General features: G+C 34.4%; 1 protein-coding gene across 1 annotated transcript; it reads right to left on the bottom strand.

Annotated features, from left to right (window-relative positions):
* Window positions 1-61824: 61824 nt before the first annotated feature.
* Window positions 61825-136671, bottom strand: LOC149076160 (protein sidekick-like). The gene is made up of 5 exons (XM_089243708.1): window positions 136278-136671; window positions 89326-89691; window positions 83252-83566; window positions 64546-64566; window positions 61825-62845 (listed from the first exon to the last, which is right to left on the bottom strand). Exons 1-5 carry the CDS (start codon window positions 136360-136362, stop codon window positions 62742-62744), a joined length of 891 nt encoding a protein of 296 aa, XP_089099834.1. The 5' UTR covers window positions 136363-136671; the 3' UTR covers window positions 61825-62741.
* Between the last annotated feature and the right edge of the window lie 7508 nt (window positions 136672-144179).

Raw genomic sequence — 144179 nt, 5'->3', positions numbered from 1 at the left:
AACTACAGAAATATTACCCCTTCCATTGTCTTTATACCATGATATACTCAACCAACACTTTTGAAACAAAAAAAAGAAAGACTAATAAACAGAAAACCAATTCAATGTACAATATTCCTACAATGTTAAACGCAAGAAATTAGCAAAACAAAACGTGCTGCAGGGATTATCAATTAAACATGATAAGAACCAATAATATTAAGTGAAAACATCATTCCCATAATCCTTTTCTGAAATTATAGTGCTATCAGTTATCGAATAAAATGAACTGTTGAATGTCAAAAATCTATTTCAGATATACAGTTTTTCATAGCTTTATCGAACATATTGAATGAAAGCTGTTGTCTTAAAACAGGTTTGGGCTTTTTGACCAACCTATATACTTTTTTTAAATAAAAGATAAGTGAATACGACTATGCAAACGTTCTTTTTTTTTTCTTTGGAGGATAAAATATCCATTGAATTTTATATTTCGCAGAAAATGTTTTTGTATTATTCAATCGCGAATTTATATTCAAAATTTATGGGAAGAAGAAAATCAGAAAAAAACAGAAATCGAAAACTAATTCATTATTAATATTATGAACAAAAACAAGATATAATAATAAGAAGAAACATGATATAACACGAATAATAATATGAAATGATATAAAATTAATATTATATAATACAAAATGACGTAATATGAATATGAAATGATATAATATTAATAATAATATGAAAAGAACAAAAAAAAAAGGAATTATTGAATTTCGTTTCCTCATAAAATTTGCATCTTCTCGAGCATTCAAATATACAAATCTGTAATTATTGAGGACTGCGTGTGATTTAATATTGAAACTAAAAATCGTGACTTAATCGTTATGTAAAGCTAAGACGAAATTTACTTGTAAGATTAATTACTTATATATATGAGAATAAACATGAAGTTATGATTTCCCTGAAGGTGTTGAACATAAACATAAACTACATCTATATACATAAGAACCTCTGATTCAGAATAAAATTATTCTTCGATTGAATTGAATAAATATAATTGAAGTAATCACCTGAGACACGCATAAAGTTTAATTAGTGTGGATCTATGTAAATCAATGTAAATATTACTATTCGACTTTACCATTTCCATACTACTGAAAGCGAAAAAAATTCAAAATAGACTTATTTATTTAGATTCATCCACGTTTGAATATATTCATCTTGCTTTGATTCAGTGAAAAATGAATAAAAATTCGAATAAATATCATTTATTTTAAATCGAATGTGAATAGAATATAATCTTGAACATGAAGTAGTTTTTGGTTATTTATTGGATTCTTTTATGTCGCACAATATATAATTCTTAGAATATATTGAATTCACTTGTTTATGGAACATTTCCACAAAAGAATTAATTTCATGAATAGCACTCGAATGCTATGCAATAGACGCATTGCGAATTTCACATGAATCGAAAAATTTCAAATTTGGTTTTTCCCATTTTTAGCTTATATAACTTTAATTATCATGAAAGTTTTCATCACAAAATGCCTATTCATTAAAGAGATATACATTCTCAAATTTTTCTATAGCTACCAATTAAATTTTGGTCAATCTCATATTCAGAATATTAATGCAAATACAAATATGAAAGGAAAAAATTTTTACACGAGTTTTTGAATTTACTACTTACAAAATTTCTTTGTAACTCATCGAAACCTTAAACTGAGTTCCTTGGCATATATATATATTATTTGCAAAAAAACAAACTTTACAGACATTTGAAACATTTATACTGGGTGCATAGGTAACAGGGCGTATGACTCTATTACCGAATCGTTGATCCTGGAGGTATACTTCCAATTAGAAAGAGTTTCCAATGTAGCACTCAGATATGCCATTCTTGTTTCAAGGGGTTATATAGTTATTAAAATAGAAAACATAATTTTGTACATAGTCCCAGTGTGCCCCCAACCCGATTAGAAAGTTGTTGCTCTGTCTCTCCTGATGCTAAGTAAAACCATTCGTTGTTTCTGAGAGCAGTATTCACTGAGGTATTGGAATTCGAAAAACGGTGGAAAGTTGGGGAAAAATAGCATTAAAAATGCGGGTAAAACGATTTTCACGCATTTAATGTTGTTTTTTCCAAATTCCCTTTGTTGAATACTGCACTTAAAAAGTGCAATTATTTTGTTCGTATCCGAAGAGATAGGGCAACGAGACTTCCAAATTAGGTTTGTGGGCACAGGGGGTCAGCATAAAAAGTTAGTTATGTTTTAATAACTGTTCAACCCCTTGCAGCATAAATGAAATATCTGAGTACTACACGTTATTTGGATGTTTTTTTCTGATTGGAAGTATGCCTCTAGAACCAACCAATTCGCCAGTAAAATGGCATATGCCCTGTTACCTATGCACCCTGCATAATGGAGCGATATTAACTTTTAATTCACAAATTTCGGAAAAGTAATAATAACATTTGTGATATTTGATGTTTCTTATATTCCTTTCATGCAATCTTTAATGCGGAAATTTTCACGTTAGGTAAATTAGGAGTAATATTCTATTCAAATGCTGCCGAAGAAATATTTTATGAAAAGAATTAATCCATTATTTGAAATACTGAATGCAAAAAGAAAGACCTTAATTGGGTACTATCAACACTTCATGAAAAATTCATTATTCAACAAATAACACGATAACCACTTGATGCACGAGAAGTAATGTGTAAACAAGGTTTTATTATTATACAAATAATGCACAGTGTGAAACGAAATATAAGAGAAGCTACAATTTTTCTTGTAGCAATAAGCTTCCATTAGCATTAACGCTAGATTGAGCCTTAAGTTACGATAATAAAGGACTTGAATAGTTTTATGCACATATGATAAAATATGAATCCATTCTTGCTTTTCTTCCAATTTCAGCATCATTGTTATCAGGATCATTGTTAAATCTAGATCATATTGACAAATTCCGAGACGAAAAGCTAGATCTTCCCAATTAAGGAAAAATTAGTATACTAAATTAATGTTGATTTCAGTATTTATTCTTACAGTAAGTTTCTCATGTATCAAGGATTTAACGTAAAATTTATTATAGAATTTTCTATTTTTTCTGCAGTTTCAAGAAAGTTCTGACTCACATTTCTTGCTGCAAAGGAAAAAGAAATTGCAACAGAACACAAAAAAAAGGAGAAATTGGAAATGATCAATCTCAATTCATCAGGTCTTTCAGCACAGTAAGTCGATCTTGTAAAAAATTCTATTGAAAACATCAAGGACATATCGTGGGATGGCAGTTTCTGAACTACAAAAAAGTCCATTTTATCGGGATTGAATCTCGAAATTTCAGCTTGTTACCCGAGACTTATAATTCAGTGAATATGCTTTATATTTTAGCCATTGTTTTTGGAGAAATGCCACTTGAAAAAACTCTTCTATATAGTGATTGGGGTTGCATTTTATCAATCCATAACACTGGTTTCTAACATTTGGTATGATGAACCAACAGAAGCACGTGGTGGGCCATTCAGGAATAGAATGATCAATGATGGGGAGAAAATGGATTAAAGTGATAAAATTAATGGATAAACGCAAAACATAAATTTTGTTATAATATAAACAAAGAGAATACTCTAGATTGCTATGCTTTCTAGGGGGTACAGAAGCTCCCACCGCATTTCTGGAAGTACGCAATTACGAAATATACTTTCATACATTTCTAAAGATACGTGTGGTTTTTACACATTTCCAGGGGTACGTGAAGCATGAAAGGGAAACACAAGTTCAGGGTTTATTAGACTTTTTCTGCCTCCAATGACCTTTCGCAGCAATAAGACAAAACCAGGGACCCCTTGCCAGTAAGATGGAGATCATGGATCCAGTTAAAGAATAATAATGAGCACGTAATAATGTAGAACTCATAGGTGGATTTTTTTTTTCACCAAAGCTCCCAATAATCTCTCTAAGAACCCTTAAGAACCACATCACTAGTCTACAATATGAACATGCTTTTAGTCAGTTTAATAGCTTTCTGAAATGGAGTAGTTAATAGGAAAATCAAATGTCATATCCTATGCGTATACGCTTTTCTAATTAGGTAAATTCTATAATTACCTATTTTACATAGGGTGACCATGTGACCAGTATTTTGGCTGCCATTTTGACTATTCGAATAAAATGATCCGTTCACCACAGAATTCAGAATGATGTTCATTTCAATTCGTAGTCTTTACTGAAATCGTGGATGAAGATGATTTGTTTAACTCATAAATTATATTTGATTACCCACTAATAAATATTCATAAATATATAAATAAAATGTTTATCACCAATATATTTAGGATTATGAAAATTTTTTACGAAATAAAATTCAATCAATTGCAGGCTTGCTATAACTCTTTATTTCCCACTCATTAGATATATAGGTCTGCAAAAAACAAATTCAGCTGCAGGATGTCTTTGATTTGTATTATTTTGTTTCATTTGGGTTGCTGAAATCGAAAATAACCCTAGTTTTTATCCATCACGTACACATTTCTGGCAGGTTGGTTCATGAGGCATTCTCTCAGGTTGGCTTTTTATAAAAACATATACTGGTAAAGAAAGAAGCGAAAAAAAAGATACTTTTATTAAAATCTCTAATGGAATTATAAGACAGTTTTAACAATTCTATTAGTTTGCAGTGTTGAACAGACGATGTGTATTCATTGCTGTTTTGCCTGCGGAACATTTTTTTATTCTCTTTAATGCTTCTTCTACTACGTTTTCGTTGCTTTGCGTCTTCAGTTTCCCGATTAGGCACCCAACAATATATCTATATTTTTTTTTCTACAAAAGTAGAGCCAATATGACAAAACCAATGGCAGATTCGGAATCAGCGCCGCAATATCCTCCTGAAAATCACTGAATCATCTTTGGCAATGATTTAATTAATTTTTTTATACCGCACAGTTTCAATGCGACTTGTATGGTGCTTATGTATTACCATTGAAATTTAATTTTCACTTTATCTCAAAAATCTAGACGGAATGGATGTTTTCGATTATTTTTCCAGTAATTAGCATCCGAAAAACTATAATAAACCCCAATTATTTTCAAGAAAGTTTTTTCATTGCAGACCTGTGTAATTTTTTTATCCATTTCAGGAACGAACTGACAACTTTGCCGATTTTTGGGGATTTTCAAGGAATCAGATATTTTCTGGGTATTATCCCGAAGTGAACTCGGAAAGAAAATCCATCGGGTCTTCACAGGGACTCGAACCCAGGCTCTCTTGCAAACTGGGCAAGCATGCAACCATCTACACCACTGAATGAATGAAAGCCAGGACTTTTCCGCTGGACTTATCCCGTTGCCGATATCTCTTCCTGCCCAGCTTCGTAGCAGAGTCTGGAACAACCATCTACCATCTACACCACTAGATACACGATCCAGTCTTCCGTATTTCACGCACTGTGGCGTGAGTTGCTGAAGTAGAGACATTAGTAGCCTCATTTAACTTCAGAAAATGGCCTCCAGATGAGATGATAAAGAGAACTAGATAGCTTTCTCAGCCCAATATAGCAAGGAAACAGATATTTTCTGGATATTATGCGGAGGTGAACTCAGAGAGAAAAATCAGCTGGTGTCTCCGGGACTCAAACACGGGCCCTCTCGGAAACGAGGCAAGATTGCTTTGGGGTTTTATTTTTCATCTTATTATTTTTTGATTGATATTTCGTATTTACTATCCTCACATGTATCGTATTTTCTTTAATAAAAGTTCATCCTAAATTATATAGGAAGATTGTGCAAAACAAATTTTGTACTTTTAATTCACTTCTATACTTCTTTGTAAGAGAATTAGGAATTATTTTTTGATATATAAACTCTCTCTCATAACAGTTTGCATGCATTGCAGAATAAATTTTTATCGCAGATTTTTATTTCGCTCTTCGTTTGATGTTTTGGGTATGATGGCGAACGCTATTTACATGATTTAGGTGTTAACAATTTCAAAAGTTAATGCGCTTGGTAGAAAAGCATGGCACAACATTCTTATGACATATACCGCATCACTATGCCGTTAATATCAATTTATTCATATATTAAAAACTCAAGTCATTGAAAAGTATTATAGAGTCTAAATATTTCTGTTGGAATAACTAATACTTTTGGTCTTCAACTCTACCGTCTCTAAATATAATTATCTTATAATTACAAAGTCTTTTAAGTATATGTTTCGATTATATATATGCTTTAAAGAATACCACTGAAATAAAAACATTAAATGCCATATTTCCGAACATTCATAATTCATGCTAAATAAAGTTTCACGTTTCACTTTTTCTATTATGAAAACAAGGTAAATATTATATGTAAGGTGTAATAAATTATTCAAGTACACGAGGAGCATCTTAAATTTTCGACCTGATAAAAGTTCTTTTTTTGACATCCGGGTGGTTTCCTAAAATAAATATACTATTTGTCATATCTTATTTACATTGATGTATTTCATTATTTTATTTTTATGTAAATGATTTAATTAGGTTGAAGGTGTCATTATAAATAAACAATGATTAGTATTAGTTGTTTTCTCCGGAAAATATAGAAAAAATATTTTTTTTCGTAGAATGATTGAAGTGAATGTATTATTAATCACCGTTCATGTATATGGCTTAATACCATGTCAGAATACCGAAAAATGCCACAAATAAGCTCCACAACTTGTGCTATTCTTTTAAATTCTAATTTTCACTGCTCGTATTTCAATCCTAAACTATTTCGGCTTTCTGAAAAGACCACATATTGATTGGTAATTGTCATTCCGGCTATCAATTATTGTCGATAAGAGATTAAAGTCAGATGAAACGATCCCAATATCAAGGAATATCAATTTCATTGTCAGGTATCGTCATCTATGTTCCTATTGTCAGATGACTTTCGAATAAACGCGACGGATCATATTGATGCTTGTAAAAAACTCTACCGTACGGATGGCTTTCGACATAATTTATTACACAAAGAAAACTTCAATTCTTTTCACTGAAACAGACAAACGATCATAAAAAGGAGAAGAAAATCCTGGATTTGGTAGTATATATATATATATATCCGATGACGTATATGGAGGTAATAGGATGGATAGAGTGATGCATTACGTTACAAGTGAAAACCATATATATATATGGAACACTTCTATTTTTTTTACCCGTCAATCCTGTAAACGGGGTTCCATATGGTTTCATACGATCGAGATAAAACTGTCAACATGAAAACGGAAAGTCGAGCCTATCAATCTCAATTCATCAAGTCGTAACAAAGCCAGTTGCTGATCGGCACTTGCTCGAGGTGAAATGATGACAAGAAGGGCTAAAATATATTGCCTCTCCCACTTTTTTTATTTTTCATATATTTTTTGGCTTTCTTTCTCCTATTCATTTGTTACTATATTATATTTTCGTTACTGACATTTTTCTTAACAGTGAAAGCCTTTCTTATACAAGACGCTCATACGTCCATAAAAGTTGTGAGGACATGGCGAAAGTTCTACTACTATGTTCGCATTTTCCCTTGAGATGATCGACAGAGTGGAATTGACAAGCTTACGTGAATAAAAAAAATGCGACATTATGTTGTATCACGTATTCTAAAACTTCGAAGTTTGAAAAATAACGTTGATTGCCCATTTTTAAGTGCACGTAGACTTTTCTCTTCAGAAATCGGAGGATAAAATAAAAAAATACCGGTTTAGCATATTATAAAAATGCTAAACAGGCGTTTCAAAATTATCCTGTCGCAGTTTTGAGAGTGAAAATACAGTGTGTCACAAAATAAAAAAAATCTAAATTTTTATGATGGTAAAACGATTTTTCCGCATTAGCGCTGTTCTTTCTTATTGTCTTCCGTTTTTCGAATTCAAATATCTCTGTAACTATTGCACTTAAAAGCATGGGATTTTTTTGGTGTCATCAAAAGAGACAGGGCAACAACTTTGTAATTGGATTTTTGATCACACGGGGTTGTATAAAAATTCAGATATTTTATTTTTTAGCACATTGCACTTTTATTCTCAAAACTGCTACAGGACAACTTATGAACGCCTGGTCGAGCATTTTATAAATTGAAATCATACCTCTACGACGGACGGTTGTGATGAGATAAAGGCCGCATTAGCACTTAACAGGACACTTTATTTACACACGAATATATTTATTTCTTTTCAATGTATTAAAGACTTTAAATTTTCTTTTCATCTGATTGAAATATTGAACAAACTGAAATTGAACAAAAATACCGATAATCAAATTGCTATGATTCATAAGAAATTACCAAAGCATAATTTTTATAATCCTGCGAATTAAAAATTCGCATCCTTCGAGTTAAAAATCTTAACTCGTTTCTACAACTGTTTTTTAACGTGTGATAATCTCCATTTTTTTTGATACCTACAATATTTTTGTTTAGGATTTGGTAAGAGTGGTCTGAAATTCCGGCATTTTCCGGCCGGAGTACACTCATGATCAAAAGTTAAGTAACAAACTGATAATTCTCAATTGTAACGGTATGATGACCTGGACAGAAATTTCTATTAGCGCCCGCATCGACTTTCATGTCTTCACTAGACGATCAGAGACGGTAGTGCTTTATCGAAATGATATCCTTGCACCATATTCTTACACCATTTCTTTCTGTCACGGTGTTGGTTGTCTTATTGCTCTGCTCCCTTATCAATTACGTTAAACATCAAGGAATGAACAATGCCGTTGTGAATATAATACCAAGGCGAATGAGAGTGCATTAAATTATTAAAACATTTTAGGAATTAAATGGGAAACAATGAGAATTATAACATCAAAAATCAAGACCCAAATAATATGTCACCTATTCGAGCCGGATCTCTCCCCACAAGCACACTAAACTTTCATCTTCACTCTACTTATAGTTCAAACTCCTCTCACACAAAACTCTAAAATTAATCTCGTTTCCGGGGAGACGATATGCTACCCTGTAACCTGTTGACCAATTGAGAAGCTCGCTTCCGAGAAGGCAGCCGACAACGATCAAGGTATTTCATATAGCTTTCGGCAGGTACACCCTGAGAGAAGAGTAACGAGCGAACATATCTTCGAAATACAATAGTTATCAAAATAGAATAGAGGGAAAACGAGTTGAAAAGGGCAGTTTAGCACATAGAGAAGACCGGCTCAGCCGAAGATCGCAAGAATAGACGCTTTCTGGGAAAAGTACACAAAGTCGGAAAAAGAACAAGTGGCATGAGCTGACGGAGGAATGTGACCGAAGAAGGTTATTAATTGAAAAAGGTTAACAAAGAAGGAAAATCATTTTAAAGAAGAGAAACATGTGTCGGAAGATGAAAATAGCATAAAAGGGAAGGACATGAGACAATAGTTAATGACTATAATAATAATAATAATAATATTTATTGTTTAGGGCTAATTGCCCCGTTACAAGGAGAAAGAAAATATAAATATATATGCAAACAAAAAGAGGGAGTAAAAACGGAAAAAAAATGAATAAATAAAATAAATATATATAAAAAAAATAATAAACATGAGAGAAGCGTGCATGGTTAAACATTCGACTAAATTAAAAGAGGTATATACATATATATTAAAGATTAAAAGGGGGAGGGGGGAAACGCACAAGTCAGAACTGGAAAGTTGTGCACAAATTAATACACACACACACACACACACAGATATATATACACACAGGCCCGCAACCAGGGGGAGCAGGCCGCCCTCGTGCCCTGGACCGGAAAGGGCGCAGAATGTATTCTCAGATCTCCCCTTCAACACTACAAGGGGCCGCCAAAATGCGCACCTGCCCCGGGTGACCAAGCATCCAGTTGCGGCCCCACATAATACACAAATACAGACATATATATTAAACATGTTTAAAAATTGAGATGCAAGATAGAGTCGAACAGGAAAATATAAAAAGAATGAAAAAATAATAATAATAATTAGGGAAAAAAAATGAACAAAAAGCAAACAAATTTATTCAAGGGGGAAAAATTAACAATAGAATGCGGGATGGGGGAAATAAAATAGCAGATAGTGTGTTCATTGCCTTCCCTTTGCCCGGGGATTTCTTTTTTTTTTTTTTTTTGTTTCAGAACATCTATATGTCCTCGCTCTCTGCTAAAATGAAATTTCTTAGTTTTAGGATTGACAGGAGAAAGTTTACGATTTGGTGGTATTTTTTATGTCTGTATGTTAGAAAGGAATGTATATCATTATCGATCAGGATATTAGAAAAATATTTTTTCCTGTAGTACTTATAAGTCGGACATTCCAAAATTACATGAGACAATGTTTCTAATTTTTTCAAATTGCAGAAATTACAATCTTTGTCAGAAGATATTTTGAGAGTTTTGCCTTGTATAAATATAGAATTTTGCAACGTTCTTAATTGAAAGAGGACCCTTTTAATTGACAAATCAATTTTCGAGAGTACATAATCTTCCGCAAAGATATGAGTTTTAATAAGCCTGTAGTGTGATGCTTATGCTATTTTCCATTGCGCTCATATCCTTTTGAATATTTTGGTCAATATAAACCTGCAAAATCTGGGGCGTTAATGACTATAGTTATGGCATGGAATTAAAAGAAAAAGAGTTTAATTGCATTCAAACAACGGGATCTGATGTCATGTTTATGGACAATAATGCAAAAGTTAACACAGTTTGGGTTGTCGAGCATTACGTTCAGTCAGAAACGCTGACTCATGTGGAATAACGATCCGTTTCCTTTGACTTGAACATTCAACTGCTCTCCATAACCCTTCCTAAAACCTCGATGAGATGCGAACAATTGCTTTAGCTTAAATGAACCGATACCGAAAAAAACGAAATTGGTAATCTTACTACTGGCATGGATCAACGTTGTCGAACCTGTGCATCCAACATAGGTGGTGGTATTGCATATTGGCCGACCTTCTTCACTGAAATTTTTTGCATCTCAATACAGTCGAGTCCCGTTTTAACAAATACCGATATAGCGAAAATCTTGTTTTAACGAACACTTTTCTAATCCGCCAGATAAGCCTTCATAGGAAAAATGCAAAAACTTGGAATTCCTTTATAGCGAAATTTTTCATTATAGTGAAGTGATTTCTTATGAGTTCGGTGTATAACGGAAATTGACTGTATATGATTTTTCTTTTCTATGCCAGTAATTCGATTTTCGATTTTCAATTTTCTCTGTAATTTCACCAGAGAGTGCCCTTTTCTTCACCCAATGATCTGAGTAAACCCCGACATAAGAATTAAAACATTTGCTTTTACAAGCATTTTGGAATTTGTTTCTTAACTTTTGAGCAGAGTTATACGTAAAATTTCAATCGGGATCATGTCTGTAATACTGCATACAGGGCTGTTCACCGAATGATTGAATTCGAGTGAAATAACTCGTGCAGAAATCATGTTAAATAGCGTGTGTTTTACTCTCTAATGGGTTGTCGATAATAAAACTCATCATGGACACATAAGATATAAAATATGATAAGCACGTGCCGGGAAAATAGGATTCGAAAATCCACAGGAGGGACAGATGGGAAATTGATTTTCGAGTCGTTTCGGAATCGTCAATGGCGAGAGAAGATACGTTATCAGTTATATTTATGCCTGGGATTCCGAAAGGTCGAAGGCAGGTCTTGAGATCTCCCGCACAGTTCGAAGGTAGAGGGGGAAAGGCTTATAGCGTGGATTTAATATTGCTAACTAGTTTAAACTGACAGTTCTGTTGAGAGAATGTCATTGCAAATAAATCTCAGAGGAATATATGCCGGTCCGGATGTTTGTGTATCACGCGCACAAACACCTTCAGCAGAATGTCGGAACTCCAGCTGGGTGAACTCTGCTTACGGCGGCATTATTCCTCACGCACTGCTTTGATGAATAAACTTACATTAGCGTGAATTGATGCGGTTAAGATATCGGCCAGTGAATTCAAGTGCTTTTATTACACTGATTCGCAGGTGCAGCACTGACGTCATTTATCCCATGATTATTCAAATTCATACAGGCTGTACATTTCATTTGATCTATATCGGGGGTGCGCATTCTTCTGCCCGCGGGCTAATTGCGGCCCGTTAAGAAGTTCCATCTGGCTCGAGGTCCAAATGAGGCCCTCTAAGAGGTTTCATCCGGTCCGTGAAAGGTATTTCGGTAGAGAAGTATAAACGCACACAAAACGATAAATTCCTACTCTAATCACATTTCCTTTATAAAAAATCGGGAAATCTCAATTTATACGTGATATAACCAATTATAGCCAAAAATTGTCAAATGAAAGCAAAGATGCCAAAAAAAAATGCAAAGGCAAAAACACAAGTAATGTTGCCAATTATAGCTAATGATTCTTCAAACGGAAGTAACTTTCCCAATTACTGTCGAGATTTTCAAGGGCAGAAAAAATCACCGAATGTAGACACAAAAAAATTGTCAAAGTCAAGTAAAGTTGTCGGTTAAAGCTAAAAACATATAAAACATTTTCGAAGGAAAATAAAGTTGTCAATCACAGCCAAAAAAACTTGTCAACGGCAATAATTTGTAAGGTACAGAAATAATCTAAATTCGTGATCTCAAAAATTCATGTGAGCCTCGTTGAAAATCAGGGAAAAAAACCACATTTTAAAGTATATGAAAAGTTGAGGTGACAAAAATTACGGGAATGTCCAGTGAAATGTAGGCCACTTTTCATGTATAAGTTTCTAGCCCGCGAGTGGCAGAATTACCGTATATCTGGCTCTCGAACTAAAAAGGTTGTGCACATTTGAGCTACAGGGTGGTTGAGAAGTCCAGACCGCTTTTAAAAACATTATTTAAAAAAGCTGTTAATGATAGAGACAACAGACTAAAAAAACATTTGAAAGGGTAAGTTTCGAAGTCTTTTACATTTACTACAAAATTTCTACATGCGTATCTTTAGTAACGCGACGGATGTCAAACTTACGTAGCATTCCTTACCATGTTATTTGTAGCATGGATATTACAGAGAATAGGAGATAATATACATTTGAAAACCATACCTACAGAGGGATGAAGGGGGATGAAAAGCAACACACACATATGATATTGTTGCCAGACAAATCTTGAGCTATAAAGAAAAACTTGATTTTTTGAATACGTTCACATTGGAGGAACGTAGGTGTCTGGGGGGGGGATATGATCAAGGTGTTTAAAATTTTCAACGGGATTTATAAAATGGACTGCGAGTTATTGATACACCGTCAATCAACAGCTTCGACGAGGGGGTGCCGGTATCGTTTCTTAGTGTCCGAGTGGCACAGTGGTAAAGATGCTCGTCTTCCAATATGAAGGTTACCATCAAGGTCCATGGGCCATATCCGGGCATAGAACATCAGAAGCAAGTTCTGATGGCGAAACCTAGGGCGACCACCGATGGATGGAGCCTTCATTTCCCACCCAACTCCAGTGGTTGGAAATTGCCGTATGGCGATATATGACCGGAGTTGGTGTGCAGTAAAGTAGTATCGTTTCTTAGATCTAGACGAAGAGGGGCCTAGCACTATTCCAGTAGAGCCTAGACGATCGACCAGACTGAGGGGAAAACGACAGCTTCTCCTTGCTGAGGACTCAGATTCTGACCAGCACAAGTTCTGCGGAATCTCGCATAAATTACTCTCAAAGGTTTCCTTAATGGTACCCCTACACCTCCCCCCCACCCCACATATTTTGGACATTATCTCAATTTTTTTTTTATTAGTCGACTCATCTGCATATGACACGATGATTCATATCATTTTACAAGGGCTCATGATTTTGTGTATCTTATCCGCGTATATTTACGCTATTTGTAAATTGAGAGAATAAATGAAATTTTTCCGACATGGCCACGCCCTCCGAGGCAATGTGCTTAAATTGCGACAGCGACGGAGCCTGGCCGTACTGGGTAAGTAAGTAAGTAAGTAAGTATCTTTTCGGAAGGGACAACTCTAGGTTGTGGTGTCGCAGGGAGTGTTTCTCTCTAATGGGGGTAGTGAATAAATGTGAAATAGCTTAGCTCCAGGGGTCGTGAATTCTAACACAATTGACACGTTCAAAAAGAAGTACGATAAACATAGTGGGATAAATCGAGATCCACTCGAGATCCAGTGGGTAGCTTTTCGGATAGAGATCTATGTGAGCTACCCAAACTAAGAGCACGTATCACGAAAAAAAACCAATAATAATATCTAATACACCTTTTTATGGACAGTGTATTATATATTATTAATTATTTGTTTTTTTTCGTGATATATGCTCTTATTTTTGGTTGCTGTAGTTTAGTTATGTTTGACATCCATGTGTTTTCATGGCCATCTTTTTTCAGCCACCTCGTTGGGTAATTTTGTCTATTGTGGCCTTTATGTTTGTATTTGTGACAGAAGTATGGACAAAAGTAAAAATAATTAAAACCTTCTCTTTCAAATGCTTCAAACAGTTTGACTCCATCTTGAGTTTTTTTTAATACTTTTTTCAAATAAGTTCCAGACTTCTGGACCACCCAGTATTTCCCATACCTAATGATTACAAAAACGTGAACCATTTGAAATTGGAGTTTGTTTGGAGGATCTTATGGAAAAATGAATTTAAATATATTTAGAAAAAAAAAATTAATTATTTTTTTAGAAACATCCATAAGCACCAATAATTAGAATGAAAGCTCATTAAATTCTCGAGCCATTCCAGTAAATATCTAGTAAACAAATTAGGAGAGTTAAGAAAAATGGTATCAACAACATGCTTTTCAATAACTCATTATCAACAGAAACTGTTGCTCATTTCTCAATCCCTAAATTAGTTCAATCAATGGCAATGTCGGGGCAGAAATTTCAATCAAAGATGGGACTACATTTCGATCCAAAAATACAATTCTCATTCCCCTCTCATTAAGCATTCATTTTGTTTAATCTTAATGAATTCATTTGTCCGCGATTGGGAAACTGCTTAATAAGAAAGTCTTAGGGACCCCATTGAGAGAAAAGATTGAAAAATAAAAGTTTTATGATTTTTTTTTATGATCTTCAATCAACATTTCGAATATGAGACAGAAGACAGAGGAGAGTCCGATCATTCATTAATGCCATGATATTAAGACCCATTCAAGTTTGGTAATTGAGCTTCTTCAAAGTTATCACCGCGTTAATGATTCAGAAGCCATTAAATGTCAAGATAATTACTTGACATTTTGAATTAGAGCACGAATTATTTTCTGTTTGCCTTCATTTCGCGCAGTTGAGTTAATACCTAGCAAATGAGAATGTCAGATTTGAATACGACTTCTTGAGCCGTGATTGCAACCGATTGGCGAATTATTCCGAGACACATCTTCTCTTTGTCCCTGTTAAGGAGTGGTTTGAACCGTATTAAAGGCTAAATAGGAGATTATCGAAATTACCAATCGCTTCTCCAGTTGGTTATTATCTTCCGATGAGAAACAGTTACAGCACTAATACGAGTATATACGTATGAATCAAATATATTATTTCCGAAAATGTCGTTTTCCGGCAAAACCACAGATCTATTTCTATGTAATTTACGCTTCACTTATATACTCTTTTCAATTAATTTTTATAACCAATTAAATTCATTAGAGTTTCAATAGTTTTTTTTAAGTATTTAACCCGAGTGGTTACTTTAAAAATTTATTTTTGTAACACAAGGTGTCCCATAAATTCGTTGATAGTTTCAAAATTCGTAAAAGTTGAAGGATTTGGTGTGTTCGAATGCGGTTGGCAAGAAAGCGTTCGCAAAGCTACGTATCCACGTAGAGGGATTTGTTTTGCCACAGAAAAAGGGAAATTTTTGTTAAAAGAGGGCACTGCACGAAAACAAATCACTCTAAATATGCAAATCGAAGTCCTATAGAATACAGGGTGTATAATTAACAGCTCATTTCTGAATTTTCTTGTTACTGGCACTTACATAATGTTTTCACTGGGATGTCGACATTGGTGTATAAAGTATGGTAAAGTAGAGATAGACAGCAATTTGAATCAGATCTGTCCAATATATCAAGAAAACAGATATTTTCTGGATTATATTAGTTTTGGGCCCTCTTGCTCGGAATGCAAGAGGGATTGCGTTCGTGTCCTGGTGGAGACCAGATGACTTTCCTTTCCAAGTTCAACTCAGGATAAAATCCGGAAAATATCTGTTTCCTTCATAGTGAAGTAGTTTTACCTCAGCATTGGATCGCCGGCTGAAGCATTCGAATGTTTTGGACCGAGAAGAGATTGAAGAAAGTTTCAGGTCCCATCAATTCTGTCGGACTTTTGGGCAACGCCCTCTATTGACAACAAATTTACTTCTTTTCCTTTCCTGCAGAGGAAAAAAAATTCCACTTCATGAGAATTACTTTTTTGTGAACCGCATTCAAGTACTATACCGATTTCTTCAATTTTTATAGATTTTTAAACTGTTTACGAGTATAAGGGCGTATTTTGTAAGGATACAGAGAGAACACCCAGTATTTTACAAAATACGAAATTTTTATTGTGGAAAGTTATTTGATTAATTACAAAACTTAAAATCGTATTCATATGAGAATATATGAAGTTATAAAGTCAGATTGAGATAAACATAAAGTTGTGAAATATTATTAATTATAGAAAAGGCTTTCTTATAGAAAAGTGTTTTTTCATGAGCATTGGAAACTGTTGGACACGAAATATTAAGCCAATATCTGTATTCAGAAGTTTGAGTAAAGTAAAACAAAGAGAGAATTCCATAAGATGATAGATGTATATTATAAAGTTCAAGAAAAACTGAACGAAAATAGTAAAATGAATATGTTAATAGAGGTAGGCAGAAAAATAATTAAGCAACAGAAATGAATAGGATATAATTGAAAAATATGTTAAACAGATTGAATAAAATGTTGGGTCCTCGGAAATCTCCCATTTTTGAAATTTTTCAAAAATTTTCAATGTATGGCATTTTATTGGCGAACCGTTAGAGGTATACTTCCAATTATAAAAAGTTTTCAAACAACGTGCAGTACTCAGATCTGTCATTCATGTTTCAAAGGGATTGAATAGTCATTCAAATAAAAAAATTAACGTTTTATACAATGTCCGTTTGTCAATTAGGAAGTCGTTGCTCTATCTCTCCTGAAGCCAACAAAAATATTCCATGTTTCTAAGTGCAAGATTCCAATTCGAATTCTCAAATATTCATTGTGATGTTTGAATTCGAAGAACGGAGGAAAGTTGAAAAAAAAAACCCGCTGTAAATGCGGGAAAAACCGTTTTACTCGAATTTAATTATGCGTTTTTTTTTCCAAATTTCTTCTGTTTTTTGAATTCGAATATTGCAGTGAATATTGCACTTGGAAATATGGCTTTTTATTTTGTTGGCCTCAGGAGAGACATAACAACAACTTTCTAATTGACACATGTATAAAAAGTTAGTTTTTTTTATTTTAACACCTAAATTTAATACTAAATTTAAATACGTCCTTGCAGCATCAATGGAATACCTGACTACTACACGTTATTTGAAAACTTTTCTTAATTGGAAGTATACTTCCAGGACCAACAGTTCGCCAATAAAATGCCAACCTCCTGTTTGCTATGCTCCCTGTACATGTGTGAATTATGTAGGATACATATGATTTTTTGGACGTAGGTTTATTTTGCCCTTATAAGTGGCACCCCTTTTGTGGAGCAAAGCAGTTGTAAAATTTTAGTCGGAAGACAAGATCCGATCTGCAGATTACATTCGCTATTTTTGTTGTCACGTTCCGTCAATATCTCTGCTTGTAAATACGTGTAAATAGCTGTTCTGTGGAATAAATCTGTGACGTAGCGAGTTTTATACCATCCTCTGGTCATTTCAAGGACTTGTGTGAGATCACGGAGTCAACTTGCGTGAGTGATCCGGAACAATATGTTTGTATCTGAGTATATGTTTGTGTCTTTACATAACTTTGTGCTGCGTGCTTTTTGTTACATTAAAAAAAAATATAGATGACATTGAATAAGTGTAAGCATATGCACCGTATATACAGGGTGATTATAAAAAAACTATCCCGACATATGGGCCCCTAACTATCATACCATTCACAGAAACTGAATGAAATTTTGGCATAAGGTATTTTGATGTATGCGTTCAAAGATTGATATGGAAAACAACAGTGTCACTCTAACAGTTACGGTTACAGTGAGAAAATTTCGAAAATATCAAATGGCAACACCAAGTTTTTTGTATTGGAATGTGATCTCCATTGTGAAAAACCCTAAATAGCGTTCGAACGGCAACTGTAGCATGAACATCACCGGCGGTAGATAGGCTTAAAGTGAGGACAACCAATAAGGACAGAGAAGCAGCATAAAATAAAGCATTTTATTGTGTTTCACATGACCTTGTGGAGGACTAATCAGGCTGGGATCTCAGCCGAAGAAACGGTGCGACGAATGAAACGAACATTAATGCTCTGGTGCACGGCAAAGTCCTTTTTACTTTTTCCTTGCCTAGCTCCGGGGATTTTCGTGCTACAGGTGCCATTCCAACGCTATTTAGTGTTTTTCAGTATGGAGATCGCATTCCAATACAAAAAACTTGGAGTTGCCATTTGATATTTTCGAAATTTTCTCACTGTAACCGTAACTGTTAGAGTGACACTGTTGTTTTCCATATCATTCTTGAGCGCATACCTCAAAATACCTTATGCCAAAATTTCATTCAGTTTCTGTGAATGGTATGATAGTTAGGGGCCCATATGTCGGGATAGTTTTTTTATAATCACCCCGTACTTGGCATATACATTGTAAAAAATCCCATTATATAAATGTCTTTTCTCATTTTATAAAATGCATTCGTTGGTGTCATTTCAATGCAAAATACACCTATATAAGTGCAATACTTCATTTTTATCGAGAGAGTTACTTTTTTAAGAGCTGGTGAAATTTTACGTATTCAGAGATTTATAAAATCACAAAATTGAGGGGGATTGGAAATAAAATTCATTGTAAAAACTATTCAACTTTGTTAAGAAAGATCTATCTGTTTATAAATAACATTAAAACCAAGACAAACGTTATGTTTTATCCTTAATTAAGCATTTTAGCCAATTAAAAAATCCACTCTAATTGATTAAATTGCTGTGCTGATGTTCTGTTTTGATTAAAAATATGTTGATAGCACCAATTTACGTCAGCATTTTCTAAAAATACATGCAATCCCATAAAAATTTAAATACGTTTCATGGGATTAACAGAGAGTTAAAAGTATAAATTCAAGTTAAAATTCTTTTAAAAACACTCTATATTAGATGAAAAATATCAAAATTTTCTTATTATTTCAGGTAAGTATTTAGTACAACGTCAGAGAATGTAGATAAAATCCCATTGTTGTAAAAATACTAGGAAAAAAATAATAATTTTTATTTTCGAAATTGTTCATGTTGTTCTTACAAGTATCGAACTGATATATTTCATACTTGGCGATATGATTTCTAGGATAAATCGAATTACTATTTCCTCAACTCCTCAATTTGTTCAATTTAAACTCCTTTAGGAAATCAATTATCCACTATATAAATAACCAATAACATACATCTTCTATACTTTAAATGAAAAATAATTAGCTTCAGAAATTTAATTAGCTTTAAAATTATAATAAAATTAAAATTTTACGTGATTGGACTAATTGCGCAAATCCGGTTTAAGACTACTTTATTCACTATGCTTTATGGATGTGTGATGTCACCAACATATAAATATTTTATAGTTTGCCTTAGACGGATCGTACTGATCCCTAAAGCGCAACAAAAGTGGATCATGTATGTTGTTTGTGTAGGTTCTTGTATGTGCCGTGCTGTATTTAATTTGTGTTTTTATGTATTGTATATATATATGTGTGTGTGTGTGTTAATAAAATTTCAGTTTCAGTTTCAATATTAGAGAATATTACAAGAATTTCTTGATAGCAGAAACTTTTTCAAATAGGATTTTTCTTAGGTTAAACTGGCTAAAGCTAAGAGAAAACTCTTGTTATAGACGGAAATGTTGGAGAAGACCCTAACTCAAATTTAAGCTGGTGTCAAACCCTTAAAGTTGAAGCCGCCTATTTTCCTCAAATCCACTTTTAACGAAGCGATTTCATAAACGCTCAAAGCTCTTCTTTTATTGAGTCGATTTCTTTGTTTTCAGAAACATACTCTTGAAAAAATATTATATCTTATTACTCGGAAGAATATTGTTTCAAAAAACACGTAAAATGAAGTATAGAAAATAAATAAAATAAACAAAAGTGACGGGATATTCAACCATAATTTCCCTAACGTCATATTGAAAATTGGTAGATAAGCAAAAAATAGGGTTCCACTTAAAAAATAGTTTCCCATGTTTTAGGGATGCATTTTTTTTTCTTCAAATATTTGCTTACGAAATTTCACATGGAATTTTTTCTTTTACATAGAGTTGAACTGGATTATAACGCCTCGGCTATAATGTTTACGTTTGTCGGTCGTGGCCGAATACTATAGATAGTAATGTTAATGAATCATGTTTCTAATGTCGAGAAGGCTACGACCTCGGATAAAGCGATACATTTATCATCATTTTGGCTTCCATTTTTATTTGGGCTTCCAGAATAATTCCAAGAATTAGAGCTCAAACATTAAGGCAATGTCTGTTATGGCAATCAATTTTTGTTGAACTATGGATGTCCCAATGTTAAAAAGAAAAATTTATTAAATGTTTTTAGACGTTCCAACTTCCTCATTATGATTAATCAACCATATTTACCAGTGATTCTGCCTTTCCCGAATTTTGTTTTCTTCACAAAAATGTAGTTTTCTCAATGGAGCTCTTTTAATTCATGATCTGCATTAGAATCAGTTCAGGTACGAAAATAATTTGGATAATTTATAGTTATGTAAATTTTAGTATTAGTAATTATTTTAACTATAATTTATACAGAGTGATTCCTTGGTTTCCCTTACTACATTTTATTGGTGAACCATTGATTTCAGTGTCATACTTCCAATTAGAAAAAAATATCCAAATAACGTACAGACATGATATACGCCATTCGCATTGCGAGGGTTTGTATAGTTATTGAAATACGAAAAATTAACTTTATTAATGGACACCCTGTGCACAAAAACCTAATAAAAAAGTTATTTCCAACAAAACAATTCCAAGTGCAATATTCGCGGAGATATTCGAAAGGACGTTCAAAGGAAACCTCGTATTTAACGCTGTTTCCTTTGAACGTCCTTCCGTTTTTCAAATTCGAATATGTCAGCGAATATGTCACTTGGAAATGTTTTGTTGGCATCAGAAGAGACAGGGAAATAACTTTCTGATTAGTTTTTTGAGCACAGGTTGTTCATTAATAAAGTTAATTTTTCGTATTTCAATAACTATACAATCCCTTTTGTCCACATTTAACGCGAGTTTTCCCCAACTTTCTTCCGTTTTTCGAACTCGAATGTCTCAGCGAATATTCTACTTAAAAACATGGAACTTTTTGTTCTCCTCAGAAGAGATAGGACAACAATTTTCTAGTTTATGTGTGTGTTTTTGAGAACAGGGTGTCCGTATAAAGCTGGTTTTTGTATTTTATTAACTATACGACCCCTTGGAATATGAATGACGTATATGAGTTCTTTGCGTTATGTGGGTACTTTTTCTAATTGGAACTATGCATCTGAAATCAACGGTTCACCAGTAAATTGTAACCTAGGGACTTTCCTTGCTACCCTGTATGGTGTACAGTAATACGTACTTCAAATTCTGAGTGTTTTTAAAAGCGACTTTATGACTTCATAAAACATAATCCCATGAAAACTTTCTATTCTTACTGAAAAGTTCATTATATCCGATACTCATAAACATGGCAATTTCTTATAAGTATAGCTTGGAAGTTTAGGCACAAAAAATGGTCGAAATAGGCACTAAAAAAGGCATTTATAATTTTTTTAAAGAATAAAGATAACTAAATACAAAAGTCCAAATCCAAAGTCCATAGTAAAGGCCCAAAAAATAACTGAAAAATCGGTTGCATTTAATCCGTCTATTGTTTTAATTATAGTTTATGGTAACTACATTATGATCCCAATTAAATTGATTTCAAGTCCAAAATAAACTGTTACTAGACCCTCAGGATTAGGCCAATTCCAGGACCACCATTACCAGGAGCGGAGTCGGTAAAGAAAATTATCTTTGGGGCTCCCTCGAGTTGCGAATAATTCTCGTTTACTTATTGTATTATTTGGAATAATCATTACCATTTCTATAGTTGAAACATGGCTACATTGTTCTAATTTTGTGAAAAAAAATATATTTTTTTTCAATATTACCACGTATGCGGGATTCCTTCCAGCGTGGGGCCCTATGTGGCCGCATTTGTCACACACCCCTGAAGGAGATTCTTGTCAATTTAATCAAATACTAAATATATGTGTTTAATAAATAGCCATGGTTGTCTGCAGTGCATTTATGGTGCAAAAAAAAAATAAAAAAATTCGAAGCAACATGCTCTGCTCCTACCTCGCTTTGTGTGAGCCATGACATAAACTGATGACCTCTTGGACAAACATCAGTCCGCTATACACATACAACGCAGTCTAATGCTTGAGCGAGACATTATGTGAAAACCTGTGGAGAAACCAAAAAAATTGCATATTTTTCTCTCTCTGCGTTATTAACACAGGCTGCGTTTCTCTGAAACAAAAACATTTTCTCACACCATCCGTCACAAAGCAAAGTTTATGCGTGTCAACACTAATCTCTCAGATCACTTGGCTGCGTGTAAACGGGGCTGGAAGGTGGTGGGGGTGGGGGGATCAGGCTTTCTGATGATAATTAATACTGAGGTTTGGAAAATTTTAAAAAGAACAATTCTTTTGAAGTTCTCAATCTCCAAAATATCCAAGTTTCACAGATTACGGCATCTGGAATTCACTAATAAACTTAACTATGTTAAAATAGATACATATTTTGTGGCACGAAAATTTCATTTTACCAAAAAAAGGTTGAAAATAGGCAGAGAAAGGCATTTATGGCATTTTGCCTGAATTTCCGGGCCCTACTTATATAAGCAACATTTTAAATATTATTTTGTTATTGCAGGTTTCCTAACATGAAACAAAAAATTCCGTTGCAACCGATACTTTGTAACATCCGATTTCGGTATAAGCGGGTTCAACTGCATTTTTTTTTATTTGTGAATTTTCTAGTAATTTTCTCACAAGGTATTTACAATCGACTTCCGCGAAAAAATCAGAAAAAAAAACAACTTTAGCTAGGGGTAAACGTAATTGGTACGAGAGAAGTTACGACGAAAAACGACCAAAAAGATCACCAACGTGAGCTCCCGGACCATTTTCCTGTTTCTTTAAAGATTTTCGGGCCAAAAAAACCAAAAAACTAGATAAAGTATTTTTTTTTCCTTTCCGTTGAACGTACGTGACCCATGTTGGAGTCATATAATGAGGTATAGAATGTACATGATGGCCTCCCTGCTACCAACATTTATTTTTTACTGGTGCGTATTTTCTGTCCATTTTGTGAGAGCCAAAAACGGGAGAGAAAAATCCTAGCAGCGATAGCTTAGACTTTTTTTTAGTGGGGGGGGGGGCAACTTCCCTAGCTGAGTTATATCGGGTAGGTAGCAGCAGCAGTATTAGATGTTATACGTGCCGCTTCCTGTATCTCATGGTGGAATGGTATGTGCAGGTATTTCCTGCACGCACGTATACATCCAGAAATGCGGTAGTAGTAGTGACCCGTTGTCAAAATGATAGTAGGGTGAGCTTGGCTCTGTAATCTACCCCCGGTGATGTGAAATACAACGTCTTTATACTGATTGAATGGAGGAATACGTGCTCCCTCAGAAAGAAACGGTACAAGCAGTCGTCTACGCTCTGCTGGTTGAATTACTGGCAAACAGTTCGCTGATGTTTTATTTTCAGTTGGATGAAGGACCTAAATTACTCTATTAAAGTCATTCCGAACGAAGAGTGACGTGGTGTCACACTTCGAAGTCATGTCTAGTAGAGCGAATGGAAATGCATGCTGCACATATTATTCGTTCACTTTTACTCAAAAAAAAGAAAGAAAACCGAATGGCCGAGTTATTATCGGTCTTAACCCTACATTGACAGATGAGAACGTGGATAATTCAGAATATGACGATATTGCCTAAGCATTTGGTTTCAAGTTCTATTTGGATTTCTGGTTTTTAATACTATAACGTCATGTTATAGTACATACTAATGTCATGTACTAAACCGTACATGAACGTCGTACACATTCATCTGGGGATTTCTAACGAATTGTGCTAGTTGCTGGAAAATGTGTTTTGAGTATGTGTGACCTCTAACGTATTCATGTCACCAGAGTAGCGATAGTTTCGTGTTCTTGCTGGTGCTGCCATTTGCATTCTATATTTTGAAGTGATGATGGTGAATGATACATATCACAAACGAATACTCGATTGTTGATTTTTTTTTTTTTAATTTTTATAAATAGCTTCTCCCCAATGAAGCGACGTAGGTGATCGTTCAGCACAGATGTCTTCAACATTTTTCTAGTCACGAGGCCTGCCTGTACCCATCATAAAAAGAAAAGAGCGCCCTTACGGCAAAATTAAGAAATGAATCGATGAAAGCAGGATGATCTGTACAAGGTGTTTAATTGGGATGTTGATCAGATGTTACATTTGAAAACATGGAATTTTTTGTTGTTGAAGAGACAGGGTAAAAACTTTCCAATTCGGTTTTTGAGGTCCGGGTATTCCTCTTCTTATTTTAAACACTGCATAACCCCTCGTAAAACGAATGGCGCATGTAAAGTCTACACGTTTGTTCGGATACTTTTTTCCTAATTGGAAGTATTTTTCTAGGATCAACGAACGCTTCACTAGTAATTTACTGTGCAAAGAGTTAATTATGGACCCGACCCTGTAAATATTTTGTAAACCGTAAATATATAGTAGATACTAGGTAATCTATTTGAATATTCAAACTCATCACTAAGAAACCATGAGCTTCCGAGAATCCTGCAAATAATAGGTCATGACGGAAAAGAGAGAGAGAAAAAAAAAATCACAAACTCATTTTGATCAAGCTTGTTACAAGCAAAATACGAACAAGAGTATATAGCTTCCCATCAAAAATAATTTCCAGAAAACTATTGCAACAATTTTTCCTATTCGGATATTGTATCTGAAAAGTCTCAACTATAACGCGACTTAATCATTAAAACAAAAATAGAGATGCGTAGAAGAAAAGAAATAACGAACGGATAATTCATGCAGAATATATTTTTTCCTATTCAGAAAATGATATAAAAGATGTATGATAATGACATGGGATGTTAGGTACTTCTCTCAAACCCTCCAGCGTCGTTTGCAATACCAATGAGAAGATATGAAAAAACAAAAAATGATTTCAAGTAATATGTAGGCAGAAAAAAAACAAATGATGTTGAGAATTAATTCAACAGTTATACTAGAGCATCCAAACGACTTCCAATCCGCCATTTTTTTCCCTCCAGTTTCCAGGTTAACGATCAAAATTTGATTTTTTTTTTCGTTTCGACGTCTTTGTCCCTTTAGTCTTCGTTTTTACGATGTTATTTCCCTTATTCCGTCGATGATATATTTTTTTCCTATTAAATTTAACCCTAGTTCATTCTTTTTTATACATATTTCCTTATGAGTTAGCAACTGTGACTTATTTTACGTCCGTACAAAAGAATGCCGAAGATAAATATACGCACGAAATACTTTTTATATAAAAAGAGGATAAAATATTGTTATTATAAAATCTTTGTTTATTGAAATTATTTATCCAGATGAAATGCATTTTTTTCTTTCACCTGAAATAAGTTTTTTCTCGTGGGTTCTCATAATGCAGTCGACGTAATGACTGTCCGTTATAGCGATCTTTCCATTATAATGATCGGGTGCGATGAGTCTCAATTTTCTCTTATTCATGCTATGGTATTTCCAATTCAATACGACGACCTAAAATATCATTCAATCTGTTATAACTTCAAAAATCAGTTCTGCTCACTCATTTTTTTTTTTTTTTTTTTTGCAAAGAATTCACAAAATCCGTCTTTAACTGTGTTTCACCTATTGTTCTTGGACCGTAACTACTTCACACCTTAGCCTAAACTACTTTAGCGCACACCAATTACGGTCATATATCGCCATACGGCAATTTCCAACCATTGGAGTTGGGTGAGAAATGAAAGCGTCATCTATCGGTGGTCGACACAGGCTCGATAGAGAGAACTTGTTTCTGCGGTCCTGTGCTCGGATTCGAATCCATGCACCTTGACGGTAACCGTCAATGTGAAAAACGAACATCTTACCACTGCACCACTTGGGCGCAACCTTATTCAAAATTAACGATTTAAAAAAATTGTTCTGATTGATTGGTGTTCATTGTATGTCAGAGAATGTACTTTAAAAAGAAAAAAAAATGGGTTGATTAATTCATGAACTAATTAGTTATTTTGGGGGTCGTGATATCTTTACTAAGACGAAATGGTCCTAGTAAGGTAGGTATACCTTACGTCTCAACTTGAAGAAAATAGTCATTAAAACCATTTCAATTCGTTAAAAATGGATATGTACCGCTGGAGCGAAGTTAAATTAATTTGAATTATATTTTTCATTTTTAACTACCGATACTTACATTATACGGATATGTATAGTATTAGGTGGACAACACACAAAGTTCTTGCCAGAAATTTATTATTTGGAAAAAATAATATAGAAGAAAAAAAGCAAGAAATATCTTTTCGGAAGAAAGTCACAAAAGATTATCTACGGTGATCCCACAAGAGACAATATGACCTTCTTGTGTGTCAGAGTGCGTCTGGCAACCTTTTTTGCCCTCGCACCGGGCAATTTCCAGCTGGATTGCCAAGGGGAACGTCCATAGTAGAAACTGTATCCTACTACTCTAGCACTTACAGAGAACGGAATTTATCGCGGTTGCAGGCCTGAAATCACAAAGTTTGGATTTTCAGTGGAACCAAATGATGTGACGAATTTTAGATTTTTCCAACAGACATTTTACACGTCCCGTAATGCTCTTAAAAGTTGCAAACAACGAACAAAATTTTGCGTATTGCTAGAACATATTTTATCATTTCCAAAACGATCGGGGTTATGCAAATTAGACTATGAACATGATTACTGCAGTTCGTCTGGCTCTACGTATCATTTTTGGCAAGAACTTCCTTCCCCCACCTAATATAACCTTTGTATTCAAAAAATCGTCAACGAATAAGGGAAATACCAGGAAATGCTAAAAAATTCTTAATGCATTCGACACGGTATGGGTGTCGTCATCAGAGGATAAGAGTATCACGCAGACCGAATTTCCCACTTGAATTGAGTACCAAATCTTCAATGTCGGTTGCTCAGTGGAACGAAAAAATTATACGTCTGTTCTAGTTTTTATGGATCATAAAAACTAAATTAAATGAACATGCTCGCTGTGTTAAAAATCAAGAATGTGAAAAATCAACCATCGCCGCTAACTGCTGGAAATACATCCGGGCCTTCAAAAATAAATTAGTAAACGACAGTAAATTCAACACCACCGATCCCATCGCAGTTGTTTAAATTCATTACCAGCGGGAATTTGAACAAAATTTGAATGGCCAATTAAGACCAATCGGAGACCATTTCGCAAGCAGCCAATCAAGTTGTTGCAAAAAACTTACACGCAGGCGCTTCGCTTCATTCTTGCCACGTCGTTTGACTTTGAACAGACGTATAGTTTTTTCGTTCCGCTGAGCAACCGAGATTGAAGATTTGATACTGAAGTCCAAGTGTGAAACTCGGTCAGCGTGATACTCTTATATATATCATATGAGTACGACACCCATAGCGTGTTGAAATGCATTAGGAATTTTTAGTATTTGCTTTAATCGTTGACGATTTTTTGAGTATTACTAGACAGTCATCTACTCTCCGTATAACTTTTATTCCTCTTCGAATAAGAAATTAATTTTCTTAAGAATCTAAATTTTATCATTTCAAAAACTTTCGATGTAACGATCATCCAATATAACGTCCGTTTGGCGTGGAAAATTATGGATCGTTATAACGAGCGTCGACTGTATCCGCAATTTCGAAATTATCATTGTGGTATAATAATTATCCACATACAATATTACCAATTTTGGAAATCGAAGTTATCATGAATTCAAATTAATCGTATCATTTTTGAAGATATCGCAAAATTCAATTTAAATTCAATCAGTTATGCTGAAATAAGTTTCTAAACTGATTCCGAAAACTTTTATTTCAATTGCTCAGATAATATTTTAACACCGGTACACATGTATATTCATTTTAAGAATATAATTGAATAAATTTTTTTAAAGCATTAAAAAAAAGATTCTCGTTATTAAGTCTGTCATTTTTTAGTTTTCTTTTATGTTTTGAACAATACTTTTAAGATTACTTTTTTCGCATAGATCATGATATTCATTAAATTGCTGTTCAGGAAACTAAATCTAAATAACTATCTATGGCTATAGAAAAAATGTGTTAAGTCTCTTGATTTGGAGTACCAGGTTAAAACTTGTTGGGAAGTTTTATATTGAAAATTATTTACTTGTGAACATTCTATATTCATATCATTAAAAAAATTTCAGAATGTTAAATTATTTTTTTTTCTAAATTGAATGATTTTTCTCATTATAGTAAAGGGAATTTGTATTATTATTGATGAATTCCCTATTTCGGCGTGCTTAATTATTATAAAGTGATTTCAAAAAGTTTTCTTACGCGTAAATATCCTTCAAGCGTTTCTTGGAAATGTTTTTGAAAATAATATTACAATGAATGGCGGGTTCATGAAAAAAAATTAGATCGTGTTAAAAATATTTCCAAATTACCATTTTGTTGGAATCAACCTAAAGAAGAGAAAAATCAAACTACAGAAAATATTATTTTGTTTTTCCATTGCTTGGTAATACGGTCACGTCAGTCAATGCGTTCTGTAATATGACTAATATAATGTAAGAATCGATGGTGATAATTTTTAAAACATAACATCTCATAATTGTATGAGGAAGGAGTAACAGCTAGTGCTTTTGTACTTTTTATGCATCTGATCTTTCCATCTCCATTTTTTTGTAATATGTAAATGAGGTAAATAGTTCATTTCATGCAGTGTTTTAGTTGCTCTATCGATGCCTTTCAGGAAACTAAACAAATTACGATTCATTTCATTGATTTCCATCATGTAACAAAATAAAAAGTATTACGAATTATTATATTATTATATTCGTATATTTTTGAGACGATATTTCCTTTTATTTTTCTTTTCAATAATAAAAAATTAAATTAAAAATATCATAATATTCGACTCCCACAAATACGACAGTATTAAACCGAACAGATTTTTTATATTAATTGGATAACATAAAATCTGACAAATATAATTGAGATTTTTTTGGTGCAATAAATTGCATTAGAAATTGAATATTTGAGTATTTTATATCAAATTTTAAATGCTTATTTTGTTCCATCTATTGATTGTGTGTAGACTACATAATCGTAGAAAAGACACCTCAATATTTTTGATATTCTTTTGGATTGTTTAAGAAATTGCCTATTCAAACAGCAAAATTTCACTTTTTTTTTTCAATTTTATATTTTCTTTCCATTTTAATATTTTTATTCATATTCATATACAAGTTTATCCGCCGTATTTTCTATTTTTGTTTATTTCATTCTATTATGATATTTATTGTATTCGTTTGAAGTAGCCTATTGTTTATTTTGACTGTTCCATTTTGATAATTTTTGTTTAATTTTTTGCAATTTTGGCGACACATTGTTGGAGTGATGGTAAATAAATAAATAAATAAAGTGCAAAATTTCTGTCAAATTATTGGATGCATCTTGCATCAATATTCTTATTTTACAAAGATTATTCGGGAAAGAAAAGCCAGTGGATATATAGCAATGAATGGATGTCGATGTACAGCAGCAAATTTGCATGAATACGTGAAGTAATATTAAGAAAATGAAATATTCAAGATATAAAGTATATTCTCCTTCAAAACTGAATTATCGATTTTTTTCTTAAAATGTATGTATGCATAATAACGTTGAACACACGAATGACACTAAATTACCAATCATTTATTTTAACGTTGGTTGGATGGTATAATTTTTTAATTGATATATAAATCAGACACTTAATTTTTTTTCCATATAAAATATTTACACTCGAACTTGGATATAACGTCACCACCTGTGAACCGGATCAAAGTTACTTCATATGCAGGGTGAGTTGATAATGAGAAAAACGATTCTCTAACCACCTTGGCAGCAATCTTCTAAAACTGACGTTATAGGTGAGTTTACGTCGAAAGTTAAGGACGCTATATCGAGGTCCGACTGTGAATGGTTTCTTTTCATATATATATATATATATCCACGTAACAGTTTATGGGATTTTGCTCTCCTTGGTATCAATCTTTCCTTGCGTAACATACCTAACAATTTTATGGGCATTACGTTTAATCCACCAACATTATCTCTTCAAACAAAACGTGTCGAAAATATTCAATAAATCTTTATAAAGATCTTTCCTTTCTATATCAGAAGGCCCTCATCCATGCTGTGTACAGCGAACATCTGGTCCGGTACAAAACAACATAACCGTTCCTCAAATTAATGTGCTCACCATCCCCTGTCATTACAGACGAAATTAAATGTCTCACGAGGGCTTTATTGGACCATTTTCGCTACAAAAGCCATTGCTGTTCCCATTAAGACCAGACCGACAATAAATGTTACATTTCAGAAGACAAACGATGCAGAGATGGGGGTTGGAGGAATGAATCTCTTAGTCAGTCAGTTGTAGTAGCCCTTTTGGCGGTTAAAGAGGTTCCTCTCCTTTTATATACTCCATCGATTTTTCGCCATGAGACTTGGTAATCACCTCTGATCATATCTTTTCCCCCTTTCAATTGTTTGGCGCGATTTTTCTTTGAATGTTTGTTTTTATATTTGTACATTTTTTTTTTATACATTCACATAAAATTAATCTCCTCTGTGCTATGTTGGGAGAAAATCACAATAAATATCACCGTCTCATATCGATTTGCATTTACGACCATGATTATCGAACTACAGTTTTGATTTTGTGTCCCATTTGTAAAAGTCTGTCCGGGCAGACTTTCTACACGATACTTACATAAAATGGAAATTCAGCCATTGCAAACTTGTCATTTTCACTTCAAAATATATAGTATAGGTGCACCCGTATAACACGAAAAAAAAAGCACCCCGTTGCAGTGGTAAGGTGATCGTACCACGAAGGTTGTCATAAGGGTCTGTGGGTCCGATCGGGGTGGGGGGGGGGGAAACATAGAAATCTAGTTCTTTACCTACTGATCCTGAGATGGCTACCGATAAATGGCGCCTACATTTCCCACCTCACTACATCGGTTGGATATTGCCGTATAGCGATATGACTGGAGTTGATATCTGGTAAATTAGTAGTGTTAAGACGTATAGACGATAGATGACGCGATTTGTTCCATGGCTCTCAGAAGTATCAAAATCTGTTGATACCGGTTTTGGTAGTGCGCAAAGCCATACGATTGGCGAAGAACTCGTGGAGGGTTGGACAGAAGCTTCCAGAAGGTCCCTCCCCTTCAGACAGTGACACCGTACACCTCCGTACGGTGGCGTCGCCAACTTGGAAACTGTAAAGTAGAATTTTGTAGAATGTTCCTTTTCTCGAAGCTTCGACCAAACCTGTAAAGTCAGTTGTGATTGAACTTTGCGAGAAAGTTGTTAGCTCTCTCTGATTAGCTTATGAATACGTGTATATAAATTACTGTTCTGCAAATGAATGTGTCCGTCGAACCACTTCTTGTTTTACAATCTCGAAGTCTTGTGAAAAATTACCCGGAACAGTAGTATAAACACGAAACAAGCAAAACACATAAGCAAATCCCGTTAAACAATACATAAAACAACATAAACACGTTAGTGTTTCGCTGTTTGTCGGAGATTTTTATCATTGGGGGGGGGGCACAATTCCTGTGCATAATTCTGTTCCATAAAACGAGGCATACGACATTAATATTTTATTTTGCAGTCTGGAGGTTGCACGTGCATCATAATTGGTCTTAAAAGTAGCACGGCTTTAGAAAAATGGTTGTTCATACCTGGTTTAGAAGTTGCTACGTTCTAATATGTGTGCATCGCACCATTTCAAACTTATTGTGTGAAAAAAAGTGCACCCTCTGCATATTTTGATAACTTTCGTCTACTATAGGATATTGATCGGTGATGATGATTATGTTTGAGAATGCTGATTAAATGTGATAAAATGCTAACACATTAAAGACAGATAATAATTTATTCGTTTTTATTCTTATAACACTTATTTTAATTTAATTTTTGTGACAAAATATGTGCAGCGCACACACATCGCACACGGGAGATACTTATACACACGGGTTGATTTTAAGTGATATTTAGCAGATGATTTCTTCCATATCTATCATATTTAGCAATTCCATTCGGGAATTATGCATAATAACCGGTAAAACTGATAAGTGTAGAAAATGTATCAAAACTACCACTAAAAAAAATATATACATATCATTTTTAGAGTATTTTCAAAAGCCGGGGGGGGGGGCAACGGCCCCCTGAGCCCAAAATGACGGGCCTGCCGAGAATTATTACTGATTATACAAATACAAATACAAATACAAATACAACGCCACAACAGGCAAAATGCCCAACGAGGTGGCTGATAAAAAGATGCCCATAAAAATATGGATGTCATATGTTTCAAAAATACAGCAACCCAATTAAAAATGCAATTAACCCAATTAAAAATGCAATTAACACAAATTACAAACAATATATACACATGATAAAATATCATACAATGCCCATAAAGAATACTTATGGTTGTCTTATTCTAAGTATGGATAGCTTCTCGATTTACCCCAACATGTTTATCGTATTTCTTTTTAAACGTGTCAATTGTGTTACAATTTACTACCTCCGGGGGTAAGCTATTCCATTTATTAACAACCCTATTGGAGAAAAATTCCCTGCGACACCATAACCTTGCATTGTCCCTCACCAATCGATACTGGTGTCCCCTTGTAAAAGCAGTCGATTGGCGGTGTACTAAAAGTTCATGGTCCATCCTATCCATCCCATTGAAAATTTTGAACACTTCGATCATATCTCCTCGACACCTGCGTTCATTCAATGTAAACATATTCAAAAAATGAAGTCTTTCTTCATAGCTCAAGCCCTGTGTGCCAATAAGGACACGCGTAGCTCTTCTCTGCACCCCTTCAACCAAGTCTATGTCCCTCTGTAGGTATGGTCTCCAAAACCTTACAGCATACTCCATTCCAGGACGAACTAAGCCTCGAAAAGCGGAAGAATGACTTTAGGAGAACGCGAAGAGACCTTTTTGAAAATGAGACCAAGCATTCTATTCGCTTTTTTGACAACCGCTGAACAATGTTCAGAAAACTTAAGTCGCTCGTCAATGAGAATTCCCAAATCGGTGACTCTAGTTGCATCCGGGATAGTGACACCATTCAACTCGTAAGAGAACCGTGGGTTGTTCGAACCAAAATGAGCGACCATGCACTTATCTACGCTAAACGTCATGCTCCATTCATTTGCCCATGCTGCAATCTTGTTTAAGTTGGTCTGGAGCAACTCCCTATCGCTTTCATTTCCGATTACCCCCATTAGCTTCACATCATCTGCGAATTTGCTAGTAATTCCATCGATACCCTGATCGAGTTTGTCGATAAAAAGTGAAAAAAGTATGGGGCCAAGGATTATGCGTAATGACCTGCGATTACTGATAAGAACCGATATTTATCATGTTTACCGTATCATCAAATACAACGCCACGAAATGCCCAACGAGTACAAATGCATCTCAGCGTTCGAAATCATCGGTGGTCCGCTGGCCCGAGACCACTGATTAAACAATCGGACCACCGAGAAAAAAAAAACTGTGGTGGTCCGGCGGACCAGCATCGAAAAACTTTGCTCCTCTCCCGTGTGGTGGTACATTGATCGCGGAAAAGTCTCCTACGGGAGAATCACCGATCCACAGTGGATTTTTTATGGTTTTTGTATCCCGTTGGTGTTATATCACTCTTCTAAATGCTAATGTATTTTGGAAAATTAATGATTATTTAGAGCCGATTTCGTTTAGGAACCAGTAGGTACTCGTAGGTTCTCGGGCTCGTATTATTTTTTTAATTCTAACGCTGCATCTTATATCTTGTACATGGTTAAAAAAAACCCCCATATATATATTTAAGGTTTGTTTTTCACGTGACATAAAAAAAAAAGAACTTTGATCTAACCTACATTTTAACTGTGTTAAGTAAATCTAAAGCAATATTTGATCAGATACAAGGAAGGATATGCGAGATAAAGATACTTCGTGAGTTACACGTTAGTGTCCACATCGCTTCTACTTACGGAAAGAATGGAAAGGCAAGCAAACATGAGAAGGTGGAACTTGCATCCGGAGAGAAGGGTTAGGGGAAGAAAGGAACATTTCCTCCGACGGGAAAAACTCGGGATCCTTAACAAGAGACAAAAAGACGAGGACAAATTTACTCACCGAAGCTTTTGCTCTGAAAGAAGAGTTAGTGCTTAATCCTACGGAAACCCTTTTTCTTGCTGTTTACGTTCGAAGATAAACGGAGGTCTCTGAAAGAAAGAAAAAAAAAATACGGGACAGTTCACCTGCTAAACGTAATGCAGGAGGAAGGATTATACGTCTTATCTTTCAAAGGATTTATAACGGTACTCAGCCTTGTGTGTGAAGTTTCTTATTTTTTTTTTCTATTAGACCAGGCGATATTTTTCTTCCAAGTATATTTTTCATTCATTGAAATACGATATTTAGGTCAAGCAAAAAAAATATTTCATTAAAAAAAAAATTTTAAAAATACTATATAGATTAGAGACGTTGTGAAAAAGTGTTTTAAAATTAATAATATTATCCCATAATTAGCTTGATAATCAACGTCGGAAAAAAATAATTGCATCAAAAATGAAATAATCTTCGTAATCATGTTAGTCTTTTTGGTGAAAGTTTCAAGAAACATTTCACGAAAGCTTCATCATATATTTTCTACCTTAATTTGCAATAAATGTGTCATATACACGCAGTGAATCTCGTTTGATTTTGAGAAAAATTAATTTAGCGTAACTTCAAAATAAATGAAATCTTTTAGAAACCCTTTCTATAGATTCTTTTTTTTATCCCATTAGCTCATTTTCCATTTATTTAATATCTCTTAATTCATTATCTCTCTGCAAAGAATTATAACTAATTCATAAATTCCTGAAAAATTATCGAGGTATAATGGAAAAATCTCAATTCTTTAGTTCGAAACAATTGTTTTTCCTGCAACGAACATAACAACTTGTTTGGAAGGCTAGATATAAAGCGAGAAAAGATGTCACTCTCAGCAGTTTATACAAAGTAAAATGGACTTTTACTTTGTATAAACAGCTTTAACTATACAAAGTTTTTTGTATAGACACATATATTTTTAAAATTTTGGAATAATGAAAATTCACACAACAGCCCTCCCCAAGTCCCTCTTTTAAGTCATACATTCACAAGAAAAATATTGAGAGAACTTAAGGGAACAGGCAGAGCCTGAGGCCGTAATACCAGATACAAGAATGGACTATCACAAGACTATCAATTCTGGTTGTACTTTGCGGCATTTTGAGAAAATTGGGAAAATTTCAAACTTTTCCCGTGAGACCCACACTCTATCGATCACGACGTGTTCATATTAGATGACCACACTCTATCGATCACGACGTGTTCATATTAGATGACCACACTCTATCGATCACGACGTGTTCATATTAGATGACCACACTCTATCGATCACGACGTGTTCATATTAGATGACCACACTCTATCGATCACTACGTGTTCATATTAGATGACCACACTCTATCGATCATGACGTGTTCATATTAGATGACCACACTCTATCGATCACGACGTGTTCATATTAGATGACAACACTCTATCACAAGAATTGTACACGAACAGAATGTATTTATAGCAGAGGGTCTACGATAACCATACCGTATCTATCACGAGACCCATTCCTTATCTATCACGAGACTTATTCCTTATCTATCACGAGACCCATTCCTTATCTATCACGAGAGCCATTCCTTTCCTATCACGAAAACTGTGTCTTATCTGTTACGAAGTGTACATTGCAGAGGCGACCACGAGAACCCATACTCTATCTACTACCAGGTATTTAGAACAGAGTTATCACGAAAACCGTACCCGGTCAATCACGAATTGCCGAAAGCAGAAGGACAGCGAGAACCATTCTTTGTTTATCACGAGAAGCAGGACTGCAAAGAGGGGAGCAGACGGGTATATATATATATATATATATATATATATATATATGCCCCCGGGTGCTGCACCAGAGGGGGGAACGAATATTGAACCCTTCAAACTCTCTGTAACATTAAAAGGGAGCCCTAAACGTGTGCTTGCCCCCGGTTAACCCAGCATCTAGTTGCAACCCTGAAGTCAAGGTTGTCTTTAGAGGTGGCATATGAGATTTTGCACCTGGACGACAGATGAGCTAGAGCCAATCCTGGACAGTCACAACTGATTACTTCTGGCAAGCATTACAAGCAGTGCATTTTCTAACGATGACGGAATCTATCTTGCATATCCCATCAGGTCACAGCCGTTATAAAGGCTGGGACACGTTATCAAGGTGAACACATTATTATATTGGTATCAATACTTCAGTGGCCATTCAGTGTATTTCATGAATAATACAATTCTTGTTTGTCCATTAATTTGTTTGAACTTGTAAACCAATAGGCATATTTCGATCGATTTTCTACGAATTGAGTTAATTAAATATTAGACAAGACATAATTAAATTATCTTGAACATAATTTGTAACTATCCGATATAAAACATTCAGGTATCCAAACTAAATGAATACGTTGGAAGAAATGGCAATAATGATATGTATATTTGGTTCAAATAAAATATTCTGCAGAATAATAATAGAACTAGCCTCTTGTTTATCTACGAGCCATATTTCCAATTGCTTACTGTTTCATGAATAATTCATAAATTTCGAACTGTTCCATTCACATTCAATTCAGTGTTTTTTTCAACTTTATTCTTATTTATTCAGAATATCGAGATTTTAGACAGAGAGGCTTGAAATCTCTTATGTTCAGAAATACTCCCGCACTGCCTGCTCAAAGAAACCACTGCTTGCCAGTTAGGATTATGTAAAATGGAGAGGAAGAATAGCGTATAGATATACTCAAGAATGCGAAGGAAATTATAAAAATAGGGAAATTTTATTGAAATGAGGGGAAAGAGGAATCAATATCGTACTAGGTACATTTCAGTTACGGTATTACTTTGGGTATGAGTGCTCTCGTGCATTTGAAACTCGTACATGATATTCCGTGCAGTAAAAAATCCTCCATATAAATTGTTCGTAAATTTCTATTTTTTAACCTAATATAATCATTGCTCCTTCAACATTTCCGATCACCATCAAACACGCGAATTATTCGGAAAACAATACATCCGTGGCATACTGAGTCTGTCCAGATACTTTTCAATGTGATATGATTGAATTTTTGCATCTATGTGTACATATATATATTATGAATGAAAATGTAGGCAGGCACTATACGGGTACGATATATTTCTATATAAATGATACATCACTGTAATATTATTTGCATAATCAAGCTCCGAGCCAGTTCATATTTTACAAAACCCCCGTTTGCTCATCCATTTGCAGGAGTAAAACGATTCTCCAAAACGTAACTGAATATTATTGCGAATAACATTTCTCATTGTAAGCATCTAAAAATGGTATTTCGTTTCCTTTAATGGCTACGTACTTAAATGGATTTTGTTAAACATACTCTCAATATGCAAAAAGAACGTTTCGAATACTTTATTATAGCAATGTAAAAAAAAAATTCAACAATCATTTGCAAATACATTTTGAGTGAGATTTTGGGATTTTTCTTCTATAAACTTATAGGTTAGATAACGCATGCTCAGCCCATTCCCTGTTGGGCAAATATGGTCTTTGGAGCTGTGATGTAGTCAGCAAAGCCAAGCATATTATCAAACTTATTTGAAGATTTATGTTAACAAAAATGTGTTAATTAAACAGCGAAATGTGTTAATGAGAATAAGAGCATTCAAACTGGTGAAAAATAGATAATTCCGAGTTCTCTATGAGTCAAAATCTAATAGTTTCGGGGGATTATTTCAGCGAAAAAATTGTGATCTCATCGGGGGGGGGGGGGCTTCAATGAGTTCAAGAATCTTCAGACCATCCTCCTGTAAAAACTTGGTAAAGCATGAATTAATTACAAAATTTAAATGTCGAAGAAAGTAACAAAAATTTCATAAAAATGCAGAAGAAGAAAAAAAATTCTTCGAACATAAAAAGTAGCCTTTCATTCATTCAAAGCGCTGGGCTCTAGCTCCGCTGATCCGCGCATTACGACACGATTTTTACTTTTGATATCATTTGAAATTTGGATCGTGATATTCAATCAGAAATTTGAAACCATTCAATTTCATTGTGACTTTCATAACAAAGCTATTCAAGTAATCCGGGTTCATCAAAACGTCATTACTACTACCTACCTACTCACTAAAAGGTTGAATGCCCTTGGATTAGATCAAGGGTGTTCAGCTTTTCGGGTGTTATGGGACAAGAAACGAAAATGCTGTTTCAGGCCGCATTCAGAGAAGAAAAACTGCTCTTTAGCCACACTCAAAATATAAACGATATCTGATAGAGCTGTTTAAAGCCAAACATAAAGTTATTAGTAAAAACAAAAAAAAAGACCTTTTTCCTCAGTTTTTGGTAGCAAAATACATTTGTAATCTTGCCACGTCTTTAGAACGTTATAAAAATATCCGTGAAAAATAGTTATTCATGATTAATTCCAATTAAACTTCTTGGATATCATCAATAGGTGAATCATTTTGGATTTCATAAATAGGCATACGACCAAAGGTATTTGTATTGGACACCACTAGGGTAAATCAAAGCGTCATACTCACTGTAGTAGAAATAATTTTTTTTCTATAAAAATGGCGTATGTCAGAATACAACTAAGAAAATATGTATGCATGTTTTTGTTTATTTTTAGAAAAACTACTACTATTAAAAAAGTTTCACCATTACGGAAGAATGAATACAGACAGAATTTATTTATTTTGTTTTCTTCGAAGAAACCACGCAGTGCAACTACGCATTTTTGCCATTTTTGATAAAATGATGTAAATGCGGATTACAAGTCATTTTCGCCATACCCTTCAGTGTCTTCGTAGCTGCTCGCTGCACTTCTTCGGAACCTGAGAATCGTTGCCCCTCAAGCGAATTCTTTATCGGAGGAAAAAAGTTGCAAGGGGTGAGATCAAGGGAATAAGCTGGTTGGGGAAAGTATCAGAATGTGATGTTTTGACAGATACTGTATTCTTACACCAAGGGGGACCATCATCCATCTACGATAATGAACCGACTCACGGGTCCCTCCTGGTGTCAGATTACCTGTCCGATATTTCTAGAACCAACTTATTTCCCTGATGAGAGAAATGTGACCCATGTGACTTTTTCGTTTTTCCTCGGATAAAAAATTTGCTTAAGAGGCAACGATTCTCAGGTTCTGAAGAAGTGCAGAGAGCAGCTAAGAAGCCATTAGAGGATGTGGAAAAAAAAGATCGTAATCCACATTTGCATCTTTGTATGAGCAATGACAAAAATACATAATTGCACAGAGTAGTTACTTCGAAGGAAACACCAAATAAACAGGTTTTATTTGTGTACTCATTCTTCTTAAAACGTAGTAGTGCATATACAAATGCAAACTTAGAAGTGATAATATTAAATTTTCCTTGAAGACTACTGTAGAAAAATGCAATTTGTTTGACGAAGCTATAAAGATTCTACTTATTATGTTCAAAAATAAAGTTACCATATTAAGGCTTATGATATTCAGGTAGCCTAAGCGTATTGGAATTTGCGCTTAGGAGTAGCAGCTACTCTCTCTCTCTGTGAAGATGTCATGCATCGCAGCCACTCATTCTCTAAGGGTGATACAACAAATTTCGAGTGACAGAGCTGGCTCAACTACACCCACTTGCTTCGAAATAAATGAGAAATGACATCGTAAAAGCAGTTCTCGCTCAAAAAGCCAAAAAGTAATCATTTATCACGAGGGTAATTACAAGCGCCTTCATCAATCTTTTGGTCATTGTATCGCCCGTCAAACCTTAGCGAATTCGCACACGTTGAAGAAGTTCTTTTGTTTACAGTGGAAACAATATTACTTTTACACACCCTTTGTTTAAGCTTTTTTTTTTCATATAACAATGAATAATGATTTGAAAATCATGTTAAAATTTCAAAAGGGATTTATCAGTTTAACATAATTGTAAAAGGTTAAAAAATATATGCCATGGTTGAATTCTATTTACTTATACACGGGTGTTCAGAATCAAAATAAAGAAGATTAAAATGTATCATATTCATGGACAACATGATCAAAAACTCCACTGGAGTATGGGTTGGATCACTGTACTCGACAGAACTTCTGAGTATTTTTTTCAAATTAAGGAATAAAATACCCATAGATTCTAAAGAATAAAATACTTATAGATGTTAAAGAAACATCAAACATGTTGAAAAAAGCACAAGGAACACAAAGATGTTACATGAAGGTATTAAAAAAATAAAATACACAAAATATAAAAGAATCAAATATACTCCGAACTTAAAGAAAATGCATTCAGAAATCAATGGGCAAAATGCATTAGAAATTGAAAATAAAATGTATTTAAAAACTGAAGAATGATACGTGTTTATAAATCAAAAAATAAAATTTGTTTAGAGATAGAAAAATATAATGCATTTATAGAAATTAAAATATGAAATTCGTTTAAAAAATTATATAACATGATACATTTAAAAACGGAAGAATAAAATACAAAACTCATTAAGAAATAGAAGAAATCAATGAAATACATTTATAAATGAGAAAAATGAAATAAATAAAATAAATATAGGAATGGATAAGGATGAAATGAAAGAATGAAATTCATTTAGAAATGAAAGAATGAAATTCATTTAGAAATGAAAGAATGAAATTCATTTAGAAATGAAAGAATGAAATTCATTTAGAAATGAAAGAATGAAATTCATTTAGAAATGAAAGAATGAAATTCATTTAGAAATGAAAGAATGAAATTCATTTATGAATGAAAGAATAAAATTAATTTCAAATCTAAGAATGAGTAAAATTAATTTACAAATAAAAGAATAAAATTCATTTAGAAATTAAGAAATAAAGGTATAAATTCCTTTAAAAATGAAAAAAAAAACAAAATAGATAAAATACATTTAGAGATTAAATAATGAAATTGACTTTTTTTGTAAATTAAATAATGAGATGCATTTCATAAATTAAATAATAAAATGCAGTTATATATGAAAGAATAAAAATAAATTCAGAAACGGAAGAATGAAATAAATAAAATGCATTTTTAAATTAAGTAATAAACTACCTATATATATTAAAGAAAAAATAAAATCCCTTCATGTAACTGTATTGAAGAATAGAATACAATAGTCAAGTTAGAAATGAAAATACGGTGCACGTGAACTAATAACAACGAAAAAGAAGGAAAAACAAAAACAATCTGACAATAAAGCTTTATCGAAAAGAATGATATACTGTTTGTAGAAAGGTATATCTTTATAAATTTGGAGAAAACGTCACGGAATGAATCCAAAACGCAAATCTTATTGAACTGTTCGGAACTGAAAAGAAATAACAATAAATAAATAAAAATAGCTAAAAACTGAAATAGCGAGCGAAAGAGGATAAAGAACAGAGAAATTGCATCCACTAAATCGCGAAATAAAAATTTAGTTTATTTTATTTATTTATTTTTCTTTTTGTTTTTTCTTTGAACGGATGCTCAAGTCACCGGAAGCTTCTCTTTTTCAGGAGAAATAAATAAAATAGTAAGAGCGCCAGACAGAAATGTCCACATATCAGACATGGCAAATTGGGAATAAACTTCTCCGGACAGCAAGTGGATTACCGGACAGTTTTGAAAATTTTTCTCCATTTCAGCCGGTAAGCTCCTTTTCTGGTTCTACACGAGACTCGTCGTACGAACTTTGTGTAAGAGTTGTCTGTATCTGTACGTCTCGCGCTTCCGGAAAAGGCTACTTATATTCACCGAATGGGAATATATGTGTACGGTGTCGGATATGTATCCGTACTCTTTCGGTTTCCGGTTTTCTTTCAATGACACGATGTTAATAAAATCTGACACAATGTGGGTATAAGAGAAATGTATTGGAATGAGTTTACGAATAGACGCGCTTTTGAGTCTCAGTTGTTGTTGCATTTCTTTCAACATTCGAAAGAAATTTAAACGTAGCTTTGTGATTTGAGTTCACATTTATTCGCTGTACCTATCGAAATTCTGGCATGGCCCGTCCTTTACAAATAATTATAAATAGCATCCGAGCAGGATTACGTGTGGCATAAAAATGAACGTAAATCAACCATTTATTTTATTTATTTTTCCTGTAAAAAACACAAACTATACAGTTCTAGCAAGTATAACATATTCATTTACAGTACAAAATATGCATGGGAAGACTATAATTTATTGCTTTGTTTTAAAAGTACCTTTCAAAGCTGTTCTTGAGAAGAGTCACATTTGAAAATTTATGACACACTCGCTTCCAAAAGTTAAACACGCGACGGCTTAACTTTTATAACATTATTAATAACATTAACTATTACATAACATTACGACACCACTTTAATCTTGCCCCTTTAGATTGAACGGTTAGTGGAACACAAATGAAAAGTACTCGCTCGTAGAATCTCTTCACGTGGTGCCGTCAGCACTCAGTACCAGCAGATAGTGTTTTATCAAGTGATATTACAACCTTGGAAGTAACAGCTGCGGAGGTCGCTCGTCGATTCCTCTTAGCTGCCATAGCAATATACCGATTACGAAAACAATTCCCAAGCAAGTCAAACAGCTGACCGGAGACATGGGTCCAGACATGGTAACCAGGGTGACCACCCCATCTGAACATCGGTATAGTACTAAGCGGAATACAGGAGCGACTTTCACCCCTGTTACATCCATTGTTGCAGCATCACTTGGTAAGATAATATTTGCCAGTACTGTGAGCCAAAAGCTCCACATGAGAAGACTATGATCCCGAGTACCACGCATTTGTGTTCCATTAACCGTCCAATCCAGAAGGATATGCTTAAAGTGGTGTCGTTATATTATATAAGCCGCCGCGTGCTTAACTTTTGGAAGCGAGTGTATTTAAAAATATGATTCAAAAAAGTTTTGTTGGAAAATATTGTTGGAACACGTACTCTTTTCAAAAATATTGTTCGAAAGTGCAATTGTTAACAAGGAAAAGAATTGAAAAATTATTATGGATAAAAGTATTTTTCGAGAATGATTTTTTGAAAAATAATGCTCGAAAACGTATTGTTGAAGAACATTGTTCAAAAACGTATTGTTGAAGAACATTGCTCAAAAACGTATTGGTGAAGGATATTGTTAAAAAAGCCTTATCTTAAGATTGTCTTCTAATCAGAACACATTGTTGAAAAAATGTGGCTTAAAGCCCTTATCTTCCAACAACTGTTTGAGCATTTCTTGTTGATAAAAGACATTCTGTAAATATTTCTTGTCAATAAAAGATATTTTTTAAATATTTCTTGTGGGTAAAAGACATTCTTTAAATACTTGTTGTTGTAAAAGGCATTCGTTGAACATTTTTCATTGATAAAATTATATTTAAATATTTCTTGTCGATGAATGATGACATTGTGTGAACATATTTCGCCGTTGATGTAGTATAGTGTTGATGATGCATACAGTATGTCTTGATAAAATGCATTATTTAAAAATTTCTTTTCAATCAGAAATATTGCTTGAATATTGTTACGAAATGTCGTTCAGAAAGCTGTTGTTTGCAACCGAACCGCTTGAAACAACAATTGGTGATTTTGTCAACTTATAGCAACATTTTTGATGACAATAGGTGATCGGTATTCCCGGTATTTATTGATGAAATATGATAAATCAGTCATGGTTAATGCTTTTTCCGAGAATTACATTTTTATGTATTTAGATTTGCAGTAGCCCATTGTTCTCTCGTAGTTGAGTGATTTTATCAGCAATTTGCATTTTTAGACTACATTTAGGGATGTCTCGTAACTTAATATCTAAATTTCCTGCATTTCTTTTAATGAGGTATGATTATCTTAAGTGAAGGACTGATTTTTTTATTTGAACCCATATGGATACATCAATTACCAACAACTGAATAGCTTTTTATTCAGTTAGAAGTAAATTACCTAGTTTGCCTGAAGACACCTGTGCCATCGTCGGCGTAGCTCAACGGTGCTCCACGTCCCATAGGTTGAGAAAAGCTGCACTAGAACATTAGAGTTTCTATCACTTAACAATAGAATTCATGAACAATTGAAACAATATTTGCAAAAAAATATGTAATAAGTAATAATATTACCACGATATTTCTTTTATTATTATTGTTTTTACGCATTCTTTATTATTCAGCTTACTTTTTTCCCACGTGGAACCCACACTAAACTGATGTAACAGACTATACTGTATCATTTGCTTAATACGTGCACGAATGCATAGCATGTATTTGGTTTCACGGAACACGATACTTTTGAAATAGTCTTCATCTTCGGAGCCTTAGTTGGTGTTGTAAGAAAGGCGTGTTTTTTTTCCTTATTTCCCATATAGAGGATACTGAATTTATTTTGTCTTTTGCGCTGCGAGCGCAACACACTCTGTCGGTATTGTTATAAAAGAGTTTTCCGGCGAGAGAGAGAGAAAGATGATTTTCTTCTCCTTGTTATCTTGGGCTCTAATCCGGAAGATTCATGCTGGTTATCCATTTACATCAACAAGGGATTTCTAAAAGGGCGCGTCTTGGACTCTGCCTAATGCGTTTAGATTGTTTATCAAGATCACGGAATATACCCGAGAAAATGCACTCTTTCATTGAACGACTCTCCGAAAAGAAGTATTTTCCGCTTTTTCCGAACCATTTCACACATTTTTTCCCCCGTATGTTTTTATTTCCATGTCTCTGTGTGTCACCATCGACTCAGGTAAGTTTCAAATTACACAACCATAGCTTCTTTGTGGGGGTATTTTCGGTATTGAAATTTTTCCAACGTGTTTCGAAACCTAAAACCGTATTTAAACTTTATGAAGAAAATCTTTTTAAACTTATTTCGAGAAAGAATTAACTAATTTTGAATAGAAAATTCTCAAGACAAAACTAAAACTTATTTACAACGAGTGTTGGGAAATTAAAATACAGTAGAATCTTAATGGTAGGGAAAGTGCTGTAATCCGCTAATAGAAAAAATAAATGTTGTGAAGGGGGACGAGCCCCTTAATAAAATTATGAATATACAATGGAACGCACCATCCTTCCCCCCCCCGTACACAAATATGCGGGACGAATGGAGATTTTCAGCCCCCTCCCCCCTGTTTTTTCCATGTCGTCGTCTCTGTCGCTGATAACCGAGAAACACGGTTAAATCTCCGGGAGTGAAAAATAATTTAAATAACAAAATATGATATGATATATATAAATTTGAAACATATTTTCTGTGTTTAAAATGATTATCTAGTGTATGTATTCATATTAACCGTGCAAAAGAATTAATCTGATAAAAAAAAATTAGCCTTAATTTGCACAATTACGTAGTCACGCTATTATTGTACTAAGATTCACTGATGACAAAAATACAGTGACATCTCAATTATCTTCGCTAATGGTAGAGAAGGTGATCAGGGATAACCGAAAAACATTGCTATTCTGTTTCTGTAAGCCATTCTGCCAAGGTCTGCAACATACAATTAGCATGACACTGTCATGATCGCACTATTTCCGCTTCAAAGTATTCATTCTAAAAATGCAAAATCCCATTTAAAATATTAATATAAAGTTAACATATTCCTACATTCTTTCCCACGCTGAGAATATATAGCGGCGCACACATTCACTTCATTTATATATTAGATATAACTTGCTTGGATCCATCAACAAAATTGACGCCAATATATGAAGCATAATCATGACATATAAATCGTCACGCCATAACATCTTTGTTTTTCAAAATATCTCTGGCATTAGAAAAGATTCGACGTTTCATCTTATGAACTATTGCTATGTATCGCCACAATCTGGATTTTACGAGTTTGAATCCAAAACACCTTTTCCTTTTCATTCTTTGGATACTTAATATGTGACGAGTGCAAAAGCACCTTATTAACCAATCACATTAGTTGTTCATCCGAACAAAGAAACTGAAACTAAAACAGTTCTGATTTGCCTGTTGAGACAGACAGAGCATATCAGGGTTTCTAGCAGAGAACACACACTCGTTCTCGTGAGTTCGATGAGGGTGCAGTCCTTATTGTTGAAGTGCTAGGCACTTCGGGATCCTCTTGTGACGATGCGTCTTTAATTTCTCAAAGCGCTAAAAGGCTCTTAATCTGTGAAGCGGGATCATGAGGGAAACAAATATGTGAGGTGCCGTCAAGAGGGATGCCTCGGTAAAAAGGCGTAAAAGACCATTGCTCCAGGTTGTGTCTAGTGAGTGATTAATATTTACTTTTTATATAGTGAGATAATGATGTTGATGCATGATAATATAATATGAAAATTTAAAAATAAACTTTATACTGCACAAAAAATATCTTGAACAACGTCTTTTTGAACACAATGTCTATGTATATTTAAATTTAATATGATCGCTTTTATCACGGTGCGTGACAACACAAATGGGGAATAGCACTGGTCCAGCCGACGAGCCTCGCGGTCACATGACCACATCTGAAGTTAAAACATTTTTGTGGCTTGCATTTTCATTTGTAAAAAACAAAGCAATAAATTTCGATTGTATGTAAGCAATGCAAAATACGGATGGAGAAGAGCCAAACAAGAAATTAAAATTTTCGTAGCATGATTAATCCGCTTCCCGGTTAATCCGATGCCGGATAATACTAGGCTGTACTGTAGTTATTCTGAATCAATGAGCTGTTCTCCCCCCCCCCCCCTATAAATGATGGCTAAAATAAAAATCACAATTTCCCTTCATTCAAATTATAACTATTTATGTTTTGATAATTCAAATTAATATTTTTCTTAAAATTCATTGGAAGACAGGTAAGAATTTAAGATGACCATTTTCAACAAATGTCGATAAATGTACAATTAAAAAACAAACTAACAATAATAGCTTTTATCAGATATAATGATGCAGCACGGGAAATCCAAGAAAAGGGCATTGAAGGTCGAAGACTGTTTCAATAAACCGGTTTTACAAATGTTATTGGTGAAAGCTCGGAAACAATCAATTCGCGAAATTCTATCGATAATTCGATACCGTTCGATACCATGTTTCGACGTCGGGCGAGCGCATATGTTAGTCGAGTACTCAGGGAGGGAAATAGGGGTTGAAAAATTATAATAATTAGAAGAATATTTAGAAAGAAATACTTCTCCAAAATTTGGACTGAAATATAGTGCATTCATCTCGGTAAATAATCTCTTTCTGTTTTTCTGCGAAATTTGTTATTCAATGAATTTTTCTTTAGATCTGAGAAAAAAAACTTCAATAATCTTATTTTGATTGTTTTTTAAATACAGTAATACCCCGAAGTTACCCAATAGGTGGGACATACGGTAACCTCGTAAGACGATTTCGCGTAACTCGGGGTACGATTTTGTCTATAAATACATGTAAATATTGATTAATTGGGGGCAAAAATTTAGAAAAAACAGTTTTTTCTTCTTGATATGGGTGTACAATACCCACTATGGGTATTTCCTATGACTTCATAAACTTTATTTTTCTCTGTAACTGCAATCCGCTTTGGAAATTTATTAACACCTTGGTCTATCTCGTAAGAAATAAACAAAATGTCTCTGTTCTGAGGCGTTGAACATTGAAGCACCAGACACACGTACACCTACTTCTAATCTCAGAGAGATATCGAAGCGTTCTCGGAGGATGAGTGTGTTCAAAAATTTATTAATTTATGTGGAAATAGCAAACAACGATATTTCATATACACATATCGCTCCTAAATTTTTCTACCTGGAGCAGTTGCACACCCCCCCCGGTCCCCTCTAGTTTCAGCCCTGCCAAAAACCATGTATCTTTAGGTGCAAAATGGGATGACGATTATCTCTGATGAGAAGCAATTTAGATGGATTCAAAGGTTTTGAATATCACTGACCTATTCAATGACAGATCCATATTTTGGAAATCTAGTAATATCAAGCCAATTTCATCAGAATTTCAATTTTCTCTCTGAGGCACCTCTCATAATTTTTAGACAGTTTTTTCCAACAACACAATGCTCCTGCACATGTTTCATGTGTGGTATTCAATTTCATAGTTTTCAATTGTCTTTATGCTTTTTTACAGGTTTAGATCTTTACTATAATTTGAGAAATTTTTTTTTTCTGTACCAGTGCAGCATTCATCATAATTATTTTTCACTGGAAAATGTTTAGCTCCAGTTGTAATTATCGCTCGGAAATTTTAATATATTAACATTCACAAGTTTTATATAGATATGACGATTTTTCGATTGTCTTTAAACTTTTTCCACCACCTTCCTAGAATCTGTGACGTTTGGTACTTTAGTCATTTATTTGCCACAAAGGGAACTGCAACGACAGCCTCAGACACCATTTAGAGAGAATGAATTCTCCGGGTCTCTGATGCGAATGGAATTGTGAAATTCCTGTTTAATCTTTTTTCCACAGCTGAAGGATAGACATATATGGACATACGCATCTTTTCTGTCCAGACGAATTATAATTAATTTCCTTGGGTATATTTCCAACATTCTTAAGCCCATAAGTCTCCCACTGAAAGTTATTTCAAAATTCTAGTTTTTATTTTCATATTTTAATTATACCTACTACATATTAATTATACCTACTAATATTCCTACCACACACTTAAAACTTATACAGATATTTCCATAGTTATAATGAAGCATAATGTGTATTCAACTTACGAAAGTACATATTGTATTGGATTGCAAGTATCGTTCTCTCTTTCAAAATAAATATCAACCATAATTTGTGGTTCACACAAAAGTATTTTCATCCCACTAAAAAGTGGAAAAAAAATTCTTTATGAGATTAAAACTTGGAGAAAGTTACAAGTTATTAAAAAATAACACACACACAATTTTTTCCTATTAAACTGCATTATAAAAGGAATTCATGCATTTAAGAGAAAAGAGCAACTTTCCTGAGGGTGTAAACTCGAAGAAAGGAATTGGTTATATTAGCATACGTTACTGGTTAAAAATAGAGGAAAAATAATAAAATTCTTTTCCCACATGCAAATCAGTGAAAAAAAAGATTGTTAATATGAAAAGTGAGAAAAAAAAATGCTTTTTGAAGTAATCTAGTTTTTTTATGCATTTTTTTTTCATTAAGTTTATTTTAATTATTTCAGGAACGAAAACATGCACCAAAAAATATACTCTATATTTTCTTTTTTTTAAGAAATCTCTCTGAAAACTGTGTATAAAAGAAAAAAATCAGGTATGTAAGAGAATCAAAATTGATTCGATTGATTCGATTGCAAGGGGGAAAAACTATACTATGATATTCTCAGTACTATATAAAATACACGACTGAGCCACATTAACTTGACCACCATATTTATTTCCAAAAAAAAATTTTTTTTGTGGACTTCGGACCCGGAAATATAGTTAAAAAATTACTCAATAAGATACTTGGGGAAGTCGTTACATCTATCTGGATCGAAGCAGATTGTGTGCAGTCCATTAAACTACAACTACACATTCCTGTTAGGTATTTCCAACGGATCGTTACATGCTGGAATGTGTGTTCTGATTGTGTGTCTTTAACGTTTTTTCAGAGTTGTGCTTGTTTCATGTTATTGTTAGTACTGCCATCTGTATTCTATATTTTGAAGCGAAAGATGCTAAATTCTTGATTTTTCATGCCACATGAGTATGATATTGAAAATCTACCTGCTCTTCTGCGGATAGCCTTTTTTTTTTTTCAAATGGGAAATCGGCTCACATTCGCTTCTGGAAGTTGAAAAACCACAGAAAGCTAGCTCTAGCCGCTCACCATTTGCTATCAGAGTACCAACTTAAAAGTTATAGATGGATGAAATCTTATAACGCAATATGAATTCAAACTAATGAACAGCTTGAGAAAAACAGAAGTTTATTTTAAACACGAGAGTCACTCTTATAAAAGAACCGATATGCACAGAAAATAGTTTGACTTTATTTATGATTTGTTCCAGAGCGAACTCTTAAAATTTTTTTGAAACCATTGAATCTGTAACTTTTACTGCCTCAACTCGTATGTCTTCCTTTCGATATTCAGGATATTTTCCCAACTTTTTCAATATTATATTTAACAAATTTTGTAAAGATAATACGTGCTTTGTGACATATAGTAAGTTGTTTTTCAAGTATGTTATCTCTTATTGCAGTGAAACCATCGGTTAGGTGGATCTTTTCTCATTTCTATTTGTCTCTCTTTGAATTCATTTTTTCCAGAAAGCTTACATCTTTATAATAATAAATGAGTTTTTTTTAAATATTTATAATTTATTTAATTTCAACTTTAACGGACACTTTCGTAACTTACGAAATTAATGATTATACACAATATTAATAATTAATGATTCGTGTCTGCTGTAAAGAAAAGTCATAATTAAGTCGTAGGTTTTTGAGAATCAAATTTTATTGCATTGTTTTTGCGTCATTTTTGTTGTTATTATGGATCTCTTGACACCCCGTGTTCGTAGACCGTTAGAAATAACGGTCGCATTAGAACTTACAGGACACTTTATACAAAAACGATTTCTGGTTTTATAGTCACTAGTAATATGGAAACACCTCTCTTCACTAGAAAGTATTCCTGACACATATTTGAATGATTCGGGCAAACAGTCAAATGTTTTTGTTATTCTTTGCGCGATGTCTTCCTGCATTTATCCGATCGACGCTTTAAGGTCCAGAAAAATTTCTTACGTATTTGAATACTTTTGCTAAACATGAATCTGGAATCCTTTTCTTGAATTCCTTCCTTATCTGCCATAACATTTTTAACGTCATCTTTTATTCGAACATAAATATCGGAATGTAAAGAGTATTATAATATTGAACTATATAATACTTCATAAAAGAATCATTTTAACTTTTTTTTAAATCATAAATCCTTCACAATCTTGATATTTTGTCAAAGAAAAAAAAAGCATATTCATAGACAGTGAAATTTATTTATATTTGGTCAAGTGTTAAATGTATAGGTATTTATATTTATTATACTTTACTGTTATATTATTACTGCTTTTTTTTCTTGTTTTTGATAAAGAACAGTTTTCAAAGTTTTTCATGTTATATTCGTATCGAATTTGATACCATGCCAATATTAAATAGGTATATGGTGAAGTCTGTCAAGTCTAATCGCGCAGACATGAATTGCGTTGTGAGCAAGAAAATACTCCATGAACATCAGAAAGGATTTTTTATTGGGACACCTGCCAACATGAAAACTGACCTAAGTTCACAGACTATATTATCGATACAGTCGAGCTCGGTTATAAGAACATTGAAGATTCCTTTAAATTTTTTTTTTCGTTCTTATAACCTAGGTGTCGATACAAACGAGGTTCATGTTTTCAGGACGTTTCAATTATGAATAATATGATGCAATATATATCAAATACTATGCAGGGAAGCATGTCATTGCTATCAGGTTGACGGTATTCATTGAGAAAAATAGAAAAACATAGAAAATAAAGATTATGACATTGCTAATACTCGCCGGAAATGCTAAGAGACTTCGTCGAAATCGCCAATTATTTCGTTAAAATAACCCATGGAGGGAGAAAAAATACACTAGCAAGTGTCTGCGGTGGAATAAAATGCATTTCAGTAAAAAAAGTTAAAAAGTTAAACATGGCAAGAATGCGGGAGAGAGAGATGGAAATTTATATTTTTACAATCATATTTATTTTTAATATAATTTATAAATTACACAAATTAACTTCATCCCGATTTTGGAACTAACCTTCAAATGCGTAGCTTTGCATGTGTGCAAGGGGTACTTTGAACTTTCATTAATGCAGCTAGTTTGAAAATAACGACTTCAGATTGCTTTTGCACATAATGTGAGGTCATATTCTTTCCATTTCATGTTTTTAATTTGCTGGTAGATTTCCCAATTGGCGACAATAACTCTTTGTTCCTTACAGAGCATGCGTGGTTGTGATTTCGCTGATTCGGTAAAATGTTTTGTTTGCATTCCTTTTTTTCAACCGCGCGGGACGTTTGTAATCCGATTTTTTTTTACTATAGTTTGAATCACAAAGAAAGGTAGTTATATATTTGGAAACGATATTATACTTTAATCAAGGGATTTTTGATGATTTTCAAATGTTCAATTAGGTTATGCATAAAGTGGAATAAAATTCGAAATGACTGATTTTTTCGGCTTTCAATACGTGGCATTAACTATGGGGAAAAAAACCATCAACTCGAAAAAAATGAGCATTTAAGAGTTAAAATGAACTTAATTGAAAAACGGGATATTTTTGTGGGAAAAAAAAACAGGTATCTTCATTACGGGAAAACTTCATACAAAAAGCAAGTCGGAGCTGGAAAATATGTAATCGTTTCTTTCCCAACGTCACATATCAACAGGTCAAAGAACCTTCCTTTGAATGGGATGAGCTCTATATTCCTTGGAATTTATTGGGCAAACTACAGCGGGAAGAGGCATCGTTATATCTGAGGGAGCATATTATTAGCGTATTATTATAGACTAGATTCATTAACATTATTATTTATGGAAATCAGACGGAACCACCAATGATTGACGTTTTAGTCGAGGTGTCGTTACAGCCGAGTATGACCTAACAATTTCGTATTACTTGAATGAAATTCTGAGAACAATAGAGTTGGCATGCAAAAAATACTACTTTTGATCAGTTTAGTTTGAATGACTGAAAATGAACTCTTTTGGAGGAAAATGACCTCCACGTAATAGATTATTCAATGAAATCATCTCTAGACAGATGGCATGCACAAGTTGACGTTCATACTTCACATACCGATTTCTACCGATGTTTAAAGGCACCTCACGCAAATGCTTTGAGAATGCCTCAGACTCATATCATTGAACAAGAAAAAATCTGTATATATGCACGTTATTCGTATGGTCAACGGAAGCACCGGAGTTTTGCAATCGCACGTAGAATGAATAAATCATTCTGGAGCTACAAATTCATCAAAGAAACTGGATAAAAAGAATTGCGTGTTTCTCTGAATATGACGTAATAGAAAGGCGGGAGCAACAACCAAAAAAAAAAAAAAGTAAGAAATATTCAATCATCTCTAGTTTCTCATGCTTCAAAGCATGCCCGAAGAAGCGTTACTTTTCCATTTACTACAGTTCAACGGAGCGGAGGACATCAGAAATTTTCTTACGAACCATTGCCAAGAAGGCAGGACGTCACGAGAGACCGGTATATATGATACGAAACCCTCTCTGTTACTGCTTTTGCTCTTTTATTTTTTTGTGCCCGATACCAATGCATATGCCAAGGATCTCTCGCTCTCCCTTTTTGTTTCCGCCATTCGTATATGCTAGGGAAACGAGACACGAAACCTTGACACTAGACACGAAGGCAGATCAAAAAGAAACAAGAAAATATATATGTTCAACTGTATAAAGGTTTCTCTGATTAAATGTGAGGTCCGGCATATTTTCGTTTTCTTTGTCTTCAACATTCGAAATACTTTCTTCGTATTGCATAAAAGCGACATTTGGTAATATTTGTTTTCCTATTAGTTTCAAGAACATTCAGTCTCTGTTTTGTGCCAGTTCACTGGCTTGGATATTCACGTTCAAAGAAATAATGGTTTCGAGCAATTAGTTGTTTGATCGAAGCGTGTGAATCAATATTACATATATTTTTCCCTCATCATCTACGTTTCGGAATCTGTTCTTATCTCGTTGCTACATGTTATTTTTGTATCGATATCATCGATCAAATAAATTGCGTTTGTTGTATATTAATATGTTTCTGCAATGATGGGAAACATCTTTTAATGAAAAAATATTTCTACGGCACAGGAGAATATTCCTTGATTGCCTCGTCCTCCAATAGATGTGCATCTGGGTATGCAGAGATTTTGTAACTAATTTGATTTTCTGTATATTGAGATTCCATCGAATATCGTTTACTGCCATAAACGTTTATTCCAAAATTGTATGAGAAAGGGAAGATGCTCAAATATTTTGAATTCATAAAACATTGTATTGTTTTATGAATAGCATCCGGTAATTCTGTAGGTCATACGTCACGAGAGTGCAATCTAACCCAGCACAAGAAGCTCGGTGAACGCAACTCGCGTTTAAAGGGGCAAAGTGCAACTTTCGAAGACTCCCCTCCCCCACAATGGATTATAGCCGCTTTATGTTTTGTCGTGCAGAGCTTTACAAGTGTGCGTATCCCAGCAATGTATTATATTCAATATTTACGTAGGTTAAAATTTTACTTTTAACAATTCTCACTTTACACATTTATGGGGCTTTTAATAAAGACAACTTATAATTTTTGGCGTTACGCTATTAAGATTGTTAACACATATTCGGAAAACTATCACCCTAGTCACCTCAATAACAGTTCACAACTATTTACATTGAACGTACAAACTCATGAAAATTTAAGATTCATAGTTAATGGTAACCTTCGACACATCGTTTATCATCATCTTGCTTTCTGCACTTGAGCATAGGAGATAAGTTGATAAAGTCAGTTTCTTGACTTGATTCTCATTTGTAAAGCTCACACACTTATCTTATTTTCGACACTCCTTTCGAATGTTGGTTCACTTCTTCGCACTCTTAGCAGTAGTGTTTTTAGTGATATTTTCTAGCCGAATAACTAAATTTCAGCACCGAAAATACTGCAGAAGTTTAAGATACTCCTTAACAGTCAGGCCGCGTATACAGACCACCGTCTGTAATTTTCCTGAAGAAAACCTGGGACTACTAGCGGTATATCTAATATTATCCAAATTAAATTTTTTTTACCTAAATTCTACATAATCGATGTTTTTTCTCTTCATATGTAGAAGTTTCCTTATTGTTCTAACTATATTCCGTAGCGTTGAAAGGTTTTTTTTTGTCATATTTCACATTTTTTAATGTCATTTTTGAGCAAATAACTTTAATTTTTATTAACAACTGTTATATCTCATCTAACTTCATCATCGTGCATATGTTCGCATGTGCTATTCTATCGTAAAATTCGCATAGATCATTTGGTTTGTAGCTTTTGTTAAATGCATGTGCTCTCTGTTAAACAATTTCTACTGGATGTTTCGCTAACCTCATCCATATTCACAAAAAATGTCAGCAAAGCATGAGAAAATTTATCTCTATCGATTATATACTTCAGTGGAAAAATAGTTGGGGGAAACGTAAAAGTTGAAAGTTTTATATTGTCTCCAATCAAAAAAGCACCAATTAGTGAAATATACACGTTTTTGGCCGAAAGAATTTTGATGAAAATTTAGCGAGAAATCAGTGATGCATTTTTTTATACTTCTCACTTTTCATGTGCTAAGACGTATGTCTCCAAAATTTCTAGAAGTGATTTTAAAAAGTAACAAGTCAAGAATTTCAACCACCAAATGCTCGGTAGGCTCTTATCAAAATATCACGAAGAAAATTGCTTTATTTTCAAACGGAAGGAGGCTCAAGTTTTACTAATAGACATTTCTCTGCTAGCAGGAGGGAATGGGGGGGGAGAGAACGTCAAAATTTAAATATTTGTTTTATTATTCTAATTATTATTTTATAGAAATGCTACTATGGCAGGTAATGTTTTTTCTCCTTTGCTGATATTTTCCTCAAATTTTACTTTGATTTTACAATCAACTGTGAAATTTTTATTCTTTTCAGTTCTTAATTTTTATTCTTTAGACTCCTCTTGAAACGCCTCGTATATCTGATAATAGAATAGTATTTTACGAAAAAAGATATTATATACAATCCTAATTCCTGAATACTTTATCCTCTATACTTTTTTTTAAGAAAAAAAACTTTTCAACCACGTGTAAAAGAGTGATTATGGCATCACACATGCTCCACACACAATGGAAGATTTTTTCCAGACTCTCTGAAAAAACATGGATTATAGCTTATAAGGACATTTTTTTTTCGAGAAAGCATAGTATGTTCTCATCATCTTCACAGATGATAAATGGGTTGTTATTTCAAAGAACATAGTTGCTTTTATAGCCCGTAAATTTAGACCGTTAAATTTCAGGGGCTCTTTTGACTAGCTCTTGAACATTCATGTTCTATGACTTTTGGCATCTTACCTATTTATTTTCCCGTATAATTCCAATTAAGAACAGCTATGATGGAATAATGCTTCTCGTGTTACTGGGTTTTCCCCTTAAATCACTTCACTCAACGGTGTTTTATATGTATTTATTAATGGAAACGAACCACGGGAATAATACATGCCTACAGCTAATTTCCCTATTACACCTAAACGCTATATCATCACAAACAATTATATGGTTAATCACCCCCCCCCCCTATATCATATTGTATAAAACGTAAATTTGTGTGTTAAAGACAACATTTCAATCATAATAAGTCAGAAAAAAAAACAAATACAGTGAAATCTTCATATAACGATAATCTGCGAACCATGAAAAAATATCGTTGTGGAGTGATTATCGTTATATCGAGAGGCAGCAGTTCAACTTTAATATAGACATTTCCAAGGTTATATTTCCAATATTCAAGGTTATTTTTCCATATATTGTTATATCAAGTATTGTTCTAAGGAGAATTCACTCTACATAAGTTTGATTAAAATAGAAGTTCATAACTTTTTCAGCCAGCGGACCGTGGTCAGATACATGATATTGTTGTCCGTCGCAGGGCAGAAACTTGTACTATATATGGCAATAAGCGTAAGACCCGTATTTTACTGGACTTCCCGTATTTGGGCCATCCATACCATTTTATAAAATGTCTCGTTTTTTCTCGTATTTTCAGCGAGGCTAGCTTGGATTTTTATTGTTTTCTGAAATCAAAAATCAAGATGATTTTAATAACTTATAGATTATATTATGATAGTTATGACTCTATCAAAGTACATTACAGTCACATAAATATATTAGATAACGTATAACATATACGTACGTCTTTTTTGACTCGCAGTAACCTTCTATTTCCCGTCAGTGGTGATTTTTCAGTAATTTTAGCGATTGTTGCGACCTCACGATCTTTTAACAATATAATTGGCGAAAATTAGCAGTTTTATTTTTTCTTTGTCAATTTTTGACTTTTTCGGCAACTTTATTTGCTTTTGACAATTTATTGTGACTAGGCTTGCATTTGACGATTCTTTTTAGCTGTAATTAGAAACTTTAATTGCTTTTGAAAATGTTTTTGGTGTTTCCGACAACTGCATTTGCCTTTGACGGTTTTTTGGCTGCAACTGGTGACTTTACTTGCCTTTGGCAATTGCTTTACTTCCATCACCTTTTCCACTTGACTTTGACAGCTCTTTCTTTTTGCGATAATTTGCGATGTCTCAAATTGATCCCGATTTCCCGTATTTTTATATGGTCAGCCTAAGTATAGATCATATTGCGTTAATTTTCCACCATAACACCATTCACGGGCAGAGGTTGTGCACCCATGGGTAAAAATTTGCTTTGGATCTTATTTCGATTTTTTTTTAACTATTTGCTCCAACCCCTTCAAGAACAAACATTAAAGAGTTCTAAGCATAAAATAAGTCGTACTAGACGGGAAAACTTTCTACCTAGGAACGTTATACGGAGATCCACTGTGATAATGTATTATAATTTAAGTACCATATTTTAACGTGTATAAGGAATATCTTTATGCGAAAAATTTGGTTTCAAAACTAGGAGGGGGGGGGGGGTCTTATACATGAATAACATTAAATATACATCTTTTCATTTTTTCCAAATTTTGAGCTTAAAAAATTATAAGATTCTTATCCACCTTAACATTATAATCGAAGAAAAACAAAAAAATATATACATATATTTTTATAAAATCCAATCGGCCATGACCGGAAAAAATATAAAATATAACTAATTCTTAAATCACTGAAATCCATAAAAATCAGCAGTTTAAACATATCGTGAGAAATATCTTATTTTTCACTTTTTGTCAGCATAAAAATCCCATTTTTTTTTCCTTCCTTAAAGATCCCATAATGCTTGATTGGCTTTACTCAAATATTTAGAGGGGAAAAAATTTGTATTTTTTTCAATAAATTTTTATCCTATTTTAACGAAAAAGTTTTTTCGACCGATATGGAAGAATGTAAGTTATTGCTTCATTAATCTACATAAACGAAAAAAAATGATCTAAGAAAGGAGTTATTCCCGTATATATATATATAGTCATCAAAATTTCCTAAGAAAAGACGCAAAAGGAGAAAAAAAAATCATCATTGTTCACATAAAATGAACCGTGAAAAATGCAACGTTACATTTGACCGTGAAGAAAATATTATAATTGTAAAAAAAAATACATTTTTTTTTACATCGAGCTTCGGGAAAAATGTATGTGAATTTTTAAGTGATTCACAACTCACTGATTGTGCATTTTTACCCCTGTATTCATGTTATATTAAACATTCTTTGTCGGCAATACTTTTTCTTTTCCTTTCAAGTCCTTCAACCTCATTCTCTTCTTTATGCAAGGCTTTTATAGTTAATGATACGATGCAAAACTCTCTTTACAAAAAAATACATCGTGTATAACATCATAAATACACGAGCAAACATACGCACAATAGCTGCAGAAAAATGTTTCTTCCTCATTCTCATAGACCTGCATAAATTATTTTAATTTTTGATCGCGGAAGCAATATGAAGTGCGTATGAGAGAATATGGAACAAAAATACACTGGAGGTAATAATGAAAATATTTGTTATTTCCATATTCTTAAGTGAAAGGATTTCCTTCCATTTTTCTTTCTTTATGGAAATTTGATGTTTCCCTTGGTGTGTTTGTGAAGTCTGAACATGACTTGACAGCAATTTTTTTAACGTCAAATTTGTGATCGTGGAGAATTTCTGCTTTGCTATAATAGTAACGCAACTTATTTAAGTTCTAAAATGTGTACGGTAAATACCATTATAGAGTGGAACCTCCATAACGGACATTCCCCGTTAGCGAATACTTTCCGTTAATGAACACATTTGAGGTCTCTGAAACAGCTTCAATGTACAGTAAGAGTCCGTTATAAAATGACAGCTGACAACCAGAGGGAAAATTGTCGTTATAATGGACTTCTCGTTATAAACGAATTTTAGTTTTTCACTGTGTCTACCATACTTTTAGTATACATACTTTTAGTATACATACATTTAGTACCATACTTTATTTACATACCTAATTTTTCACCCTTTAAGTTTCGAAACTTATAGATGGGGAAAAACAAAGATTGCATTTATTTTTCATTTTCTGTTTTCCCTCATTAATACCCCCAGCCCCAAATTTTTCCGGTTTATAATTCAAATATTTCAGTGAATATTGTATGCTTCTAGGATCAACGGTTCGCCAGTAAATTGCGGTGCAAGCTGTTAGCGCTATGTACCCTGTATATAAGAGAACACACTTTCTGTTATCATTTATAAATTTTTCCTTGCTTCCTTTTTTTCTAATACAAAAATCTTTTCAAAGATATACTTTATCTTCAATTTTCGTCGTGTTAATGTGTTAATTAGTTTCATCATAATTTGAATTTGGAAAAAAAAATCTAAAAAAATAAGGTTTGACACGTTATGTATGTAATGTGATATAATTATATTTTCACGGATGAATCGTTGGTGTAATAATTTTCTTTAAAAGAAATTGAAATATAAATGCATTTTTACAGTGTATATATATATATTTTTTTTGTTATCTTTCGAGAATACGTTTATTTACATAAATTATCTTTTAATTGACGTGATGACATCAACGGTGTAAGATGAATGAGATTTTTCACAGCTTTAATGACATTTTTTGCGTCGTTAAAGATGAAAGTTTCATTATCTTTTGCGAGTTTTATTTTCTCCATTAAAATATCTATGTTTTCTGTAAAAGGCTTTTAGTAGAAAATTTTAATGTTAATACTTTTTTTTTATGTTATACGTTATTACGTTACTTATTATGCTATTATTTACGTTAAAATTGAAGTTCTTTAAATACAGAGTATCACATAAATTCATAAATAGTTTAAAATTTATAAAATTGAAGGAATTGCTACATTTAAATGCGGTTTGCGAAAAAGTCATTTTCACAAAGGAAAATTGTTTTTGATACATGGGGAAAAGATTCAAATCTTCGTCGATAGAGGCTGCTTCGAGAAAACAAATCACTGTGAATATGGAAATCAAAGTCCTATAAAATACAGGGATACGAAAGCTCATTACTGAATTCTCTTGTTACTGGAGCATGCATAGGGTTTTCATTGTGTGGTGAAGTTATTTTACTTCAGCCACGGTTCACAGGCTGAAGATTTGCGAACGTTTTGGGCACAGAAGAGGTTTGAGAAAGGTTCAACCACTCTCTTGTCTGACATTCACATGCATGCAGAATCATGCCCTCTATCGACAAAAATTCCACGTTTTTTTTCCTGTACCAAAAAAAAATTGTCCTTTGGGAGTAAAACTTTTTTTTTTTGTTTACCGCATTAAAATACACCAGTTCCTTCTATTTTTATGATATTTTAAACTATTTACTCATTTATGGGACACCCCAGGGGTTCTTACCTTTTTTCAGCCGTGACCCAAAACCAACTACAAGACCAAAGTCGCGACACATGGGACGAAATTGGAGAAAAAAGTGATGCAATGAGCGCATTTATAACAGGACTGTTAGCGGATTTGTACGACTCATCTCGATAGCCTCTACAAATCAAGTTGGGGTCATGACCCATAGCCGGGGCTGCAACTGCATGCTTGGTCAGCCGGGGCAAGAACGCATTTTGGCACCTGTTGTAATGTTTAAAAACAGGTTGAAAGGTGAAATTTACTCCAACTCTGGTCCGACGCCCAGGGCACCAGAACCGCCTGCTGCCCCTAGTTGTGGTCCTGTCCACAGCTCAAGAGTCCTTTATTAGTGTATTTGTACAACCCATTTGGGAATCCAGGGTGAATCAGGCTTGAGTCATGACGCATAGCTGAAGAGCTCTTGACAGTAAATGTATTTGTACGACACATCTCAGAAGTCCCTACGAATGAAGTTTGGGTCGTGACCCATAGCGGAAGAACCTGACTGTTAGTGGATTTGAACGACCCGGTTCGGAAGCATCTGGGATCAAGCTTCGGTCGTGCCCCATAGCTCCGGAACGTGGCTGTTAATGGATTTGAACGACCCGGCCCTGAATCCTCTGTGACTCAAGTTTGTTTTGCGACCCATATGTTGAGAACCCCTGGGATATCCTTTATTTTACGTTAGATTCCAGGTTCTTTAAATGCTTTTTGCAAAAGTCACCGGAATAAAGAAGCGTCTGACATACGTTGAAAGATTCGAAAATTCAGTAATCAAACATCCATTTTGAGTCACGATAACAAATTTAATACACTTATGCAAAAAAGTTGTACAAAATTCCATTTACATTTGTTCGATCGGAAACTTCAACATCAATTAAATAGACACGTATGTATACACATCTTACGTCAAAATTCAGAGGCTTATGTAATACAGGACATGTATGCAATAACACGTGATATGATGGGATACGGAGAGAAAGTTCTCTCTCAGTTGACTCTGAATATCTCTCATAAATCATCCTTATTTGAAATTACCGCAGAATTGAAAATGGAGCTTTCGAAATCGGAGCGCAAATGAGAAGAAAATTTCCGGTAAGTTCTATCAAAAACACGGATCGTAAGTGAGTACGGAATGATTAAATAATAAACTTTCGTATATACGTTCGTATCGCCCACACGATTAAGGAAAACCATCACTATTTTATCCTTGACAGAGTTCGCATAACTCTCTAATATTATAAAATCAGATTTCAGACGGTTTCAATGCCTGCGTGGTTCCACATCGGATTAACATGCAATGTGAATTTTTTCAAGAACACCTTCATCAGTGAAATCTGTTTTCTATAGGTAAGAGAAAAGCGGAGAAAAAGACCTATATTCTCATCCTTATTGTGATGAAATTTCATCAAGTCGTTCGAGTGTCGTTCATACATCATGCTTAACCTCCTTGAACTGGGATCAATATATGACACTGGTGAAACAGCAGGACTCGTCGAAGTATTTCCGGATAATATTCCCCCGGGATATTTCACACGCAAACACTGTGGTCGTCCGTTCGGCTTCCACTGCGGTGAAATTATTTGTCCATAAGCTTTGTCGTTCATCGATATATTGATGTCCTAGGTCGTTTGTAACATATCGACGAGAGAAGATGACATTCCGGACTCAATTTCTTCCTCTACGGGCCTTCCGCAATCAGCATTTCATCGAATTCCAACGGCTACGGCTACAGCGTGAATCACCGGTATCCAAACAGCAGTCGGTAGACATCTAGAAATTGCGGTCGCTGCGAGACCATGAGGTGAACCTAAACATCAAAAAGTATAAAACGTTAACGCTTACATGCATTCAGTCATAAATTGCATACCTATACATTATTTGGGATATATTTTTGAAATACATATTCTTAGGCCGGGTTCACAATTAACAATAAGGAATGCAACAGCGACATAGACACGGATTAGATAAGAACCTAAATTTCTCAGGTATATATTTTCTAACCGATCCCGTATCGATATCATGGATCATATCATTGTAGTATCGGTACGGTGTAAACCCGGCCGGCCTTATACTTTTCCTGTTAAGAAAGGATCAGAGATATTTTAAAACATTCAGCACTTTCTCTTCGGATTCAAATTACCTTAATTTTGTACTGTCCATACTCCAAAAATGCTACTTTGATTGAAGTTATCGTTGCACAGGATGTCAAATAAATTCGGAAATAGTTTAAAAATTAATAATAAAGTTTAATAGAGGAACTGGCAAATTTGAATGTGATTTTCGTGAAAATTATTCTCACAAAGGGGATTCAGAGTCACATAAAATGCAGCTTGTACGATTAACAAAGCTCAATTCTGAATTTTCTTGTTACTGGCGCTTACATAAAAATCAATTCACATCACATTTTCATTGTGACTTTGACATTGGTGGTTATAACATATATTGGTGATTTATTCAACCTTAGCGACAAATCCCGGACTGAAGATTCACGAACGTTTCAGACAGAGAAGAGATTGAAGGAAGGAATTTTCATGGATTCCTATAATTTGCTTTCGTACAGCGCGTCCTCTTTCGACAAAAGTTTGAACTTAATTTTTTCCTGTTTCAAAAAAAGTTTACTGATATAGGGGTAAAACAGAAACGGCGGCATGACTACAGAAAAAATTGCTCCCGTAGGGAGTCCCACCTCTCAAAGGGTTATCGCACCAACCTCGCGATGAGTATGAAAAAAAGGGTGCCGTTCGGAATCGGCAATAAATTGTAGGTCCCGGTCTAATTAGACCTCGTGTGCAGAAAATGACCGTGGTGCGACAGAAATGATTAATTTCTTCCATTTTTAAACTGTTTACAAATTTATCCCTTTCCAAACATTAATTTGGTTGGAATTTTTAAAATGTTTTTGCATTTTTGATATTCAAAAAATGCATTAAAATCATAAAAGTCAGCACATATTTACTTTTTTCAAAATTTCAATTTTTTTATTTTGGGAAGAAATAATTTATTTCGTTCAATTTTTTTCAGCCAAGGTTATGCAGGGTATATTAATCTTCACACACAGTTTTTTTCAGAACCTTATTGTTAACATTTATGTTATAAATCACGTTTTTCGGAGGCACTTTCTCTTAAAAAATCATCTTAAAAAAAACCCCATGAAAATTAAACTCCAAGTGCTGTCCTCTGATAAAATCCCATATAAAGTTCATAATCACTATATTTCTAACTCAATAGTTACACAATCCTTTAATTCATGGCCTAAAGGATTAACTTTAATTCCCCGAGGTCAAAAGATAAAATTCTACAGTAAGGAAAAGTAGCTAACACATTTGTGGCACCAGGGTCTGAAAGGATTTCCTTGTAAAATCAGTAAAATCTCTGAAGAAATTTGCAGTAGTTTGAAATCGGCATTTACAAATTTCAATTTTTTTTTTCTAACGTAACTTATAATTCGTTGATTGTACCGCAGGAAAATTTGAATACATATACTAGCAATACATTATTTATACTTACCTATCATCTGGCCTTGAATTCCTGAAAAAAAAAATTATCATATTTCATTCGAAGATGAAAATATATGTACATGGTCATGAGTATTGAGTACAGATATAAGGCATGCTCTTTGAATTAATTTGTAAAAGTAGTATCAAAAATACATTGTTTGAAATTATTGGAACAGCTTTGAAGCTCGTTTGGAAGAAAATTTTACTGGTGGACGTACTCAATTTCATTCTTTTTTACTATTGATTAATAAACTTAGGATTCTCTTGGCCTCCCACCCTAAACGACATGGTTCTTCATGTCATACTCATGTGTGTTGTTGCAGGCTTTCTTTTCCTGTCCAGTCATATTCATATCTCACCCTACTCATATTTGGTAATTGAATTGCGATGTAGAAGACTGAAATTCAAAATTCATTAACTGAAATTTTTAACTCTCGCCCGATTGATTAGCTTTCTACATCTGGTTCAACAGATTCAAGATTACATCCTATTTTAGACATACAAGATTCATTGAAAGATGGTTATTTGTGGAGATGAAAATTCAACTCTGCCCCCATGGGGATTCGAACCCCGTTGTCCCGCTTGCCGAACGAGTGCTCTACCACCTAAGCTATGGAAGGAGGTAGAATATTACAACCTTGGAGCGTACTTTAGACATTCGGAATTTTGATCTCAACCGCAGGTCAATCTACTCAGCGCATATAAGTACATAAAATAAATATGGTGTGAGTGACAAATATGCAAATTATTAGATTTTTGGACAAATTGAACAGACCAAATTGAATACCAAATTTCCGCAAATTCTGATTTAAAAAATTTTCAGATGAAAAAAATCAGAAATCAAGATTTTTCTTCAGAAAAACATTAACTAGTGTATAACTAGTATACTGTCAAAGAACGAAATAATTATGAAAATATGAAAACGAATAATTAACAAAACGATTGATGCATAACTGCTACTTTTGTTTCTTATCAAAACACCACTTAAAGTTAGAAATTTATGATTAAATAATTGGAAGAATATATCGATAATATCAAAATTTCATCTTGGTTTTTAAATCATTTTGAGTCAGGTTAAGTCATAATTATTATCAAATATACTATCGCGATATACCCTGCTATTTAAGGGGCGTCTTCGTATTCAGAACTGGTAAGGCAGAACAACTTGAAGAGATTATTATTAACGGCGTATTACTTCCTAAGAAAAAATACAAAAAAAAAAAAAATAAATAAATTGTGAAGCGCATATAACGCCTCTTGTCTCGGAATATAATCAGTGGTTTGAGCGCATTCTTCCAACCTCTCAAAGAAGAAATTAATTGCAAAGTTTCCCCCATTATAAAGTCTATTTTTTCACTCTCCCTCTGAAGCGCTTGTATCTTATAAAACTTCAACAACTGCCTCTCTCTCCGAAACTGATAAATTTCCTCGAAGAATATTTCATTTTGAAGAATATACTGAGCAAGAGATAATTATAAGAGATTTCGGGGGTGGAAGACGGAGAGAACTCTTCGTTTCTTATACTTATTTATTTTTATTCTGTTTATTATCCTTGCAATTTTGGTTCGATTTCTCGCTGGTTCCCTGACTAATGAATAAATATTTTTCTTCGACGGGTGGAGGGATTCAAACAATAGCAACGTTACAGATTTCCGCTAGATAATAAGTACGTTCCGAAAACATACAAAGATTAATTGACCGTGAGATTCACGTTAAAAGTAAGAAAAATGAATCTCGGTGCTTGAACACAGCATGATAATTTCTCCTCTCGACTGTCTTTCGTTCTATTTGTTTAGTGCTTTTTTTTTGTATTGTATCCCGGAACAAAACATGATTCTACGGAAATCACTTGTTTAGGATTCGCATGAGACAATACAAAAAAAAACCCCATTTGTGTCTGAACTCCAATTTGAATATCTTAAGTGCGATTTTTCTTATAGAAATTTGTCAAATCATCCATACACAGAAAACATTGATTTTTTTCCCCAAGAATCATTGGAAAAAAGCTTACAGCTCTGAATTATGGAGTGCGTATTGTCTGGGTGATAGCTAATGAGAAGCTTTCGTCCTCATGATGTGAGAAATAAATACAGACTTTATCTTCATTTTTCATAGATATACGTAGCTAAAAGATGAGTGTAAAATTAATTAGTTTCTTTCAGAGTATTTTGCAGCTGCAAGCAATAGTCTGAATGATCTTTTTTTTCAGGTACTATTCTAAAGATGCGCTTATAGATTATATATGTAATTGAAAAATTGCCAAAAAGATAATTTTTTTCTTACAGCTATATGTGAAGAAAAGGGGAACATAATGTAAATAAAAGAAAAATTATTTATTCCACTTTGCACGTTTCAGGGACGCATATGATATTACCCAAAATGTTCTTTTATAAATTAATGTCATTTGATGGTGATGAATTGATGCTCAACCATAGACAGTTGGTGATTACGCATGACGCACAGTGAATTCTCAATGCTTCAAAATGTTTAAGACAGATTAAACACCAGCAAGAATACGAAACAAGTACAACTCTGACATCGTGACTACGTTAGGGTCACGTATGCACTTTCCGCAGATAAATGCGTACGAGGTGCATGTACGGTTGATTATAAGTGCATTCTAACAACACTGCCGTTACGTAACTACCACTTTCTTACTATCTTCCAAACCGAGCACAACTCTGTTCTATCGTCATGAGCAATTTATGACCGAATGAAATATTCCGGAAGTGAACATGTGGACCTAACAGTCTCAGTGCCTATCTAATATGTTACGTGAATTTTCAGTACTGTAGCCTATTTTCCAAACTATGAGTGAAGTGTAATGATTGGTTATTTGTTGTAGGTCTGTTGTTCTCTGTGACGAGACTTTTTAACGGAGGAGATCGGCTCCCATCCACGCCTTGAAGTTGAGAACAACAGAGATAAATTGGCGTGGTTCAAATTTGGATGCTTGCAATGCGAGGCCGTCGCTGACCACACGACCGCACATAGCGATATGTGTGCTGCCGGTATATACACCTTGAGATACAACAGAACTAAAAATAACATCGACTCGGGTCTGGGGAACGTGGTGTACACATGGTTATATACACAATGATTTTGTTATCGGTGAAATGTTGACAAAATAAAAGCCAACATGAAGAAAAGCACCATCTTGAATAATAACGGGACTGCTACCTCCGTTAGGGTTTGGGTACCACAAAAAAATCTGGACCATGTCATGATATCTGTAATAACTGCAAATCAACAGAACATGCCTGAAGACCATCACTAGTAAATTTTCTTCAAAAATGACAAGGTCCTTGGATAAATGAAGATGTTCCACACCTGACTTACATAACACGCACGCTATTAAGTGATTCTGTAATCATTTTTATCGTAGAATCATTGACACATCTTTTAATAGCACGTATACAAATTTTGTCATCGATCCGACTATTTGTCGAAGCTTCAGATTGCTCTGAAGATGATAACTTTTTTATACTCGCATTGTATTTTAGATAAAAACAATAACCTGTGATCAATTTTTGTTCACGTTATGCTGTAGCACTTACGTATAAATAGATTATGCAAAATTCAAGATGAAAATCTACATTTGGAGATATGTATAACCGAATTAATGAGAAAATTATTTCGACAACTTTCATTTCTAAGACTTTGCATGACACTTATTATTACATAAATTTCACCTGAGAATTCAACATAATGTCTTTAAAATTATATTAACGCAGATTACGTGGGGTCTCATTATCATGGGAAGAAAACTGGTATTTCTCAAATCTCACGGAACTCAAGCGCCCTCCACCATCACCACCATACCTTGTACACGATCTGATATATTCCGATGAGAAATAGTTCACCGCGACCACACATTGAATCAGCATATCATACTGAACCATGTAAACGAAAGTTCAATTTGAATAATGTATGTTCAAGTTTACGCAACAGTCTTTCGCGACACGGGAACTCATTCCAGAAGAAAGTGCGGTCCGAGCGTGCATATAATCACGATTAAGCCCGAGATTTCTGAGAGCGAACCGCGGATTGTAAATGCACGCTCGTATCTGTATGTGTGTACGCCGAAGACTGTTCACTCGAACGCGTTGATGAAAATTCATAAACATGCGCCTGCGAATTCCCATTGGAAAATAAATCGTAGTATAAATTGGAGAAAATATTTAAACGTATGCGCATTCGTTAAGGAAACAGATGAAGGCACTGGAAATAGAATTCATATCTTTTCTACGTTCAAGTAAAATTTAGAAATGAATTCTTTTATGGGGAAAGAATTCTTAAAGGGATTTTATATTAAATATACAAATGATATAATAATGATGTCATTTCAAATACTTGGAGATTCTAGAATAAAATTCCCTCGTATATCGCAAATATTTTCCTTCCTATCATAAAGTATTTATTTATTTCAACTCCGAAATGCATTCATAAATTTTTGCACACGGAGTAAGTTACGAAGAAGGTTGGCAAGAAATATAAATTGATTCTGAAATTAATGTTAAATATGGAAAAAAAATAATATTAGGGATGAATACTGATTATAATTTGGAATTATAAATGGGTAGAATTTTTTTTATTTTTGGAAGAAATTTTTGATTAATTATGTTATTGAATTATGCAGTATTAATTATAGAGCTAGCTGTTTATATTAATGAAATTATTACAACCGCCGGGCCGCGGCCCAATACCGGACCCTAACACTAGTCACTGGGTGATTCGCAGTTTCTTTTTTTCCATTCATTTCTCGTCAGTTGTGTGTATGATCGGGCCTTTCACTTACGGTAAAGGGATTTACCAGGCCGCGGGCGTCCAAAGGTTGAGAACCACTGTTTGAGAACCGCTAGGCTACAAAGAGATTCCCTGATGCCGGTTTTTTTTAGCTGAACAGTGCCAAAAAATCAAAAATTTCGATCATCGATTTGTCGAAGAATTTTCTTTAAACTGCTATAGAGGGTAACTTTCTTTCGGTATAATAAAGTCGCAAATTCTACTAATCGCCATTTTTTCCTAAACTAAGCGCTGAACATAACATAACATAATTTCAATAACAAATAACATAAATTTCAATGTTTATAATTTCTTCAATTTACATTTTTCCTGAAGTTTGTCTTCTGTGTTCACAACTTTCGGGGAGTGAATGCGATCTCCCATTTAGAGAAAGTCTCGCCACAGAGAGCAACAGATCTACAACGGTACAAAATATTGAATCCTTACTCTTCATTCCAATGTTTGAAAAATAGATGATAGCACTAAAAATTCACGCACAACACTAGATGAAGTGCACCCAAAGGAAGAAAGTAGTGAAACATCAAAATTCTCAGGCACTTGCTATTTTCATTTCAAAATATGGAAGAAGATGGCAAAACCAGTGTAAAATGGAACAAGCTTAACTCTGAAAACATAAATACGTTAAGGCCATACATTTATATGTTACGGTAAATGTGATAAATCCTGTTGTGATGCATATTAACCGATTATTATGCATCATCGCCTAACATTTTGTTAAGTTTGGAAAATTTCCCCTAATTTACCACTTTTACTGACGATTATATATTGATTACCGCTTATTTAGTACCCAAGTGTCACGTCGTTGGTAAACATAATAAATCGCACTATATGATATATATATATATATATATATACACTATACATGATAATTGATACATGTATCGCATCATTTTATCGGGTACGATCCCAAACTTTGTTATTATATCGGGGTGCGGCTATATATTCATCGTAAATACTAGACTCATTTCGATTTTTTTTTTCATATACCATAGGTAAAGGCGATAAGTTTGAAGTATTTATCAAATTTACCAACAACATTGGTTATTGCGCATAATCGCCGGTATATATTGAAGTGATGTTTTCATCATTTATCGAATTTACCAACGACCTAGGGTATTATGTATATTCTCCTGTAAACGTGATAAATTTATTAAACTTACGAAAATGATTGGTAAGCATACATAACATATCACATTTCCCGCAACATATACATCCAATATACATTTACAAAATGTTCTAGCGTTCCCCATTTCGTTATAAATTCCCAAGAGGAGTGTTCACGAGATGCATGTACTTATACATAGTAGCAGTAGTGTGAAACAATCAAAAAGAAACAATTTCTCCTTTTTTGCTTACATTTTTTTCTGAATTTCACTATAACCTCAGAATCAATAACGTGCAAATTTTATTTCTTTTTGTAACACTCTATGTGAAAACACCCTGTATACATCTCCATTAAAAAACCTATTTTATGAAACGCCTTTATCCACCTTTTTTGAGTAATCAACAATAAAGTTCTTGGTTATAAAGCACCAAATACTGGGTACTTCCTGGAAACACATAAATTAATCCTTTTACGAGGAAATAATTTTCTATTATTAGAGTAAGCCGATAAAACAGCGACACATTCGCGTGATTAGGAATCCTCTAGAGTGATCTGATACAATATCTAGTCCATTAGTAACCATTACAGCTTACATGCTATTACCAGTTGATGTAATTTATCGTTGGACAATATTAATGCTTTAAAAACCACGCAGTTTTCCTAATGCACCCTTGTACTGTTCGGAACGGAACATGACGGGAATCAGTTTTTCGGAGAAATTTGAAGGGTTTGTTATTAGCGATATCATGGTCGGGTAACTTCAAAGTTCGCCTACTCGAAAATTGAAACACACACATTCTTCCAAGAACACAAAGGAAAACGTTATTGTTCATCGTGTCTTAGATGTTGAGTTTGAAACTTGTCTTGAATAGCTTAAAGATACACCACTCCTCTGAAACAAGATTGCAATTACAATTTTGATAATGATTGGATCAGCATTTGAAGTCAACAATTGAACCTTTGTTTGTAGGCTGTGACTAAAGTCAGAAACATCCCTGAAATTAGGCACGGCGATGTGAATGTAAATATTCCAAAGATATTGGGAAATAGATAAAATTATTTCACTGAGATGAGTTGCCCCGTTATGTATTCTTATTTTTATTCCAGAAATATAATTTTCAATCTTTTAAATGTCGGGAATATCAATTCCTCACCAACTAAGTTTCAATATCACATATATTTTTGTGATTTTGGTAAAACTTTTTTGGGTCATTAACTTGGAAACACGGACAGATAGAAAGATAAATATAATAAGTAGCACGTTCGCGCGATAGGGAAATCCTGAAAATTTGAATACATCGGTTGGCAAAATCGATTACATTTCCAACTAATAGATGGTGCCAGATTAGTTTATTCCAGGACTTCTCTCTGTTTGGCCATTTGAGGTTATCGCTTACATCCCGAGTCCCCCCAAACGCTGTATCAGCTGGAATCGTTCACCTCTGAAGCATGTCACCATTGCAGTAGAAACATTGCAAAGCCCGATTGGCGGCTGGTAAGATGCTCGTCTGCCACCACGAAGGTTACCATCAGGTCCCAGATTCGAACCGGGGTAAGAATATATATAACAAGAAATTTTCACTAATGAGCTTGAGGTGATCACCGATAGATGGCGCCTGTCATTTCTAACCCAACTCGTTAGTAAATTTCAGTTGGCGTGTACGTGTTGTGAACCTACCGAGAAGTTTGTTTCTGTGTAAAACATGTTATGCGTAATGCTGCCATCTGCCATCAATGTTTCTACTCTTTGACCATAGTGAGAGAGAGAGAGAGAGAGAGAGAGAGAGAGAGAGTTTCGCCTGTTGCACGCTGAAGTGCAGCACTTATCGCGAACTCCCCACTAGTTTTAGTTAGCTGTTTAACGGGATGGTGCCATTCACACGGTCTCCCCCAGATAAAACTTCAGCAGATGCTAATTTCTTCATTCATGTTACACTTTTTTCGGGATTAAAGAAAATCACATTAGATTAAATAACATACATACATATTTCACCAAGAGCTGCCACAAAAGACCAAGGCCGTCATTCATAAACCATATCATGATTTTTCTTTCTTCGAACGTGTTTTTCTTTTAAATTTTGGTTATTTAATGAGCTGATGCATTTCACGATATTCACATTATACAGATCGGAACTAAAAATGCATCTGAGATCATTAGAAAATTCAAATCTGATACCATATGAATATTTATGTAGCGAATGCAAATTGAATCATAAATGAATGTGAAAAAAAATGAAATGCATAAAAAAATTTTTTTAATGTTATTTTGATTTTGAAAATTTATGTTCCAGACAAAATTTTTACTCAAAAAAAAACATTGCGTACGTAGTTCTTAAATCTTTGTACGAAAACAAAGTAATTTTTCACGAAGGAACAAGGGAACGTCAGGGCAGGGGGGGGGGAGGGCCCCCTCGTGTTTTCTCTTCTTCTTCAAACCAGGCTCACCTCTTACTAAGTTACATAAAAGTTACCGTGAAACTCAAAAGTATTTCGGGTCACGCAAGACCCGAAGCTAAAGATAAATTTGCGTGTTTTTGATGCTCTCATAACTCCGGAGGACTTCATTAGCGGCTTTAGTTCACAGAGAATGTTTTCCCCTCCCAACCTCCACCTTTTGTTTTTATGAAAGGAAAAAAAATTAAATAGGAAAAGTGAATAAAATTAATGATATCACTTATCACATCACCCACTAAGTTTTTTTTTCCCCTTCTCTCTCTCGCTCTACTCTATCTAATTGAAGCACCATGCAACTGAAAAAAAACTCATTCGAAAATATTCAAATGAGTCTTTGTTTGTAATACAGTATACAAAAATAAATACAACATTTTCGAGTCTTCGAAATTCTTGAAATGACGTACTATAAATAGCTTAATGTACGCGTTCTTCGGTAAGGGAAAGGCCACATTTCCAATATAGTAGAAGCCGCTTATTAGTATCAGGGATAATTTCACCATTCGGGTATTACTATCACTTTTGTAAAGTACGGAACGGACTAATATCATAACTTGGTTAAAAATTATTTTTTTTTCTTTTGCATGTTTCGAAGCTATGGTTGAACGAAATTCGCTTTATGACTATAAGTTTCTGTTATCCAATCACCAAGACTATGCAAGGGATCAGAAGGTTCCCTTAATGATAACAATTTCCGTACTCAGTATACGATGTCCTAATCGGGTCGTAGCAGCCGTTACGGGTCATTCAAGTATTACATCAGCATCGATGGGAGGGGGAAGGGGTTACCGATTTACTGGCTTTTGATTACAAGGGGGGAGAAGGGGTTCGGACAATGCTTACGTCATCAACCACCCTTTATGAAAATATGAAATATTCTTAATGGCACCTTACTCGGTGCTGCAAAGACGAGAAAAAACTTTGGCTAGTTTGTGGGCACCTAAACTAACATTCTCCCTACTTTTAAGTCCCCTATAAAGTCACTTCAGTGATCTCTAAATATTTCGGGGGGGACCCAAGTGATCTGGAAATGTGTCTGGCCGCATAAGTGCTGTGGAACTGCGATATCCATCACTGAAGTGATCCGTAATCAAACCGCGCATCCCTTAAGTAATCTGGAATGTACCGCGGTTAACTTGAGTGATGTAGAACCACACTGGAACTGTGCAACATGCCACTCAAGGGATCTCTAAATGTGCGACGGATCGCTAAAGTGTTCTGGAACTGTGCCGCGGGTCACTTAAGTGATCTGTGAAAATGCCACAGGCCCTTGGAGTGAACTGAAATAGTGCCACGGGCCGCGTAAATGTTCTGGAATTGTGCCAAGGGCCACTTAAGCAATCTGTAAATGTGCCGCTCAGTAAATTTTTACAAAATTAGGGTTTAGGGGGGGCAGGACCCCCAGGGCGACATTTGATCTGGTAGCGGAGGGTTTAGCATATATAGCTGAGAGGATGAGTCTTAAATTTCTTAAAAATAAGTATATTTTTCATTCTTAGCCTTCAAATAGCATTGAAATTAACAAATAATTGATTATAATAATATATAAAGGTATTTTCTTTCGAAATTTTAATTTCTTACAAAATATTTTTTGCATTAAAAAATAAATTTTTGATCCTCTGGAGGTAACACGATCCCATTCTATGCCCCCCCCCCGCGTACGTCTCTGATCCCACCAATATGCGTTAGAAAGTGGGGCCACAGCTGGTGGAATTTTGCTGACAGGGGAGGGGGGGGGGTCCGACTTTGCTGACAAGGGGAGGAAGGATTAGAAAATGGCTAAAAATATGGCTGATGTAATACTTGAACGGCCCCTTATGATCCATGTGCGTGTAGCACTTATGTTGCAATTTCTTTCTTATAGTGAAGGTATGTGTAACGCAAATTTCTCAAGAAAATGTATGGAACGTACCGTGCATTATAAGTATCGTAATTCTCAATACACATTAAACCAGGGGTTCTCAAACTTCTTCGGCGCCCCTTTCCCTACTCGACGCTCATCTGCGGCTCCTCAGATCAGTTTAACAAAAAAAAGTCTCTTAAAAAAAACCTCTATATGGTCCGCTGCTCCACGGTGCACAATTTGAGAACCCCTGTATTAGACAGTTCTGTTCTAACTCATCAGAATTTCTGAATTTAAAAAAAAAGGATTTTAACTGAAAGGAGGAAAATCCAATTTCCAAATAATTGACAAAAAATGCACAATTTAACATTTTGAAATCTGTGATTTGAGGAAAGAAATACGGAGTTGCCGTTCCTATACGTCCTTTCGACCAAACCATACGTACCGGTCATCCAATACGTATATGGTCATCTACGTACAACTGGAATTATTATTTTTTAGTTATGGTTATTAATCGGCTATTGTTATCAGAAACCCCGAGTCCCTATGTGATCACATCAAGCTGCGTGCATTCCAAAACGACTGGATCAATAATTAAAAAAGAAAAATCAGACTTTTCAATTCCATTTCCTTTAAAGCATATGTAATATTATCGCCGAGTTATCAACCGTGTCCGTCTCAGAAATTCAATCATTTTAATAAAACTAAAATAAATACGCCAATAGGAAAGACAATTCACTCTATATGCTACATGCGAGCTTCTCACAATTCATATCCGTTACGTTTCGTTGGAATCACGTGACTAGATATCTCTGATTGGTTACTTTTTTATTTTGCTAGACTAATAAAATAATCTCGGATGCTCGGATTTTACTTTTAGTTTTTGATTTTTTTTATATATTTTTCAAATGCTACAGAAAAAAGCAATATATCTTGTTTTCTATTCATCTAATGTACCTTTTCGTTGACCGAGGATGAGTTATTGTACCGCAAATAATATGAGATTATATTTTATCATCGCGGAGAAAATAACGTTATACATGAGTCCAGACGTAGAAACGTGATATAGGAGTATATATATCTCCAGAGAATTATTTTATATCTTTCATTCGACAAATAAAATGAAATATTAATATCATTTCTTGGAACAATGCTATCATTTTATTAATTTTTATGTCTGCTATTTTGTTGATTCTAGTGAAATACAAGACATTCATCTCCTAACATAGTAGGTATATTTCTCATTAATGGTTAACAATCTGAATGTTGAAGTTATTCTTCATAATCGTATTTTAATGCGTGAATTAATTCTACGTCGCTTTTCGTTACCAAACGCTTTTATTTACTTCATACACCTTTATGATTGGTGTTAAATTTTTAACAATAAAGCTCCTGCTCTTATGCAATTGCTGTATCGGTTTGTATTATAAGCAAAAACACATGCGATGAAAATTTTCATAGAAAACATTTATATTGTAAACATGTAAATAGTTTCTATTGTAAACATGTAAATAGTTTCTATTGTAAACATGTAAATAGTTTCTATTGTAAACATGCAAATAGTTTCTATTGTAAACATGTAAATAGTTTCTATTGTAAACATGTAAATAGTTTCTATTGTAAACATGTAAATAGTTTCTATTGTAAACATGTAAATAGTTTCTATTGTAAACATGTAAATAGTTTCTATTGTAAACATGTAAATAGTTTCTATTGTAAACGTGTAAATAGTGATTATTTATAATTTATTTTGCTATCTTTCACCTGTAAATAACCGGTGATGAAATTCTCTGTAAATTCCGCCAAGTTGACACGTTTGGCGACAGCTGCGACTCGGCAATATGATTATGCCAAACAAGAAATGTAAAGATGACACGTGAACCGTCGAGATTTCTCTCTCTCTCTAGAAGGCTTATTTTTTCTTTTATAGTGGCGTCACCAGAAGAGAACTAGAGCAGTTGTAAAATTTCAGTCGGAAGACATATGGTCTGATCTGTTGATCGCTGTATCTATTCATAGGTCGCGTTCCGTCGAATCGCTGCTTTCAAATACGTGTAAATGGCTGTTCTGTGCAATAAATATGTGACATCATGCATTTTGTTTCATCCTCTGGTCATTTAAAGGACTTGTGAGAGAAATTATCTGGAACAATATTTCCATGAATATACGCGCTATTCTCATGAAAATGCACACAAGTATTACACAAAGTTAGTACAATATCTCGTGAAAGTTATGAATCATTTGCAGTTTTTTATCACACAAGGGTTGAAACCCTCTTTTTTCCTCATTTAATCTTTTGACATTTCCCTAAATGCACTCGTGACTAAATTGTTACAGCAAAATGTTAATTAAAAGCATAGGATTAATGCGACCAAAATTTCAGAACGCAGTGTTTTTCGAGAAATTCTTTAAAATATCGACACTTCAAAAAAGGACACAGATTTTGGGAAACATAAGTATAATAATTTCTTTTATTTTGTGAGAAATATTGTTTTTATATAGAAAAGACGTATAGGAACACAACAACATAGTTTCATATGACAGCATTTCGTGCATCTTTTTCTAATTAATAATTACCTCTGTGTGAGACTAACGGTTTAGCAATAAGGCATATTGGTCACGTGGTCAGGACAGGAGTTGACACCCTGTATGTAGAGTAAGTGATATAATCTGGGTTGCAACGAGATACTTTCTCAGCCGGGTAAGTACGCATTTTGGCGCTCCCCCCCCCCCCCGGGTGATGTAGAAGGCATTGTTAAAGAGTGAATCCATTACTCCCACCAGCCCTCACCCACTCATCAGACTCGCTTTCCGCCTCCCCAGTTGTGGCCGTGGATATAATAATCATATTAATTAAATGATAACCGTCTGCCATTATTCAAATTTGTTTCCCAAAAAAGTAAAAAAAAAATCTCGAAAATCCTTTGATGTTTTTCGTGCAATAAATCCGTATGCAAAAATATTTCAATAATGTAAAATTTCGACGAAAAAAAACATTTTTTCCTAAATGAAAATTCGAATGACTATCCATAGCAATACGGGGAAATAACTATATTATAAGAACCCGAGATACTGAAAAATCACTGTTTACATGAATCGAAACGTTTTTCTTATAAAAATAAAGTAACAAGATCTATATGTATGTATGTCTCCAAGTATAACATATACAATGTATATACAGAAGAATTTCCCCTGGTATAAAAAGTATGTTTTGCATTTCAAATGCCTAAGGGCACAACTTCGGATGTCCCAAAAAAACAATAATGGCGGGTATTTTCCTGTATATGTTGTCAAAAATATGGATTGTTTTGTAAATAAAAAAACACTTTACATGCTTTTATTTATTTTGTTCCAACTTCAAGTGCTTTCCGTAGGATATTTGGGGGGTGAAAACCAGCGAGACAAATGAGAACATACATTTTTGTGCGCCGTCGTATTGAATATTCTATGAGCGTAAACCAACAACATAAGATGAGATATGAATATTTTACGATTACGGCTACTTTCATATTATAGTCGAAGCTACAAGCGAGGAAATTTCAAGTAGCATAAAAAAAAAAAAATGTCTTGATATTTGCTTTTCCCGTGGTTTCGTCGAAACTTTTTCTTCTCTCTGTAGGAGATATCAGTTTTGAAACTTCGAAATTTCATGATTTGCGGGGAAAAAAATTGCTTTTCGAACGAATAACTGATGACATTCGTTTTATATGAGAAATATTTTAAAAATGCATAACATAGCTTTATCGAAACGTGAATTGGTGCTATCTCTGTGGTCTCATACTCTCTTCATATTTTTATTTTTAATAAATTATTATTGAGATTTCTTGGGGTATAAAATTATTTCTAATAGGAAAGGTTTAGATTTTTAAAAAATGGAGTGTGATCGTATTGAATCATATTTCTCAGCGAGGAATATAAATTTTCGTGAATTTCCGAAACGATATTTCAAATAGATGTAAGCCTTCTTATTTACGGAGAACTCAGATTATAAATATCGTTATATTTCTCAAATGCTTTCTATTTTTGTGGTAATAAATATGAATATCAAAAGTACCCGTTGTATATATTGCTTTAAACTTTGTTTTTTTCTTATTTACTATTATTGGCGTAGTTTTTGGCATTTTTAAAATTATTTTTTTACTAGTATTACGTTACTACATTAGGTGTAGGAAAGAAACAACACTGTGGGAGCATTCAGCAGCTGTATGATAAGAAAAGCATCTCCGGAGGGGGATCTACGTTCTTCAGATAGAGAGTATACGCGAGCGAGAGCGATTATAAAGATATATCAAGAAAAACGTACTATTTCTGCGATTTCTTTCGGAATCCCAGGCTGCGGTCTCCGGCCCTTATGTGCCACTGGGCGCACGTGCAATTTTTCTCCCTAGTCATTGGATTCAGTCACTCATTTTTGTCAAATGGCTTGTATGTTGCATTGGTTGATGGCTGTCTTCCTGGGGAGAACGACGCGAGTAATTCGAAACTTGCGGGCACGGGGCAAGGGGAGCCACCACTATAAATCTTTGCTAACTTTTCCGACACAACTCTGCCTCTTTTGAGGGAAAGGAAGTAAGGTGCTTTGCATCAGTCCAGGGTTGTGAGCGGTTCTATCTATCTATATACTGTTTGTGCGATCCCTATCCCGGAATGACGCAGGTCAGTCGTATGATTTGCGATCCCGATCCCGAAGCGACGGAGGTCTGAAATCACAGCGCCGTCAATAAATGGGGGAACAGCTGGACAAGTACGAGCGGCAACAGCAATGTAACAAGTGTACAACCGACCAGACCATTCCACAACACCACTTCAAGTGACATCAATCAAGACAACTTGTAAACAATGATCAAGACGGCAATTACGATTCAATATATCAATCACATACTTTAGACGCTATGTACGCATGATTGCTAGATCGAATAGACCGTCTACCACCGTCAAAGTTGCTGTCACGATCTCAGGTTCAAATCCGAAGGAGGATACAGATATTTTCCATAACGAGCTTGAGGCGACCACAGATAGACAGCGCGCCTTCATTTCCAACCCATCTCATTAATGGCAGTAAATTGCAATACAGCGATATGGCCAGAGTTGGTGTTTTGTGTAGTAGATCGAACAGACGATTTACGATTTACTGTTGCCAATAGCCCAATGGCTAAAATTTGACAATGATTACAACATTTTAGCACAAGAACAACGGAAGCGGACATTGTGATGGCAAACTTAATTTGACATGCTATTATACCCGGACGGTTTATCACAGTCACTTTAACTTTTATGACTTTCCTCATTTTGTTGAGAGGCTTAGATTTCTAAAGTATGATATATATTATAGGTTTCTTGGTTATAGTGGTAAAATGAAGTTCTGCTTGGGACGACGGTAGCGGCCACTAGAGATACATATTGAACTAACATGATTGCAAAACCTGCTGGGGAATGGACAGTCTTCTAATACAAACATATTAATATTGAAGAAACAGATGCTCTATCAGGGTGTGTTTTTTCTCCAGTATCCATTTGGAACCATTCAAAGGTTACACTTTTCAAAAAGCTCGTCGTCGTACTTTATTCCAGTGGTTCTCAACTTGGGGCCATATGGCCCCCTTGTGGTCCCGGGACATTCTAGGGGGGCCACGGGAGAAAATCAGAAGAAAGGTGATCCACGACAGGCGGTGAAGGGAGTCATAGAGAGCTGTGAAGAGAAAAAATCTTTAAAAGTGAAACATGGTTGAGAAAAAAATATTACTACTTTCAGAATTCATCAGATCTGTTCATAGAACCAGGGTCATCTTAATCCTTGGGTCTATGTGGGCATGACCCGGGTCTTCATGTCTATAATGGAGGGGGGGGGACTGCACTGTATGGGAATCTGGTACAATGATTTTCATCTGTTACTTCCAGCTAAGGGCAGCCAGAGCAACGTTTGATGTGTTGGGAGGGTCGATTTATAGTGCATGTTCGTTGGATCATACCGTATTTTACACAGATTGTTTTTAACATATAATTTGACTCCTGGGAAAGATAATCCGCCATTTTTGAGTCCGTGCCTAGCCAGGATTCCAGAGATTGATCTGATTTATTAAAATTTCATTCATAATAAAAAAATAGAAAGTATCTCAATCTTTGATGAGGGGAGAGGGGGCCCTGGATAGGACAGGGGGCCACGAGAAAAAAATCTGATCCATAGGGGGCCATGAGCTGAAAAAGGTTAAGAAACACTGCTTTATTCGTTTATTTACGTTTGTATGGATATTTGCATTTCTACTCATTGCATTCACTGGTACAATGTCGCACGACAAAAAGGATATCTATTTTTCACTATTTCACACTAGACAGGGCTCCAGCCCGGACATCGAGACGATTTTTTTATCATTTTTTGTTTCTTCACAATATATATTCGCTGTAGAGGAACTCCGGGGGTGCCTCACCAAAAATCCCAGGATAGGGGGCTCTGATGGAGGATGTGGGGAGTCATTATTTTACAACACATTTCGACTGAGAAAAAAAAAATTCTATAGTTGATATATAAGCAGAGAAAATCTAGGTTTTGAATACCATGCGCACACAAGTTTGAAATAGCGAACAAAGGAAATTTCTGAAAGAAATTATGAAATTTTGTTGCTCTACTAATGAGTGTTATTGTCGTTTTTGACAAAATGAATTCATTGAGTGTCCAATGCGAACGGCATCGTAAAGCTGTCTTACGTATTTATTATAGTACATTGCTCGGAATTTATCGGCAATTCAGGGTTTTTTTTCCCATTCGTATACATGCAAACTCTTCGCAAATTTTTCAAGCGTATTATATTTCAACCCTTTTCAGTGGACTGCCGAGTGAAAATTGGGCCACGAATTGTGTGTGTGTGCGCGCACGCGTGCGTGCGTGCGCATTTTTACAATCATAGGCTTTACCAATTGCAGTATGAAACTGAAGGAAGCAATAAAGCTCCTGAGTCAGCTCTAGCTGCTTCTGCAGACGTAAAATATGATTGCTCACAGAGATATAGGAATAACGAAACTTCATATTCATACTGGATATAGGGTAAAAAATCATTCCAGAAGCAAAGGTTTATGACAGAGTTCTTGTCAACTTGACTAATAAAAAACCATTAAAGATGTTTATTGCGCACTCAAACCAAAATTAGACCCGTCGAGAAACAAAATTTGGAAGAAGAATCGGTACTACATCTACTTTTCAATAGCTCAATGTTCAAGACAAGCGTATGATACGGGAAGTCCTGGCGTTTTCTTCGCCTCTTCACTCTGATAGTCGGGAAATTTCACACTATATTTTCATATAATGTCGGTTAATATTTATTTGTGGAGGCGGGGGGGGCGGTATTATTGCATTGTGAGTTTTATACATACCAAGTTGTTATTTAACTTTGTGAATTTTTTACATACCAAAGTTGTTAATTAACTTTGCGAGTGCTCTTCATGCTGAGGTTGTTAATTAGATTTTTATATAAGAATAACAAAAATGTTTGGGCTTTTTATGGTTGCTTCCGTCTGTTTACACATCTTTCATTTATTATTCATTTATGATTATTTTGTAAACGATTTTAAAGCACGATCAGCCACTGGTTTTACTTGCTTCACTCATCGGGGCAAGTGGAACCCTCCAGCAACTAAAAATAAAATTAATCTTAAAACAGCAAAGCTGCAGAAAATAAATTTAAAATATTAGCCTTAAAAAAAGGATTATTCAAAAACCTGTTGCCATATTTTTATGCTAGGCACAGGCATAATATAACCAATATTATCTGATCTTATCTTACGTCTATGGTGCTAGGTTTAATTTACACTGATGAAAAATGTGGTTATATACACTTACCTCAGGGTACCTTATCTGTATCAAGATGAGTCAAAAGTTTTGCAATATTTCAATATTATTATGGTAATTATTTTTTTCTTTTTTTTTTGCCTAGGTTATAAATGTCACGAACCATACTGGACTATGAGATGCCGACTCGCTTGATAAGTTTTCAGTGCTAATCATCCGATTGGCTGTGATTGGCATCATTATTTGCTACTTCTATTAGGAGTTAGTTTAAGGGACTACTATTAATCTTAGCTTTCGTTCTTTAAAACCGAACGCAACTCTAGTCTATTGCCATTGGCGATTTACTTACTTACTTACTTCTTAACCGAAACGGCGACCCAGTCCATATTCCGAAGAATTTCTAACCGATAGGTCACCGACGGGATATTGGCGATTTACTACAGAATGAGTTTTGTCCTACGCAACCGTACATTCACCTCGTAAATATTCTTATGGGAAATTTTTGGTGAATCGGTACGTGTAGGAACGCGTTGTGCGTGGCCTAAACGTATTTATATGGTCAAAATATGAGTTGGTTTTTTTTGGTTTAAACCGGTGCTGCCATCTGGTTTCCGTACTTAAAAGTGAAAATTGGAAATGTCTGAAGTTTCAGGTTATATGTACGAACTTAAATGCTACAAAATTTTGGGTTGTCTCGTTTCAAACTTGATGCTTTTTTTTTTTCAACTTACCCGGGTAATACGCAATTCGCTTCGTTCTAACATAATTCGTTCCAGGAAGTTCCAGAAGGCACTCGAAGACCGTCGCGTCATCCACGGCGAGTTCTTTGACACTGAACGTCGTTAATAAATGTACATCAAAGGCACCGTTGGGATATGTCGAGGATAACTTTTTCGTGTTCTGTACAAGTTGGGGCGGACTGCTGCTGCTCGGTCGTACATAAAGTTTCACTTCTGGTTTTGGGAAAGTCCCAAAAACGTCACACGTCACATTCACAAGTCCTTGAACCCCTTCTACGTAGGACAGTTCAAAATCGGTCGCTGGTACTGACAAAAAAAAAAAAGAATTATTAATTAGTATTTTTTGAACGTATATCTACTATTTATAATGTTTTACAGAAAAAGCCAGAGGAAAACTCAGAAAAATACATAGAGACGAGTTCCTTTTTCCTCCAATTGACACATGAACATGGAAAGATAATGTTAATTTAATTAATAATAAATAAGGAGCAATTATGAGTTTGTTTGACGTTTAAATTGAAATCCATCATTTCGTTTAACAGTTGGAAAAAAGTATTCTGTCCATGGGTGTTTCCGCGTATTATATGGATTGACTGTCTGTCAGGGAACGTACAAAAATTTCATTTTATCTATAAATCGTTTATATGATGATTTACGACGGGATATTCTGCAGATAAACATTTTATGTGGTTTTTAAAATTTTTCTGATACGCATTTCAGCTGCCACAATGTAAATCCCACAAACGTCTAAAAATTGTCACCTGTTTTCAAAAAAGGATGTATTTTTTCCAATCTCGTGAGCTGATAAATGCTTCCCCCCAGCTCAAATTAATAATAATAAAAACAAGAAAGGGGAAAAACTATTATTATCTGTTATACTATACTACCTCGAAGAAAAGAAAAACATCTTTTCTTACCCTTTTCTGTTATCAGACTGAAGAAAATATCTGACACCACCCACTGGCAGTTGATTGACACGACAGGAAAGGGGAAGAAGAACATGTTATCAGGAGACGAAAAAACTTACAATCCTATCTGGGCTCGGAGTTGCTCTTTTGAAATAGTTTTAAGAACCCGAGATATTTCGGAGTTACGCTGTAAGGGTTAACAGTAATATCTTACACACAAGGTGGTGTATCACTAATTCATTTCACAACGTGCGTCAACTTTACTTATACAAAGTACAGTAGAACCTCGTTGAGTCGAGCCCCTTTAACTCGATTTATTTGATCATTTTTATCGCACCACGGTCATTTTCTGAACAGGACGGCTAATTAACCCGGGACGTACAATTTATTGCCGAACGGTGGCCTTTTCTTATAATTACCGAGAGGTTAGTGCCCTCGATGTAGGACTCCCTACGGTAGCAGTCTTTTTCTGCGGTCATGTCGTCGTTTCTGTCGTACCCCTTGTCAAGAAAGTTTTCTGGCAAAGACGAACCGGGTATCGAATTCGCGACACCTCTAAACACCCTTCGGTACTTTAGGCGAGTATCTTATCGACCCGGGCTATCGCCCCCCCCCAATACGGATCTCCGGATAACCCAGACATGAAATGGGAAAGATAATTTTAAAAAAAATTTCAATTCCATTTTTCAAATTCTATTATTTAAATTTTTTCAATTTTTTTTAAATCTGAGAAGTGATCTTGAGAGAAATTCTCAAAATAACTTTTATTATTATCATCACGCTAGCACAGTAACAAGGAACGCCTAACGTATATCGGGGGGAAGGGGCAATGAGATCACTGATTTCTTAAAGTTTAAAGAGCGATAAATGATTCTCGTGGCTACCCACTAGAAATTCTTTATTACCTGAAGCAGTTAAACATCACAACACAACAATTAGCTTATCCGCGTGTATGTCTGTAACAAAAAAAGAATGAAAGCGATGACTGGAATCGATAAGGGTAAAGCATTAGTAAAGATTGCTGCTGAGTTTGGAATAGTGACGTCGACTGTGTGGGATTGGAAAAGATCAGGAAGAAATATTGTAGATTTTTGCTCCAAACTTATTTCTACAGTCAGTTTCAATAATCGGAGTAAAGCTAAAAAAGCTAAACTTGAAACACTAGAAGAAGCGTTATTTGTTCGGTGTTGTGCCGAAAAGAGAACGTTTTTTTTACCAGCTTCAGGACCAACTATCCAACAGGAAACCCTGAGTTTAAACAATTGCCCGATGGAGACCCGAATTTTACTGCCAGTCAAGGATGGTTAATCAGTTAATCCCGTATTTCTTTTTCAAAGAAACATGGTAAGCCAAGGATTGGAAAGAATGAGGGATTTTCTTAAAGGGTTTTTATTTTTGCAAAACACAATCTGAGGATTTTCAGGTACATTTATTAAAAAGATGAAAAAAATCGGATGAATTTGGTTTCCAACCGGAATATTTTAAAAATCGGAAAGCTTTCAGCTAAACCAGAAGCATGTGTACCTATACATATCCTTATGGCTCCAATAGTGTTTGTTTCGTAATTGTCTTTTTTGTCTTTCTATCTGGTGTGTTTTTGTGTTTTATAAAATAGGTGTCTAAATAAAATATGCAGATGCATGCGTGTGATTGAGTTTTTCCCTCTAAAAATAGGATTAACTGTTCATAAGACTACCATGTAACGTTGACCAATAACGAAAAGACTATTCAGTGTGCGATGGTACATCTACATATTTCCGTGACAAATTATAACCCACCGAAATATAATTCCACTGTATTTGTTTGACCTCACAGAAAACTCTTTCGCACGTTTACAACGGCTTCCCACGGAAAGAAAGAAAAATAACGAAATGTATTAATGTGCTTTTCTGCTAACGGCACGATATGTTCCATGAATATCACGTGGAATGACATATTTCCCGGTGAAAAAGAAGTGACTGATGAAGAATTCATACATATAGAGAGAGGGAGTGAATTGGGAATAAGAGACCCGTACTGAGAGATCAGGCAACGAGCCGTGACTTTTAATGATAGACGGAAATAGCTGGAAATCAAAAGTCCCCGGACATCATATGACCCTACGATTAGTAGAATCGTTTGCCATCCATTACCCAAATCACAAGTGCCTCATTGGTTATTTCTCATTATCTATTCATGAGCTTTTACATGCTGTTTCTATTCCTCCCTTCACCATACATACATATTTCTTTCATTTTGTTCTCTTCTCCTTTTGTTCAGTTACGAATCATTTTTGAATCTGCCATTATGTTCTCGAAGGTATCCAAATGGAACTGTTTACAGAGAAAAATAATGATTTTCTTTTCTTTTTTTTTGAACAAAAAAATTCAAATGATCAATTGCTCTTGCGAGAATACATTTGTTGAGACAACATAAAGGATTGGAATACTAAAAGTTGAAAGTTTACGGAAAGTGAAGAGTTATGCATCCATAATAACTGGAGAAACAATGCAAATTGTTGCAGAGGTTACTTTTTCGCACATTTTTGAAGATAATTGTTTGGGATCATCAACCATTTTCTATTCACTGCTGGATGTAGGTCACCTCTAAATTTTTCCATTTTACTATGTCTGATGGTTTTGTCATTCAGTTAATTCCATTCACCTTTCGAACCTCATCGCTCTATCTTGTTTGGGGGACGCCTTCTCGGTGTTTAACACCACGGTGGTACCAATCCAGAATATTTGTGGTCCATCTGTTACCCCGTGTCCTTGCTATTTGACCAGCCAATTTCCAGTTTAGACGTTTAATTCTATCCATGATATAATGTGCTTTTGTTTGGCTCCTTATCCACGTGATTCGTTCTGTCACTCCTTGTGATTTGTGCCATACATCTTCCCATGTTTCTTTATACAGTCTGTTGGCTTTTTATCGTTCATGTTTCTGATCCATAACTCAGAGCTAGTAGCGCACACTGGTTGAATACTTTTCTTTTTCAGACAAAATGACATGTTGCTATTCAGAATCATACAGTTTTTGCCAAAAGTGCCCCATTCTTCTGTTTATTTCATTGAGGATGGTGTTGTTTATAGCAATTTCTTGTTCCAGGTGTACATAACTTTCTACTTCTTTTATCTCTGTTTTGCTGATCAAAATCTTCTTCTTCTTTGAGGCAAAGAAGTCCAACCAACTTTAGTCCTTTGCAGATTCATTTGCAAACCCACTTGAATATATACTTTTGCTAGTAATTGCATAATTTCTTCTAGTTTGTCTGGATAATAACAATATCGCCGGCAAAAACGCAAATGGTTGAGGAAAATTCTCTATTTATTTCAACTCCTTTCTCGCCCCAATCCAGTTTCTTGAATACTTCTTCTAAAACAACGGTGAAGGGTTTTGTTGACATAGTATCATCCTGTCTCTGACTCCTTTTCCAAGTGCAACCTTTGCTTTTCCATTATCCAAACGAAGCGTTCCATTTGCTTGGTCTTATATTTTCTTAATAATATTGATGTATGTCTTCTCTATCCCAATTACTTCTAGAGCCTTAACAGCAGCAGTTGTGAAGACAAAGTCAAACGCTTTCTGAAGATCAATGAAGGTCATCTATACACAATGGCAATTCGTATACCTTCTGCCTATTTATGAATTCCTTGATTGTTTGTATGTGATCCATTGCACAAAATTCACTTGGAAAAATGGCTTATGTTTTGTTATAGGAAAGGTTAATGAGTACTTTGATTGAATAACCGAATGGTATTTCTTTAGTAGCGTAAAATGATAGAGTGTTACATTTTCAGAATAAATATGCGTCAAATTGTCATTTATTTCTTTTTTCCGTTCGAGAGAGAGAGAGACCTATCCCTTCAAGTTGAAAAAAAAATGTATTTCATTTGCAATAAATAGCATTACATTCGAATTTTACTTTTCGAAATATAGGAATGTGAACACCATAGTGGAACTGAATATAACGTACTTGATAGAAGAATTCGAGTGCACTTGACAATCATTCGCTACAAGAAGAAACAAATTTTTGGAAGACAAAAACATTCTGAAAAAATTTTGAAATTGAAAGGAAATTCGAAAAGATTTCTGAAAGAATTCGTCAATAACGATATTTATTATAATATACCTTGTTCAATCTTTAATCGTCTTCTTCCCCCCCCCCCCCTGTAAAATAACGATGTAAAGTGATAGTAATAATATCAATCATTATGATCTCTATGCTAGAGCAGCCTACTGCCAGTATTCCCTATATAAAGGCTATAGAAACCGTAAGGCTCCTACAAATTTATCCTTCCATTTTCACCCATCAACCCCCACTTCGTATGAAAAGATATGACCAAAACACAGAAATTATAATAGAAATACAGCGAAGAGGGGGGGGGGGGTGGCAATGAAATTTTGAAGGACAAGATCTCAACAGAGGGCTAATCGGGTAACGGGCGACAAACAGACTGCGTTGAATACCCTTGTCGTAGGTTTTTATCCTTGGTTCTTTCGGTGTTTTACCAATGAATCTCCAGGCAAATGTTAATAATACTTTTTGACATTGAACATTGAAGGACCAGACACAACCTATACTTCATATCTCTTTGATGAGGTACCAAAGCAGAAGATGAGTGCGTCTGAGAGATCAAAGAGCTGCTAAAACAAACAAAAAAAACTTGACACTCAAAGGTTTAAAGGATACCCAAGACCTGGTACTCAGCCACTAATAGACAGCACATTCACCATGTAAAGATTCTTCTGAGGGGAATCTTTACGATTATTATGATTCTCGAACAAATCAGTGTATGCCAAAAATTGTCACGTGAAAATGTTTGTGTATCCCTAGCAATATTTATGATTGTGTGAATCGTAGGTTTTATGTGCCATATATTGTGAATTCAGACATTCAGAAAAAAAAATATTCACATAAGTACTTCATATAAATCATTTTGAGCACGTATTAGGGATTATTCGATACTTTTTCTGTAAGAAAAATTTTTTTCCTGCTAAATTTATCATTTTTCCTAAGAATTGAATAAAGCACTACTATACACAGATTGGAGATGATTTTCTGCACACATACGGCGCTTTTTAAAAAAAATAATAATTTCAGTGCAAAGAAAATGCATGTTTTAGTGGAAATAACATAAAATGCACTTGGATACACTCCAGAAAAAGAAAAATTACCAAAAACGGTCATGATTTGCTCCCGCGAGTCTTGTCCAGCAAGTGATGTCACTAAGCACGTGTACTTCCCACTAAGTTCTATGGAAGGCTTCGGTATTCTCAACGCTCGGAATTTGGAATATGGATCGACGGTATTTACGCTGAAAGTCATATCTAGTCTATTCTTCAGGACTCCGGATGTGTGACGAATGTTCAGCTCCGGAATCCATTGATAAACGGGTTCTAAGTTATCGTCGAAGAACCATTTGACGACGAGTCGGAAGTCGTTTTCGTTCCACGAGTAATCGCAGTCCAGTACGACAGGATCTTCCGTTCCATTCTGGACCCATCTTGGCACGGAGAGACGTCGGATTTCCACGCATGAAACTGCAATGGCGGGGAAAAAAAAAGATAGATAAAGATAAATATGGATGTGACTTTTTTCAAACTGGATAAATTCTCGGAATAATTCTTACTAGGCAAAAAAAAAAAAAAATCACAATGTAAGTAAAACATCATAAAAGTATTTTATTAAACTGAAAACACAGTAGCAGTAGTATTTTATTAAACTATGTTATAAGACAGGGTGGACGAGAATCTTGGACGCATTTAAGAAATTAATAACAAACCATCCAATTATGACATAAAAAGGTGCACTGATCATTTTTGTCGCACCACGGTCATTTACTGCACACGAGGACTAATTAGACCGGGACCTACAATTTATTGCCGATTCCGAACGGCAAGCTTGTTTTTATACTCGTCGAGGGGTAGGTGAGTAAACCCCTCGATGGGGGGGACTCCCTGTTGTAGCAATTTTTTCTGTGGTCATGTCGCCGTTTTTTGTTGTACCCCTGTGCCAGGAAAGTTTTCTGACAAGGACGAACCGGGTATCGAACTCGCGACACCTCTGAACATCCTTTGGTACTTTAGGCGAGTATCTTATCGACCTGGGCTACCGCACCCAAAGAAGGCGCGCTAAAATACTTATCATTACATAGAGCGAGGATTGTGAACTTTTTGAACAGTGTGAGGCACTTAATTTTTTTGAAAACGTAAGTGAAGTCGATCACCGAAGTTAAGCAGCATCTTGCGCGGTTAGTTCACTTGGGAGAGTGAACACCTGGGAACACCGCGTGCTGTTGGCATCAATTTTGAGCGGAGGCCACGGTTGGTCTGGAGGTCTATAACAGCGTCTCAGGTCATCTGAATGATCTGTAAATGTGCCGCAGGCCACACAAGTGATTTGAGAATATGCCGCGGGCTCTTTAAGTAATATAAAACAGCACTCCAGGCCACTCTCTTAAATAATCTGAAATCACACTCCAGGTCAGTTACGGGATCTGTAAATGCGCAGCGAGTCACTTAAATGGTCTAGGAATGTGCCGCTGGTCACTTAAGCGGTCTAGAAATGTGCCGCGGGTCACTTAAGTGGTCTAGGAATGTGATCACTTAAGTGGTCTAGGAATGTGATCACTTAAGTGAGATAAGAATGCACCACAAGGGACTCAAGTGATCTAGAACAGAGCCGCAGCTTAAGTGATCTTAACATTGCGCCGCGGTTCACTTAAGTAATTTTTAAAAGCACCGAGTGTCACTTAAGTAATCTAGTTGTTTCTCATTAAAAATGAAGTTTCAGGTCGTGGGCCACATCAGATGTCTCCGGGGGCTAAATATGATCCTGGGGCCATGGGTTGAGCATGTATGGCTTAGAGCATTTTTTTGTTTTTGATAAATTTAACAGAGATTTAATTTCCCTCTCAGATGGCACTGTAAAACAAAAAGTTCGGCATAAGACAAAAAAGTGCAACACAAGTAGTGTGTAATTAATGTTTATGGCAATTTGCATTACATAAACCTACCATATTTCACCATGTGCACCTTTTCACCCGTTTATATGCAACCCGAGCTAAAAAGATCACTCATGTTAAATTGTGATAGTTTTATGTAACGCAAATTATTGTACACATTAGTCATGCACTTTTTGTGTATCATTTTATGCGTTGTGTCGAGCTTTTTGTTTTGAAGCGACACTTGTGAATGAAATTATAACTTTTCTTTTAATTTATCAAAAAGAGAAAAAAAACCTCTATATCATAATAAGTATTTTAGTACAAACTGTGCACATTTTTATGCCAAATGGTTGATTTATTATTATTGTTTTAAATGTGCCCAAGACTTCTTGTTCACTCTTTATAATAAAAAAAATGTCTAAGAATAAATTAATTTCAAAATGACTGAGGAGAACAAAATACGCTTTTTTATAATTACGTTATTTTCCTGCGTATAATCCACGGATTTTATAAAAGCGTTTCTTAACCTTTCTAAACCAAAGGACGAGTAAAATATCTGAAACAATTCGACGGACCACTTGTGGCCCGTATTGTGGGACATTCCAGTATTTTCAATTGTTCCGAATTGTTTTATACATTTGTCCAGTTTTTATGAACGATGCTTATCTACATTTATAATGTTTACTAAAACCGTGAATAGAAAGCATTTTCATAATTATTATAATAATTACGGCTACAGATTTTTCAGTGATTTCAGCCACAATCATGGATTCAGCCGACTTCAACATTTTTTATGGCAATTGAGGAATTCCCGTATTTTGCCGTATTTAAGATCCCATTTCCCCAATTTTTCTCAGTGAAATAATGTCATCATTGGTCTATTTGTCATTCATTTCAATGGTTTTTTTCTCTCGCTAACATCATTTTCGTTTACTAAACTGTGCAGCAGCCGCCCCCCCCATTTTTGCAGTAATTAGTAAGTTTGTCATAAATTACATCTTTCTGCAGCAAAGATACTACCCGTATTTAGGATCGCAATTTCCCGCATTTTCCTTGATGAGGTATGGCGAATCCAAGTATGAAGGTACCTATAATTTTTATTTTAACACCATATGAATATTTCTAATATTAATTACAACAATTGAATAATTTTCAATTCACTTGGAATCGAATTATCATGTCTGCCTACGGAACCACCTATGCCACCATCGGTGACCAGAGGTGGACTATAGGTTGAGAAACGCTGGATTATACGGAAAAAATACATCTAAATTCATATTGATGCGTATTTTATACCATTATCTGCAACATGTTTTTTTTCTGACTGATTGAAATAGAAATAAATACTTTAAAAATAAATTTTTACGAAATATTTATTTTTTAAGATATATAGATTAGAGTTCATAGATTTGAGTGGATAAATTGACATTTTTTTCAACAAAAACGGAACAAACACCCTTCCTTTCCACTTCGTGAGATTTCATTATTGATGAATGAAACTTGTATACGTGGATAATAAGTAGGAAGTATTAATATATATACGTGGATGTACATGTCAATAATAATGACGTCATTTCACGGGGAGTGTGAAAAAAAACTCTTTTAATTTCGGAATGATCTCTTATCAATCTTTATCTCATTAATGCAGTATAGATATTTGATTTATACAGGGTGAGAGAAAAGTTCATCATGCATTTCAAAAATCAACCGATCGACATGGAAAAGTGCGGTTTGCGGTAAAATACTTATCACGGCGTAGTTTTTTTCATGAATAATAATTTTAAAATCTCACTCACATATGGAGAAAAGAGAAACGTGAAGTAACACATAAAATTCGACACAAACAGCTTATCGAATGATTTGCGTTAAATAAAATTTCCACATTTCCATAAGGGCACCCTTTATAGCTCGAGCTACATCTAAACGGGTGAAAGAGAGCTTGACATTCAAATGCGTTAGTTTCTCGTAATACAAATTAATTATGTCTTGTTTGTGTCACATTTTAAGAGTCAAGTGTGTTTGAGATACAGCGCAATCGGTGAGTGAAATTTCGTACTATTTATATTTTTTTTAATTTATCAAAAAAACTCTACGTCGTGATAAGTATTTTAGCGTGAACCGTGTACATTTTTCATGTCTATTGATTGATGTTTTATGAATTTTTAAAAAGTGTCAAATACTTTTCGCCTACTCTGTATTGTTTATTATTTGAATTCCCCCAAATATTATATAAGATCATAAAACAGGAACAGATAAAAAATCTGGAGATGGTACCAATTTGCATAATTGCTTCCTCTAATATGCACAACAGATTGTCATTAAAGAAAATAAAAATTTCAGAAGCGAAAGCTGATGAGAGAGGAATACAACAAAAAACTAGTAGCGAGATTAAGTAATTACGAAGTTGGTTGCTTGGTATTTGATCGGTATCATTGCCCTTTCGGTAAAAATAGAGTCAATGTCCCCCCTGAAGTAATTGAGTTAACTAATGAATCGGACTTCCAAAGTCAAAGCGAAAAACTGGAGCAAGCGGAATAGCTTACATTGCTTGAATTCCTTGTGTTTACTTTCTCGGAAGAATGTATGATGGAAGGACGAGAGAAGAAAAAATTATTTTTCCTCCAGGAAAAGAGCATTGTTAAAACTCTGCTTTGGATGAACGTAAATATTGGTTTTTAGACGTTGCTGAAAATCATCTCGCTCTTGATTGAGTCTCTATTCCAGAACCACGGTTAAATGTTGTTCATTTTTGTTTAAAACCCCCTCAAGCATCTTAATTTTACTTTTTGAAATCTTACGACTAGACGAATCATATAAAGTTTTTTTTTCTACCCATATATTTTTTACGGTAAATGCGATAAATGTGGTGATTATGCATAATCGAGGAAAATTTTGATAGTTTTTATAAATTTCTCTAAATTTATTATTTTTACTGGCGATTATGCATAGTTATTCAAGTATCGCATCGTTGGTAAATTTTAGACATCGTACTATACAAATACAAATACAGGTACAACGCCACAACACGCAAAATTTCCAACGAGGTGGCTGAGAAAAAGATGCTAATAATAATAATTGGATATACTATACTATACTATTGGATATACTATACATGATAATTCCTACATGTATTGTATCATTATATCGCGGTACAATAGTAAAACTTTTTATTATAGCATCGGGGTCCGACTATATTCATCATACATACTAGACTCATTTGGAATTATTTTCACGTTTATCGAATTCATCAATTACACTAGTGTATAATCGCAGATAACAACGATAAATTTCAAGTATTTATCAAATTTACCAACGCCGCTTGGGTGGATTTGATTAATACTGAAAGCATTACCACTTTTATGCCAATTATGGTGATGCTTTCAGTATTAATCAAATTTAACAACGACGCTGGGGTTATTATGCATATTTGCAGGTAAAAGTGATAAATTTATGAAACTTACCAAAAGGATTGGTAAGTATGCGTAATTAACGATTTATAACATTTACCCTAACATATTCATCGTTCTATGAAACATTGTGAGCCATAACACGCTGTTGGTCAGGAAATTATTACCGGACATTACTAGCATTCATATTTTTAGAAATAATAATAGCATTTCTTTCTCTTCTCTCTAAGGGGTTCTCAGACTGTGCTACGCTGCGTCATGGGGCACCGTCAATCTTTGCCAAGACCGTCGCGGGAGATCCGTTAAAAAGTCTCGCCACAGAGAGCAACAGTCCTACAAACAGTACAAAAATTCAGTCATTACACTTCACTCACTTCTGAGATATAGATGGCAGCACTAAAAAATCATACACAACACTAGATACGCTCTCAGACTGTTAGGTACACTTCCGGCACAACTCACTAGGTAGTAAATTGCCCATGGCGATAGACCTGAGTTGTGCCCGGCTTAAAAAAAAACAGTTTATAAATGAGAGAGAGAGAGAGAGAGAGAGAAATTATATTTATTATCACATATTCTATGGGTCCCAATAGTGTTTACTTATAGGATTAACAGGAAGCATATTTCTCTTAAAAGTGACTTTTTTTTTCTAAATAGATTGTTTGAAAATTGATTATTGTTGAAGAGGATTGTTTGAAAATTGATTATTGTTGAAGAGGATTGTTTGAAAATTGATTGTCGAAAACGATTGTTTGAAAATTGATTGTCGAAAACGATTGTTTGAAAATTGATTATAGCAAGAAGCATTGTTTATAAAACTATTGTTCCAAAATCTTTTATGAGAAGCAATTGTTGCTGGAAAGAAAAATTCATTTGTTTACTGAAAAAATAGAAATTCATTATTTGAAAAGTGATTGTTACTAGAAAATGTTCCCTAAAAAGTGACTATTTGTGTGTGTGGAGGGGGGGGGGGAATGTTTTATGAGTAGCATTTATTAGTAGAAAACATTGTTCGGAATAAATATTATAGAAAGAATTGTTCGAATAGCAATTACTACTAGAAAACATTGTTTGAAATCCATTGTTAAGAGAAAACATTGTTTGGAACCGGTTCTCAAGGGAAAGAATTGTTCGAATAGAAATTGCTACTGTAAAACCTTGTTTGGAATCGACTGTCAAAAGTAATCATTATTCGGAAGGAAATGATTCGTATTTCCTATGAATGATTCTTCCTATCGTAAAGGAAAATCCCTGCTTAAAAGCGATTGTTGAAGATGACTCACGGTTTCGAATCAACTGCTGAAGGAAACTACTGTTTGAAAGAAATTGCTGGAAGAAATCATTATTTCAAATCAGTTATTCGAAGAAATCATTCTTCGAAAATCTTCCGTTTCAAATAGTCATCATTATTACTCAAAATACGCATGCGTTATTTAAAATTCAGTCGTCAGCAAACTTTAATAATATTTTTCAAACACTTCAACACTACCAACAGGATACTAGAAAAATTTGTTCTACGCAAAGTTCGGATTTAATATTTAAAAAAATGAATTTTGATCGTTTATAGGCGAACATGGCTAATGTGCAAACATTTCTATGAAAATAACATTACAAAACTATTCCTAGAAACATCGTACTCATTCTAACAAAAAATAATTATTACTGAATAAAAACAAAAAAAAACATGTTTTCATAAAAATTTATGTCTTGAAACATTTTTTTTACACAATTACCTTTATTTTGAATTTTTCCACGTTTTTCATCGTTTGTTGAAATATATATAAATAATGAAAGAAAAAAACTAATTTTGAAAGGAGAAATTTGTTCTTTTTTTTTCCCCTTTTCCATGAAAGGGGGTTTCGTTAGAATTCCAAACTAGAAATTCTAAAGTATTTTCGTTTAATTTTCGGATACATCTTTCAGGTTTTTACAATAAAATATATTCACTTTTTTGTTTTTCCTATACCGATACATATTGAAATTGGAATTTTTTTTCACTTTCACAATTTTTTTGGCTTTGAATACGTATCACAAAATATGTACGATAGTCTTAGTTATACTCATGCGAAGGAAAAAGAAATATTCTAATATTTCATTATTTTTGTAGCGATAATCAGTTCATTTTATTCGAATTCTTGTTTCAGTTTTGAATTTTTTGTTCTTGCTACAATAATACAAAACTTTTTAAAATGTTGCAAAAAAAAAAAAAAGGTTGTTTCTTTTACGATTTTTTCTTTTATTTTCACTAATAATATAGCTTTTTCTTCAAAAATATAATTCCAAAAAACGAGAAAGCATCTGGAACCTGAACGTGATCATGAGTGGTTCTATTTTTCGTTTTGTGTGAACTCAAATTTAAGAAATTCTAAGAAAGGGAAAATATTCCAATTTTATTTTCGAGAGTAAAATATTTTCATGAATAAGAAAAATTCATAGCTGAATTTTTCTTTTTATTCTTCGTAATGACGATACGCATTGCTAAGAAGTACTGAAGTTGAGCGTTGGAAATTGGTTTGTTGCAGATACAATCTGTTCATTTTTGTGTGCAAAGTGTCACGTTTTACGTCACCAAGTTTGTCAAACACGGTTTTATTTCGTTTTTTCAAAGCAATCAAGTTCTGAACTTGATAAATGAGTTCTTGAATTTGAGTTCTATGCAAACAAATTTTCTGTTCTGATCACAAACATGGATTCAGAAATGTCTATTTCAAGACGGTTTCGTGTAGATGATTATCTTGGAATAGTTATACACAAAGATATCCCTGTAAATGTGATAAATCGGTAGTTATACATAATAACCGGTTACTATGCATACCAATTGCCTTGGAAAGTTTGATAAATTTTATTTTTACCGGAGATTATGCATAATACCCAAGCGTCGTTAGTAAACTTGATAAATATTGAAAACATTATCAAGTTTAGAGAGAGTATCTACAATATATCACATTTTGCTTTAATACTTACAATTTTCCAATCATTTCATACTATTCAGATACTGTTTAAATTTATATATTTCTGTTCAAAAATCGAATTTTTCAGCAATGATTTAACCTAGAGTTATATCTAAATAACAAGCATTTAACCAATTTAAAATTTATTTCACATTATTAAACACATCAAACTCATTGTTTTGATTCATAATTTCTCTTAAACTTTTGTTAACTTTGCATAAGTCATTTTTACAGATTTACACGGAAAGACAAATAACCGAACTGAAATACATATTTATACAATACATATACATACATGCAATACAATACATATTGTAAAAAAGTAGTGTATTTTTGCATTAATCAATTCCAATATACATTTTGGAATACAAATCTATCTACTCTTTCTAAAAATGTGTGAAAAAAAGACAAGAAAAAATATTACACTAACATTTGGTGCTGGTACTTAACAGTAATAGTCTATTTACATAGACTTCTGCGATGTAAATAATATTTATCAATTGACGTTTTCAACTTTAAAACATAACACTTTCCTTCCAATTTTGAGAGGAATGCGTACAAAAAATCGCTTTTTTTGTGTGAATTAGTATGCATGCATAATTTATACTGATATGTAGTAAGTACGTAATGTTCAGTTACTCTAATATGCGATGACAGTATGACGATAGACACCTCAGCAATATTCGCTGCGAAAAATCTCTCTCCGCCGTGTTATTCCTGGCTTCCCCTCAATTACTTCGTTTTAAGCCATAACATTGACAATGTCAACACAGATGTTATCTCACTAATTATTGAGACGGCGTTTCAAAAATATACTGTCGTCACCTTGATTAACGTTATGTTTGCTCAAGTCATTAAATTTTCCTCTTGACTGCTTCCTAATTACGAAGAAGAGGATGAGGAAGTGAAGATAAAAAAAAAAAATCGACATGTATGAGAGAGAAGAAGGAAGTTGTTATTCCTTCTTCCTATCAAGGCAATTTGCATATACATTGTCGAGAGTTGCAGCAAAGAGGCGTCTAGAGGTAGGTACCGGTATTATTAGAAGCTGGAGTAAATTTACTTGTTTTCCATTAGATTACGTTTAGCCGAAAGTCGTGAATCTGGCAAACATGAAACGAGGTTTTGTGATTCTTCAAATTATTCACAATTTTTTTTCTCCCACGGAAATGACGTAAAGGTTATTTTTTATCACGCCATCAAAGTTGACGATCGGGGGAATTATTTTGTGAGACTAATACGGCTTAAATAAATAAATATATGTTATTTGAAGATTTAGCAGAAAAATCATGCTCCAGAAATAGTAAAATTAATGGACCGAAAACTATAAAACAATAATTATATCAAAGCTCTATTTATACTTTTACCTTTTCTTCGAGAGTGATGCTCTCAAGCAACATGAGTTCCTTATATTTCTTAAATAAACGCATTGTGTATTTTGAGCTCTTTTCGGCATCGATGCTTCAACTCCTAAACATTCAATTTTTACTTATGAGCCTGTTCACGAAATTTATACAAATACAACGCCACAACAGGCAAAATGCCCAACGAGGTGGCTGAGAAAAAGATGCCCATAAAAATATGGATGTCATATATTTCAAAAATTCAGCAACCCAATTGAAAATGCAATTAACAAAAATTGTACACAATATGTACACATGATAATATATTATACAATGCCCGTAAAGAATACTTATGGTTGTCTTATTATAAGTATGCACAGCTTCTCGATTTACCAGCATAATAGCTAAAAATTATAAATGTCTACTATTTGTTGACAGCCAAGCAATGGCGTTCGTTAACCCTTGCATTTTTTGAGTGAAATGTCATGTGTGTGTGTGTGGGGGGGGGAGATACTGTCGCACATTCTTCAAGAATGATAAAAAAAAGTGAGGTGGCAAGCAATAAATGGAATTTTTTGACTGTTATAACCTATGTAAATCATACATATATTTTTATACCTAATATAAGGGTGTTCTGTTAATGGACCGACAAACTCAGAGATTGTTAGTAGACATCAAGAAGAACAAAAATTGAATGGAACATGGCGTCGCAAACGCAAGCAGGCTCTTAATCCAGAGGAGACGAAAGGTGGATGTCAGTTGATCGCTGACTGCGTTCGTGGGTTCGCTCACCATATCTGAAATAAGCCGCCGGAAAATAAGAAGGAATAACGCATGCGCTGGGGTAGGATCACGAGCTGCGGAAGACATAAATTATTGCTATTGCTACACGAACGAGGAATACGCTGATATGCATCTGATTTACGATCGAGCAGATAACAATGGGCGCTTAGCACAGCGACACCTGTGGACACACCGGAGGATCTCATAGCGCGGATTGTCGTCGCTGCGGCAGACACGAAAAGCATACCTGGTATCTTCGAGCGCGTTCCGGGTTTTTACGTTTTTCGTTTTTACGTTTGTAAACTATGCAATGACGTCAGCGGCCGCCAGAAATAGATAGGTAGTGATAGATAGATGTAAAGCAAGTATTTTCCGAGACGTTGATGAAGTTGCGTTGATGGTGTATTAAAATCATTTGTGCTGATTCTAATTTTTTCTTTTTTTTGGTGGCTGATTATAGGGAAAAGGTTTGAAAGGTAGAACGTCCCTCCGCTCACCACTAAATATTTAGGCCCTATAATGGGAGTGAGTGAAACGCACTCCCACTATAGCAGTGATTCCCAACGTGGGTGTTAACGCCCTCTAGGGGGCGGTGGAATGTTCCAAGGGGGGGGGGCGGTAGAATTAAATTGCGTTGGGGGGCGATGGGAGAAAAAAAATTGTGAATAAGGGGGCGATGGGACAAAAAAGGTTGGGAAACCATGTACTATAGGGTGTTTTTTTCAGTAAAAAAAAAAAGACTGGTTAAGACCGACTACGTTGAAAACGTCATTTTGGATGAAAATATAGATTTTCATTTTTTCATTTTTTATAAAAGCCCTATTTATTGTGATTCCAAAGCAGGCCTTGTTTTGTTTACATGACGCTTAGACTCAAAGTTACGTCCACTTTAGTGTTGCGTTTTTACATAGAAGTAATACGCGAATAAAGATTTCAAACGTGTTGTACGAAGAATGCTATTTTTGACATTTTACTTGAGTTTGTGACATGATTTGTAAAACTCTATTCATTGCATCATTACGAAAATTTAATGTGATATTTTGCTATATATTTTTTGAGGTTATGAAACCAAAATCTAAGGTTTATCACATATATTTTTTGAATTGCAGTGTTTTATAGATGAAATGTAGGATGAAATTTCAAAAAACTCACACGTCCATAAACGTATTTAGGTGTAACTTATGAGCATATCATGCAATCCTTTAAATTTTAGATCATAACCTGCAACTTTAGTAGCTAAATGTACTGCAAAAATCACAAAGCATTTCATTAACAAAATTTTTTTCAATCGTGTTTCGAATATCACATGAATTTTGTCTAAAATTTGACCTAAATACTACTTTTTCATAGAAAATATCATAGGCAGAGCAAAATTTCTCACTGTTTTCACTATTTCGAGACACTGTCGATTAAAAAATGTTATTAAAGTTGACTCCAGTACAATTGAAAAAAAAAGTGACAAGAAAGGTAGTCGGATACCTTAAGGAAGGTTTGAGATAATAAAATTTATATAAATTTCCAACTGTGTTCTTTTTTTGCGAATATAATTTTACGTAATTCCTTCATTTGCGATTGTGATCAATGTATGTGCCGATGCCGAGGTATTTAATTGTAGATATCTCTCTTCAAAACAGAGATTTGCAATCTATTGGAATCGTTATTATGGAATGTTAAGTAAGGACTAGAATGAATGTTAGCCTGCGAAGTGACATTTATGAACTTAGTTCTCTTGATTTATTCATCTGTATATCGTTGGAAAGAAACTACCTTCGAATTTTAATTTTGTCGGTATTGATTAGGTTAGTTAATGATTGCAATTGTCAGCTGAGTAAGGTAATACAGTGTCATCAGTGAAAATTATAATATTTTCATTTAGGGGCCGTTCAAGTATTACGTAAGCAAATTTTTAGCCACTTTTGACCCCCCCACCCCGTCAGCGAAATTTCGTCATTAGCTCTGTCCCTCTGAATCCAACTCATATTTTCAGAAAGGGTTGTTGATGACGTAAGCATTATCCAAACCCCCCCCCCTTGTCATCAAAAGTCAGCAAATCAGAAACCCCCCCCCCCATCGATGATGACGTAATACTTGAACGGCCCCTTATGTCTAAGTTGTATAAATCATTTATGGATATTAAAAGTAACAATGATACCAAAACAGAACGTCTATCACTATTTCCAATGCGGGTGCAAAGGTTATTATGAATTTTAACTGATTTTGTGTTCCACGGGTAAAATAAAACGCAATCAGATCGAAAGTATTATCCTGATTAGTCCATAATCCATAATTTCACAATTTATATCCGTACTAATAAAAAATGATTGAATGAACACTATCAAAAGCTTTTCTTATGTCGAGAAACATTGCTGTAATTTTTTTCAGATTTGTCAATATTTTAAGCGACACATTTGGTAAATGTTAATGAGCAGTTTCTGTACAGGAATGTAATTTGTATATTTTTCCTCTGGATATTTCAATGCTTCCCAATTAAAGAGTTAAATGTTAAATTTACAATCAATTTTATATCTAAAATTTTCAAAAAATCTATTTGAATCAAATTACAAGAGAAGGGTCGAATAGGGAAGTATCAGTGGGAGGGGGCATATTCAGCTAGCAAACCCCGAGTTTACTATCTTCCTATCATAATTAATAAATCCTAACCCATTCAGGGGCGTTCTAACTAGACCGTAAGCTAGGGCTCAAGCATTTTCTTGGAGGAGACTTGATCTTTTTGATGATATATTCAATTATAATTTCGAAAATCTTGTAATGTGTCTTTAGAAGAATTTTTCTATTACAACAGTTTTGGGTCCTCTATTTGATACGAACTATTTAGCCCGGGAATAGTTGGCTTACTCGTTAAGCCACTACTGTAGTACGAATTAACACGAAAAGTAAGTGCAAAGCAGTAATTCAATTTTGTATGTTTTATTTTTTAACTTATGTCTTATGCGTATTTATAAACATTTATTTTTAAATTTTTAAAATTTATTTATAAACGTTAAAAATTTTGAATGATATATTTAAATTTTCAAGAAGGATGCAGAAAACTCAAAAAAATTAAATATTCAACCTTTTTCTTTTCAGCTTTTATAACGCTAATCGGGAAATCCTTTGACGTACTGATAAAATGGCTTTTCAGCCACCGATATTGCTTATTGTTATGGAAAGTAGCAGCGTCTCTATAAATAACATATATACAAGACAGCGATTTTTTTTTTTTTTGGCAACTGTTGTTATCGAAAGAGCGAGAGAAAAAATCGAATAGAGAATGTATCAATATACCTTACTGACAATTATTAAGTACGGAATCGCATTGCTGTTGCCTATAGGTTTCCAATAAATGAAATCTGCACTGAACCAAAGATTCATATTCAACAGGTTGCAAGCTTATTGTCTACGCTTGAAATATAGATATATTTTACATGCCATCCGAACAAATAATAATAATACTGAAGGGGGGGGGGGCACTTATATCGACCAAAAATTGTGTTCTTTTTTTTGTTCAGACGAGGAAACGACAGCGAAATATATGTTATCGTTCCCTTGTCGCTATATCATCGACTTATCGGCTATATCGAACGGAACGTTAACATTAAAAAAAAAATGTATGGAAGTTTTATCATCGACAACGTTTTCGTTCACTGTATTTTCACCTGGTACGTCAAAAATGTATCGATAAAAAATAATGTAAAAGGCGGAGCATTACCCCGCTTTGAATTCTCACGTAATTTAATCCTCAGTCATAGAATATGCTGATAGATATTGCTATACGTTTTCTTTGTCGATTTAAATTCAATACATATTAATGCTACTACTAAACTTTAGTAATTCTTTTTGCTCTAGATTTGAAGATATTTTTCCTAGAGATTACACTTTTTTGTTTTTAGTTCATAGCAACAAAAACTTTACGAACATCATGAATTTTGTAATTTATAGAAAAAATAGAAAGAATTTTTTTTTTATTTACATCGTCTTAACTTCGTGGAAATTAGTAGAGCAATATTTTCTTCAAATAGTCGATATCACAGAGGGTCGAGCCAAAAGAAGGCAGCTACTAGGAGAACCAAGGAGCCATATTCACCTTTTTATGATGAACTGTGCGTGCGTGTGTGTGAAAATATCGAACATTGTCGTTTAATATTGAATGCGATGTCCCTTGCATTACCTGTCCTGACCCTGTCTACAAGACGAGGAAGCCTATACAGTGGAGTCTCGATAATACGAGTCTTGAAATTCCGAGGTTCCGGATAATCCGAGATGCTGGAATTTTTTAAAATTCCTTCTCAATGCGTTTTACATATTTCTTTTTTTTTTTTATTATTTTATTGGATATGAGAGCCCTGTCAGCTTCCCATATAAAGAGGCTATCAGTCTTGATAGATTAATTTTAATGAACTAAGAGCCAGTGGGGTTCTCAAAGTGTCCTTCCCCAACCTCTGTCAGGGTCATCGCATGGAATTGATGTAGTGCAGGGGTCCCAACCGCTGACAACATTTGACGTTTTAGCGAGGCTCGTGGGTCATAAAGGGGAGGGGGGTTTGGACAATGCTTACGTCATCAACCACCCTGTATGAAAATATGAGTTAGGATTCAGAGGGGCAGAGCTGATGACGGAATTTTGCTGACAAGGGGGGAGAGGGGGTCAGCGTTTTGCTGACTTTTGTTGACAAGGAGGGGGAGGGGGTCAAAAATGGCTAAAAATTTACTTACGTAATGCTTGAACGACCCCATTGGTAACCTTTATACACAGTGGTTTATATTTTTTTTTCGGCAAACCATACACCGTCCTTGCGTCGATGGGTTGCCATTTTATTTTGCAGTGCTGTCAAATTCTCCGTTCGGGGAACAACAGTGGTTGGCTGAAGTTCGCTTCCTTCGATTTTGCGACATCGAGGCGTGAATGCGAACCTGTTTTCCATTTGATAAAGTCTCTTTACATGGAGCAGTCAGACTTTCAACACGATACTTACACAATATGAAAATTCACGCATTTTTCACGTTCACTTCAAAATATGGAAGGCAGATAGCAGAAAACGAAACGCTGTATGATGAAAGAACTATAAATAAATTCTCTATGATGCATTTATTTGGCCTAATCATAAAAGAAATTATTTATCTTCCATGATTCCGAATTGCCTCTATTTTTGTAGGAAAATTATCTCATATAAAAATGCTTATTTATAAAACGCTGAGTTTTCCCTGACGTTCGGGGTTACACATTTCGCCGAAAACCGCTACTTTCGTTGCATTAATATGGTAATTAATTATTTCATAAAACGCAATTAATCTTCTGTCAGTTGCAAAGTAATTACTTCTGGAACGTCACATATTCCGCTGTCGCAATTCCCTTTACATCGCCTTTGACTTCTTTTTCGAGAAATTTCTCACTGAAAAAATTCTCTTAAAGACAAAATGTATTAGGCTTCTCTTTTTTTCAGTTTTATTTCCGATTCCAGTTGAAATGTGCATTGTTATTATGAGAAATTCCAACACACGATATAATCCGCTAATAACCATGATCAAAAGCAAGAATAATGACATTCTTCGTCATGATGAATATTAAGATGATTTTTTTCGAAACAAAGTCCACAACGTTTCCGTTATTTGAAAATAAGTACGTAAATCGATGGATAAAATAATGATCGAAATATGATCGAAAATTAAAATTCATAATGATCGAAAGTTCATTATGAAAGTAATAAGAAATACAAATTTTTAAAGCATCTTACCTTAAAGCTACGCAAGAAAGGTAAGTTGTTACCCTGTGCCCCTTCTGGCCCCAACAAAATATGTATTATGGTTTCTAAAATGCAATATTAATAAAAAAGTCGCTGAAAATGAGGAAAAGAACAGCATGCATTGATTATTTTATAATTAATTATTTCTTGTATTTATATATATATATATATATATATCGATTTGATATAAATTGATATAAATTGATTTTCTGTATGTCAATCTGCGTATGTTGTCTATGTAAATGCACAATTTTGGATTGATCTTTGCAAAATGTTGCATATATACTAAAGAGAACTCGACTTGAAGGCAACTTTAAAAGTTCGTCAGAGCTGGGTATGCCCAAATCTGCGAAAAACTGTCGGGCAACAATGGTTCTTGGGCCTCAACAATAACTTTTGAAACACTTACTTTGGTTGGCGTGGTTCCTAAACAATGTGTTTGAGACATTTTAATTCCTTTATAATGAATGGTTTGTCACGTCTTCAATGCTCCCGGTAAATAAAGAAAACTCGGGCAGCACACGGTGTTACATATAGTAGTAACTTATAATTATAATGGGTGGAATTGATTCATCACTTGCCACACAAGGGTGAAAAATCAATACAATAAAAAAGTTAGGTATACATCTTAGAAATAAATAAATAAAGTGGATCTCACACTTATAACGTTTCTCAGAAAACTGTCACGCAAAATCGTAGTAAGCGGAGGGAATTTCTAAAAGAAAACCTTATAAGCGGGATCGTTGAAACCTTGAATGGTTAAACGAACGAAGGTCATCGCTCAGCTGAAAAAGCCCCTCATCATACCTATGGCGATTCGAAAACATTAGTGCGCAAGCATATGACTTAAATAATGCAGCTAAAAAATGATTTATATAGCTTCACAGCAAAATAGGGTATAATAGAATATACTTTAAATTTTCTGGTACCCTTTTTGTGATAGAAAATTCAACGGATCCAACAGAATCATATAAGCGGGATCCACTTTATATCTAAACTAATTGATTATAAGTTCCTTCTCTCTTCGCTAATCGACAAGTTTTTTTTATAAAACTTTACATTACTGTTATTAGTAAATAATTTGAGTAAGAAAGGGGATAATGAAACCTATTTTCTATTCACCAAACTGTTAAACATTTCTGTTACGTATCTCATGAATTTTATCCATTTTTCACACACAAAAAAAGGCTTGTAATGTTATTCCACGTAGTATTTAATTTTTTTTTTTCGCACGTAGTATTATAATCAATGTATCTCGCTGAAGTATAGCGCTGACGGAATAACGGGGGAAAAAATTCACGTACACACACACTGGAATTCCAAACAAAAATATTCACAATAACAAATGATAGATGGCATCCTCAATATGAATGAGAAAATTTCCTTAAAAACAAAGCTTCACGGATGAGGAAAGAAAATTTTTTGTTTGTACTCTCTCTCTCTCTCAGAGAGATATCGATATCAAATGGGTTTTCCTCTGAAACAAATAGGTATATGAAGAAACATGTGAATCTATTCCATCTTTTTTTTTTTACTTTTCTTTACTGTTATTCAAAAAACTCTAAGCAAAAAGGAGAGAGAGAAGTGCTACGTGCGTTCCAAAATATGCTATCGGAGAGAAGCTTTACAGGAATCGGAAAATGCTGTAGTCCACTTGCAATAAAAAAAGAGGGGAAAAAAATCAGATGCAAACTTCGCATTCACAAGATATAGATAGGAAAGGATATATATATATATATAAAGAAACATATAAGTCTGGATATGCAATGGCATAAATCTTCGAAACTGCGGAATGAAGAAGCATAAGGCATCCATCTTGCTGTCAGTGAAATTGGACTCATTTTAGCGGCTTTTTTCTTCCTCCCTTCTCATACGCGTATGATACGTTATTCTGCTCCATGTTTCCAAAAAGATAAGTTTCTTTTCCTCAACACATTCCGAGTACAAATAAATATTTTAGTATTTTTCCTTTTTTTTTTCTTAATATGAAATCAATATTCACATGTTTTGCTTCTAATTTTGCTCTGAATTTATTCCGATATTCAGATTCAAGAGAATTCGATTAGGAATTCAAAATCCTTTATCGACAACATTCATTTAAAATGTATTTGAATAAAATAAAATTAAGTGTATTTATTTGGAAATATTTCAAGAGCTTGTTGTTTCTTATTACAAAATTTAAGTATGAAATTATTTTTTTTTCTACTCGCGTGACATAAGTATGCTGTATTTTGGCGTGACATATTACGCTAAATTTGTTGCGGTAAAAGTAAAGTGACAAACCGGTGAGAATGCATAACCATCGGTTAATATGCATAATCAGCAATTTCCTTGCTCATTAAGTTTGATAATTTTCACTTATACAGGCCGGCGATTATGCATAATTTACAAATTGAGTTAGTAAGACTTATGAATATGGAGAAACTGTGCGGAAAAATACATCACCCCTCATATTACCACTTATTAGTTTTGCTTGTTTGTGATGCATGCGCTACACTTTCATTTTTGTCATAAAAATGAAATTTAATGGAAATAAGTATGAAGCCGATAATTAAAAGAACATAAAAACTATCATCAACATGAGCAAGCAATCATAACCAATCACGAAAGAATTCATTATCCTGGACTGAAGTTTACGCATGATGGCATTATGTCCAGTAAATTTAAGGTATTCGTTGACGATTAATCATATTTACGAGTTGGGTGCTAAACTAAGCATAATATTTATATCATGAAATTTTCAGTAGTTTACAGTAAATGCTGATTCCGCTCAAGAAATCAATCACAGATTGACAACTGTGTTATCGACGTAATACGTACTGTGGTTCATAAGTACAACGACTTATAGCAGACAGGTCGTAAGTTGACTATTATTGTAGTCTATCTTATGCTTCTTTTCCGAATACATGCTCGCGTAACTGTATGTTATTTAATAATAAATGCCAATCGTTCATCCATTTACATTCGGTTGACCACAAAGAAGCTTTCTATTGTTGATGATACTCATTATTAGAGACCGGAAGTTCAGGAAAAATGTCATAAATGCCTTTTTTGTCTTTTTTCAAACTTTGTTTTGTAAAAAATGCTTAAAAGTTTTTGAATTTTTTCTACCGTAAAGAAAAAATGTGAATAAATTAGGAAGTTTGTTTCTCCACATGTCTTGCTCACGCATCGCACAGCAGTAGATGAATGACTGACCAATGACTGACCATCTATAAAACTGTACTAATTTACTACTGTCTCAATACCCCCCATCAATTGACGTCATAGTTAAAACAGGGCGGGGTGGGGGCTGACAGTGATCCAGCCCTGGAGCCATTGCTGTTTTGTGATTTGTTTTTTACACCGTAAAATAAATACAAATAAATAAGCTACATGCTAAACAGTCTTGGCAAGTTATTTTAGAAGTACAAAAATCTTCCCCGTGATTTGAGAGATCTTTTTTTTTTCAAATCGATGCAAACCTTGAAATCGAATACTTGAAAATTTTGAAAGAAAAATATGTCCTTAGTAAGAAAATATTTTTAAATAACTCTTTATGACAATTTTATAGCTTTCATATAATTGTTCTTCAATTTCATCTAGTACTATTTTGTATGACAGAAAATTAGTTATTCGATTGAATCAAACTCCGGCCTAATTTTGAAGGACTGCAAACAATTTTGGCATGATAGCATTTACTTAGTCAATGATGCAGTTATTATAATCTATTGATCAAACGGTAGATTCATTGAGTACAATAAATTTTTTAGCCAGTTTTTGAATCTTTAATATAGTCGCTTTTAGTCATTTTTTCTTTTATGCACTGATTATAAATGCCTTTTTAGTGCCTTTTTTTACTTGACTAATTTTGCCGTTTTTAGTGGCTGAACGTCCAGGCTGTACTCGTTACATTCGTTACCCAGACGAGAGAAAATAAGCATTTCCTGGGAACTTCAATGTTGAAAACTATTTTTTTCACAAGTCATTTTTGACTTACAGTAGTTCTCGTTTTTATCGTGAGGATCCAGGTTCGAACACTGTGGTCGCCTGAAGTTGGTTTTCCGCGTGAACCTCCGCACTCGAGTAGTAAATGAGAACCGGTCTTTCATTTTTAGGGGACACGTGACGTTCAAATGAAAATATTTGATCCCGAGTGGCGCAGTCGAAGATGCTAGTCTTTCACCGTAAAGCTTACGGTCAAGGTCCACGTGTTCGAATCCGGCGAACAACATTTAAAGGAAGTTCGTTACGTACTGAACCTGGATATGTTCACCACCGATATATGCATATATAGCACCTACAACCAACATTTTTCGCCCAACTCCACTGGTTTGAAATTACCGTATGGCGATATGATCAGAGTTGGTGTGCAGTAAAGTAGTCTCCTATTTTAAAAAGTCTCGCCACAGATAGCAAGCAGAACTTCAGCACGACAATTTAGACATTTACCATTTTCACTACAAAATATGGAAGCTCCAGTACAACACGAAATAAGCATAACTATCACAACCTAAACGCGTTAGGGCCACTCATATACGCAAAGCATTCCTACACGTGCCGATTCGAATTCAATTTGGAATTGCGCAAAGGAATGAGTACGAGATATATGCACATTTAAGTAGCAATTGTTCTTGGTCTATTTCTCCTCGTGTTTATATTTAAAAAACACAAATTTTTGAACCTCTGCGGTGCTTAGGCTTATACGGTGCCTATGCAAATTTTTGTTTCGAATATCACAAATTTCAAGAAATTATCTATAAGACAGCACTTCAATACTTTAAGATTGGTTCCAATCATTAGCAAACATTTTCTAATAAATATTTGTTTCCAGATAGCAAGAAAACAATGATCATAAGGAAGTTAAATCCTGAATACATACGCGGCGCTTGCGTTTAATTTTGTTTTTCTGTTCCCATGCGGCGGATCCGCCAAGAAATGTGGTACTGTTTTTAGAGAATGGTCAAACATGAAACATATTGGTGCAGGTATCACATTTATTAGTAGTGCTAGATATTAATTATTGGTTATTATGAACAATGTATAAATTTGGGATGCCTGTATAGTACCAGAAAAGACAAAAATAAATAAACATTTATGCACCCAATTCAAATGAACTTGAAATACACATAAACCCCCCCTACAGCAAGAAATCTCTACCATTTCACGAAGATTGATGGCCACCATTTCCACGCATCCAGTGGAATCCACCGGCCGCACTTGAAATAAAAGCAATTCCACAAATCTATTTTTCCTGCTGTGAGGACGAGCAAGGATTGATGCCGCGAATGTATGTGTGCGTAGAAAAATCAGTTTCAGGTAATTTCATCGACAAAATTTATTGCCCTGGCGTTTCCCGATGGCCGCGATTTGACGGAAGGGCGCTTTTTCAGTCTGTGCTTCGGGTTCGTCGTTTGGTCCCCTGAAGCGAGCCAGCACGTGGAAAGGTGATACATTTCATGCACCATAAAGTACATTGTGAGCAATCAGATAACTTCTAAATGCTGGTTGGTTGGTCCGCACAAAAATAAAATAAAATAAAGTTCCCTTTCTGTCGAATGCCAATAACAAAAAAAATGTCTAAAAGGATTTTTTTAAAGCAAACGTTTCCACTTTCCAGTGGCGTCTAGTTTGCTGTCATCGCTAAGTTTTGCTATAGTGAACTCATATTCAAATTTTTCCGAGAGAAACGCTTAATGCAGTTTTGAGATTACGTGAGTAAAAGTTACACATATGCGGAATAAAAGAAGGTCCTTTTCGAAATTAAGATGGCTGATTCCCTAGTTCGGATATTAGTAGTTGTAAAATGGATACATGCATAATTAACTATAATTAATAACTAACTATAATTAACTATAATTAATAACTAACTATAATTAACTATAATTAATAACTAACTATAATTAACTATAATAATGTCTATAATTACATAAAGTCGTAAAATGGCTATATTGTTGTAAATGATAATATTTATATACAGGGTGTCCTGTAAGTGCTAGGACGGCCTATATCTTATCAACCGTCCATTTTTGGGTCAATCAAGTATTACGTCAGGGGCGGGGGGTTTCAGATTTGCTGACTTTTGATGACAAGGGGTGGGGGGGTTGAAGTTTGCTTACGCCATCGACCACCCCTTTTGAAGATATGAAATATTCTAAGCTGCTGACGGGGGAGGGAGGCGATCAGTGTTTTGCTGACTTTTGCTGACAAGGGGGGAAGGGAGGGGTCAAAAATGGCTGAAAATCTGCTTACGTAATACTTGAATGGTCCTGTATAGGTAAGATTGTAATTTAAAAAGTGCTAAACAGGTATTCACAGATTACCCTGTACTAGATCTGAGAGTGGAAAGACAGTGTGTATCACAAAATAAAAAATCTAAATTTTCATTGGGTCCAGATGTGCTCAAGAACCCAATTAGAAAGTTGTTGCCCTGTCTGTCCTGATGCCATCAAAAAAATTACTTATTTCTATGTGCAATATTCACAAAGATATTCGAATTCGAAAAACGGAGAAAATTTGGGAAGGAACAGCGTTAAATGCGTGTAAAATGATTTTTCCGTATTTATCACTGTTCCAAATTTCTTCCGTTTTTCGAATTCGAATTTCTCTGTGAATATTACACTTAGAAACGTGGATTTTTATTTCTTGGTTTCAGGAGAGACAGGACAACAACTTTCTAATTGGAAGTTAAGGCAAGGGGGGAACCATTTGAAAATTTAGATTTTTTATTTTGTTTCACATTGATTTTCACTCTCGAAACTGGTAAAGGGTAATTTTTGAAAGCTACCATCTATCATCGAGACTTTTCCCATACAATGGAGGACATTTTATCCAGCACTAGTGATGCGAGATAGCAATGTTACCTTTTAGACTGCAAAAATGCAAAAAACGTAAATCAACGTGTCATACTCCTATCGAGAGATGTCACTACAAATACAATTTTTGTCAAATAATAACAATATCACTACTGTACTCTACCAACATTGTAGCGGTACTTTTGCTCGTAAAATTTAATTAAAACTTCTTTTTAAAGTAATTTATATTTTTTTTTTCTTTTACATTTCTGCAATTGGACCATGGGTCCCACAATAAAAAAGGTCGTGAACACCCGAGGGGTCCAGACACCCCAATTGGGAATCGCTGGTTTAGACAACAGCTAAAGCATTAGTATTCATAAGCAGTTAATGTATTTTTGCATAGTAGATAGTTTAGTTGCTTAGTTTGTCATTTCTCCATTACCCCTTCGCGCTTCACGAGCTTGGCTAAATCGTAACTGAGATCTTCGAGTAATCATTATTACCAGTCTTGTATATAAATATTACCCCCTTTGGTCCAAGAAATTCTCGATACGATAGCGATACAGCAATATTTAGTTAGGTTCCACGAAAGAAATCTTTATAACAACAATAATGATTTTCTCTGGTCCCCTGAAAATGTTTGTATAGAAATTTCGCCGAATATAAAAGATTTTTAAATAAGTTTTTATTTCAAAAAAAATTTAATATAAAATTACACAGGCAACCGGACAAGCAAAAAAGCTTTTTTAAAGAGAATTTAGTTTCTAGAAAGTGTAAAAAAAGATTACAATTTATATGTTCTCACGTGCACGTTTGTTTATTCAAGTTACGCGAAAAAGCGAAGTTGTAAGAATGTAAGTATTTCAGGAATATTATAAATTCTAGTTTCGTTGTAAACGGTTGAGTTCGAAAACTAAGGTTTATTTTTATTTTTCCTCCACACTCTTTCTCGCTCTCTGCAGAAGAATTGATGGCGTCAGCGACAGAAACGTGAAAAAAAGAAAAATCGTCGGTGAGAAAGTGCTTAGAGTTCGACCTTTTAAGTTCTTTTGTGTGTGAGAGATCCTTTCTGCCGTGTGATTTTGAAACGAGTCGTACATAGAAAACGTTTCAAACTTTTGTTTCACTTGAACAGGAGGGGAAACAAAATAAAATAATAATAATAAAACGCTGGAAAAGAACTTGTGGATGGTCACAGTTAGGTGTTAAAGTTGGACTACAGGACAAAAAAAGAGGGAAAAAAGTATAAGAAAAATTGGGGTAAAGGAAAAGGCTTTTGTTCGAAGAATCCGTTTCCCCTTTTCGAAAACTGCTAACGAGTTGAAAGGGTGTAGTTTCCGATATTTCTTGAACTTACGGTTTCCTTTTGCACTTTTACGGTTGCTGTATTTTATAATCTTTTCTTTCTTTTTACCGCTTTATTTTATATATTTTTTGAATATATATATATATATATACATTTCAAAGATGTTATTTCACAATATCAGCAATATAGAATTTCTATCATTTTTCTTTCTCAAAAAGATAGAAATCTTCTCTCATACCTGAGTTAAGGCTGAGAATTGGAAGCCTTTTTTTTTTGATCTGGTACTGATTGAAATTCCGTGTAAGAAATTCAATTTGTCACTTGATTTTTGAAGGGATTAACAAAGGGGACGTGGAAAATTTAGTTTTCTGCAATGGACCTTCGTTATCGGTGGATATTATTTGTGATATTGATATTGTTTTAGGTCAAAAAAGTCTGTAGATTATGTTTTTCTTAGATGTTCCATTTGAAATCAATAACTTTTGAATGGTAATCATTTGAAAAGTTATTGAAATAACTTTTGATTAATGAGGAGGAAATTCTAAGTTATGGTTGTTTAGAATAAAAAACAAAATTTGAAGAATTCGTTAAAATAAATCTTGAAATAACGAATTTGAAATGAAAATACGAATAAAACCCCTACTTAACCATATATGCAACTCGTATACATCCCTCTGCGGAATTTAAACACGACCGCAAATACAGTACAGTCGAATCCCGTTTTGACGAATACCGTTATAGCGAAAATCTCGTTTTAAAGAAAACTTTTCTAACTCCCCCCAGATACGATTACACAGAAACAATGTAAAAATCTGGAATTCCTTTATAACGAAATTTCTCTGGTCTCTTGTAGTTCGTTGTAACTGGATTCGACTGTGTAACATGCGATCTAATGAAATTCGTTGGAATGCATTTATAAAGATGTATGCGGCGGAATTGAACAGATTATTTTATAAGGAAGCCAGAATGCTTTTATGTTTGTGAGAAGTCACCATAGTGTTTGAGTGACCCAGCATGCTTTAACTTCATGTTACCCTCTTACGTACACTTATCATGAGTTCCCTTCTCACATGTTTTACCATCAGGCCTACAACATTTAAAAAATCGCTCACGTACGACTTGCACAATAGCCTGCTGAGTTGTTTCTCATCTCACAGGTAGAGGCAGCTCTTAAAACACATATCAGGTATTACTCAGAAACAAACTTCATGTTAGGCTCATAACACATTCATGGGACATTCCGGTATGCACCAGTTTCACGAAGTTCCTCAGAGGAATATTAACAGAGTGCATGTGCAGCGTAGTAGTAGCCGTAGCAGACACATTCCAGCACGATACTCACAACATGAAAAAACTTTGGCATTTGTCACTTTCACTTTAAAACATGGAAGAGGATGGCAGCACCAGTGCCAAATACGAAACAAGCATAAGGCGGCTGACGACATAAGTACGATAGGACCTTGCATACATTTGGAACACGCATTCCGGCATTTACCGATTCGTTAGAAATCCCGTAGGAGAATGTTGAGGTGCATGGACGGTTGAGTATCAGTAGTAGTGGCATGATTTACCCTGGTGTGATTTTCTTGAACGATTGAACGACAATTAGCGTCTTTATCCCTATCTCTTAGAATTTTTTTTTCTCTATGATCTGAAGGAATAAAAGCCAAATGTTGGCAGGTCAGTGCGGAACCTCACCGTAAGTTCGTGCCAAAGCATCATGTACAACAAAATCACAACACGCCTATTCAGAAGCTTACTCATAATGTATTTATGCAGCTTGCCCAATGCATCAATATTCCGGACGAACCAAAGACTTCACTGGTGATATCCGCTCTTTCTTCAAGAAGGTGAATGCCTTTGTTTTTCTAGTTATTTTCCCCCCTTTCCTAACGAACTCAATCGCATTCTGGTTTCATTATAGAGATTTTTTGTTGGCTATACCATCGAATACACCTATTCGGATCTTAGTAAATCCACTGGAACAAATTAATCGACCTTCATGTGTATTATCATCCCGTGTACATGTATTTTTATACATGTTTCGCGCATGTATTTAACATGTCTTAGTAAAATGGGAAAACTGATGTTCCGCGTGTCCATTATGGATGACTTTGAATGAAATTAACGTCGTGTTCCCGATAGCCACTAGGTAAAAAAAAAAACTATAATGTGTAAGTAAAAATTATTAAGAACAAAAAAATAACTATTTGGTCTCATATGGAATATGTTTCAGCATTTTTTTTTTTTTTTTTGTTCGTTCGTTGGTCTTTTTTTAGAGTTAGGATCTGGTGTTTTGCCAATAAAGAGGGTAGAATATGAAAGGAAAAAAAAAACGAGGCAGAGGCAGGCCAGCAATGAATTTCATCCATAAAATACCAACACGCAATATAACACCAGAACCTTCACCTATAATAAGCCTGTTTGCTGACTTTGGAATAGTTTCACCTACACTTGGACAACACGTGGCCAGAATTGATAACGTACAGAACATTTTCCCAATTATTCCACTGCTAAAGTTTTTTTGTTCTCTTTTTGGTTTTTTTTTTCCTCGCTCGTTTGTTTCCCATTTTTTACTGCATGTCGTAGACAATTACACGCACCCGATCAGAAAAATGCCACGGGAAACAAAAAAATTATGTGCATATGGCTGTGTCTGGATAAACCAATACCTTTATCTCGGTCTTCTATATATGCACCATATACAGTATAAGCATTATTTTTCGCTATACGTATTTTTGTTGCTTCCAAGTTGAAATATGCAACTCAGCTTATAATGCATTATCGGTGATGCTGAAATGAAAACAATCAGAAAGTATCAGTTTGGCTTGACATTTATTTATTTATCTGTGCGATTCATAAATAACTTAATTAAAATCCTCAACAATTTGAGTTTCTGAATCTCTAAACACAGTCTATGCCGCTTATTATAATCACGGATAATTCACCTATTGTTATTACTTTGAAATGTATTTAATGGACAAATATTATAACATGGGAAAAAAAATCCATTCATAGTTATCAGGACTTCGGTTTTTATTACTATTTTTTCTCCGTAGAAAATTTTTTTTCTTGCATATTTTGAAATTAAGGTTAAACCACTCACTTTTCTTTTGCTATAAGTTATCGTTATCAACCTGAAAGATTATGTAGAAGATCAGACACAGCTTCTTTGTTGAAAAGAAACTTCAGTTCACAATAACCTAATCGGGTCGTAATATCCACCATGTACCAGCGCTGCTTTTGCAATGGTTTCCTACAGTGAAGGCATGTTTAAGGCAAAAAAGAAGTCTCTTTGTTTAGTTATTGGTCCGTAACTTTCAATTGTTTTGTATGACGTTTAGAACCGAAGTTACGTCCACTTTGGTGCTGCGTTTTTACATGCAAGTAATCCGTGAATAAAAACTTTAAACGTGTTTCACAAAGAATAATATTTTTGGCATTCACTTGAGTTTGTAACATGATTTGTCAAAATCTATTCATTGTATCATTCCGAAATATTAATATGACACTTTCGTATATATTGTTGAGGTTATGAACGAAAAATGTAAGCGAGGGTTTTTTAAAACTGGCTGTTGCGAAGATGATTGTTTTTTGGAAAGAAAGAAAATTCAACTGCCTTTGCGGGGAATCGAACCCACGTCCTTTCACTTTCCGGGCGAACGCCCAAGACCACGAGATCTTTGTGGTCTAGCTACAAAGTGTAACTTATGAGCATACCATACAATCCTTTACATTTTGGTTCCTAATCCGCACCATTCACTACCTGAATTTTCTGTGAAAATAACAAAACATTCCATTCATAGATTCTTTTTGCAATCGTGTAGTGAATATTACAGGAATTTTGCTTGAAATTAGACATATAAAAATACTCAAAAAAAACTTTTTGATTAAAAATGACATAGGTAGTCCAGAATTTATTATTGTTTTGACCATTTCGAGACACTTTCTATCAAAACATGTTATTAAAGTTATAAAGTTTTTGCAGAAAAGTAACACGAAAGGTATTCGGGTACCTTAAAAGAAAGAATTTTAGCTGAAAGGAAAAAAAATCTTGTTTTTTTTTAAAGATATTCAAAAAACGGCGTGATTCAACATCCTGAAACCAGTTACGTGGGAAAGAAAAACAACATTGTCCCCTTTTCATACGTCCCATTCGACCGAACAGGACATATTGACAAAATACTTACTACCATACTTTTCAGGTAGAGTTATCAATTTGTTATTGTTATCAGCAACCTCGAGTCCTGGAATTGTATTTATAGAATAACTATTGGAATTATCTACTATTGCCTCAAGTGGAGAACTGGTTATCTAATTAGATGATAAGACATTTGGCTAAAGAATTAGGTAGGATGTTGCTTTCCCTTTGTTTACTAGCCATGCGTTTCTTCATTTATAACAGGTTATCTCTAACACGAAAAGTAAAGACACAATGTGGCATTCAATTAAAAAATCCTTATTCAATATCTGATAATATTTACAGGTTCCGATGCACCAATAAAAAAGAGAAGACTCGTTGTCCGTCTATATTTGAACTTGAACAAAAAACTGGTTGGCCGCTCCCAGTTAGTTAAATCTAATCGCTGAAAAAAAAGCTGGGTAAGAAACAGCAATTGCCTATAGCGATGATGCTGATGTCACACCTTTACTGAAAGATGACATGTGAGTCAGCCACCCTGATTATATGGGTCTAACCAAATTCGAAGCAAAAATGTGAGCCGATATATCTTTCGAAAAAATCCCGCCATAGAGAAAAACAGATATCAGGATATCTACATTTCATTCATAAAAACAATCACCAAACTAGGTAGTTCCTCATTTCAAATTTAGAAGGTGGATGGAGCACCTGGACACACAACATGCGCTACACGAAGGGTGTCCACCTTTTTCCACGTCGTGCCGCACTCACTATTATTCTCGATACGCGTGCCACTTTACAAATTTAAACAGAGAGGCCGCCCCTTTAAAACATCCCGTTTTACGGGACACGAGAGTTCTCTCCGTTCCTGAAAAATATTGTTCAGCTGCCCTCTAAATTTCGTAAAATGTTCAGTTTGTCACTATTTTGAATACTAAATTGTTTTTACTTTTGAGTCATAAATTCGACTATCGCACAATGCAGTTTCTATAAGCTATATACGTCATATATCGGTAGAAATTCATCTTACCTACATCATGTTGGGCATAGGCACCGGAACCCCAAGGACTCAGGGTGTGCTTGGACTCCCCTCCTCAATAAACTTTGCAAGAGGGCATACCCCCCACCACCACTACCAAGAATTCATGTATCTACAATGTAATTGTATTTTACAATGCGTGTTCCCCATGTGGACGATCTTAAATCTCGTACACGAGGGACGCCCAGGAACTATACCCAAGAATTAAAAAATGAATAGAAACGCATTAAATAGAAAGCCATCACATATTTATTATTTTAAGAGTGCCTACGGTACTAAATATAGGCTAGCCAGCCAACAAGACCATCATTCATAAGAAGAATTGCTTTTGATTAAAAAATGGAACAAAATTTCTTCAATTTCTGAAAATAATTCTCGTACTGCGGCACGCGTGCCGCATTTGGCCACCCCTGCGCTACGTTCGTACTAAATGCACAATTAGGTACCACAAGAGTTAAATTGAACACAACCATCTCTCTACGGAAGTGGGATGGTTCTAAATTTCCTCCGTTGCGATAGACAGGAGAACTCTGTAGCCACATAGATTCATAAACTTTCGAATATTAAAATGTATAGCTCTTTAAAATAAGCTATAGGTAGATTCAATTTGTTCTGATAGTCACCGTATCTGTTAAAGATCTTATCCTTGATAATTATTAATAGTTTTATTTTAACGTATACGCGGCCCTGTTAGCATCTATCTTCATTAATTACATTCATGATATATCCCTTTAAATATAAGTGACTAGTTTTATCCCAAAACTCGTTCAATATTCAAGAAGTCGTTCATAATTTAAATTTCATCAAAGTAATCCTATTAATGATATCAGAAAAATATAAAATTCACATCATTTTCATGGTGATCTTTGAACAAACACTATCGTTTCAACATCGATAAATATCAAGTAAATTACTAGTTGAAATTTCTTATTGTATTAAATAAATATCCGATGAATGAAGCTATCCGATCATAATGAGGCTATTAATTTGATTTGAGGAAAACAATGAACGAGTAATTCGCACAATATTAATTTAGAACTATTTCTTAGACGTCGTCTCAAGTGCATTGATATATACTGATGATTATTCGGTATTTTCCCCCCATTGAGTATACGATGAATCCTCATTATTTAGGGAAACACATAAAATAGTAAAATAAAATACCTCAGCTGTATAAAAGAGCTTTCTTGTAATGAATTAGAATATCTACCGTCAATATTTACGTTTAAAGTTGAATGTTTTTGGGCTATTCACTATGGATTTTGTTTTCGTAAATTCAATATTAGACTTAACATTAACTTTGCAAAGCGTAAAACTTCATTTCCGAAATATATAACACGACTATTTTAGTATAACGACTAATTGAACTGCTTTTAGAATATTTGAAATTGGTAATGAGCATTTAGCAATTATTTTCTAAAGGATAATTGTATCCTGAATGTCATATAAGTAGTTGCATACAAGTTCAATTTTAGCCGGTGCGGTGTTTACGTTTAACAAATTTATTTCTTCAATGTTTTTTTTATTATGTATGTAATAAAAATAATAAAATATATATATATATTTATATGGTGGGTTATACTCACATACACGGTACATATTCTTTCTAAGACTAAAATTATTGTAAGTTTTTTATAGACACTTTGAAACTTTAACTATAGTAGACTCTCGATTATCCGGCTAGTGACTAACCGGCCTCCGTACTACCTTACCAAGTTTAAAAATAATTATAATTCTCAACAATGAAATTATGAATAATTTCAACCCTTTCTCCACGGTACAGTAAAACTCACTAGACCCACCTGTAAAATGTTAAATATTTTTTGAATGAAAAAAGGCTTTCTTCCGATTTTCAGAAGACTCAAAGTAGAGGGGGGGGGGGAACAGGGAAAAGTGATCCATTGAGAAATCACCTGCACAAAATAATTTGGCTTGTCAATGCGAAAATAAGTAGCATTTAAGGAAGTGAGATATCTCGTAAATGCCATGAAGAGGGTTAAAAGTGTTTGTAGTCATATCATAATCGTAAGATCATTGCAAATTTTATCTTAAAATGTCTGAAACGTTTTTGTTCTTGGACTTGATTTTTCTGTCATGAATTTTTGAAACGTACAGTGTATTATGAAGTACATTTATGAAGCAACCTTTGATGTCAGAAAATATGAATAAGAGCGTTTTTTTTTTAGTATAAAAAGGTTGTTTTTGATGGTAGGAAGTGAGCATTCATAGAACTCCGGCCTATCCGGTTTATATGTTATCCGGCCCACCCTATCTATTTACGGGCATCTTTTTTCAGCCAATTCGATGGCAATTTGCCTGTTGTGGCCTTTGTATTTGCATTTGAAACCCTGAGGCTACGAAGCGATACTACGGAATCAAGAATCGTAAGATACCTTCTGAATCCATACGTAACTTATGCATTTGATAGATTAAAGAAACTTGTACAAATATGGATTATATCTTACAATTCAAAACTCCGCGGGCCATTAATCCACTAATTCATACAAGCCCAAAGGCTTCATTTATGTTTCCGTGTTATGGGGTATGGCCCCGTGGTCACCCATGGTTTACTCTCACGGCGCTGATATAAGTCACACAATATTATACTATTATTATGATAGTAACTGAATTTACTGCCTATAATTACAGACGGATTGTGTGCGAAATAACGAGTTCACCGGAATTTTTGTGAGTGGATTATATAGACCCCTGATTATTAGTTATAAATATTTTTTCTCAGGTGCTAAAATAAAACTTTTTAATTTAACAAATATATTATATTTTTTAGATAAAATATGATCTATAGAGACATATATAGAAGATTCCACATTATTTCTAAAACACGTGGCCATCGTACCTTCCATTCCTCAACATCTTAGTATTAGGACAACAGTAACAACAGCTTAGGAAATTTACACGTAGAAACGTACACATGCGCATTAATGAATATCAAGAAACATACATCAAATTACACATATGTATCAACCACCAATATTGTCTGCTTTGATTAAGTTAATTTCCCATCAACCGTATTTTTTTTTCCAATTTTTATAGAAACAAAACCGCTACGATAAAAACTAATTAATTTCAATGTGTTACTCAATACCGGGAAATAAATTTCAAATCATTTTCAGTTTTGTTTCAAAATCAAAACTACTGTAAATTTCTGAAAGACAAAAAAATAAACGTATAAATGTACCCATGTACACATAAATTTTTTTCTCGTTGCCAACCGAGGAAACTTCTGGCAATTTTTTTTTAGCATGATATATATTTTTTTGGTATGTAAAAAAAAAAAGAAGAATGAAATAAAATTTCTTTTTAGTCTGTCGATCTAGCAGTTCGTGTCACGCATGTAAAAACCACTCTGCCAAGGGAGAGAAAAACGCGTTACCCGCGAAAATAATCGATCTCCAAGTACATGTTTCCCAGCGAACATAAAAGAAAAAATATATAGAGAGAAAGGAAAAGAATATATATATATATATATCTGAAGTCTAAAACTTTCTAGTCCAGAGACACCTGCTACCAACCCGAAATCGATCGATTGCTAAAAAAAATATATTTAACTGGGTACAGTGAACCGAAATTCTTAAGTTACCTAATATATATATATACAAGCATTTAAAAATTTTCTTCTCCCTCTTTATTCTATTCTTTAAAAAAGGAGGAAAATTGGGAAAACTTTTTTTTTTCTGGAATTTATTTTGCATACATCGTACTTGGATTTATAATTTTGACGTTACGGTGTAGGTCATGCAAATTTTATCATGCATGCGCTTTATGAACGATAAGTTTTAGTGAAATTAATGGTTTTTTTTTTGTTTTTTTTGCGGCTTTGATGAAATTATGTAAAGCGTGTTTTTAGAAAATTTTGTTTTTATCGCTTAATCTGAGTTTTTAAATTACTTGAATCATTAAGAAATCAGTAATTGATAGGATAGTGGGACCGGGAACTGTTTGAATTAAACAAAAAGTTTAAATTGTTAACATAATTGTTTTAAAACATTTAATGATAGGGTGTATCTCTACGTGTAAAATAGTTAAATGTTCTAATAATTCGGTTTGGCTAGTGTCGTTTTAAAGAATTTAGAATCGCGGGACCGAAAAATGAATGAGGCTTATTTTCAATTTCCGTAAAAATAGTCTTATATTGGTTATGAATACTGTATTAAATTTCACATAATATAAAAAGTGCACGCCGCTTATTAGAATCATGGAAAATGTTATCACTTGGATACCATTATCACTTTTATGGAGAATTGAACAGATCAATACCCTAACATAGGGAAAAACCTCGTTGAAAGTTATTGGGATTGCGGATAATGCTATAGAATTTTTTTTTCGGTTGAAACATTTTTTTTGCGCATTTTGAAGCTAAGGCTTTTAACCAAAGTTTTTTCTCCTGTAAGTTATCGTTATCAGGCTGCAAGATTATGTAGGAAGCTAGAAGGTATTCTATCCCCCTCCTCCTTTATCGACGAACATTTCTGTATTTAACGTCGTAATCAGTCCGTAGTATTCACTGTGATCCATGTACGTGTGGACCTGCTTTTGCAAAGGCCTTCTTAACACTCGATTGTTTCAGTTTGTCAATTTGCATAGTCAGGTGCATAGTTCCTGCATAGAGAATTGTTCATCAATTTGAATGTGATGACAATTTGCATAGTTTATCACATTCAAAATTTATTTTCCCGACAACTTATAATTACGTTAAAAATATCGTAATTCGTGATTACAGTTCCATTCTAACGCCTCACAATGGCTTAATAACAGAAATGAAAGATTTTTGCTCAAATTGTTATGTGAAACCCCGAGTCCAGTGTGATCACATTAAGCGGCATCAACTGTATCATAAAAATAGAAAATGAAGTATGAAAAATAAACTTTTGAGGGGTGTATAAAATTATTGAATAACTAATGTGCCCCCCCCCACACACACACATACTCAGAGTGCCACACGCATATCGGGTGACCTTGGTTCATGAGGCACCCCAGTTGATGAAAGATTAACAACATTTGTGGCAAGCTTTTGCGCTGAGGGCTATTTATTCATATCATTTAAAGAAGAAGAATTTGGATCGGAATTGTGGGACCTTATTGTACAATTAACACAATTTTTGTGCAATTATGTGTTCAGGTGCTGCTACTACTACTACTAAACCACACATGCACCTCGTCCATATTCCTCTGTGGAACCTCTAACGAATTGGTACGTGCGGGAATGTGTGTGTACGTGTAGTGAAACCTGACGTGAAGTTTTTTTCTGTGTAATGCTTGTTATGTGTCGTGCTGCCATCAGCCACCAGTTTTTCTAACTGTGAGTGAAGTGTAATGATTGAATAATTTATCGTTGTAGGCGTGTTGCTCTCTGTGGCGAGACTTTTTAAAGGGGAGATCGGCTCGCATTTGCGCCTCGAAGTAGGGAACCACAGGAAACCAACTTCAGCCGACCACCGCTGCGGTGACGGTGGGGTTCGAACCCGGATCCCCGCGATGCGAGTCCGTCATTATGACCACTCGACCACCACAGCGGCTGTGATCAGGTGCTGCCGTCTACCTTCTAAAAGAGAAACTGGTAGTGAATTAATATTGTTAAGAGCGTGAAGTTTAAATGCTGCGAGTTCTGTTACTGATTGTGGCCAGATTTGTTTCGAATGGGGGACCGATTCGCATTTATGCGTCCAACCTGGGTGAGCGCAGTACAGAGACAATGACAGGACCTCAAAATGCTGACCATCCCCGCTAAGTACAGATTTTGGATAACCTTAGCAATACCCACTAACAAACAGTCTATTGGCTGTGTAACATTTGTGTATGAATATGCATATTTTTTAAGGAATTTATTTTGTTCATCAATGTTAATCGGAATGTTTTAATCCTCTCAACGGCAATAGCGATATGTTTTGCGTCTCTTTTAAACTCTATTTATTTCAGCAATGATGAGCCCAGCTATCTCTGTAAGGCAGGATTTGTTCGCTAACGTGTTTCCCCATGCCCACAACTTTTCAAATCAACTGCTAGTAGGCAGAGTCAACTTTTATTGAAAATTTTATAACATATACATATTTTCCCACACAGTAATATATAGTACAAATATGCTTATAGTATAAGTAATAGAAAAAGCCAGAGTACACTCATGTCTGAAATTTAAGCATATTTTTTTTACAAAATTATTCAAAAATGCTTCCGATTTCTGATCATGGGGGGGGGGGTGAGAGCTCAAGTGCGCGTGTAAATGCGCCGCAGGTCACTTAAGTGACCCGTGGTACATTTACAGATCACTTAAGTGACCTGAAAATAAACCGCTTAGCTCATTTTCACAAAATTTGGTTTGAGGTCGTGGGCCACATTGATAACCTCAAGGGTCAAATTTGATCAGCGGGATCAAGGCCCTCTCCCCTCCCATGGGTTAAACATATATGATCTACACCAGTCTTTCCCAACGTTTTTCGTCCCATCGCCCCATCTTCAGAAATGTTTTTCTCCCATGTCCCCCCTCAACTCAATCTAACCCATAGGGTCCTATGTTACACCCGTAGCTTCTACCGTCCTCAAGAAAACATTCCATCACCCCCCAGGGAGCATTAACACCCACGTTGGGAATCACTGATCTACACAAACAATACTTATGCAAAACTTTTGGACATCTCAGTGTATTTATCTTCCTCGGTTGTTGTATTATCTTTTATTATTCTCGAAGTTTTTGGGCAAAAGCTCAAACTCGCACAATCACCTGCACAAACTCGGGGGAAAAATATTCTTCTTGAGAAAAAAGGTAAGGCATTTTATATACAGAGGGTTTAGTCACTTTCACTGTGGCAAGTACTGATCAGTGAAATTTTAAAAACCGCTTATAAGGTTAAACAGAGCTCGCGGTTGATTTTCATTCTTTGCCCTTAAAAAGGATGTGCAATTTTTTTTTTTTATTTTCCCTCATGGAAACAAAATTAATAGGCTAAGTTTGTAGTTGTTTGGGAATTCAAGTGGATTTTTAACGTTCGCCGTAATGAACGTTCCGCACTTTTCGTTTGAAGCGTTTTGTTTCACTCGATTGCTGTTCACTAATCGAATGATCAGCTCGCTGAAACTTGGATAGTCACAGTATCTCAGACTAATTGAAATGCAGAATCCGGTAAGCAACTGAATCTTTAATTCGAAACAATAAGATACGGCGAGAAAAACGCAATGTTATCTATTCTTCCTGCACACACACACACAAACAAGCACACAAGGCCTATATTTTCGAAAAAGAATGCCCAACACGAATGCAACTGAATCGCATAGTCGAACTTCCGGAATTCGTATCGAATTCATTTTCAAAAATTCGCACAGTTGCGTAGTACTTCTAAAGGGCATGATCATCCGAAATAATGTACTTTTTTGGCTTTGCCGTCATTCTGAAAGGAGCGAATCGATACGTGTTTTAAGTATCGGCTATGGAAGTACGTGAAAGGAAATGCATTTGAAGAATACACAGGCATGAAAGAATTCAGGCAAGAATATATAGGACGTAAATAAAAAGAAAAAAAAAAAAGGAGGTGCGTTTCTCAGTCGATTTCGATCGTCGCTTAGGGCTAAACTCTCAATGTCCCCTTGAATGGAATGCTGATTTATTCACGGGCGATCGTATTGATCGTCGAAGCTCACGGAGAAGAACGTCCTTTTCCTTGGGAAATGGACTGAGTAATCTTAACCAGCTGCGGCTCGAATCGCACGATCTTGAATCAAGCTCTAGACACCGGCAGATCAATTAAAGTGCAGGAATTTCGACCTTTGTATTGTACGGTGCTCTCTTTCTCTCTCTCTCTCAGTCCAGGCAAGTTCTTCGTCGCGGAGTCCCTTGAGAAAGTTCCAGAACTATTCAAGTGAGTATTTAGCTCTCATGATAGTTAATGTTTCACCATCGGTCAAGGAAAGTGAGTTCGATAATGATCGTAAAACGAATGAAACTTTGTGAACTGTGCGTATTTTTCACATAGAAACAAAAGACGGACACTCACTGTGTGTCGAAATGCATTTGGAGTTTTGCATTTCCCTTGTATTTGACTTATTCGTTGGTGATTTCTGGTTTATAAGTTTATTGTTATTGACTTTGAAATAAAAAAATCATTCATATGTCACTAGTAACAAAAATGAACAAAATATTTAATCAAACTTTGTGAACTGTGCGTATTTTTCACATAGAAACAAAAGTGATTAAATATTTTGTTTATTTTTTGTTACTAGTGACATGAATGATTTTTTTACTTCAAAGTGGCAATAACAATAAACTTATAAACCAGAAATCACCAACGAATAAGTCAAATACACGGAAAATGCAAAACTCCAAATGCATTTCGACACACAGTGGGTGTCCGTCTTCAGAGGAAAAATATATAATCACTAATAACGCTGATCAAGAATCCCACTTGGGATGGTTACCATATATTAACTCTCGGTTTTGCATAAAAATCAGTGTGATTATTGGCTATATGTTTTTCCTCTGATGACGGCAACCACCGTGTATCGAAATGCATTTGGAGTTTTGTATTTCCCATGTATTTCCGTTATTCGTTGGTAATTTCTGAGTATTAGTAGGCAAATTTTATCTACTATTCCATAGTAAACGTACTATTATGCTGAGAGAGATAGACGGAGTCCCGTTGGAGACCAGATGACTTTTCTGTCCCAGTTCACCTTGGCGTAATATCCAGAAAATATCTGTTTCCTTGGTACTATTATGCTATTTGAATGACATTTCTTTCTACATAGAGCAGTATCACCAGATTCAATACATTAAAACCTCACTACAACGAGATTCTCGATGAAACAATAAATTCCTTTATAATGATGTTTCTTCATATCTTGTTTGGAATCGCCCATAGTCTAATATTAAACTCCTCTCGATACAACGCTATCCTTTACTACGGTAGATACTTCTATAAAGATTTTTTGATGAGATTTTTTGAAACCATTTTACAACGATATTTTTTTTATATTACTCTTCGAAAATTATCCTTCAATATATTTTTGAACTCGTCACATACTGTATTTTAGTTCTGAGGATGTCTAGCAATTTCGGTATTTGGCATCATCCCATCAACGAAAGTGTTCACTATCACTACTTTTCTGTGATACACCAAAGTTTATTGCGATAAATTTTTTTACCGGACAGTACATCTAACTAAATTTTGCTTATCAACTAATCAATCAAAACTTTTTCCTGCGAATAATTGCTCAAAAGCGCATTTTTTTAGCGCTACTACCAACGCTGGTTTGGCGCATATATATATATAATAGTACCACCAAATTTTTTGCTAGTGCATCAAAATTTTGGTGGCATGTAATGATAATGTTTTTATTTATTTATTTAAATACAAACTACAGACAAAAGCCTAGTTACAGTTTGCATATATGAATACCAGAAAAACATATATGTAAACATATAAAGCATGTAACGATAATCCAACCACATCAGTGATGTCAAACTTAATTGATCCCTGGGCCATATGTTTCAAAATTACCTCTCAAGTGGGACGCCAAGTATTAAAAATTATTGATCTAAAATATATTAATTGGTAATTCAAATTTTTGTTAAATACCAACTAAAAATTATTTGATTGTAATTAAAAATTAATTAAGAAAATTTAAAAAAACTGTTCAATTGAAATCGAAGGGAATTCAAAGAAGAACCACATACACACAAATAAGCCATAAAATTAATTCTACTTACCTACCAACCAAGATTTTTATTGATGAAACTGTCAACACATAGGCATATAATTGAGGATATTCTCGTCTGAATATCTTTTGAACAAATCTAATTCCCTCTAAAATTTACCGGTGCATAAGAAAATTTATTATCTGATCTCATCCTTGAAATTGTATAGTAAAGTCATTCAAAATGTCCTGTAATATTAATGAAAAATGTTATATACCATCCTTGTGTCTTATCATTATGAAACGAAGCATCTTAATGCTTCATTTATAGGAACAGTTTTATCTTGTTTAAAAGTAGAAATAAAACTTTTTTTAAGAACTTTATGACCAAGCATTATATTTCCTTGTAATGAGGTAGCCAGTCGAATTCACTCTACGAGTCTTTAAGAAATTGTGAGAATAAATGCAGCTTGAGGTCTCTAGAGCATTTGAAGTTCGTCACAGGCTTGAGAACGCTGCTGCTTATTTCCAACTCTTTGCAGCAGCAAAGGACCCGCTGATAAATGACGCTATGGCAAAATGGCAGCTCAAGAGTTTTCTGATTGCATTTTTTTCGATCTTGCTGTAAGTCTTGAAGCAAAATTTATATTTTTGCCAGAAATTGCTGACGTACTTCTCTTTCTCTCTGCTACGAGTTTGTTCATAGGAAGCTGAAATTTCTCCTCAGTGCATAATTCAATACATTTTCCCACGACGTCAGAAATATTTTCTCTTGGTGTGGTTTCACGAATAGAAAAAATTTCTATCCTTCAGTGATGTTCATATTGTTGTTGCAAGACCAATGAAATATTCCTTTGATCCACGTCTTGAAATTTAATTGAGCGATATTGAAAAACTCTCTACAAGTGAGAACATTACATCAAACTGATCACGAAAAATTATCAGCCATTGCTGTTATTCTTTCGACCACAATAGGTCTCGCTGTAAAAAAAATATCACGAAGTTCTTAAACTTATTTAAGACAGACATTTTCTGCTGCATTTATCATCCATTCCTTAACCGAAGAACAGTCGCTAAAAGGCTTTGAGTTTTTCGCGAACATGTAGCTGATTATATATACAGTCAAACCTCGTTAATAAGTCACTCTTGGGAGAGCAAAAGTATGACTTGATAAGCGGAGTGACTCGTTAAGCGGAGTAAGCCATAGCTGTACCAATTCCTGCTTGAGGAAAATTGGAACTTCCAAAAAGTGATCCGGTAAGCGGAGCGACGTGTTAACCGGGTGACGCACTAACGAGGTTTGAATGTATATAGCGGCTCTCACACCACACTGCCGATTCATTCGGATTTGTAATTTTTCTGACGCAAATCCAAATAATGAAAAAAAATTATTTGAATTTATTTCTTTAATGAAAAAATTTTTTTGATTTGGATCTTGTTGGGACGTTGCGGACCGCACGCTGGCCCCGAGTTTGACACACCTGCTCTACAGTCTACAACAATATTTTTTCTTGGTCCGCAGAATATCATTTTATCGCGGTTTCAGTGTATTCGAAAAAAAATCTCTTGCACTAATGGGTGACTTCCTGAATGTCTATATGCTTACTAGGCACAGCAAATCTAGAGCCAAGAACACGAATGGTCTTCAATTTATTGGATATAGACATTGCTACAATAAAACTTCCACGCAATGGGCAAGGTGGGCCCTGCCTAAGACAACTGCCTAATTCAGGGGTCCTCAACCTTTCGTGAGTCGCGAGCCTTGGCTATCCTTATCATCTAACGAAGAGCATCCTTGCAGCAATGTTGACATACGTTAGACTGAAATCTGTATTAACTGTAATTCTTAAATGTAATTTGTGTACGCGGAGACGTTTAATTGAAACGTTGATCAAGTGCTCCTGAGCATGAGATCGGACACGAGCACTGAGTTTCAGGAAGCGCGATGGTGTTCGCGAGCAACAGGTTGAATATAGCATTCCTAATTCGATAGAGCCTCAGAGTTTTCGTGATTTCAAAACTCTCTCCCAGTTCTTGGCAGAATCTTTTTGACACTGGGGTGCTATATTCACTTTTTTGTGGGAAATAAATCAAATACAGATATCCTCTCAATCATGTGGCTTACGTGACATGACATAAACGCCAGGGCACAGGATACCGGCAACCGGAAGAACACACGGCATAGGTTTCTAAATAGTGTTCAGTCAGAGCTTTGTGTGGAAGGGGGAAAGGCAACCTAGCGTCACAGAACCCTTAAAAATCCCGGAACCAGAGAAGCTTGTAAATAAATAAAAAATTATTTTCATACTAATAATGCATATTGTTCTTTGTTTTGAATTCTGAAGAAATGTATCATTTAAAAACATTCACGCCATTTCAATGACTAAACAATTCAAAAAAAAAACTTCCAATAAGATTTTTCTACCAACCTCGTTGTTCAAATACTACGGACAACACACGGGAAAAATTTGAGAACGTCATTGAATCGCAATTCTTTTCCTACAAATTATCTTTTGTCCAATGGAAAAATCTGTTGGATTTTTTTAAATATTGAATTTTTTAACCAAAAGCCTGTCCCAACCCCATGCGATGATGAGACGTCGTAAATATAATTTCCCGTTTCATCTGGAAAATATTAGGTTTACCATAGGACCCATATTTTACTGAACATTTCAGTGAAATGCGGGTCATTTTTCAATTTTTTTTTTATTCGCTAGCAATGAGCCTTAATGAACCACGTGAACTTTACGGGACGTCCTTTGTATTAGAAAGGTATTCAAAATTTGTTTCGGTTCCATGGAACAACCACAAGATATCGGCGAGAGCGTTCACGTTGGAAATATCTAGGCTAATGTGTATCAGTTTCCACTTCCGATTTCTAGAATATGCAACGTCTCAATAATCCTAATTTAATTCACCTTCGTGTGTCTAGGAAAAAAAATGAATATGATTTTGTCGATATCAGGGGGTCTTCAAGGCATGGCCGGAGAGCCACGTTTGGCCTTCGGAGTTTTTGGTCGTGGCCCGCCGATCATTTTCAGAAAATGGTTGAAAACATTGAAAAAACGAGTAATTCTAAAATTAACGAAGGAAATAATTTCGGAATTGATGAAAATTCAGAATTACTGAAACAAATAATTTCTCAAAATAAAATAATTTAAAAAAAAAAAAAAACTCATAAATTGGTGAGAGAAGTGATTTCCTAATTTATGATGGAAATTTCACAATGGATAAAAGAATAATTGTATAATTATTGAAAGAAGTGATTTCAAGATATATTGAGATGGAAAATAATCTCAGAATTACTGAAATGAATAATCAAAGAATCATTTAAATTTATTTCGGATTAAAATTAATCTCAGAATTGATTAATTTAATCAGCGACCAATCAAAAACTTTTCAGAACTAATCAAAATTGATAATTAATAAAATAAAAAATTTCAGAATAAATAAAAGTCTTGAATTATTCTTGGTCGTTTATAACTCGGGGTCACCCGTCTGCCCCCCTTCTCTTAAGATATCACTAAATTACATGAGTAGAGAGGTGACCCGCGGGATACGGGGGAAGTTTCAATTTCGTCCGACGTGTCTATAAGGTTGAAGCGCTCGCCCACGGTCTATATCGTAACGCAATGAAAGAGATTAAATATCCATTCAGTTTTATTCAAATATATTTAAGGTAATTAATACGAAAATTCACTGATCTTTTACTCCATATTATTTTTATAAATATTTCAGACATTCATATAACAGGAAAAACTTCCAGCGCTCGAGGTACTCGTCAACATTTATTTCTGATCTTTGCACGAGGAAAGAATAACAACACTTAATGCAGAGTTGATCTTTTGCATAATTAATTTTTTCGTGGAAAATTATATTTTACTTACACGTGCGTGAGGCACATCCGTTCCTAGATAATAACGTACTAAATCATCCTACAAAAGGATTTTTTTTTGAATATTTTAATTTTTTTTTTTTGTAAAACCATTTCCTAAAAGTATGTGTGTTGTGTTTTATGCTTATGCTATCAGAAGTGTCCAGCGCTGCCCGAATTGTCTTTTTACCCGAAGCATTAGGGAAGTGACAAACCATTATAAAGGGGCAAAAGAAATATTGAAAAACATATTTTTCTAGGACATCATGTAACCAATGTAAGCATTCCATAAGTCCATAAGCTACTGTTGAAGCCAGAGAAGAACCATTGTTGCTGAACAGTTTTCAGGAAATATTCCGGACATTATTCTAACTCTGATAAGTTTTTAAAGTAGTCTATATCGATCATTTCGGGCCCTGTTTGGTATTTATACGTATTACCATCATTGAGACGAAACTCTGAACGATTTTTTCGTAAAAATTAAAATAAAAAACATATACTCTTGATTGAAGAGCCAATGATGGAGAAGATTAGAGCTCTAGTTTTCGTCTACGCACGTTACTTTGAACAATGTTCAACAGCATAAATATGCAAAGGTTGCCGGAGATCGTCCAAAATTGGATATTTAAATTGAAACGTACACCAGAAAGACATAAATCAATTTTGCATCCAATTAGATAAATTGATTCCACTAATGAGGATATTACCCGATGAAGATTGAAGAGAAAAATACTTAATGCAAAAATACATATTTCTAGGCTCTACTCTATTAGTTTATTATAACTGAATCACACACACACGTCTCAATAATTTCAATCCTAGCAACAAACAATTATTAATAACTTCGAGTCATATGCAAAAATTTTCAGAACATTGCTTTTAGAAAAACATAGGCAATAACTGATATATTTCATTCAATAGGGGAATTCTGTTTTCCAAAATTATAAATGAAACAAAACCCAAAAAACAAATACCCTTATGAGTTTCAATCTTTCCAAGTTTTTATTGACGAGTAAAATGTGAGATAGTTACGTATCTCCAACAGTAAATGAAATTCATTACATTACTGCACTCATTTTGTAAACGAAAAAGTTCACGTATTCTGCTGAATGTGAATTATACGATACGTAAAATCGGGAGAAATGTGATATAAATGGAAAAAAAATAGGTAATCTTGAAACTCATTCACAACAGACGCAAATATACATGCATAATGCGTGTGAGGGACATAACATTTTTTTAAATTAAAAGTGCTGTTAAGGCAGTATATATGTATTTCTGAGAAAAAAAAATGCTTATGGAGTCAATTAATTGCAAAGAACTCGGAAATCTGCATATATATAATCGATTTTCTGTGTGTGTGTGTGATGGGACCCGACTTAAACGATAGACTGCTTTAAAAGGTCGTCAGAGCAGGGCAAATGCCCTAAATGGGCAAAAAAACTGTCGGCAACAATGGTTTTTGGGCCTCAACAATCATTTTCGGAACGTTTACTTTGGTTACCGTGATTCCCTGGCAATGCGTTTCAGACATGTATATGCCATTACAATGGTTTATCACTTCTTCAATGCTGTACGTTTATGTACAATAGTTTATGCCTTTATAATGGTTTGCCACTGTCTTAAATTCTCCCAGTAATGAGAGCTTTTTGAATAGACACCACCATCATCAGCATCACTTTGAGAGTAAGGCAAAGGATGATCCCCTTAGAAATAAGTGTTGAAATTGTCGATTTTACTGTATAAATGCGGAAATTTAGTGGGGTTTTCCGCCACATCAATAATTTAGAAAATTGTATTGAATTTGCGATTTTTGAAATATTGAGTTCAATTACAGATACGAAGCCAAGAAAATTAAATATGAAGTAATTGGCCGGACTTACTTTTGAGTTGGATATCCAGGCAAAATAACATTGATTTCAACTTTTTATTTACATCTTCTCAAGCTCGAAAATGAAAATATGTCTGTATTGTCTTTTAATATTCAATTGCAGAAAATTCATATACTTTAGGATGTTTTAAAACTAATTATGGGCTCGTAAAGTACATCGAAGAAACTCCACAGCCTTGACTAAGCATTTTTTGAAGCAGAAACAGGCAGATAGATAACTAGCAGTTCAGGGGGGGGGGGGGGCCCTTAAAAAGGAAAAAAATATTTTCATTTTTCTACGTTTCTTTAAATCCACATTTCTTTATTTCATGAGTCGCGCAAGAAGTCCACATATTGGTTATTTTGACGCAGTTTGTATGTCCTTCAAAGAAAGTGGGAGATATCACGTGATCCAAAAAGCCTCATTAAAGAAAACCCGGGCAGCGCCGAGTGTTATATCTAGTATATTATAAAATTGCAAATATGTATCAGAATATCAGTAGCAAAGATTTTTTGTCCTGATGGTTCTAAACTCGAAAACAATTTACTATCGTTTAGAGTTACCACAGACGTGTGTAGGCGGAAACTTAGAAAAACATTTTATGGTCACCGGGATCACAACAACCCTGGCATTCACGTTACGAAGGTATCACGACACCCACACAAGCACCGAACACATACAATATAAGATTATAATATCCCTACAGAGAATAAAGAGACTACCGATCTCATTGATGTCGAATGTATTTCTACTAAAAGCAATGAGAAATAAGTACTAAAATGATGGATATTCCGAAGGGAAATTGTAACTATTTCTCATTAAAACATCATTCCACGATGACCTAAATCGAGTTGACCTGCACGAATTTCATTACTATTTCCACGGATCATATTTTCCATCATTTTATCCAGTGGTCGTTAAAGGCATTTTTTTCCTTGCATTCATATTTTTTAAATCGAGATAATACCCTAAAGAAATTGTTTATTCAATGATGTCCAAAACGTTCAAATGAAAGTACATATTATTTTTCCCGTTTGAGAACAATTAAAACGGATAATGATGGAAAAAAAGAAAATAGCATTGAAAAATATACTACGGCTGAAAATGCTCATTATTAGTCAATTTTGTGTTTGTCGTGAAATAATATTTATATGAAATACAATCACCTGCACGTCTTGGTTTTGAAAAATATTATTCCGGTTTGAAATTTTAAAATTAATAATATAAAACAAGAATCTTTTATTGATTTTTCCTCTAGAATATAAAGATTAACCCGAACTTTTTCTTAGTTAAGTAAATAAATTATTATTTATTGTGATTCATATTCAATTATTAAACAAAAAACCACCGTAGAAAAGGTAGTGATAATAGTGGAAAAGAATTTACCTTCCATAAAAGGGGTTACCAAAATATCTATCAAGAAAAATCTGTTCTAAAAATGAAGAATAATTTTTTTTTTCAAATTCAATTTCAATTTTATTTTCAAAATTAGTAACATAAAACAGTCAAATTTCAATGCTTGTCGTCTAGAGGCATAAGTCTGTACAAAGCGACTAATTAAAAATAAAGACAAAAATGATAAGTAACACAAAAGTTAAAATAAAAAAGTTTAAAGTACAGTTTAAAATTACAATTTAAAAATTAATTTTATCGAATTAAGTTTCGAAGATTGAGTGATCAATTTTAAAATAATTTTGAATACCATTGATCAATTTGAAATTAGTTTGAATCTCTTAACATCGCGTTTATCAATTTAAACTGTTTTTCAAATTTCTAAATATCTTTGATCAATTAAAAATTATTTAAAAACTCTGAATATAGTTGATAAGTTTAAAGTTCTTTTAAAATCCATGAATATTGCTCAACAATTTTAAATTCTTTTAAAATCTCAGTTGATCTGTTTAGAGTGATACCTATAGTTGCCAATCAATACGAATTGCTTTACTAATTACGAACATCTCTGAAATTTATATGACGACACAAAAGAGCATTCTAATCTATCTATTTAAGATCTTTCGTATGTGTGCATGATTTGCTCGTTAAAATTTTCTCTCGTCTCTACCAAAAGAAATATCAAACAAACATGCTTGAGTCATAAAATATAAGGCTCAGAAATCTGCTTTATGTACGTTTGGGAGAATTTTTAATCCAGTAGACGTAACATAGAATTTCTCTAAAAATTTGAAAGATCATGAACGGGGTGAGAAATATGATTTTAAAAAAATTCAGCCGAATAAGCACGGTTTATATAAAACTTCTCTGTCTATCAAATTATCCACTCATGTATTTCAGAATTCCGTACTCACCGTGAGAAGCAATAGTTACGAAGATCGCCAAGCAAAACCAACCGAGGTCCCGCTGCACGTGCATCTTCCCGTTCACATGAAACATGAGGAGGAATCGACACGAAACATTGTCCTAATGTACCTCTCTATCTTGCGTGTAGTTCTATGAGTCAAAATCATCCAATCATCATATTATTTTTTAATAAATGATCTCGATATTGATAATCCACAAGATTTTAAAAATTTACGATTGAAACAGATGATCTTAATAATAATCATAAAATTTAGAAATAAAAGAAGCTAATTTACTAGACGCACGGAAGTAAAATCTCTGTAAAATAAGAATTTTTTTGGTACATATATATATGAGAGGAGCACGCTCTCGTATCGAGTCAGTGAAGAACTCTTTGAGACTGACCCGAAAGTCCTGAAAACAGCCTAGTAGATATTTTCTCCTTCGAACTTGTGATTTCATCGGATCCCGCTTGACGGCGGCGCAGAAACGCAACTATCTCGCCACGTGCCCTCTAGTGCCTCTGAGTGACACTAATTCACGGCAAAAAAAATCGAACAAAAAAAATATAGAGATTCCTTTCCGATCTCCGGGAATTAGTAAATATTCCGTTTCCACAGTAAATTCCCTAATTCGGTTTTTTCCTCTCTCTCTCTGTCTTTTTAAAATAAATTTCTTTTATTTGAAACACGAAATGTGTTAATTTGATTTACATTTTATTTCACATTTTCATATGAACCGATAATTTACGCATGTTTGCTTCTTGGTGACTGATGATTTTTTGCCTTTTTGTGGTATTTATTTTTTTGTTCGGATTATCTTAACGTGAGAGAGAGAGAGAGAAATAAATTATTTTCTAGTTCTTTACGACTAATATATTAAATGATCGTCATTTTGCAGGAGGTTAAGTGATTTCTGCTATGCCGTTCAAAGTGTTACGACGTGATTTTTCGCGCATAATCCGCACCCACAGATTTTATTACTATGAGGAAAAAAATGTCATCTTATACTCTGCATATGTGTACTATATGCCATTGATAATGAAATATGGAAAGGTTGTCGGTCAGAATTTTTTCTTCAAAAAAAGTAATAAAATGCCAACACATTACTCTGGACGGGGTAACATTAGGACAGAGCTCTCCAAATTTTTGTAATTTTGGAACACTTTATTTTCATTTGTTCTGACTTTTGGATCCGAAGTCAATTGTACGCAGACGGCAAGAAAATATTGGAGTTTCCCAACGAGCAGGACAAACTTTGGCACCCTGCTTTGAATTTGCTGAAAGAAATTCCTTTACCCAAATAAATTAATGTCGATTTGTTTCAAGTCGACATGAAGAAATAGGTTAAACTTAATGTTAATTAATTTACATTTGTACAATTTGCCATCTATTTTTGTGTTTCAATAAAACGCAGTGCAATAAGTGAATAATTTTCAATCATTTATAACCTCCCATCATCCGCATTTCAGGAAAAAGTAGCTTAAAACTTGTATTGTTGGTATTATTTATTTTTTTATATTCAGGTTCACCTAATTTTTTTACTCAATTGTTGAAAGTTGTTTACTCAATTGTTCTAGTTCTTAAACTTCAAATACAAATTTATATTTTTATTAGCAATTTCACGACGATTTGAAAATTTGTGAAGATTAGTTTCAAGATTCTTTTGTTAACATTTTCTGAAAGGATGACGTCACTCTCCGCTCTCATACGAAGGTTTTTAACAACTGGCTGTTGCGAAGATGAATTTTCTCTCTTTCCAAATAAAAAACATCATTTAAAATTCCAGTTGTTAAAAATTTTCGTAACCATTCCGACCTGAATTTTTTTGGACGACTGAAAACATTTTTCCTATCAATTTATTTCATCTTTACGTCCAATAAAACATGAATATCGAATATTTTTCTCAAAATTACATTTAAGTGGCGAAATTCTGAAAAGGATATAATTGGCAACATTTGACATTTTGGAAGCAAATATTCAACTTACACAATTTTAAATTAAAAATATAGCCTATGTGTATCATTCTCTGATCATACGAGAAATGAAAATCAATATTATAGCATTGAAATACACTATAAATACATGCTATAATATTCGAATATTTGACATGCAGTCAGAGATGAGAATGATAATGTGGATATCAACAAAGGGAAATTAAGCTGAGTTCATACAGTTTATTGCGATGTCTCAGTAATCGCTGCAAACGTCACAACAGGTGAAATGCGCAACGAGGTGGCTGAGCAAAAAGATGCCCATAACAAATATGGATGTCATATTTCAAAAATACAGCAACCCAATTAAAAATACAACCAGAAACACTAAAGACATTCATGATGAAATGTAATACAATGCCCATAAATAACCATCAGCTCCAACACCCGCCATATCGCTATATTGCAATTTACTGCCATTAGTGAGATGGATTGGATTGCTGTCCATCGGTGGCAGCTTCAAGCTCGTTAAGGAGAATATCATATCTACATCCTGCCTCGGGTTTGAACCTGGTACCATGGCAGCAACATTCACGGTGGTAGAAGAGCATCTAACCACCACACCACTCGAACGCTTAGAAATTCCAACAGCACACAGTGTTCCCAGGTGGTCACCCGCCCAAGTACTAACCACTTTCGATGCTGTTTAGGTTGGTTCGGAGCAACTCCCTATCACTCTGATTCCCGACGAGCACCCACGGCTTCACGTCACCTGCTAATTTGCTTACAATCCCATTGATAACCTGATCGAGCTTATCGATAAAAGTGAAAAAGTATGAGTCCAAGGACACTTCCTTGAGAAACTCCACTTGCGATGCCAGAGAATTCCCCGTTTACCATAACCCGTTAAGAACTATCTGTTAACCACGATACTATACAATTCAGCAAGTTGCCTATAATCTCAATTTCGTGCTGTAAACGCTTCAAGAATTTACCGTGCTGGAACCGATCGAATTCTTTCTGGAAGTCAAGGTGAACAACATCTACATTTTTGCCCTTACCCAAAGACTTGGTCACGTGATCATAGAAGCAAAGGTGGTTAGTTACATATCAATTACACCACACATGAATTATACAGTCTAATACCAAAAAATGAATCTATAATTCTGCAATTTTCAATATTAACTGGTGAAATTCCACACGTTTAACTGTGGAAGGTAAAAACCTTACGTATTAAAATTCGAGTAAACAAATTGGAATAACAAAAAGTTTTCAAATAACATGCGATTACACAAAATATCTTAAATTTTTCGGAGGGATCGTATACATAAACAAATAGAAAAAAAACCTGTTTATGTTGACCCCCCTGTGTGCTCGGAGAAATCATCTACAAAAAATTTCATATTTATTAATGCAATAAATATTAACGGACACGTTTGACTTTGAAGTTCTCAGTATTAGTCGCCAATGATTGAAGTTGTGGTTCATAAATTGCGAAGCGTTAGTTAAATTTAAATTCCTAAAAAGTATCTTATTTCCAAAATATTTGCCAAAAATGTAATTGTGAATACAAATTTATATATAACTGTTGTGAACATTCCTAAAAATGATTGCTATGTGTACTGCTGCCATCTGCCATCAATTTTTCTAACTATGAATGAAGTGCAATGATTGGATAAGTGTACCGTTGTAGGCCTGTTGCTCTCTGTGGCGAGACTTTTTCAACGGGGAGATTGGCTCGAATTTTCGAAGAACAAATCTCCCGTTAAGAGTCTCGCCTCAGAGAGCAACAGGCCCACAACGGTACAATTATTAAATTATTACACTTCACCGATAGTTAGAAAAACTGATGGCAGATGGTAGCACTACACACAAACATCATGCAGAAACAAACTTCACGTTAAATTCACAACATGTACACGCAAATTCCGGCAGGTGTTCGTTATAAAATCCGTAGAGGAATGTGTACGCGGTGCATGGACGGGAAGTAGTAGTTCCAAAATGGGAGTCAAACCACGGGGGCATGGCTGGTTTTTAGTTTGGTTTGGTTGAGTGTAGTAGTAGTAGTAGTTCCTAAGAATGACAACTTTTGAGCCAATTAAAACTTGCTAACACAGTGATAAATTACCAAAACATAGTCATTTTACATATTTAATATCTCGATAAATATTATATTCGAAAATATGACTATTTTTTTGGCAAAAACATTTTTACAATTGCAAGCATGCTTCCAAAGTCAACGGTTGCATCGATATCTGCTGTGCGATTTGGGACAGCCTGTATGGGAAAACGTGGCTCCGTATTAATAGTTTATATGATAATAGAGTCCAACAATAAATTATTGATAATCGTACAAAAAAAACTATACTTTTTTGCAACTTATGCCTATAACTCATTAAATATCACAAACAACAGTGCGAGAAAAAAAAACGGAAAGAAAAACACGAGAACATAAAAAAACACACGAGAAATGGTTCATCATCTGAACTACCAGTACCTAGAAAACTGTGAAAATAAACACAGCATTGTCTTTTGTTGTTTTTTTTCGTTGCGTTCTCTATACAAATACATTTGTGTCAAGGTAATCACCATTATCCCAACACAAACCATTCATTTACTTTGTTTTTTTTTTCCCTTCGAACACACAACGGATGTTATCGGATTCCAATTACGATTCCGAGACCCGATAATCGTAACTGCTTTGTGTCAAATCGATAAATGAATACTTAATAAACTGCAGCTTGACTCCAAGGAAAAGTGACAAGAAGAATGAATTATGAACTACTATATGAGAAAATAACAGTGATTTTTCTCAGTATGGTGTGTACTTTCTTCTCCTTCTCGCAATACATCATTTTATCATGCTATTGCTTTGGAGATCGAAATTTTTCCGAGTTAAGACTCACTTATATATATTTTTTGCGATATTTTTAATGAAGAATTATCCAGGCTTGAGAAAGTCATTATTATTTTAAATCTGAATTCAAGCTAACATAAATTGAACGAGTTCTATCCGAACTCATTCAAATTTCTGCGCTCAAATTTTTACGGAAGTATTCTAATTGGCGGATATTTACTGATTTTCTATTCACATTCCGTTAAAAATAAATATAGTTACATGAAATTTTTTCAGCTGCTGTTCAACTTTTGTAGGTGAGTAACGATGCAAAAACTTCATAACTCTATGGCACGTTCTGATATACCTTCCTGATGGATAGTTAAAATTTTAGACATCAATCGCACACATCAATTTCAATTATAGACACCCTGCATATAATACTCGATATATGTAGAATATAATGCATGATATACATTAATAAAACGGATGAAAGCGAATAATATAATAGAGGAATTCATTCCAATCAAAAACCAAAAGGCATCATTTGAAATTGATATGATCAAGAATCCAGATTTTATTTTAAAATATAAAAGAAAATCATATTTTATTGCTCACAACGGTTACTTTCTATATGAATTCGGATCTATGTAAAAATATATGAATATAATATTTCTTTTACGACCGTATATCAAATTGCATTTTCAAGATCAACTCTAATGAGTGACTTCCTTACGAATCTGAAATTTTATACTACCCGATATCCATAATAAGAGTATTTTGTTGATTTGAGAGGAAACATATATACAGCGTGCATAGCTACCAGCACGCACCGCATTGTACCTGCGAACCGTTGATCCTAGAGCCATACTTCCAATTAGAAAAAGTATCTAAATAACGTGTAGAGCTCAGATACACCATTCGTATTGAAATAGGCTGTGTAGTTATAAAAAGAAAAAATTAACTTTTTATTAATAGGTACCCTGCTCTCAAAAACCCATTCGGAAAGTTAATTTGCTGTCTCTCCTGAGGCCAACCAAAAAAAAATCGATGTTTCTAAGTGCAATTACCTGCTGAGATATTTCAAATCAAAAACATTTTTACGTTACTTTTATTAAAAAAACTTTATTTGCAATTTTATTTTTTCGTTTACATTATTCCAAATTTCAGTTTTTTTTTGTGTAATTAATTCAAAGTAATATATAATCTTATGAGCATTAATTAACTCTTTTAAATCCCACGTACGTTAAATATTCATTATCAACATCATCAAAATCCAAAAGCCATTTGTGAATCAAAATGCATTGTGAGCTCTGGTCCGAGTTAGGCCTGACCGTTCATGTACAGTCCTGTTCAATGTACACAGGCTCTAACGAAAGATTAAAAACTCGTTGCCTTTGTAGTTTAAGGCACCCACCCGTCAAGTGAAAGGACGTGGGTTTGATTCTCCGCAAGGGCAGTTGAATTTCTTTTCTTTCCCGAATTCATCTCGCATCATCCAACGGTCGAAAACCTTCGTATGGGTAGTGAAGAAAGACATTATCCTTGGATCATCAAAATAATCCATTAATTACTACTAAAGCATTTGTGACGTCTCTTCAATTATTTTATTATCCTTTCATACACATGAAAATTACTTGAAGTTATTTTATATCTTCTATTACCCGAAAGATTATTTTTCTCAAATATTAGTAAATGCTAAAGGAAAATGTGTTTTTTATATTAAAGAAAATTATGGACTGTTTACCTATTTTTATTTTTTATTTTTTTGTAGTTCAAAATTTTCAAAGATTATGATGATGATTGAATATAAATTGAAAAGAAGCTACTTACGACGTTTTTATGAATCAACAATAGTTATCTTATGCTACATAATGTCATATATTTATCGATTTTTGTTTATTAGGTTTAGTTAGAAACACGAAACAAATATCTGAAACTTCAACGAGTGTTTTATATTCCAACGTCAGCAATTATGAGATACTTACCAGCTGCGTATTGAAATTCAAATACTAATGGGGATCTCGCGCGTAAACATTACACGTCTAAATAAATAGTCAATGTCGATTTTCCCCAATAATGCGTCGAAGGAACACAGCCATACGCATAGAAATTAGTAATTCGAGAGTTTGAGTTTCTCTCCCTCTATCGATAAAGTCCGTGTATGTGTATATGGAGGTTTCCACTCTTTAACGATGTTTTTATGTTTTTTGTTTCCCACCCGAAAATGTGCAAAGCAAACAGATCATTGGAGAGACGCGTTATTAGCGGAAGCCATTTAAATATGAACTACTCATTTCTATAAACTTTCTAGCTGTCAATACTCTGACGTCAAGACAAAGAACGCGTTGTATGTAGTAGCGGGAGAGAGCCATACATACGTACGCACACACAGAGAGAAACTATCATGGACAAACTCATGTAGCTGGATCGATTGCTGACGGCGTCGAGAAACGTTACATAATTAATGTCTGATTTAACGTCGTGTAGAAATCACTGGAACGTCAAGGCATTATTCGCGCTAATTAATTTTACATCAGCTGCTTCGTCAAATTCCATACCTACATGCATATATATTCAAGTTATGGAGACATGTTTTCATGGGCGCAATGCGATTCATACAAACGTAGTTTACTTTACGCTAGCACGAGTGACTCTATTTCCAAAAGTTCGTATCCTAAAACATTCCGATTGTACATTTAGGCAATTTTATTGATTACACTTTTATGATTAAACCTATAGAAATGAATGGACCTTGATTGTGATATGATAGCGGGTTTACGGAGACTTTGCCCCCGACATCTCGCCTCTTGCACGTTTCATCCAAGGTACATTTTTTCCCCGGATATTTCACCCCTGACGATTCGCCTGTCTAGATTATATGAGTGACCCAGTGCGTGACTATATGAGTGACCAATTGAGTGACCTTATAAAGGATCAAATGAGTTGGACATTTCGCCTTCCCTGACCATCTGAGACAGTGTGAGTGAATATGTGAATGATGGTGTGAGCGACCGTATGAATGATCAAGATGGAGATTAACCCCCCTGACATTTCGCCTGCCCTGACCATATGAGTAAACATGAGTGACCGTATTGACCAAGTGAGTGACCGTATGAGTGATCAAGTAATTTAGACATT

Source organism: Pholcus phalangioides, unplaced genomic scaffold, assembly GCF_987345545.1.
Source record: "Pholcus phalangioides strain wild (caught in Gottingen) unplaced genomic scaffold, Ppha-v1.0 ptg000015l_1, whole genome shotgun sequence".
NCBI classification, from domain to species: Eukaryota; Metazoa; Arthropoda; class Arachnida; order Araneae; family Pholcidae; genus Pholcus; species Pholcus phalangioides.
The sequence above is the reverse complement of the archived record's forward strand: the minus strand, read 5'-3'. Positions and strand labels throughout refer to the sequence as shown.

What these genes read in the sequence shown, in the direction of transcription:
- LOC149076160 (XM_089243708.1), bottom strand. Translation starts at nt 136,362, where the DNA reads ATGTTTCATGTGAACGGGAAGATGCACGTGCAGCGGGACCTCGGTTGG. An exon ending in GCAAATCATGACCGTTTTTG is followed by an intron (nt 83,567 to 89,325) that starts GTAATTTTTCTT and finishes TTTTTTTGTCAG; the next exon opens with TACCAGCGACCGATTTTGAA. An exon ending in AATTCAAGGCCAGATGATAG is followed by an intron (nt 62,846 to 64,545) that starts GTAAGTATAAAT and finishes TTTGATGTTTAG; the next exon opens with GTTCACCTCATGGTCTCGCA.